The sequence below is a fragment of the Bombina bombina genome, chromosome 7 (genome assembly GCF_027579735.1).
Source record: "Bombina bombina isolate aBomBom1 chromosome 7, aBomBom1.pri, whole genome shotgun sequence".
Taxonomy (NCBI): Eukaryota; Metazoa; Chordata; class Amphibia; order Anura; family Bombinatoridae; genus Bombina; species Bombina bombina.
This window is the reverse complement of record NC_069505.1, coordinates 637,648,102-637,792,280: the sequence shown is the minus strand read 5'-3', so window position 1 is coordinate 637,792,280 and position 144,179 is coordinate 637,648,102. Positions and strand designations below refer to the sequence as shown.

Below are 144,179 nucleotides of genomic sequence, written 5' to 3'. Positions count from 1 at the left end.
CCCTTGTCTGGATTTGCGATTGATGGTAGTCAATAGATTCTTGTAGTCAGATATTCCTGACAGGTTAAATAATGTGAAGAGACAGTCTGTTGAAAACCCGCAAACAGATGCGGTGATGAAGATTGTTGTGGACACCTGCTTAGTGCTGTTCAGATCCTTGGTCCTCGATGCAGCTTTATCTCCTAAATCATAGAAATTATAGAGTCCACAGGGGGGTTGGATCGCAGCTGAGCTAGTATTCAATCTGTAGTGTGTCTCACTGGTAACAACAAAGCGACTGGAGTATTCTACGCGTTTCACCCTATGAGGGCTTTATCAAGTAAACAGTTACAAATGTATAAAAACTGTAGGCTGAGGGTTTGATACAATGTATCCATGTAGGTGAGCAGAGCTGGCTGGCTGTGGAAAGTCTATGGGGAAAACAGGGACTTTACACCCCAAAATAGGGCCCCCCTTTTTGTTCCTGGAGACACAAACATTGCAGCATTGTTGGTAGCCCTCATCTGAACCCCCACACCAATTTTTGTAGGAAAATAATGAGATATGGCTGAGAAAATAATTTAGACGCTAAACTAAGATTTTACCTTATTGTGTGTGTGATTATACATATGATATTGTGTGTGATGTGTGTGTGCTTATACATATGTTATTATGTGTGTGTGTGTGTGTGTGCTTATACATATGTTATTGTGTGTAATGTGTGTGCTTATACATGTTATTGTGTGTGATGTGTGTTTGCTTATACATATGTTATTGTGTGTGATGTGTGTGTGATTATACATATGTTATTGTGTGTGATGTGTGTGTGTTTATACATATGTTATTGTGTGTGTGTTTATACATATGTTATTGCGTGTGATGTGTGTGTGCTTATACATATGTTATTGTGTGTGATGTGTGTGTGCTTATACATATGTTATTGTGTGTGATGTGTGTGTGCTTATACATATGTTATTGTGTGTGATGTGTGTGTGCTTATACATGTTATTGTGTGTGATGTGTGTGCTTATACATATGTTATTGTGTGTGATGTGTGCTTATACATATGTTATTGTGTGATGTGTGTGTGCTTATACATATGTTATTGTGTGATGTGTGTGTGCTTATACATATGTTATTGTGTGTGATGTGTGTGTGCTTATACATATGTTATTGTGTGTGAGATGTATGTGCTTATACATGTTATTGTGTGTGATGTGTGTGTGCTTATACATGTTATTGTGTGTGATGTGTGTGCTTATACATATGTTATTGTGTGTGATGTGTGTGTGCTTATACATATGTTATTGTGTGTGATGTGTGTGTGTGCTTATACATATGTTATTGTGTGTTATGTGTGTGTGATGTGTGTGCTTATACATATGTTATTGTGTGTGATGTGTGTGTGCTTATACATATGTTATTGTGTGTTATGTGTGTGTGCTTATACATATGTTATTGTGTGTGTGCTTATACATATGTTATTGTGTGTGATATGTGTGCTTATACATATGTTATTGTGTGTGATGTGTGTGTGATTATACATATGTTATTGTGTGTGATGTGTGTGCTTATACATATTTCTCTTGTAAGATGTATCGAGTCCACGGATTCATCCTTTACTTGTGGGATATTCTCCTTCCCAACAGGAAGTGGCAAAGAGAGCACACAGCAGAGCTGTCCATATAGCTCCCCCTCCAGCTCCACCCCCCAGTCATTCTCTTTGCCGGCTCTAAGCAATCGGAAGGGTAAAGTGAATGTGGTAAAAAAAAATGTAGTTTTTATTTTCTACAAGCAAGATTTTGTTATTTTAAATGGTACCGGTGTGTGTACTATTTACTCTCTAGCAGAAAGGAGACGAAGATTTTTGCAGGGAGGAAGATGATTTTAGCATGTTGTAACTAAAATCCACTGCTGTTCCCAGAAAGGACTGAGGAGTGCAAGAAAACTTCAGTTGGGGGGAACGGTTTGCAGGTTAGGCTGCAATAAGGTATGTTTAGTCTTTTTTTTTCTAGACAAGACTGTGATAATGCTAGAGAAGACTGATAATATCCCTATGAGGGAAGGGTAAGCTGTATTCAGAGACTAAGTATGGAATTTCAAGCTTACATAACAGGGCTAGTTTATGCTGGTTGACACTACTTTCAAGGCAAACGTTTTTTATTGAAAATATCGTTTTTTTGAGACACTTTGAAGGTTTCTTTGGGTTTCTTTCAGGGGTTGTTACCCACATGGCTAATATTAAAACACTTTGGAGTGTTTCTTTAGGCCTCACAAGCACCGTAGTGAGGTGGGAGGGGCCTAATTTCGCGCCTCAGATGCGCAGTTATATTTGACTAGAAGTTCAGGCTGTTTCACATGGAGGGTCCTGCTGCAGTTTGAGGGCCTATAAGAAGCTTTTTCCCCACAAATCTGGTTCCTAAGGGCAGGTAGGGCCACAGCAGAGCTGTGGCAAGGTGCTGAACGTTTTTTAACCGTTTTTTTGGCTTACTGTCGATCCGGTTTGGGCATTAAGGGGTTAATCGTTTTTATTGCTAGTGGTGCAATCTTACTAATGCTTTAGGTACATACTGTAAAAATGTCGAAAAGTTTGCTGCATTTTTTCACTGTTTTGCAAAATTGTGTGCCTTTTTTATCTCTTAAAGGCACAGTAACGTTTTTTTTCAAAGTGTGTTTTTACTTGATTAAAGTGATTTCCAAGCCTGCTTGTTTTACTACTAGTCTGTTTAACATGTCTGACACCAAGGAAAATCCTTGTTCAATGTGTTTAGAAGCCATGGTGGAACCCCCTCTCAGAATGTGTCCCACTTGTACTGATATGTCTATACATTTTAAAGAACATATTGTTACACTTAAAAATGTGGCCCAAGATGATTCTCAGACAGAAGGTAACGAGGTTAGCCCGTCAACCTCTCCCCAAGTGTCACAACCAGTTACGCCCGCTCAAGCGACGCCTAGCACCTCTAGTGCTTCTAACTCTTTTACCTTGCAAGACTTGGCGGCAGTTATGAATAATACCCTCTCAGAGTTCTTATCTAAACTGCCCGTGTTACCTGCAAAGCGTGATAGCTCTGTTTTAAGAACAGATAATGAGCATTCTGACGCTTTAGTAGCCGTATCCGATATACCCTCACAACGCTCTGAAGTTGGGGTGAGGGATGTGCTGTTTGAAGGAGAAATTTCCTATTCAGGAAAGGTTTCTCCTCAGACAGATTCAGATATATTGGCTTTTAAATTTAAACTAGAACACCTCCGCTTATTGCTCAGGGAGGTATTAGTTACTCTGGATGACTGCGACCCTATGGTGGTTCCAGAGAAATTGTGTAAAATGGACAAGTACCTGGAAGTTCCTGTTTACACTGATGTGTTCCCGGTCCCTAAGAGGATTGCGGATATCGTTACTAGGGAGTGGGATAGACCAGGTATTCCCTTCGTTCCCCCTCCTGTTTTTAAGAAAATGTTCCCCATATCTGACCCCATGCGGGACTCGTGGCAGACGGTCCCTAAGGTGGAGGGGGCTATTTATTCACTTGCTAAACGCACAACCATACCAATTGAAGACAGTTGTGCTTTCAAAGACCCTATGGATAAAAAATTAGAGGGTTTACTTAAGAAAATTTTTGTTCAACAAGGTTTTCTTCTCCAACCTATTGCGTGCATTGTTCCTGTAACTACTGCAGCTGCTTTCTGGTTCGAGGCGCTGGAAGATGCGCTCCAGACGGAGACCTCATATGAGGACATTATGGACAGAATTAAGGCTCTTAAGCTGGCTAATTCTTTTATCACAGATGCCGCTTTCCAACTAGCTAAGTTAGCGGCAAAGAATTCAGGTTTCGCCATTTTAGCGCGCAGGGCGCTATGGCTAAAGTCCTGGTCGGCAGATGTGTCGTCAAAATCCAAACTCTTGAACATCCCTTTCAAAGGAAAGACCCTCTTCGGGCCTGAATTGAAAGAGATTATTTCAGAAATCACTGGGGGAAAAGGCCATGCTCTCCCTCAGGACAAGTCCTTCAAGATAAAGAACAAACAAAATAATTTTCGTTCCTTTCGGAATTTCAGGAGCGGTCTCGCTTCATCCTCCCCTGCTGCAAAGCAAGAGGGTAACGCTTCCCAACCCAGGTCAGCCTGGAAACCTTACCAGGGCTGGAACAAGGGTAAACAGGCCAAGAAGCCTGCAGCTGCCTCCAAGACAGCATGAAGGGGTAGCCCCAGATCCGGGACCGGATCTAGTAGGGGGCAGACTCTCTCTCTTCGCTCAGGCCTGGGCAAGAGATGTACTCGATCCCTGGGCCTTAGAGATTGTATCCCAGGGATATCTTCTAGAATTCAAGGACTCCCCTCCAAGGGGAAGGTTCCACATTTCTCGTCTGTCTACAGACCAGACAAAGAAAGAGGCATTCTTACGCTGTGTAGAAGACCTACATACAATGGGAGTGATCCACCCAGTTCCAATTGCGGAACAAGGGCTGGGTTTTTACTCAAACCTGTTTGTGGTTCCCAAGAAAGAAGGAACTTTCAGACCAATCCTGGATCTCAAAATTCTAAATAAATTCCTCAGAGTCCCATCATTCAAGATGGAGACCATTCGGACAATCTTACCAATGATCCAGGAGGGTCAATATATGACCACCGTGGATTTAAAGGATGCGTATCTGCACATTCCTATAAACAAAGATCATCACCAGTTTCTCAGGTTCGCCTTTCTGGACAAGCATTACCAGTTTGTGGCTCTTCCTTTCGGGTTGGCCACTGCTCCCAGAATTTTCACAAAGGTGCTAGGGTCCCTCCTGGCGGTTCTAAGACCGCGGGGCATAGCAGTGGCGCCTTATCTAGACGACATCTTAATTCAGGCGTCGACTTTCCAAAGAGCCAAGTCTCACACGGAAATTGTATTGGCCTTTCTGAGGTCTCACGGGTGGAAGGTGAACATCAAAAAGAGTTCTCTCTCCCCCCTCACAAGAGTTTCCTTCCTAGGAACTCTGATAGACTCGGTAGAAATGAAAATATTTCTGACGGAGGTCAGAAAGTTAAAACTCTTAACCTCTTGCCATGCCCTTCATTCCATTCCTCTGCCATCTGTAGCTCAGTGCATGGAGACAATCGGATTAATGGTAGCGGCAATGGACATAGTCCCTTTTGCATGGATACACCTCAGACCACTGCAACTATGCATGCTCAAACAGTGGAATGGGGATTATGCAGATTTGTCTCCTCAAATACAGCTGGACCAGGGGACCAGAGATTCTCTTCTCTGGTGGTTGTCTCAGGGAATGTGTTTCCGCAGACCAGAGTGGATCATCGTAACGACCGACGCCAGTCTGTTGGGCTGGGGTGCAGTCTGGGACTCCCTGAAATCTCAGGGCTTATGGTCTCGGGAAGAAGCTCTTCTCCCGATAAACATTCTGGAACTGAGGGCGATATTCAACGCGCTTCAGGCATGGCCTCAGCTAGCCGCGGCCAAATTCATCAGATTTCAGTCGGACAACATCACGACTGTAGCTTACGTCAATCATCAAGGGGGAACAAGGAGTTCCCTAGCAATGACGGAAGTAACTAAAATAATCAGGTGGGCGGAGGATCACTCCTGCCATCTCTCAGCAATTCACATCCCAGGGGTAGACAACTGGGAGGCGGATTTTCTAAGTCGTCAGACTTTTCACCCGGGGGAGTGGGAACTCCACCCGGAGGTATTTGCCCAGCTGACTCAGCTATGGGGCACTCCAGAATTGGATCTGATGGCGTCCTGTCAGAACACCAAACTTCCTCTTTACGGGTCCAGGTCCCGGGATCCCCAGACGGTGCTGATAGATGCTCTAGCAGCGCCTTGGTCCTTCAATCTGGCCTATGTTTTTCCACCGTTTCCTCTCCTCCCTCGTCTGGTTGCCAGAATCAAGCCGGAGAGGGCTTCAGTGATTCTGATAGCGCCTGCATGGCCACGCAGGACCTGGTATGCAGACCTAGTGGACATATCATCTGTCCCACCATGGACACTACCAATGAGGCAGGACCTTCTCATACAAGGTCCTTTCAAGCATCCAAATCTAATTTCTCTGCGTCTGACTGCTTGGAGATTGAACGCCTAATTCTATCAAAGCGTGGTTTCTCTGAGTCGGTTATTGATACCCTGATTCAGGCTAGAAAGCCTGTCACCAGGAAAATCTACCATAAGATTTGGCGAAAATATATTTTTTGGTGTGAATCCAAGGGTTGCTCATTGAGTAAGATTAGGATTCCCAGGATATTGTCCTTTCTCCAAGAAGGATTGGAGAAAGGATTATCAGCTAGTTCCTTAAAAGGACAGATATCTGCTTTGTCTATTCTTTTACACAAACGTCTGGCAGAGGTACCAGACGTTCAAGCGTTTAGTCAGGCTTTAGTCAGAATCAAGCCTGTTTATAGACCTGTGGCTCCGCCATGGAGTCTGAATTTAGTTCTTTCAGTTCTGCAAGGGGTTCCGTTTGAACCTTTACATTCCATAGATATTAAACTTTTATCTTGGAAAGTTTTGTTTTTGGTAGCTATCTCTTCTGCTCGAAGAGTTTCAGAGTTATCTGCTTTACAGTGTGATTCACCTTACCCGGTTTTCCATGCAGATAAGGTAGTTTTGCGTACCAAACCCGGTTTTCTTCCTAAGGTTGTGTCTAATAAGAATATTAACCAGGAAATTGTTGTTCCTTCTCTGTGGCCTAATCCTTCTTCGAAGAAGGAACGTCTGTTACACAATCTTGATGTGGTTCGTGCTTTAAAGTTCTATTTACAAGCAACTAAGGATTTCAGACAAACACCTTCATTGTTTGTTATCTATTCTGGTAAGAGGAGAGGTCAGAAGGCGACTGCTACCTCTCTTTCCTTTTGGCTGAAAAGCATCATCCGTTTAGCCTATGAGACTGCGGGCCAGCAGCCTCCCGAAACAATTACTGCTCATTCTACCAGAGTAGTGGCTTCCACATGGGCTTTTAAAAATGAGGCTTCTGTTGAACAGATTTGTAAGGCAGCGACTTGGTCTTCGCTGCATACTTTTTCCAAATTTTACAAATTCGATACTTTTGCTTCTTCGGAGGCTATTTTTGGGAGAGAGGTTTTACAAGCAGTGGTGCCTTCCGTTTAAGGTACCTGTCTTGTTCCCTCCCTTCATCCGTGTCCTAAAGCTTTGGTATTGGTATCCCACAAGTAAAGGATGAATCCGTGGACTCGATACATCTTACAAGAGAAAACAGAATTTATGCTTACCTGATAAATTACTTTCTCTTGTGATGTATCGAGTCCACGGCCCGCCCTGGCTATTAAGTCAGGTAGCTTTTTTCTTTAAACTACAGTCACCACTGCACCCTATGGTTTCTCCTTTTTCTTCCTAACCTTCGGTCGAATGACTGGGGTGTGGAGCTGGAGGGGGAGCTATATGGACAGCTCTGTTGTGTGCTCTCTTTGCCACTTCCTGTTGGGAAGGAGAATATCCCACAAGTAAAGGATGAATCCGTGGACTCGATACATCACAAGAGAAAGTAATTTATCAGGTAAGCATAAATTCTGTTTTTATTGTGTGTGATGTGTGTGTGCTTATACATATGTTATTGTGTGTGATGTGTGTGTGTTTATAAATATGTTATTGAGTGTGTGCTTATACATTTTCATTATGTGTGTGATGTAATGTGAAAATGTGTGTGATGTTATTTTGGATATCTTATCTAAAAAGTTCACTATATAAGATTCTTTCCCTGCAGGTTCTCTCTCCTCCTTCCTGTGATGGGTTCAGGATGCGTTGCCCGCTCTGTCACGTTCTGATAGCTTTGACCCTGCTCTGCAATGCCCTGCTACTATACTACACATGGCATTTGCAACTCCGCCCCTCAGGACACCAGGCCCTTTCCCATGGATTGTCTCCAGGAATAACCGTCATAGTACGGGAGTTCCGCACCTTCGAGCATGGCCTGGAAGAGTTGAAACGCTCATTCCTACATGCCCATCCCTCCCTCCCCCTCCTTGTAGCCTCAGACACCCTTCCATATCCTCCTTTGTCAGGAATCCATGTTCTGCGGTTGAATCTCTCTCCAGAACAACCCAGCTCTGCAGCCCGACTGGACTCGCACATTTACACCCGCCTCGTCGCTTTGGTTCCTGATGGCACAACTTTGGATCCTCCAGATCTGTTAGACAGGATGGCAAGGGCACTACGAGATGCTCCAACAGGAGTGAGAATCATAGCTGCTGCTGCTGGAGATTCCTTGCGCTGCTTGCACCTCAACATTTCTCTACAGAAGTGGACAGCAGAGTATAGACCAGCAGCAGTAGGAGAACACTGTGGGGCTGTGAGTGGAGCTGCCGTCTTGATGTTACGTTCCCGTGACTTGTTTGATCTGCCTTTCCCACTTGCTAGGCCCTTGCAGACCACTATGTTTATGCAGGCCTCACTGCGTGGTTGGGGAGTACAGGTGCTTTCAGGTGTCTCCTTCCCACGAACTCTTTTTCCTGCCACAGATCACGGTCGCTGGAAAGCAGAACAGGCTGAGCGCTTGGAAGAGGCTTCTACAATGAGAATGCTTGGTGTGCGCCTAGTGAGGGGGCCTGATGGAGCTGAGAAATGGTTTGGCTGCTCTAAGGAAACCCCGAGATGCTTTGGAACAGTGGTAGGAGAGACTCCAGAATATTTGTATGAGGGACGCTGGACACCACCATGCTGTCTCCGTGCTCTGAGGCTTACAACCCGGCACGTCATCACAGTTTTGGAAGCAAGTGGTGTACGTTACTGGCTGGAGGGTGGTAGTCTCTTGGGAGCAGCCCGTCACCAAGACATCATCCCTTGGGACTATGATGTTGACCTTGGCATCTACCTGGAGGATGTAAATTTGTGCACAGAACTGCGGGGGGCCCAAGGTGGCTCTCTAGTGGATTCTGAAGGCTTTGTGTGGGAGAGGGCTATAGAAGGAGATTTCTTTAGGGTACAGTTTAGCCAACACAACCATCTACATGTAGACCTATGGCCTTTTTATCCCCGCGATGGGGTGATGACTCGGGACTCATGGACAGGACACCCACAGGATGTTGAGTTTCCAGAAAGCTTCCTACAACCATTACAGACTCTATCTTTCATTGGGATGTCAGTCCAAGCCCCCAACCGACATATTGAGCTGCTCCGTATGAAGTTTGGAGACAGGGCCATCGAAGAACCAGAGTATCCCAATCCTTCCTTGCTTAGAATGCGGGGGAGGTGAGGTAAACCCTTCTGGCTGGATAAATGATGCTTGAGCATAAACTTAGTAAAACCAGAGCTATTGTTTACCTGAGTAATTAAGACATCGGCACCAAACGACTTTTCTTGTAATGTGAATTTTAAAAACTGAAATACAGACATTTTATGTATTATTATGGAAAATAAATAATTAAATACATTTTATTTAAAATTATGTTAAAGTAAATCCTATTGTACATTTGTTTCTTGAGAAAAGCAAGCATACTCTAGCAATCTTACTTTCTTTCATGTAATTGGCAAGAGTCCATGAGCTAGTGATGTATGGGATATACAATCCTACCAGGAGGGGCAAAGTTTCCCAAACCTCAAAATGCCTATGAATACACCCCTCACCACACCCACAATTCAGTTTTAAAACTTTGCCTCCTATGGAGGTGGTGAAGTAAGTTTTTGCTAAGATTTCTACGTTGACATGCGCTTCTCAGCATTTTTGAAGCCCGGTTCCTCTCAGAGTACAGTGAATGTCAGAGGGATGTGAAGGAAGTATCACCTATTGAATGCAATGGTTTTCCTCACCGGGATCTATTTCATAGGTTCTCTGTTATCGGTCGTAGAGATTCATCTCCTACCTCCCTTTTCAGATCGACAATATACTCTCATATATTCCATTACCTATACTGATAACTGTTTCAGTACTGGTTTGGCTATCTGCTATATGTGGATGGGTGTCTTTTGGTAAGTATGTTTTCATTACTTAAAGACACTCTCAGCTATGGTTTGGCACTTTATGTATTTATATAAAGTTCTAAATATATGTATTGTACTTATATTTGCCATGATTCAGGTTTTCAGTATATTTCCATTTGCAGACTTTCAGTTTCATATCTGGGAAATGCTTTTTTATGAAAATGTATTTTTTACCTGGGGTATAGTATCTTTTTCAAATTGACTGTCTTTAAATTCGCAGGCAGAATTAGGCTCGCGAGGGCGCAAAATGCCAAAGTTTATTGCGTCATTCTTGGCACAAGATTTTTTGGCGCGAAGTTACGTTCATTGACGCAAATTCGTCTTAGTTGACGCCGAGTCCTTCACAAGGTTGCGTCATCTATGACCCGAGTGTGTCGTTTCCGGACGTTTTTGGCGCCAAAAAATATTTTTCTGTTTGTTGTGCATCATACTTGGCGACAAATATTTTCAATATTTAAGACCCCATTCCTATTTGCCTCTTGCCTTTTTTTCTATGTCAGAGGGGTATGCTGTTTGCATTTTTTCCCATTCCTGAAACTGCCATATAAGGAAATTGATTATTTTGCTTTATATGTTGTTGTTGTTTTTTCTCTTACATTTGCAAGATGTCTCAATCTGATCCTGTCTCAGAAACCACTGTTGGAACCCTGCTGCCTGATAACAGTTCTACCAAAGCTAAGTGCATTTGTTGTAAACTTGTGGAGATTATACCTCCAGCTGTGGTTTGTAATAGTTGTCATGATAAACTTTTACATGCAGATAATGTATCCATCAGTAGTAGTTCATTACCTGTTGCTGTTCCCTCAACATCTAATGCACAAGATATACCTGTAAATTTAAAAGAATTTATTTCTGATTCTATTCAGAAGGCTTTGTCTGCCATTTCGCCTTCTAATAAACGTAAAAGGTCTTTTAAAACTTCTCATAGAGTTGATGAAATTTCAAATGACCGGCAACATACTGATTTATCCTTCTCTGATGAGGATCTATCCGATTCAGAAGATCCTGCCTCAAATATTGACACTGACAAATCCTCTTATTTATTTAAAATGGAGTATATTCGTTCTTTGTTAAAAGAAGTGTTGATTACATTAGATATGGAGGAAACTAGTCCTCTTGATATTAAAACTAGTAAACATTTAAATTCTGTTTATAAACCTCCTGTGGTTACTCCAGAGGTTTTTCCAGTTCCTGGTGCTATTTCTGATATGATTTCTAAAGAATGGAATAGGCCTGGTACTTCTTTTTTTCCTTCTTCAAGGTTTAAAAAATTGTATCCTTTGCTAGCAGTTAGATTGGAGTTTTGGGAAAAGATCCCAAAAGTTGATGGGGCTATCTCTACTCTTACTAAACATACTACTATTCCTACGGAAGATAGTACTTCTTTTAAAGATCCTTTAGATAGGAAACTTGAATCTTATCTAAGGAAGGCTTATTTATATTCAGGTCATCTTCTTAGGCCTGCAATTTCTTTGGCTGATGTTGCAGCTGCTTCAACTGTTTGGTTGGAAACTTTAGCGCAACAAGTATCGGATCATGACTTGTCTAGCATTGTTAAGTTGATTCAACATGCTAATAATTTCATTTGTGATGCCATTTTTGATATCATCAACATTGATGTTAAATATATGTCTTTAGCTATTTTAGCTAGAAGAGCTTTGTGTCTCAAATCTTGGAATGCTGATATGACTTCTAAGTCCAGATTGCTATCTCTTTCTTTCCAAGGTAATAAATTATTTGGTTCTCAGTTGGATTCAATAATTTCAACTGTCACTGGGGGGAAGGGAGTTTTTTTGCCTCAGGATAAAAGACCTAAGGGTAAATCTAAAGCTTCTAAATGTTTTCGTTCCTTTCGACAAAATAAGGAACAGAAACCTAATCCTTCCCCAAAGGAATCTGTTTCCAATTGGAAGCCTTCTTCAAATTGGAATAAATCCAAGCCATTTAAGAAATCAAAGCCAGCCCCCAAGTCCGCATGAAGGTGCAGCCCTCATTCCAGCTCAGCTGGTAGGGGGCAGATTCAAATTTTTCAAAGATGTTTGGATCAATTCGGTCCAAAATCATTGGATTCAGAGTATTGTCTCTCAAGGGTACAGAATAGGATTCAGAGTAATACCGCCTGTGAGAAGATTTTTTCTCTCATGCATTCCAGCAAACCCAGTAAAGGCTCAGGCTTTCCTGAAGTGTGTTTCAGACCTGGAGTTATCAGGGGTAATGATGCCAGTTCCGTTTCGGGAACAGGGTCTGGGGTTTTATTCAAATCTATTCATTGTCCCAAAGAAAGAAAATTAATTCAGACCAGTTCTGGATCTAAAGATTTTGAATCGATATGTAAGAGTACCAACTTTCAAAATGGTTACTATAAGGACTATTCTGCCTTTTGTTCAGCAAGGGCATTATATGTCCACAATATACTTACAGGATGCATATCTTCATATTCTGATTCATCCAGATCACTATCAGTTCCTGAGATTCTCTTTTACCAATTTGTTGCTCTTCCTTTTGGCCTAGCGACAGCTCCAAGAATCTTTTCAAAGGTTCTCGGTGCCCTAATCTCTGTAATCAGAGAGCGGGGTATTGCGGTGTTTCCTTATTTGGAAGATATCTTGGTACTCGCTCAGTCTTTACGTTCTGCAGAATCTCACACAAATCAACTAGTGTTGTTTCTTCGAAGACATGGTTGGAGGATCAATTTACCAAAAAGTTCTTTGATTCCTCTGACAAAGGTAACCTGTTGTCAGGGTTTTTTCCCTGTTGTGTTTGCCATGTGCTGCTGGCAGCCATTTTACTCACCTCTCTTCCTGACTATGGTGCATTGTGGGGGATGCTGCTCAACTCCTGCACTTCCTTTTATGGCCAAACTGCTGTGCATCATCCATGTGAGACAGGATGCAGTGTCAGAATTGTGATGTCATCACTTATTATTTAAAGGGCCTCTGTTCAGTATGCTTTGCCTTTGCGTTGTCTCACACCTGTTTGTGAGAGTTCCTGTGTATTACCTGGCTGCCTGACGTCCTTCCTGGTTCCTGATCCCTGGCTTGTTCCCGACTCTGCTGTTTTCCTTGTTCCTGATTCCGTCTCGTCTGACTATTCGCTTTGGCTCCTGACTCGGCTCGTCTGACTACCAGTTCTGGTTTTGATTCCTGGCTTGTTGTTTGACTTGTGGACTTTTTATTATTTTTTGCTTTTAATAAAGGTGTGATTATTTTTGCACTTCTCGTCTCAGTCTGATTCCTGGCACCCTGACATTACGCAAAGGCCATGAATCCTGATAGTGCTAATAATCCACCTTTACCTGCCATCATTTCCAGAATGGATGTACAGGATCACCGCTTGGATCAATTTGCACTAGCCCTGCAAACCCTGCTGACTCGCACTGCACATTTGGACCAAAGTGTCCCGCATGTTATGGCTGCTCCTGTTTCCGCTTCTGCACCTATGCCTACCAGGAGCATGTCCGGTTCTGCACCTCTACCTCAGCGATATGGAGGCGATCCTATTCAGTGCAGAGGGTTTTTGAACCAGGTGGGCATTTACTTTGAGATGTTACCTCAGGCGTTTCCCTCTGACAGAGCTAAGGTGGGATTTCTCATCTCGTTACTCTCTGACACAGCTCTTGCCTGGGCTAATCCCTTGTGGGAGACTAATAAACCTGTGATTTCAAATTACCCTGAATTTGTGGCCTCCTTTAGAAGGGTATTTGATGTTCCGGCTCGCTCCTCCTCTGCTGCTAAACAACTCATGTCCATTCAGCAAGGTACAAGATCTGTTGCTCAGTATGCTATTGAGTTCCGTACGCTTGCCGCAGAGGTAGGTTGGAACAATGAAGCCCTTGTTGCCGCCTTCTTTCATGGGCTCTCTGATGTGATTAAAGACGAAGTTGCTGCCAGAGATTTACCAGAGGATCTCGAGGCATTGGTGTCTTTTTTGATCCTAATTGACATCAGACTCAGAGAGAGGCCCTCTTTCAAGGAGCGCTTGCGGAAGCCTCCTGTTCCATTGTCTCCTACGTGTTCGTTCCCACCCATGCCTCCCTCTCCTCCCATGCCTTCTGGTCCCGAGTCACCAGGTACTGCTGAGCCGATGCAGCTGGGATTCACGCGCCTCTCCGCGGCGGAGAGGGCCTTTAGGAGGATGGAGGGGCTCTGCCTCTATTGTGGGTTACAGGGCCACCTTTTGAAGTCTTGTCCTACACGCCCGGGAAACGCTCACACCTAAGGTCCTTTCGGGGGCAGACCTTGGGTGGTTTATCCTCGTCCCCGGAACCGCTTAAGGAGAAACCTTTGGTGACGGTTGTCCTTTCCTGGGTGGACTCCTCCATAGTCACCCAGGCTCTTGTTGACTCCGGTGCTGCGGGCTATTTCATTAACAGTGCTTTTGTATCAAAGCACTCCATTCCTGTTTTGCCTTGGTCCGTTCCGCTTGCTATTGAGGCCATTGATGGTAGGCCCCTTCAGCCCGCACTCGTTACTCACGAAACTGCTCCGTTGTCCATGGCTGTTGGGGCTCTCCATTTTGAAACCCTCCAGTTCCAGGTGATAAACTCTCCGCATTTTCCGGTTGTTCTGGGTTATCCCTGGCTCCAAAAGCACAATCCCAGTCTCGACTGGCGCAGGTCCGAAATTTTGTCGTGGTCCCCGCAATGTATTTCCTCTTGTCTTCGGAAACTAGTTAAAGTCTTGTGCACTTCTTCGGTTTCTCAATTGCCAGAGGAGTACCGAGAGTTTCTAGACCTGTTTGACAAGGTGCATGCCGGTACGTTGCCTCCTCACCGGTCCTACGATTGTGTCATAGACCTGCAACCCAGAGCCATTCCTCCTCGGGGCTGGGTGTACCCTCTGTCTGTTGCAGAGAATTATGCTATGGAGGAGTATGTTGCCGATGCTCTGTCGCGGGGGATTATCCACAAATCCTGCTCTCCTGCAGGGGCTGGCTTCTTCTTTGTGAAGAAAAAAGGTGGCGAGTTAAGACCATGTATCGATTATAGGGGTCTTAATCGTCTTACCATTAAGAATGCTTACCCTATTCCGCTTATTACGGAACTCTTTGACCGCCTCAAGGGAGCTACGGTCTTTACTAAACTTGATTTGAGAGGAGCGTACAATCTCGTTAGGATTAAGGAGGGCAACGAATGGAAAACAGCATTTAACACCAGGAGCGGGCATTATGAGTATCTTGTAATGCCCTTTGGCCTATGTAATGCTCCTGCTGTTTTTCAGGAATTTATTAATGATGTCCTACGAGATATGTTGCAAAAGTGTGTTGTGGTGTACTTAGACGACATCCTCATACACTCACCCACACTTGAGGCTTATCGTTCTGATGTTACACGGGTTCTTCAGAGACTACGTGAGAACGGCCTGTTTTGTAAACTCGAGAAATGTGAGTTCCATCAGACTCAAGTAACCTTCCTAGGTTATGTTATCTCCGTTGCAGGGTTCTCCATGGATCCTGACAAGTTATCTGCAGTTCTGCAGTGGCCTCGCCCAGTTAGTCTTCGCTCTATTCAACGTTTTTTGGGGTTCGCCAATTACTATAGAAAGTTTATTAAAAACTTTTCTTCCTTGGTCAAACCTATCACAGACATGACCCGTAAAGAGAATGATCCACTCCATTGGTCACCTACTGCCGTTAAGGCCTTTGATAGTCTTAAGACTGCCTTTGCTGCCGCTCCAGTTCTGGCTCATCCTAACCCTGTCCTGCCTTTCATTCTTGAGGTCGATGCATCTAAGACTGGAGTAGGTGCCCTCTGGTCTCAACGTCCTACGCCTGACGGTTCCTTGCATCCGTGTGGTTCCTTCTCTAAGAAATTGTCTCCAGCGGAGTGCAATTATGAAATTGGCGACAGGGAATTACTGGCCATAATTTTGGCACTTAAGGAATGGAGGCATCTTCTCGAGGGTACTAGCGTGCCAGTGCTCGTTCTTACTGATCACAAGAATTTAACTTATCTATCTGAAGCAAAACATTTGTCGCCCCGACAGGCCAGATGGGCGCTATTTTTGTCTCGGTTTAATTATGTGGTCTCCTACCTGCCTGGTAGTAAGAATGTTAGGGCTGATTCCCTCTCTCAACAATTTTCGCCTCTGTCCAAGGAGGAGTCTGTACCTACTCCTGTTATACCTCCTGACCATATTTTGGCTACCATACGTACTAATTTGACTTCTCCCTGGCTGCACAAACCAATGCACCTCCTGAGAAACCTAGTGGTGTTTTGTTCCTGAGAATCTTCAAACTAAACTTTTGCACACTTACCACTATCCTAAAGCCGCAGGTCACCCAGGCAAGAACCAAATGATTTGGTCTGTCACTCGACAATTCTGGTGGCCAGGTCTTCGTTCTGATGTTGCTGCATATGTTGCCTCCTGCTCAGTTTGTGCACAGAATAAGACTCCTCGATGTCTTCCTGTGGGTCTTCTTCAACCTATTGCTAATGGTGAGCGTCCTTGGACACATCTTTCCATGGACTTCATTGTCGAGCTCAGAGAGGCAGTAGGATCTGTAATATCTTTTTGGTAAGCAGAGACAAGCAAGTAACTACTCTTGGTAATTGTAGCAGAGAGGTAGTAGGATCTGTAATATCTTTTGGGTAAGCAGAGACAAGCAAGTAACTACTCTTGGTAATTGTAATAATAACCCCTTTCCACCAAGAACTAGACGACACATAGCTTGGCAGTCAACAACAACTTATTCAACAACTGGAAAAACAAACACTTTTTAAAAACAGTCTCCCCTACAAGGGGTTTCCCAACTGAAACAGCAGGGAGTTTAAACAGTAACATACAGTTTAACATACATTTTAACCATTAGCCTAAATAACAATTCCTGCATAGTTCATAAGTGGCGAGGTTTGCCACAATGCTCCCCCAGAACCAAACCGGCATACCCAATCTGATCCCAACGGATTGGCTTGGGGAGGTCCGGAGGAGTGTTCACAGATCAAGGTTCAAGTTCAGTTTGTCTGGACAACCCGTCGGCGTTGCCGTTTTGCTTCCCAGGTCGGTAATGGATTGTTAAGTCAAACGGCTGCAGCGCCAAACTCCAGCGCAACAGCCGGGCATTGTCTCCAGATACCCTGTTCAGCCACACCAACGGGTTGTGATCTGTGAGCAGGGAAAATTGTTGTCCATATAGATATGGCTGAAGTTTCTTGAGGGCCCACACAACGGCCAGGCATTCCTTTTCGATGGCGGCGTAGCTTACTTCTCGGGGTAACAGTTTCCTGCTTAGGTAGGCCACAGGATGCTCGCCGCCATCAGCCCCGACTTGGCTCAACACGGCTCCCAATCCAAACATAGAAGCGTCTGTATGGACGAGAAAGCGTTTAGTTGGATCCGGGGCAGCAAGGATAGGGGCATTTACGAGAGCGTTTTTCAGTTCTTGGAATGCTTGTTCACACTCTGGGCTCCAGGTAACAATCTTAGGAAGTTTTTTACGGGTGAGGTCGGTGAGGGGTTTGGCTAGGGTACTATAATTAGGTATGAACTTCCTATAATAGCCTGCGGTACCTAGAAAGGCTAGCACTTGGGTCTTGGTACGGGGAGTGGGCCACTTGGCTACGGCCTCTACCTTGGCCGGTTCGGGCTTCTGCTGCCCGCTACCTACTCGGTGCCCTAGGTACTGGACATCCGCCATCCCTATATGACATTTGCTAGGCTTAAGGGTTAATCCTGCCTCCCTAATGCGATCTAGGATCGCCCCTATATGGTTCAAATGCTCGTCCCAGGCCGATCTACCATTCGCTGGAAAGTAGCCGGAGCGTTCTTCATCCCGAATGGCATGACCTTGAATTGGTACAGGCCAAACGGGGTGACGAACGCTGATTTGGGAATGGCATCCTCGGCTAGTGGGATCTGCCAGTACCCCTTACACAGATCTATGGTGGTGAGGTACTGGCCTCGAGCCATTTTATCCAGGAGCTCATCTATCCGGGGCATAGGGTAGGCGTCAGACGGTTTTATCATTAAGTTTCCGGTAGTCTACGCAGAAGCGGGTCGTGCTGTCCCGCTTCGGCACTAGAACTACCGGCGAGGCCCAGGGGCTGTCCGAGTGCTCAATCACTCCTAACTGTAGCATCTCGTCAATCTCCTTCCGCATATGTTCTCTCACCGATTCTGGTATGCGGTAAGGAGGTTGACGCATGGGGAGGTGACCTGGGGTTTCTACCCTATGGGTGGCCAGTCTGGTATATCCAGGCACGTTGGAGAACGTGTCTCTCTTTTCCTGCAGTAGCTCTGCTATTTGAGCTCGTTCCCGAGGACTTAACCGCTCACCCAATTGTACCTCACCCAGACCTTCGTTACGGTTCTTCATTCCTAGGAGGTCGGGAAGAGGTAAACTGTCTGCGTCGTCCGCGGCAGGGGCGCAAATAGCATTCACCTCCTCTGCGCGTTCATGGTACGGCTTCAACATATTTACATGGAGCATGCGTCTACCGCCTGCTCCAGTACATGGGCCGATCACATAGGTGGTGTCACAAATTTGTTCCACCACCTCGTATGGGCCCTGCCAGGAGGCCTGCAGTTTATCATTTTTGACCGGTTTTAAGATTAGCACCTTCTGCCCAGTCTGAAAACTGCGGTCCCTGGCGCCCCTATCATACCAACGGCGCTGACGGGTTTGAGCCGCCTGAAGGTTGGAGCGGACGGTCCGAGTCAGGGCCTCCAGGCGCTCCCTAAACTCCAGCACGTATGGTACGATAGGAGTACCGTCACTAGTGACTTCCCCCTCCCAATGCTCTCGGATTAAGTTTAGGGGACCCCGTACCCTCCTTCCGAATAATAATTCAAAGGGAGAGAACCCCGTGGACTCCTGAGGTACCTCCCGGTAGGCGAAAAGCAAATGGGGTAGAAACCGCTCCCAGTTCTTCTGGGTATCTATGAACGTGCGGAGCATCTGTTTCAGTGTTCCATTAAACCGTTCACAGAGCCCATTAGACTGGGGGTGATAAGCGGAATTTACAATGGGTTTCACCCCACATGCTCTCCACAACTGGTGGGTAATCTCAGCCGTAAACTGGGTGCCCCGGTCCGAAATAATCTCCCGGGGAAATCCCATGCGGGAGAAGATTTTGATGAGGGCATCCGCCACGGTCTCGGCATGAATATTAGCCAGAGCCACCGCCTCGGGATATCGGGTGGCATAATCCACGACCGTGAGTATATACCTCTTCCCCGAGGGGCTAGGCTTGGCTAGGGGGCCAATGAGGTCCACCGCCACTCGACTAAAAGGCTCCTCTATTATGGGGAGGGAGTGTAGCTTTGCCTTATATCGGTCTCCTCTTTTCCCTACTCGTTGGCAGGTGTCACACGTCTGGCAATACTGCCTAATATCTTTGGTGATCCCTGGCCAAAAGAAATTCTGAGTTAGGCGGTGCTTCGTCCGACTAACTCCTAGGTGGCCTGACAGCGGAATATCGTGGGCAACCCGTAGCAGTTCTCGTCTATACCTCTGAGGTACTATTAACTGCTGAACGGACAGGGGAATAGATCCGGCCACTATCTTCTCAGTATACCTGTACAGTAACCCCTTGTTCCAACCATACCTCTCTCCTTCCAACCCCGCCTGATTCTGGTTTACCTTATCCCTATATACTTGCAATGAGGGGTCAGTGGCCACTTCGCTACCAAACTCTAGTGGAGGGGCCCAAGAGACATTAGGGGGGTGATTGCTTACCTGAGCCTCAGAGTGATCAGTCAGTGTGTTGGTGCGGGCCTGTTGTCGGGTAACCACGGGCAGTGCTGCTTCTGGGGAGGTTCGGGGTGCAAACGCTGAAGTCAGCTCCCCTAAGTCGTTGCCCAAAATAACGTCTGCGGGCAAATTTTGCATAAGGCCCACTTCTATGTTCCCCGACCCTGCTCCCCAATCCAAGTGTACTTTGGCCGTGGGAATCTTGTAAATGGCTCCCCCGGCCACCCGGACAGCTACACAGTCTCCGGTGAGTTGATTGGTGGAAACTAAATGTTGCCGGAGCAAGGTTATGGTGGCCCCAGAGTCACGCAGCCCTTGGACACGTCGGCCCTCTATATAGACCACCTGGCGGTGGCTTTGTAGGTTGTCCGAAGCGGCCTGTACTGGGTTTACCTCGTGTAAGATGCCCAAGGGTTCCTCGTGGAAGACTGCGGGTTGGGTCTGTAGTCGGGGCTCGTTCTGGTAGCAGTGTACAGTTGCCCGGTTGTTTGACAAGTTGTTCTGGTTGTTCCAGGTGGATCGGTTCTTGTTCTTGTTCCTGGGACAGTCTCTCTGAATGTGCCCTTGTTGGTTACAAAGATGGCAACGGATAGCTGATCGAGACTGGTATCGGGTAGGGGGTGGGTAGATTCCACCTCCAGGATGGGGTAGCAGAGGTGTGGGAGCTGCAGTGGGGGTTGGGGTGACCCCAATACTGGAGCGTTGCTGTGTTCGTTGAGCTCTCCGAGCGTCTTGGTATTCGTCAGCCAAGGTCGCTGCGGTATGTACCGTGCACGGTTTTCGATCTCTCAGCCAGTTTTGCAATTCATTGGACACCCCTTGGAAGAATTGCTCCATCAACAGGAGTTGTAAAAGGTCTTCCAACTGGGTGACTTGTGCTGCCTGCAACCAGCCTTTAGCGGCCCTGGTTAGCCGATGCGCCCACTCAGTGTGGGTATCTTTCTCCAGCTTCTTCAGGTCTCGGAACCGCTGTCGGTATGCCTCCGGGGTAATAGCATACCTAGTCAGGATGGCCTGTTTTACCTTCTGGTAGTCCCTGCTGTCCTCATCTGGTATGGTGCGGTAGGCTTTAGCGGCCCGCCCGGATAACTTGCCAGCCAGTAGGGGAACTTGGTCAGCGGTACTAATATTATGCAGTTGGCATAATCGCTCAAAGTCCTGTAGGTACCCATCGATATCCTCCATGTCGGTATGATCCTTGAATGCGTGGTAGGGAATCTTAGCTTTCCCTGTACCAGCACTGGAGTGTACTGGTAGCCCCTCTCCGGGTCTCGGGGTGGTTTGTCGGGTCACCATCAAGTACTCCTGTACGTCTGCTGATGTCCGTGTCAGGAGCTCCTCCGAATGGGGTAGCGGAAAAAAAGCCAACCGGGTCCGCATCTCTTTTTGGAATTCAGTTTCGTTGTTCGCCATGGGTACGGCCGTACCTGCTACCCGGTCTCCCTCCATGAGCTCTGCAATCAGCCTTGCTTTGGTTTTATTGCTGGCAATAATTCCTCTCGCCTCCAGTAATTCCTTCAATGCAGTTCTTTAGTCTGGTATAATCTGTCCCCATTTACCATCTGTTCATATACATCACATGTCCTACGACTTGCTGAGCGGTTTGAATCCCGTCACTTGCCACCAATTGTAACAGAGAGGCAGTAGGAGCTGTAATATCTTTTTGGTAAGCAGAGACAAGCAAGTAACTACTCTTGGTAATTGTAGCAGAGAGGTAGTAGGATCTGTAATATATTTTGGGTAAGCAGAGACAAGCAAGTAACTACTCTTGGTAATTGTAATAATAACCCCTTTCCACCAAGAACTGGACGACACATAGCTTGGCAGTCAACAACAACTTATTCAACAACTGGAAAAACAAACACTTTTTAAAAACAGTCTCCCCTACAAGGGGTTTCCCAACTGAAACAGCAGGGAGTTTAAACCGTAACATACAGTTTAACATACATTTTAACCATTAGCCTAAATAACAATTCCTGCATAGTTCATAAGTGGCGAGGTTTGCTACAAGCTCCCTGTTTCCAATGGCAATACTGTTATCCTTATGGTGGTTGACCGTTTTTCTAAAATGTCACATTGCATTCCCTTGATTAAGCTGCCTACCGCTCCAGAGCTTGCTTCAATTTTTCCCTGGGAGGTCTTCCGTTTACATGGGTTACCCAAGGAGATAGTGTTGGACCGGGGTAGCCAGTTTGTCTCCAGATTTTGGCGTTCCTTTTGTGCTCAAATGGGGATCCAGCTTTCCTTCTCGGCATATCACCCTCAATCCAATGGGGCTGCGGAACGGTCTAATCAAGCTCTGGAACAGTTCCTCCGTTGCTATGTGTCAGATCACTACAATAATTGGTCTGAAATGTTACCTTGGGCAGAGTTTGCTCGTAATAGTGCTATTAATGCTTCCTCCAAGATATCCCCGTTCATGGCGAATTATGGGTTTCAACCATCCTTGTTGCCCGATTCATTCATGTCTCAGGGTATTCCGGCTTTGGAGGAGCATCTCCGGCAACTCCATTCCACATGGGTGCAGATTCAGGATTGCCTTCATCGTTCTATGCAGCGCCAAAAGTTCCAGGCTGATCGTAGGCGTCTGCCCGCACCTTCCTACCAGGTTGGTGAGAGAGTTTGGCTGTCCTGCCGCAACTTGAACCTTCGTTTTTTCTTCCAATAAATTGGCTCCCCGTTATGTTGGTCCTTTTCGAATACTCCGACAGGTTAATCCTGTGGCCTAACACTCTTGACCTTCCTCCTGCTATGCGCATCTCCAATGTTTTTCATGTCTCCCTCTTGAAACCATTGGTTTGTAATCGGTTTACCACTGTGTTGCCTCGTCCCCGTCCTATCTTTGTTGACAACCATGAGGAGTATGAGGTCAGCAGCATTATTGACTCTCGTATGTCCAGGGGCCGTGTACAGTATTTGGTTCACTGGAGAGGCTACGGTCCGGAGGAGCGTTCTTGGGTTCCCTCCTCTGATGTTCATGCTCCCGCCCTCCTCCGTGCCTTCCATGCCCGTTTCCCCAATAAGCCTTTTGTCCTCCCGTGGGGGAGGGGTCGTTGAGGGGAGGGTACTGTCAGGGTTTTTTCCCTGTTGTGTTTGCCATGTGCTGCTGGCAGCCATTTTACTCACCTCTCTTCCTGACTATGGTGCATTGTGGGGGATGCTGCTCATTTCCTGCACTTCCTTTTATGGCCAAACTGCTGTGCATCATCCATGTGAGACAGGATGCAGCCTCAGAATTGTGATGTCATCACTTATTATTTAAAGGGCCTCTGTTCAGTATGCTTTGCCTTTGCGTTGTCTGAGACCTGTTTGTGAGAGTTCCTGTGTATTACCTGGCTGCCTGACGTCCTTCCTGGTTCCTGATCCCTGGCTTGTTCCCGACTCTGCTGTTTTCCTTGTTCCTGATTCCGTCTCGTCTGACTATTCGCTTTGGCTCCTGACTCGGCTCGTCTGACTACCAGTTCTGGTTTTGATTCCTGGCTTGTTATTTGACTTGTGGACTTTTTATTATTTTTTGCTATTAATAAAGGTGTGATTATTTTGGCACTTCTCGTCTCAGTCTGATTCCTGGCACCCTGACACCTGTTTAGGTTTCCAGATAGATTCAGTGTCCATGACTTTGTCTCTAACAGACAAGAGACGTTTGAAATTGGTTGCAGCCTGTCAGGACCTTCAGTCTCAGTCATTCCCTTCAGTAGCTATGTGCATGGAAGTTTTAGGTCTCATGACTGCAACATCAGACGCGATCCCCTTTGCTTGTTTTCATATGAGACCTCTCCAGCTTTGTATGCTGAACCAATGGTGCAGGGATTATAGAAGGATATCACAATTAATATTGGATAATAAAGTAGGGAGGGAATTTAATTCAATATATGTCAGACCCCAAAATAATTCACAAACTAGTATATAGTATATATTAGGGTAATCAAACCCATATGCTCCTAAATTTGCTAGTCACTTTAAATATAGTGGGGGGTGCTCATTATCCGGATAAGTAAGCTGAAAAAACAAAAAAATAATGGATAAACCAGAGCACTCTTAAATATCAATGAATCAGAATGTATAACAGTGAGGTAATATGCAGTGGGTATAAAATAAAACTTAACATTTAATTGTATTAATTAAAAAGGTAGTAATAACTACCTGTGTAGTGTATTAAAAGGCTGTATTGTGTTACAGTAGAGCTGGCAAGCCTTAGGAAAGTATCCTTAGGGACGTAGCTGCATACAATGTAACCATAGGTTAAACCTATATGGAAAAAAGGAAATAAGTCTGCTGCAAAAACACCATAATATGCTCACGGATTGCACTGGAAACTAATTCTAGAAAAGAGGACAAGCCTCACAACAATTATACTAAGCTGGTGCAATGCTGGAGCGGTGTATATTGCAGCAGAAATTCCGAATACAACAAATTAGAGGTAGATACAAAGTATAGCGCTAAAAACGTCTATGAGGCTGCAGAACTCTTAATTTAAGCGCCTGATGCGCATTTCGCCCTATACAGGCTTTGTCAGGGGTTAGCCTTTGACAAAGCCTGTATAGGGCGAAATGCGCATCAGGCGCTTAAATTAAGAGTTCTGCAGCCTCATAGACGTTTTTAGCGCTATACTTTGTATCTACCTCTAATTTAAACATAGAAACATAGATATTGACGGCAGATAAGAGCCATAGGCCCAGCAAGTCTGCCCGACCTTACCTAACAGTATAAACTTATCTAGTTCGTAGGATAGCCTTATGCTTGTCCCATGCATTTTTAAAGTCCCCCACAGTGTTTGTTGCTACTACCTCTTGAGGAAGTTTATTCCATAAATCAATCACTCTTTCTGTAAAGAAGTGCTTCCTCAAATTACTCCTGAATCTACTACCCTTTAGCTTGAGCTCATGACCCCTTGTTCTTGAATTTTCCATTTTATGTAAAATACCCACAGCCTCAGTTTTACTAAACCCTTTAATGTACTTGAAAGTTGCTATCATATCACCTCTTTCCCTTCTCTCCTCTAAGCTATACATATTTAGGTCATTGAGCCTATCCTGGTAAGTTTTATTTTTTAGACCAGGTACCATTTTGGTAGCCCTCCTTTGCACAGATTCAAGTTTGTTAATATCCTTCTGAAGATATGGCCTCCAGAACTGCACACAATACTCAAGATGAGGCCTAACTAATGATCTATAAAGTGGCATAAGAACCTTACTATTTCTGCTGTAAATACCTCTACCAATACATCCAAGCATTCTGCTAGCCTTACTCGCTGCATTACTACATTGTTTACTAAGTTTAATTTGTTGTATTCGGAATTTCCGCTGCAATATACACCGCTCCAGCATTGCACCAGCTTAGTATAATTGTTGTGAGGCTTGTCCTCTTTTCTAGAATTAGTTTCCAGTGCAATCCGTGAGCATATTATGGTGTTTTTGCAGCAGACTTATTTCCTTTTTTCCATATAGGTTTAACCTAGGGTTACATTGTATGCAGCTACGTCCCTAAGGATACTTTCCTAAGGCTTGCCAGCTCTACTGTACCACAATACAGCCTTTTAATACACTACACAGGTAGTTATTACTACCTTTTTAATTAATACAATTAAATGTTAAGTTTTATTTTATACCCACTGCATATTACCTCACTGTTCTACATTCTGATTCATTGATATTTAAGAGTGCTCTGGTTTATCCATTATTTTTTTGTTTTTTCATATCACAATTAATATCCTTAAATCCCAATGTTTGACTTTCTCTGACTTGGTGGCTAGATCACCATCGTATAATTCTAGGGGCCTCTTTCGTTCATCCAACCTGGACTGTGATCACAACAGATGCGAGTCTTTCAGGTTGGGGAGCTGTTTCGGGATCTCTGACAGCACAAGGGGTTTGGAAATCTCAAGAGGCGAGATTACCAATCAATATTTTCGAACTCCGTGCAATTCTCAGGGCTCTTCAGTTTTGGCCTCTGTTGAAGAGAGAACCGTTCATTTGTTTTCAGACAGACAATATCACAACTGTGGCATATGCCAATCATCAGGGTGGGACTCACAGTCCTCAAGCTATGAAAGAAGTATCTCGGATACTTGTTTGGGCGGAATCCAGCTCCTGTCTAATTTCTGCGGTTCATATCCCAGGTATAGACAATTGGGAAGTGGATTATCTCAGTCGTCAGACTTTACATCCGGGAGAATGGTCTGTCCACCCAGATGTGTTTTCTCAAATTGTTCAGATGTGGGGGCTTCCAGAAATAGATCTGATGGCATCTCATCTAAACAAAAAACTTCCCAGGTACCTGTCCAGGTCCAGGGATCCTCAGGCGGAAGCAGTGGATGCGTTGACACTTCCGTGGTGTTATCAACCTGCTTATATTTTCCAGCTTCTAGTTCTTCTTCCAAGAGTGATCTCCAAAATCATCATGGAACAATCGTTTGTGCTGCTGGTGGCTCCAGCATGGTCTCACAGGTTTTGGTATGCGGATCTTGTTCGGATGTCCAGTTGCCAACCTTGGCCACTTCCATTAAGGCCAAACCTTCTATCTCAAGGTCCGTTTTTCCATCAGGATCTCAAATCATTAAATTTGAAGGTATGGAAATTGAACGCTTAGTGCTTAGTCATAGAGGTTTCTCTGACTCAGTGATTTGTCAGTATATTTATGAAAATCTTAGCAGTATTCTCTAAACAATGTGTAAGTATATGGCAGGGAATATATTCAACAATCTTCCTTTAAACTAAACCTGCTATCAAACATACATTTGCTAAGACAATAAAATTAATCTAAATATCTGAATTCTTTATTATTAGTAAATAACTATGAACATGTTGATACGTACATATTTGTAATGATTAGAATATGAGTCAATATTATATGCGTTAAAACAAAAACTATTTAAAATATGCTATGCAAAGCTCATGCCAATTTACTTTAAACCCAATCTTTCATTCAGAGCTGCATTTAAAATATTACAATGAGACCTAAAATAGCAGTTGCAAACATTCAGCAATATGATTTACAGTGTTAATTTAAGCAATAGGATAATATATATGTTCTGCTATTTAACTGCAATCCTAATACAAAATTAATTTACAATATCAGAACTTGCACAGATGATTTACTTAGCAAATCAGATACAGATTTAAACAATACCTAGGCTTATGATTACCAATTTAAAATACAATATACTTCACCAATTTTGAACCAATTCGTAGCGGTCTTTAGGTCATCTCAGAAGACAGATAAGTAATTTTTGCAATCAATGAGAAGGAGGTAGTCAGCTTGTTTAGATTGGTTTCAAAATGCCAGCAGCAGATATCATCCAAAGTTAAAACAGCCTTTTTTTTATTTCTCTTTTTGCTTACTTATATATGTTTTCAATCATTGATGACATCATGTGGGTGGCACTACGGGAGCTGACCTTCCCATTGGTTATTTGGGAAGTCTAATTGGGTTGGCCCTTGGAAATTTCATTTTTAACAGCCAGAAAGAACCTTCTGGCTGTAGTTCTCGCAACATAACACCAGGTGGCAGCACAAACAGACACAGCAACATTTGAAACAACTTAAATCAGTATTTCTATGAAATGGTTATTCATTTTATCATAATTTACTGCAACAACTATTCACAATATTTGTTTTGGATAAGTTATATCTTAATGAATTTTCTGATCATTTTGATATGAAACATCAAATACATCTAACATTATATTAAAATAATTTATATTTCATTTAGCCTAACAAAAAAAATGTATATTTCATAGTCATATCACATCAAAGTAACTTCCATATCTTCATCTCACTATATTTTAAGAGATGTATTTAAAACTTTATAAACATTTATTGCACATTCATATATGACATTTCATTTCATGCAGGCATTCCATCTCTTTCTAAGTGCATAGATTGATGCTCATGACCAATGGTTGTCTGCAATAAAAATAGAAATAATTATTAGAAGTGGTCCAAGCATTCATATGTCTATGGTCCATCTGAAATAAGATTAAGTATTATTAATCATTTACTTTTGAGGTCCACAAATATTTATTTATATTCTTAAAAACACAGAGGCTCAGTAAGATCTTTTATGTTTTCAAAACATATATATCATTTCTATGTATATCTGAATTTATTTCCTATATATTTTATTTTAAATCTAACTACAGTTGCTTTGAAATCATAATGTAAGCCATGTGTCTTCACTGTGTTATCCTAACCCCAGACACAATGTCTGTGTCACGTGTATTCTGATGTTATCAGCCACACACTTAACAGGCAGCTGTCAATTTTCAGCTCCTTTTGTTGGCAGGAAGTTCATATATGAGTGTGTATCCAGGCTCTTCTTCTTTTGCTCACCACATGGGGTACAGAGTGCTATGAAATTTGCACTTCCTAATTAAGAAGCAAATGTTTTCCTTTGTTTCTTGGGACCTGTTGTCTGTAGCTCAGCCTGGAGATGTATATTCAATTTGTGAAGGTTTCTGTCTGACATCAGAATTTAAACCTTATTCCAGTAATATCTGATACAAATATGGTTTCATACATAAACATATTTCCCTGTCCTATTGACATACATATATATATATATATATATAAATATGTATTTACCTGTGCCCTGACAGATTAATACTATGTTGCAGGCTCATAAATCTGTTTCTAGAAAGATTTATTATTGAGTTTGGAAGACTTACATTTCATGGTGTTCTTTTCATAAATTCTCTTGGCATTCTTTTAGAATTTCAAGAATTTTACAGTTTCTTCAGGATAGTTTGGATAAAGGTTTGTCTGCAAGTTCCTTGAAACGAGAAATCTCTGCTCTTTCGGTTTTATTCCACAGACAAATTGCTAAACTTCCTGATATTCACTGTTTTGTACAGGATTTGGTTCGTATTAAGCCTGTCATTAAGTCAATCTCTCCTCCTTGGAGTCTTAGGCCTAGATTTAGAGTTTTGTCGGTAACGACCCGCGTAGCTAACGCCGGCTTTTTTCTGGCCGCACCATAAAAATAACTCTGGTATTGAGAGTCCACAAAAAGGCTGCGTTAGGCTCCAAAAAAGGAGCGTAGAGCATTTTTAACGCAGCTTCAACTCTCGATACCAGAGTTGCTTACGCAAGCGGCCAGCCTCAAAAACGTGCTCGTGCACGATTCCCCCATAGGAAACAATGGGGCTGTTTGAGCTGAAAAAAAACCTAACACCTGCAAAAAAGCCGCGTTCAGCTCCTAACGCAGCCCCATTGTTTGCTATGGGGAAACACTTCCTACGTCTGCACCTAACACCCTAACATGTACCCCGAGTCTAAACACCCCTAGCCTTACACTTATTAACCCCTAATCTGCCGCCCCCGCTATCGCTGACCCCTGCATATTATTTTTAACCCCTAATCTGCCGCTCCGTAAACCGCCGCTACTTACATTATCCTTATGTACCCCTAATCTGCTGCGCCTAACACCGCCGACCCCTATATTATATTTATTAACCCCTAATCTGCCCCCCTCAACGTCGCCTCCACCTGCCTACACTTATTAACCCCTAATCTTCCGAGCGGACCTGAGCGCTACTATAATAAAGTTATTAACCCCTAATCCGCATCACTAACCCTATAATAAATAGTATTAACCCCTAATCTGCCCTCCCTAACATCGCCGACACCTAACTTCAAACATTAACCCCTAATCTGCCGACCGGAGCTCACCGCTACTATAATAAATGTATTAACCCCTAAAGCTAAGTCTAACCCTAACACTAACACCCCCCTAAATTAAATATAATTTTAATCTAACGAAATTAATTAACTCTTATTAAATAAATGATTCCTATTTAAAGCTAAATACTTACCTGTAAAATAAATCCTAATATAGCTACAATATAAATTATAATTACATTGTAGCTATTTTAGGATTAATATTTATTTTACAGGCAACTTTGTAATTATTTTAACCAGGTACAATAGCTATTAAATAGTTAAGAACTATTTAATAGTTACCTAGTTAAAATAATAACAAAATTACCTGTAAAATAAATCCTAACCTAAGTTACAATTAAACCTAACACTATACTATCATTAAATTAATTAAATAAAATACCTACAATTACCTACAATTAAACCTAACACTACACTATCAATAAATAAATTAAATACAATTCCTACAAATAACTACAATGAAATAAACTAACTAAAGTACAAAAAATAAAAAAGAACTAAGTTACAAAAAATAAAAAAATATTTACAAACATAAGAAAAATATTACAACAATTTTAAACTAATTACACCTACTCTAAGCCCCCTAATAAAATAACAAAGACCCCCAAAATAACAAAATGCCCTACCCTATTCTAAATTACTACATTTCAAATCTCTTTTACCTTACCAGCCCTGAACAGGGCCCTTTGCGGGGCATGCCCCAAGAAATTCAGCTCTTTTGCCTGTAAAAAAAAACATACAATACCCCCCCCCAACATTACAACCCACCACCCACATACCCCTAATCTAACCCAAACCCCCCTTAAATAAACCTAACACTAAGCCCCTGAAGATCTTCCTACCTTGTCTTCACCCTACCAGGTTCACCGATCCGTCCTGAAGAGCTCCTCCGATGTCCTGATCCAAGCCCAAGCGGGGGGCTGAAGAGGTCCATGATCCGGCTGAAGTCTTCATCCAAGCGGGAGCTGAAGAGGTCCATGATCCGGATGAAGTCTTCATCCAAGCGGGAGCTGAAGAGGTCCATGATCCGGATGAAGTCTTCTATCAACGGCATCTTCAATCTTCTTTCTTCCGGATCCATCTTGCAGACCTCCGACGCGGAACATCCTCTTCTCCCGACGCCTACTAGCCGAATGACGGTTCCTTTAAGGGACGTCATCCAAGATGGCGTCCCTCGAATTCCGATTGGCTGATAGGATTCTATCAGCCAATCGGAATTAAGGTAGGAATATTCTGATTGGCTGATGGAATCAGCCAATCAGAATCAAGTTCAATCCGATTGGCTGATTCGATCAGCCAATCAGATTGAGCTTGCATTCTATTGGCTGTTCCGATCAGCCAATAGAATGCGAGCTCAATCTGATTGGCTGATTGGATCAGCCAATCGGATTGATCTTGATTCTGATTGGCTGATGGAATCAGCCAATCAGAATATTCCTACCTTAATTCCGATTGGCTGATAGAATCCTATCAGCCAATCAGAATTCGAGGGACGCCATCTTGGATGACGTCCCTTAAAGGAACCGTCATTCGGCTAGTAGGCGTCAGGAGAAGAGGATGTTCCGCGTCGGAGGTCTGCAAGATGGATCCGGAAGAAAGAAGATTGAAGATGCCGTTGATAGAAGACTTCATCCGGATCATGGACCTCTTCAGCTCCCGCTTGGATGAAGACTTCATCCGGATCATGGACCTCTTCAGCTCCCGCTTGGATGAAGACTTCAGCCGGATCATGGACCTCTTCAGCCCCCTGCTTGGGCTTGGATCAGGACATCGGAGGAGCTCTTCAGGACGGATCGGTGAACCTGGTAGGGTGAAGACAAGGTAGGAAGATCTTCAGGGGCTTAGTGTTAGGTTTATTTAAGGGGGGTTTGGGTTAGATTAGGGGTATGTGGGTGGTGGGTTGTAATGTTGGGGGGGGGGTATTGTATGTTTTTTTTTACAGGCAAAAGAGCTGAATTTCTTGGGGCATGCCCCGCAAAGGGCCCTGTTCAGGGCTGGTAAGGTAAAAGAGCTTTGAAATGTAGTAATTTAGAATAGGGTAGGGCATTTTGTTATTTTGGGGGTCTTTGTTATTTTATTAGGGGGCTTAGAGTAGGTGTAATTAGTTTAAAATTGTTGTAATATTTTTCTTATGTTTGTAAATATTTTTTTATTTTTTGTAACTTAGTTCTTTTTTATTTTTTGTACTTTAGTTAGTTTATTTCATTGTAGTTATTTGTAGGAATTGTATTTAATTTATGTATTGATAGTGTAGTGTTAGGTTTAATTGTAGGTAATTGTAGGTATTTTATTTAATTAATTTAATGATAGTATAGTGTTAGGTTTAATTGTAGATAATTATAGGTATTTTATTTAATTCATTTATTGATAGTGTAGTGTTAGGTTTAATTGTAACTTAGGTTAGGATTTATTTTACAGGTAAATTTGTAATTATTTTAACTATTTTAGCTATTAAATAGTTCTTAACTATTAAATAGCTATTGTACCTGGTTAAAATAATTACAAAGTTGCCTGTAAAATAAATATTAATCCTAAAATAGCTACAATATAATTATTCGTTATATTGTAGCTATATTAGGGTTTATTTTACAGGTAAGTATTTAGCTTTAAATAGGAATAATTTATTTAATAAGAGCTAATTAATTTCGTTAGATTAAAATTATATTTAATTTAGGGGGGTGTTAGTGTTAGGGTTAGACTTAGCTTTAGGGGTTAATACATTTATTAGAATAGCGGTGAGCTCCGGTCGGCAGATTAGGGGTTAATAATTGAAGTTAGGTGTTGTCTATGTTAGGGAGGGCAGATTAGGGGTTAATACTATTTATTATAGGGTTAGTGAGGCGGATTAGGGGTTAATAACTTTATAATAGTAGCGGTGCGGTCCGCTTGGCAGATTAGGGGTTAATAAGTGTAGGCAGGTGGAGGCGACGTTGTGGGGGGCAGATTAGGGGTTAATAAATATAATATAGGGGTCGGCGGTGTTAGGGGCAGCAGATTAGGGGTACATAGCTATAATGTAGGTGGCGGCACTTTGCGGTCGGCAGATTAGGGGTTAATTATTGTAGGTAGCTGGCGGCGACGTTGTGGGGGGCAGATTAGGGGTTAATAAATATAATACAGGGGTTGGCGGTGTTAGGGGCAGCAGATTAGGGGTACATAAGTATAACGTAGGTGGCGGTCGGCAGATTAGGGGTTAAAAAAATTTAATCGAGTGGCGGCGATGTGGGGGGGCCTCGGTTTAGGGGTACATAGGTAGTTTATGGGTGTTAGTGTACTTTAGAGTACAGTAGTTAAGAGCTTTATGAACCGGCGTTAGCCCAGAAAGCTCTTAACTACTGACTTTTTTCCTGCGGCTGGAGTTTTGTCGTTAGATTTCTAACGCTCACTTCAGACACGACTCTAAATACCGGAGTTAGAAAGATCCCATTGAAAAGATAGGATACGCAATTGACGTAAGGGGATCTGCGGTATGGAAAAGTCGCGGCTGAAAAGTGAGCGTTAGACCCTATTTTGAGTGACTCCAAATACCGGAGGTAGCCTAAAACCAGCATTAGGAGCCTCTAACGCTGGTTTTCACGGCTAACGCCAAACTCCAAATCTAGGCCTTAATTTGGTTTTGAAGGCTTTACAGGCTCCTCCATTTGAGCCTATGCATTCTTTGGACATTAAATTACTTTCTTGGAAAGTGTTGTTCCTTTTGACCATCTCTTCTGCTAGAAGAGTTTCTGAATTATCTGCTCTATCTTGTGAATCTCCTTTCCTGATTTTTCATCAGGATAAGGCAGTTTTGCAGACTTCATTTAAATTCTTACCTAAGGTTGTGAATTCTAACAACATTAATAGAGAAATTGTTGTCCCCTCTTTGTGTCCTAATCCTAAGAATTCTTTGGAGAGATCTTTACATTCTTTGGATGTGGTGAGAGCTCTGAAATATTATGTTGAAGCTACTAAAGATTTCAGGAAGACTTCTAGTCTATTTGTTATCTTTTCTGGTTCCAGGAAAGGTCAGAAGGCTTCTGCCGTTTCTTTGGCATCGTGGTTAAAGCTTTTGATTCATCAAGCTTATTTGGAGTCGGGTAAAGCCCCGCCTCAGAGAATTACAGCTCATTCTACTAGATCAGTTTCCACTTCTTGGGCTTTTAAGAATGAAGCTTCAGTTGATCAGATTTGCAAAGCAGCAACTTGGTCTTCTTTGCATACATTTACTAAATTCTACCGTTTTGATGTATTTTCTTCTTCGGAATTAGTTTTTGGTAGGAAAGTTCTTTTTATTTTTGAGAATAAACTTATATTTTGGGTTGTGGATTAATTTTTTTCAGCAAAATGGCTATTTTTATTGTCCCTCCCTCTCTAGTGACTCTTGCGTGGAGTTCCACATCTTGGGTATTGCTATCCCATACGTCACTAGCTCATGGACTCTTGCCAATTACATGAAAGAAAACATAATTTATGTAAGAACTTACCTGATAAATTCATTTCTTTCATATTGGCAAGAGTCCATGAGGCCCACCCCCTTTTTTATGGTGGTTATGATTTTTTTGTATAAAGCACAATTATTTCCAAATTCCTTTGTTGATGCTTTTTACTCCTTTCTTTATCACCCCACTTCTTGGTTATTCATTAAATTGAATTGTGGGTGTGGTGAGGGGGTGTATTTATAGGCATTTTGAGGTTTGGGAAACTTTGCCCCTCCTGGTAGGTTTGTATATCCCATACATCACTAGCTCATGGACTCTTGCCAATATGAAAGAAATTAATTTATCAGGTAAGTTCTTACATAAATTATGTTTTCTTTCCTAAGATATGGTGAGTCCACAACGTCATCAATTACTGTTGGGAATATCACTCCTGGCCAGCAGGAGAAGGCAAAGAGCACCATAGCACTCCCCTACCCATAATCCCCAGTCATTCACTTTGCCTCTGTAAATGAAGGAGGCGAAGTTCTGGTGTCTGAAGAAAATTTCTTTTGCTACAAGCAAGTTTTTTTGGGGTCTAGCTGTACTCCACGTTAGTCTCTTCAGTAGGGCAGTGGTGGCTTTAAAGCAGTTAGGAACTAACAGGTTGCTGCCCTAGTATAGAAAGCCAGATTAGGCTTACTCTGTTCTTTCTTCTTTCCACAGGTCTCTGTAAGGAGTGTCATCCTTTCATACCGTGTGAGCTGTCCTCCTGCTGGACAGCTAGATGTGCAGGTAAGTGCTTTTTTGTCTTCTGGGGGTAGGAGGCTAGCACTTAAGGGTTTAAATTTACTCCAATTTCTCAAGCTGCAGCTATTGTGGGACTACAATCCTAGGTTTAATATGTTCTTTGGGCAGTGAGCAGGCACATAAATATGCATGTGGCAGTAGAGACTAAATTAATCTCCTTTATGTATTAGGAGTTAACTTTCTTGGCGGCTCAGGGGTTAATTTTTGGGCTCTATAAAATTGCATCTGTTGTGTTTATTAATACAATGTGTTAGGGCAATGATCGCACGATTGCAATGTTCTCAACCGGCTCTGACAGATTTCTCAGTCAGAAAGCGGCTTAGTTTAGTTTTCTCTGTGCTGTCGGCTAGAAGCGTGCACTTTTACTACTGTGGCGCAGCTTACATAGCCGATCACGTGAAGCTCTCTTTCCGTTGCAGAGACCAGAGCCGTTGCGACTGAGATCAAGTTGGTTTAACGAATATGCCCAGTTTTCACAGATTGCACTACCGATTGTTTCAAGGGGCAGGTAGGTACCTCAGTCACTGACTGAGGTGTAGAGGTGTCTTAAAAAGATTGTTTCTATTTTCAAATTGCTGCATGATTTTTTTCTCTACTTGGAGATCAATTAAATTCCATATAGAGGGAACTTGTCATTGATGTGAAAGCTTTATATATATACGTTGGGCGCATTTTTGTCTTAAAGGATTTAACGGGACAGCGCCTTGTTCAACATTTAAAGGGGTAGTAACTTATACTTGCAAAATATTTTTTTGCATTATGGATCCGGATCCTGCTACTATGGACAGGTGCCGACTTTGCTTAGAAAGCCAAATTGTACCACCCTTGCAATTTTGTTCCTCATGTACAAAGAGAACTATAATGCATAAAGATGAACTTTTTGTTTCTGAGCCAACTGTCTCTCAGGACGAGGCTGTTCAGGCAATGCCACAGTCTTCTCAAATGTCCGAAGCCTTCATGATGTCACATGTAGTGCCCTGCGGTTCCTCTCAATCTCGTGGAGAATTTTATTTTCCTGCAGAAATTGCTGCCCGGGTATCTTCAGCGGTATCTGAGGCCTTATCTGCCATTCCGTTACTAAGTGGAAAACACAAGAGGAACATTAGAGGATCAAGATGTTAAGGTTTCTGCTCCTATCTCTGTTACTTCTCAGATAGCCCTCTCTCATAAGTTGGATGAGGAGGATATGTCAGTAGCTTCTGTGGGTGAAATCTCAGATTCGGACAATATAATTCCTTCATCTGATGCTGAAGTAGTATCCTTCAGAATTTAAGCTTGAACACCTTCATGTACTGTTAAAGGAGGTTTTAGCTACTTTGGACGACTCCGACCCGCCTGTCGATTATTGTGCAGGAATGGGAGAAGCCAGGGATGTTTCCTGTCACTGACTCCATTAAAGACGCATGGCGGACGGTGCCTAGGGTAGATGGGGCCATCTCTACTCTGGCTAAGAGGACTACTATTCCTATAGAGGGTAGCTGTTCTTTTAAAGATCCTATGGATAAAAAGCTGGAGGCATATGTATACAGTAACCCTGAATGCATTCATCTCCACTTTGTCCTACTGAAGATTTGCACTTATTTCTATTCAGCCATATTGATCATACCCTAGTACTGGCTACATTTGCTTGAGTATCCTCTCTTTAGCACACTTAAGCCCCTATTTTGGTGGTTCTCCTATACCTCCCCTCACATTTTCTATATATAATACGATCCAGTTAGGTGATCGTTATTCTATAGTGAACTTGTGTGCCCTCTCATTTGGTGCTGACTACTACCTATTTTTCTTTTGGCTTATTTGAAGAAGATGTATATTCATCAGGGCCTTCAGTGGCAACCGGTAGTTTGTATGGCCACGGTGTCCAGTGCGGCATCTTACTGGTTCGATGCTCTGTCTGAGTCTCTTAAGGTTGAAACTCCTTTGGAGAAAATCCAAGATAGGATTAAGGCTCTCAAACTAGCCAATTCCTTTATTTCCGATGCCACCATGCAAATTATTAAGCTAGGATTTCTGGCTGCTGTGCTAGTCCGCAGGGCTTTGTGGCTGAAATCATGGTCAGTGGATGTTCCCTCTAAGTCCAAGATTTTAGCGCTTCCTTACAAGGGTAAGACCTTGTTTGGCAGAAATAATCTCTGGCATTACTGGTGGGAAATGGTCTTTTCTACCACAAGACAAAAAGAATAGATGTAAAGAACGTCAAAATAATTTTCGTTCCTTTCTAAGCCCCAAATGAAAGTCTTCTTCTCCCTCTTTTAAGCAGGAACACTCCAAGTCGTCTTGGAAACCCACTCAGTCTTGGAACAAGGGAAAGCAATCTAAGAAGTCAGCAGCTGAGTCTAAGTCAGCATGAAGGGGTTTCCCCCGGTCCAGATCTGGACAAAGTGGGGGGCAGACTTTCTCTGTTTTATCCAGCTTGGGTACGAGATATAGAGAAAACAGGAAAATAGAGGGGCACCTCATGTGTGTATCAGTATGTCAGAATATATCCATAAACTAGGCAATGCCAAATGGGTACCCACATTTGGCCCAAGTACACTTATGTACTGGTAGAAGCAGGCTGGTAACTTGGGGTGTACCAGCTAACCCTCTCCAGGTGAAGATCTATCAGTGCAGGGGGATCCTGCCACACTCTGTGTATAAGGAAGTCAGAAACAGTATTACAACTGCTTAAGAAGGTGCTGAACCAGAGCTTGTATAAAACAAGTTAGTTTATTAAAAACAAATTAAAAATAGTAACAAGCAATGGTTACATGTAATGCAATGCGTTTCTCAGCCTTAGCATGGGCTGTTTCATCAGGCATAATACACCTTCCAACTGATCACCTATTTAAACTAAATCCAGCCAATAGAAGACAAGGACACACCCATAATGGGCGTATGAGAATACATACATCCTTAATTGGTTAATTGACAATAAGCAACATTAATATATTAGGAATAGATACAAAACAATACTATATAATATTGTATAATGTAAACTGCACTATAAATTGTGGTCCCAACATTATAATCCTACATTATAATCATACAAGGCAACAATATAATAACTAGTATGACATCAAATACTGCAGTTTCTGTTAAAATTATCCAATGCATTCATACATAATAACAATAAAATAATTTGTGTAATGTCAAATGCCTGAAAATGTATATGACTATTCACATAACTGTTGTACAAATTTATACATATATCCTCTGATTGACAAAAAAACAATATCAGTAAATTCACAGCACTGGGCACATTCACACCACATCTCTCAAACCTAATCTCAATGTGTCCAGTGATAATTCCACTTGTTTAGAAATGATACATTTAGAGTCAATGGTTTATACTCATTTCCCTAAAATCTTATAGTACTCACAGTTACAGATTAAGGTCTTGTGTTTAATTCTTTTATGATATATAATTAACTGGATGTCGTAAAATGAGCGCTAGTATGGACACTTTGGACTTTGCATTTGGACACTTTTATATATTTTTGATATTTTTGATGTTCATTTATTCATCTCTAGTTTAAATTGTGATTGTGTTCATAATACTGACCGGATTATGTGCACTATGTGAAGTGTACGTTGATAAAATTAATAAAGCTATAAACTAACAATAGGTGTGAACTCATCTTATGTGGATGTTATGACTATAAAGTGTGTCTGTGTACGCTATGTGATATGTTGTGATCTATCTGTTTAGTGACATTATTTGAAGCGATAATAAATTATTACAATACTTATAAAATGTGATATAAAATAATGTAGTGTTTACTATACTCTATGTGATAAATAAGGCTCTTCTCATAAGCCTTTCAAATCTATTAGACACCGTATTCATACAGTGGTGAATAATATTTGTTCATCATTCAACTACATATGGATAAATCACTACTACTATAAAGTACAGTATTCATAACTGTACCTATAATACTCGAAGTATTTAACTTCAATATAAAATAAGTGAAAAACTTAATAAATGTGACATATGACTATATAATATAACTATAAGATAAACAGTGCCATTATAACATGTAAATAACAGAAAATAATGAATGTGACTCCTAAGTGAAGTATCTAATATTAATGTCCTATAATCATAATTATGTGTTTAATACACGTATTGTTAATCAGCATAGTGAATGGTAGTAACCCCATCCTCCTATATACTCTTCAACTAGAAAACTACTTAAAGTGATCCGGGATATGACTCTAAATCTATATTACTCATGTCAGAGAATCAAAGATGATATTTACCTAAATAATGGCTCTATAATATGTGGCTATAATAGATGTGTGTGAAATTACTACATATAAACCAGGCCAGAGGGCCATTAACATAGGATCTCAATGGAGATCATGATATAGAAGATACAATCATCAACAGACTAAGGACATGTGTCCAATACTGAGGTACATTCACCAGAAGAGGCACCTGAGGGTAACACGTCTCTGGACGGTAACAATCTTAAACCCTCATGTTCCCTCATAGTTATGATACAAGTTTGTATATAAACCAACCCCTGTGGCCTATGATCCCCTTTTGTCTAATAATCAACAATGGGGGTACACAATATACATTAAAATGCAGCTAGATCAATTACCTTGTTTAAACCCGAGGGAAAAAGAGCCTGGAAACAATAGATCCAGTATGTTTCCCTCTGGCGTAAACTATTAAACCTATTGCCCCTATAAGAGCATGAAATGCTCTCTAGAGGAGTGATCACAAAGGTATTACATTTACCATTTTGTAAGGCACTGTGTCTTGAGACACTGTGTTTCAATGAACTAAATAAAAGCCAGTATAGGGCGCTTACGGTCCTGGAAAAAGTTGATCAGTTCTCAAAGTAAAGCCGGTTACTCTCATGAGCTGGAAGTGATAGTGTTTAGATCCGTCGCATGAATGGAGCGGATCCTCCTCGTGTGGATGAGAGAACGGACGCTGCCTGTGACGTATGATTGATTTTTCGCCAATCACATCAAGGAAAAGGAAAGCTGTAAAACAAAGACAGGACAGGCGCAGCCCGACTCAAGTGAAATACGATTTATTACAGGTAAGTGCGCTAAGACAAGTGGCTACTTAGAAGGTTATAAACATAAAGTGCATAATAGGAAAAAATATCCCAGAAGAAAGACTGCTGCTGCTGTTCCACAGTTCACGGGGACAATCCAACGTGCAAAAATTCACCTCAGCTGTAGTTGATAACCGAGTGTGGTAATGGTTGATGGAGTACAGCTCCGTAGTGCTTGGAGTGGAGTGTCAGATATGCAGTGAGTCTTTAAAGGTAAGTCTCTACGCGTTTCATCTGGGGTCGCCCAGACTTTTTCAAGAGTAATGCCATTGTTTGCTCCAACCGGCTTTGAAAGGAGCCAATGGGAGGAAAGTACAGTTGTTAGCCAATCAGTGATCAAATACACTGACAGCAGCGGTAACAAGCCTGTTCTGACAGAGCTAAATTGTTAACTTAACATCTCATCAAAGTGCTAAAACTTGTATTACACAAAACAATTAACCCCTTAACGACGCATGTCGTACAGGGTACGTCGCACACAACCTGGTCTTTAAAGACCAGCGACGTACCCTGTACGACATCAGGGTTTAAAGTGGCTGGAAGCGATCCTGATCGCTTCCAGACGCTTTCAAGGTATTGCTGTGATGCCTCGACATTGAGGCATCACTGCAATACCTTTTTTCCAAAACCGATGCAGAGAGAACCACTCTGTGGCCCTCTCAGCACCGGTAGCGATGAGCCCGATCGTTGGTGGGTGGGAGCAGCTGCAGGGAGGCGGGTGGGCGGCCCATTGCTACCCGGCATCCGGTTCCTGAATGTGCAATGTGCACGCCGGGTGCCGGGAGCGTGCGGGGGCCTGCAGGGAGCGCGCAATCGCGTAACAGCCACTGCCACCAATGAATTAATGAATGGGAGAGAGGGAGGGGGGGAAATAATTTTCAAAAGGATCTGGGAGGGGGAGAGGGAGGAGGGTATTATGGGGGGGCAGCTACACTACAGCAAAAATTTAATTATATACAAAAAAACAAAAAAAAAAAACATTTTTTGGGGGCAAATTGGGTACTGGCAGACAGCTGCCAGTACCCAAGATGGCAGCAAATAGGATGTGGGCAAACATTATAGAGCTGTTTGGGGGGGGTCAGAGAGGTTAGGGGCTAAGGGGGGGTCCATCACAGCTAAACAGTTATTTTTTTTTTTTTTTTTTAAATTCATTAAAAAAAAAAAAAAAAAGCCTTTTATTTTAGTACTGGCAGAGTTTCTGCCAGTACTTAAGATGGCGGGGACAATTGTGGGGTGGGGGAGGGAAGAGAGATGTTTGGGAGGGATCAGGGGGTGGGATCTCTCAGGTGGGAGGCTGATCTCTACACTAAAGCTAAAATTAACCCTGCAAGCTCCCTACAAGCTATCTAATTAACCCCTGCACTGCTGGGCATAATACACGTGTGATGCGCAGCAGCATTTTGCAGCCTTCTAATTACCAAAAAGCAACACAAAAGCCATACATGTCTGCTATTTCTGAACAAAGGGGATCCCAGAGAAGCATTTACAACCATTTATGCCATAATTGCACAAGTTGTTTGTAAATAATTTCAGTGAGAAACCTAAAATTGTAAAAAATTTAACATTTTTTTTTATTTGATCGCATTTGGCGGTGACATGGTGGCATGAAATATACCAAGATGGGCCTAGATCAATACTTGGGGTTGTCTACTACACTAAAGCTAAAATTAACCCTAGAAGCTCCCTACATGCTCCCTAATTAACCCCTTCACTGCTGGGCATAATACATGTGTGGTGCGCAGTGGCATTTAGCGGCCTTCTAATTACCAAAAAGCAATGCCAAAGCCATATATGTCTGCTATTTATGAACAAAGGGGATCCCAGAGAAGCGTTTACAACCATTTATGCCATAATTGCACAAGTTGTTTGCAAATAATTTCAGTGAGAAACCTAAAGTTTGTGAAAAAAATTATGAAAAAGTGAATTTTTTCTTTATTTGATCTCATTTGGCGGTGAAATGGTGGCATGAAATATACCAAAATGGGCCTAGATCATTACTTTGGGATGTCTTCTAAAAAAAAATATATACATGTCAAGGGATATTCAGGGATTCCTGACTGATATCAGGGTCCCAATGTAACTAGCGCTAATTTTGAAAAAAAGTGGTTTGGAAATAGCAAAGTGCTACTTGTGGTGTATCCAGTCCACGGGTTCATCCATTACTTGTGGGATATTCTCCTTCCCAACAGGAAGTTGCAAGAGGACACCCACAGCAGAGCTGTCTATATAGCTCCTCCCCTAACTGCCACCCCCAGTCATTCGACCGAAGACAAGCAAGAAAAAAGGAGAAACTATAGGGTGCAGTGGTGACTGTAGTTTAAAAATAAAAAACACCTGCCTTAAAATGACAGGGCGGGCCGTGGACTGGATACACCACAAGAGAAATAAATTTATCAGGTAAGCATAAATTTTGTTTTCTCTTGTAAAGGTGTATCCAGTCCACGGGTTCATCCATTACTTGTGGGATACCAATACCAAAGCTTTAGGACACGGATGAAGGGAGGGACAAGGCAGGAACTTAAACGGAAGGCACCACTGCCTGTAAGACCTTTCTCCCAAAAATAGCCTCCGAAGAAGCAAAAGTATCGAATTTGTAGAATTTAGAAAAAGTGTGAAGCGAAGATCAAGTCGCCGCCTTACAAATCTGTTCAACAGAGGCCTCATTTTTAAAAGCCCATGTGGAAGCCACCGCTCTAGTGGAATGAGCTGTAATTCTTTCAGGAGGCTGCTGGCCAGCAGTCTCATAAGCTAAGCGTATTATGCTTCTCAGCCAAAAAGAAAGAGAAGTTGCCGAAGCCTTTTGGCCTCTTCTCTGTCCAGAGTAGACAACAAACAAAGCAGATGTTTGACGAAAATCCTTCCTAGCTTGTAAATAAAACTTTAAAGCACGAACCACATCAAGATTGTGTAAAAGACGTTCCTTCTTTGAGGAAGGATTAGGACATAATGAAGGAACAACAATCTCTTGATTGATGTTCTTATTAGATACTACCTTAGGAAGAAACCCAGGTTTGGTACGCAAAACTACCTTATCTGCATGGAAAATCAGATAAGGGGAATCACACTGTAAAGCATATAACTCCGAAACTCTTCGAGCCGAGGAGATAGCTACTAGAAACAGAACTTTCCAAGATAAAAGTTTAATATCTATGGAATGCAAGGGTTCAAACGGAACCCCTTGAAGAACTTTAAGAACTAAATTTAAACTCCATGGCGGAGCAACAGGTTTAAACACAGGCCTGATTCTAACCAAAGCCTGACAAAACGCCTGAACGTCTGGAACCTCAGCCAGACTCCTGGGATATGAAAAGCTGAGAGATGGCAAGAGTGAACCTCTGCCCATAGAATTATCTTTGAAACCTCCAACATCGCCAGGGGGCTCCTTGTACCCCCCTGATGGTTGATATAGGCTACAGTCGTGATGTTGTCCGACTGAAATCTGATGAACCTGACCGCAGCTAGCTGAGGCCAAGCCTGAAGAGCATTGAATATCGCTCTTAGTTCCAGAATGTTTATCGGAAGGAGGGCTTCCTTCTGAGTCCACGAACCCTGAGCCTTCAGGGAGTTCCAGACTGCGCCCCAGCCCAGAAGGCTGGCATCTGTCGTCACTATAGTCCATTCTGGCTTGCGGAAGCTCATTCCCCTGGACAGATGGACCCGAGATAGCCACCAGAGAAGAGAATCCCTGGTCTCTTGATCCAGATTTAGCAGAGGGGACAAATCTGTGTAATCCCCATTCCACTGATTGAGCATGCAAAGTTGCAGTGGTCTGAGATGTAGGCGGGCAAAGGGAACTATGTCCATTGCCGCTACCATTAAGCCGATTACTTCCATACACTGAGCCACTGACGGCTGAGAAGTGGAATAAAGAGCACGGCAGGAAGTTAGAAGCTTTGACAACCTGACCTCTGTCAGAAAAATCTTCATTTCTACTGAATCTATCAGAGTTCCTAGGAAGGAAACTCTTGTGAGAGGGGAGAGAGAACTCTTTTCTTCGTTCACCTTCCACCCATGAGACCTCAGGAATGCCAGAACAATGTCCGTATGGGACTTGGCGATTTGAAAATTCGACGCCTGTATCAGAATGTCGTCTAGGTAAGGAGCCACCGCTATGCCTCGTGGCCTTAGAACTGCCAGTAGGGACCCTAGAACCTTCATAAAGATTCTTGGTGCCGTGGCTAACCCGAAGGGAAGAGCCACAAACTGGTAATGCCTGTCTAGGAAGGCAAACCTGAGAAACCGATGATGATCTCTGTGTATCGGAATGTGGAGATAAGCATCCTTTAAGTCCACGGTAGTCGTATATTGACCCTCCTGGATCATAGGTAGGATGGTTCGAATAGTCTCCATCTTGAAGGATGGGACCCTGAGAAATTTGTTTAGGATCTTGAGATCCAAGATTGGTCTGAAAGTTCCCTCTTTTTTGGGAACTATAAACAGATTTGAATAGAATCCTTGCCCCTGTTCCTCCCTTGGAACTGGGTGGATCACTCCCATAACCAGAAGGTCTTGAACGCAACGTAAGAATGCCTCTGTCTTTATCTGGTTTGCAGATAATTGTGAGAGATGAAATCTCCCCTTTGGAGATGAGGCTTTGAAATCCAGAAGATATCCCTGGGAAACAATCTCCAGAGCACAGGGATCCTGGACGTCTCTTGCCCAAGCCTGGGCGAAGGGAGAAAGTCTGCCCCCAACTAGATCCGGTCCCGGATCGGGGGCTACTCCTTCATGCTGTCTTAGAGGCAGCAGCAGGTTTTTTGGCCTGCTTTCCCTTGTTCCAAGCCTGGTTAGGTCTCCAGACTGGCTTGGACTGGGCAAAATTTCCTTCTTGTTTTGCAGTAGAGGAAGTTGAAGCTGCGCCACTCTTGAAGTTTCGAAAGGAACGAAAATTAGTCTGTTTGGTCCTTAATTTGTTGGACCTATCCTGGGGAAGGGCGTGGCCTTTTCCTCCAGTAATATCAGAAATGATCTCCTTCAGTCCAGGCCCGAATAGGGTCTGCCCTTTGAAGGGGATATTGAGAAGCTTAGACTTTGAAGTAACGTCACCTGACCAGGATTTAAGCCATAGCGCCCTACGCGCCTGAATGGCAAAAGCTGAATTCTTAGCCGTTAGCTTTGTTAAATGAAAAACGGCGTCAGAAATAAATGAATTGGCTAACTTAAGAGCTTTAAGCCTGTCTAGGATATCATCCAACGGGGTCTCCACCTGTAGAGCCTCTTCAAGAGACTCGAACCAGAAAGCCGCTGCAGCAGTGACTGGGGCAATGCATGTAAGAGGCTGGAGAATAAAACCTTGTTGTATAAAGATTTTCTTAAGGAAACCCTCTAATTTTTTATCCATTGGATCTAGGAAAGCACAACTGTCCTCGACGGGGATAGTTGTACGCTTAGCTAGGGTAGAGACTGCTCCCTCCACCTTAGGGACCGTCTGCCACGAGTCCCGTGTAGCGGCATCTATGGGAAACATCTTTTTAAAAGCAGGAGGGGGAGAGAACGGTACACCTGGTCTATCCCATTCCTTCGTAATAATTTCTGAAAACCTCTTAGGAATTGGAAAAACATCAGTGTAAACAGGCACTGCAAAGTATTTGTCCATTTTACACAATTTCTCTGGGACTACAATGGTGTCACAGTCATCCAGAGTCGCTAAAACCTCCCTGAGCAACAAGCGGAGGTGTTCAAGCTTAAACTTAAATGCTTTCATTTCAGAGTCAGACTGAAGTAACGCCTTCCCTGAATCAGAAATGTCACCCACAGATAGAAGCTCTCCTGCTTCGGCTTCTGTACATTGTGAGGGTATATCAGACATAGCTACTAAAGCGTCAGAAACCTCTGTATTTGTTCTAGCCCCAGAGCTGTCTCGCTTTCCTTGTAACCCTGGCAGTTTGGACAATACCTCTGTGAGGGTATGATTCATAACTGCCGCCATGTCTTGTAAGGTAAACGCATTGGATGCGCCAGATGTACTTGGCGTCACTTGCGCGGGAGATATAGGTTCTGACACATTGGGAGAGCTAGGTGGTTTAACCTCCCTTTTGTCAGTCTGAGAAACCTCTGGTGATAAATCTTTAAAACCCATAATATGGTCTTTATAACTTATAGAAAGGTCAGTGCATTTGGTACACATTCTAAGGGGGGGTTCCACAATGGCTTCTAAACATAATGAACAAGGAGTTTCCTCTATGTCAGACATGTTTAAACAGACTAGCAATGAGACCAGCAAGCTTGGAAAACACTTTAATAAATGTGAAAAAAGCAATTAAACAAAAACAGTACTGTGCCTTTAAGAGAGAAAAAACTACCACATAAACTGCAAAACAATGTTAAAAAGTAGTAAACTCTACGAAATTTTTACAGTGTGTATAAGAGACTAAAGCAGCATTGCACCCACTTGCAAATGGATGATTAACCCCTTAGGCCCCAAACCGGATTAGAAAAACGGTAAAACCGTTAAAAAACAGTCAAACACACTGCCACAGCTCTGCTGTGGCTCCTACCTGCCCTTAAACACGATTTTTGCAGGAAAAAAAACCCTCTATAGTGGTCCTAGATGCCAGAGGACTCCTTTAGGGAAGCTGGATGTCTCAGTCTGAATATCAACTGCGCATAAAGTGTGCGAAAATAGGCCCCTCCCACCATGCACTCAATGTCAGAGGGCCTTAAAAAAGTACTCCTAGGAGTAATCTAACAAGCCATGTGGAAAACTAGGCCCCAAATAAAGATTTATCACCCTCAGAGAAAAAACGTTTTTTCTGTAAGTTATGCAAACGTTTTTTTACACTAAGTAATATGAGAGTTAACATGAATATTACCCTTATCTTGTAAGCATGATCCCAGTCACTGTTAAATCACTGTATCAGGCTTACCTCAAATATACCAGGCACTGTCAGCATTTTCTAGACCTTATCATCTCTAGTGATGTCCCGAACTGTTCGCCCGTGAACGGTTCACTGCGAACTTAGCTTGTTCGCGTTCGCAGCTACGGGCGAACATATGCGATGTTCGATCCGCCCCCTATGTGTCATCATTGAGGAAACTTTGACCCTGTATGTCACAGCCTTCTGACACATTAGAGCCAATCAGCATCAGACACTCCCTCACAGACCCTCCCAGCTTCTTGCCAGCAGCCATTTTAGATTCATTACGACGTTGCTTTCTTAGTGAGAGGAGGTTTAGTGCTGCTGCTGCTGACATTATAGGGAAATAGATAGCTAGGCTAGTGTATTTAGTGTCCACTACAGTCCTGAAGGACTCATCTCATCTCTGCTGCAAGGACAGCACCCCAAAAAGCCCTTTTTAGGGCTATAACTTCATCCGTTTTTTGTTTTTTTTCTTAGTATTTTTATTAGCATTTGCCTGGCTTTCAGCCTGTATGTGAGGCTCACAGCATATGCTGTGCTTAGTGCCACCACTGATATCTGCCTAACAACATTAGTTTAAATTTAACCAACAAAAATTGGAAATTATTTTGCTAGTGTAATTTATTTTCATTTTCTATCAGGCCTGTGTCACACAGCATATACTCTGGTTCATTGCTCTGTGCCAGCCACCAGTGGTCATATCCGCTTATAACATTATTTTAAATTTAAAAAAAACTTTTAAATCATTTTGCTAGTGTAATCTAATTTCATTTTCTATCAGGCCTGTGTCTGTCAGGCTCACAGCATATACTTCAGTTTTTTGGGTTAATTGCTCTGTGCCAGCTACCACTCATATCTGCTTCACCTTATTTTAAATTTAAAAGAAAAAACTTTTAAATTATTTTGTTAGTGTAATCTAATATCATTTTCTATCAGGCCTGTGTGTTTTGCTGACTTACAGAGCATACTGTGTTTAATTGCTGCCCTCCCTAGTCTATCAGCCACGACTCATATGTGTTTAACCTTTTTTTAAATTCCCCCCAAAAAAAACTTTAAATCATTTTGCTAGTGTAATCTAATTGTATTTTCTCTCAGGCCTGTGTGTATCTGACTTACAGAATTTACTGTTTTTAATTGCTGCCCTTCCAAGGCTATCAGCCACGACTCATATGTGCTTAACCTTTTTCTTTAAATTCAAAACAAAAATCTTTAAATCATTATGCTAGTGTAATCTAATTTTATTTTCTATCAGGCCTGTGTCTAACTGTCTATCTGACTTACAGAGCATACTGTTGTTAGTTGCTGCCCTACGTAGCAGCCAGCCAGTGCCACCACTCATATCTGCTTAACATTATTTTAATATTAAAATATAAACTTTTAAATTATTTTGCTAGTGTAATCTAACTTCATTTTCTATCAGGCCTGTGTTTTTCTCACTTACACAGCATACTGTGTTAAATTGCTGCCCTACCTACCAGCCACGACTCATATCTGCTTTACATTATTTTAAAGTAAAAAAAAAATTTTAAATCATTTTGCTAGTGTAATTTAATTTCTTTTTCCATCAGGCTTGTGTGTTTCTGGCCCACATCATACAGTGTTACACAGTTTTTGGGTTTTTTTCCTACCACTTATATCTGGTGTAACAACAACATTAGTGTAAATTTTATTTAAATTTTTTTTTAACATCAGTCCTCTTCTAGTGTTATTAAATTTTAGTAGCCAGGCTTCCATTAGTGCCAGCCTGTGTGTCAGGCTGCCAGCATATACTGTGCCTACTTCCATCCTCAGTGCCAGTCCACCACTCCTATCTGTTGTAACATAACATTAAATGTTTTAAAAAAAACTTTTACATCACTCTTCGAGTGTTATTTAATATTAGTTCACAGGCCAGCCTGCCACCACTAGTGCCAGCCTGTGTGCCAGGCCCACTTGCCAACTAGTTACACCAATCACAGTTGTTGTAACAGTATTGTTAATATTTAAAATTAAAAATTGTTCGATTGTGAATCATCAGTTTGCTCGTGCCATTGAATTGCACTTTCCTCCTGCCTGCCAGCCTGTGTGCCCGGCCCACTTGCCAACTAGTTACACCAATCATAGTTGTTGTAACAGTATTGTTAATCTTTAAAATTAAAAATTGTTCGATTGTGAATCATCAGTTTGCTCATGCCATTGAATTGCACTTTCCTCCTGCCTGCCAGCCTGTGTGCCAGGCCCAACTAGCCAATTAGTGCCACCAATCATATTTCTTGTAACAGTATAGACATTTTTTTTAAATCATAAGTTTTTGGAATGCAAATCTTTAGTCTCCTAGTGCCATTGAATTGCAGTTTCCTCCTGCCTGTGGGCCTGTGTGCCAGGCCCACTTGCCAACTAGTTACACCAATCATAGTTGTTGTAACAGTATTGTTAATCTTTAAAATTAAACATTGTTTGATTGTGAATCATCAGTTTGCTCGTGCCATTGAATTGCACTTTCCTCCTGCCTGCCAGCCTGTGTGCCAGGCCCAACTAGCCAATTAGTGCCACCAATCATATTTCTATTAACAGTATTGAAAAAATTGTAAATCATCACTTTTTTGACTGTGAATCTGCAGTCTACTAGTGCCCTTGAATTGCATTTTCCTCCTGCCTGCCAGCCTGTGTGCCAGGCCGACTTGCCAACTAGTTACACCAATTATATTTGTTGTAACAGTATTGTTAATATTTAAAATTAAAAATTGTTAGATTGTGATTGTGAATCATCAGTTTGCTCGTGCCATTGAATTGCACTTTCCTCCTGCCTGCCAGCCTGTGTGCCAGGCCCAACTAGCCAATTAGTGCCACCAATCATATTTCTATTAACAGTATTGAAAAAATTGTAAATCGTCACTTTTTTGACTGTGAATCTGCAGTCTACCAGTGCCCTTGAATTGCATTTTCCTCCTGCCTGCCAGCCTGTGTGCCAGGCCGACTTGCCAACTAGTTACACCAATCATATTTGTTGGCACAGTATTGTTAATATTTAAAATAAAAAATTGTTATATTGTGATTGTGAATCATCAGTTTGCTCGTGCCATTGAATTGAACTTTCCTCCTGCCTGCCAGCCTGTGTGCCAGGCCCAACTAGCCAATTAGTGCCACCAATCATATTTCTTGTAACAGTATTGAAAAAATTGTAAATCATCACTTTTTTGACTGTGAATCTGCAGTCTACCAGTGCCCTTGAATTGCATTTTCCTCCTGCCTGCCAGCCTGTGTGCCAGGCCAACTTGCCAACTAGTTACACCAATCATATTTGTTGGCACAGTATTGTTAATATTTAAAATTAAAAATTGTTAGATTGTGATTGTGAATCATCAGTTTGCTCGTGCCATTGAATTGCACTTTCCTCCTACCTGCCAGCCTGTGTGCCAGGCCCAACTAGCCAATTAGTGCCACCAATCATATTTCTTGTAACAGTATTAAAAAAATTGTAAATCATCACTTTTTTGACTGTGAATCTGCAGTCTACCAGTGCCCTTGAATTGCATTTTCCTCCTGCCTGCCAGCCTGTGTGGCTGGCCAACTTGCCAACTAGTTACACTAATCATATTTGTTGGCACAGTATTGTTAATATTTATAATTAAAAATTGTTAGATTGTGATTGTGAATCATCAGTTTGCTCGTGCCATTGAATTGCACTTTCCTCCTGCCTGCCAGCCTGTGTGCCAGGCCCAACTAGCCAATTAGTGCCACCAATCATATTTCTTGTTACTGTATTGAAAAAATTGTAAATCATCACTTTTTTGACTGTGAATCTGCAGTCTACTAGTGCCATTGAATTGCAGTTACCTCCTGCCTGCCAGCCTGTGTGCCAGGCCCACTTGCCAACTAGTTACACCAATCATATTTGTTTTAACAGTATTGTTAATATTTAAAATTAAAAATTGTTAGATTGTGAATCATCAGTTTGCTCGTGCCATTGAATTGCACTTTCCTCCTGCCTGCCAGCCTGTGTGCCAGGCCCACTAGCCAACTACTGCCACCAATCATATTTCTGGTAACAGTATTGAAAAAAAATTAAATCATAACTTTTTGGACTGTGAATCTTCAGTCTCCTAGTGCCATTGAATTGCAGTTGGCTGCCTGCCAGCGTGTGTGCCAGACCCACTTGCCGTTTCCAACTAGTGCCACCAATCATATTTGTTCTAACAGTATTGTCAATTTTTGGTAAAAACTATTTTTTGACTAAGAAGCATGACTCAGCTAGTTTAATCTAATTGCAGTTGCCTTCCTCCCAGCGTGTGTGCCAGACAGGCCCATTTGCCAACTAGTGCCAACAATCATATTTGTTGTCACAGTACTTCTAATATTTAAAAAATAAACATTTTTGACTTTGAAACATCATTTTTTTGTTGTTGTCAGTCTCTCAGCGTATACTGTGCCCACTTGCCCAGTGCCACCACTTATAATTTGTGTAATAGTATTGTAAGTGTCCATTTTAAAAAAAAAAACATAATTTATGTAAGAACTTACCTGATAAATTCATTTCTTTCATATTAGCAAGAGTCCATGAGCTAGTGACGTATGGGATATACATTCCTACCAGGAGGGGCAAAGTTTCCCAAACCTCAAAATGCCTATAAATACACCCCTCACCACACCCACAATTCAGTTTAACGAATAGCCAAGAAGTGGGGTGATAAGAAAGGAGCGAAAGCATTAAAATCAAGGAATTGGAATAATTGTGCTTTATACAAAAAAATCATAACCATCACAAAAAAGGGTGGGCCTCATGGACTCTTGCTAATATGAAAGAAATGAATTTATCAGGTAAGTTCTTACATAAATTATGTTTTCTTTCATGTAATTAGCAAGAGTCCATGAGCTAGTGACGTATGGGATAGCAGATACCCAAGATGTGGAACTTCCACGCAAGAGTCACTAGAGAGGGAGGGACAAAATAAAGACAGCCAATTCCACTGAAAAAATAATCCACAACCCAAATCAAAAGTTTTAATCTTATAATGAAAAAAACTGAAATTATAAGCAGAAGAATCAAACTGAAACAGCTGCCTGAAGTACTTTTCTACCAAAAACTGCTTCAGAAGAAGAGAAAACATCAAAATGGTAGAATTTAGTAAAAGTATGCAAAGAAGACCAAGTTGCTGCTTTGCAAATCTGATCAACAGAAGCTTCATTCCTAAAAGCCCAGGAAGTAGAAACTGACCTAGTAGAATGAGCCGTAATCCTTTGAGGCGGGGACTTACCCGACTCCACATAAGCATGATGAATCAAAGACTTTAACCAAGACGCCAAAGAAATGGCAGAAGCTTTCTGACCTTTCCTGGAACCAGAAAAGATAACAAATAGACTAGAAGTCTTTCTAAAATCTTTAGTAGCTTCAACATAATATTTCAAAGCTCTTACTACATCCAAAGAATGTAAAGATTTCTCCAGAGAATTCTTAGGATTAGGACACAATGAAGGGACAACAATTTCTCTACTAATGTTGTTAGAATTCACAACCTTAGGTAAAAATTGAAATGAAGTCCGCAACACCGCCTTATCCTGATGAAAAATCAGAAAAGGAGATTCACAAGAAAGAGCAGATAACTCAGAAACTCTTCTAGCAGAAGAGATGGCCAAAAGGAACAAAACTTTCCAAGAAAGTAATTTAATATCCAGAGAATGCATAGGTTCAAACGGAGGAGCCTGTAAAGCCCTCAGAACCAAATTAAGACTCCAAGGAGGAGAGATTGACTTAATGACAGGTTTGATACGAACCAAAGCCTGTACAAAACAATGAATATCAGGCAGATTAGCAATCTTTCTGTGAAAAAGAACAGAAAGAGCAGAGATTTGTCCTTTCAAGGAACTTGCAGACAAACCTTTATCCAAACCATCCTGAAGAAACTGTAAAATTCTAGGAATTCTAAAAGACGGCCAGGAGAATTTATGAGAACACCAAGAAATGTAAGTCTTCCAGACTCGATAATAAATCTTCCTAGACACAGATTTACGAGCCTGTATCATAGTATTAATCACTGAGTCAGAGAAACCTCTATGACTAAGAATCAAGCGTTCAATTTCCATACCTTCAAATTTAATGATTTGAGATCCTGATGGAAAAATGGGCCTTGAGATAGAAAGTCTGGTCTTAACGGAAGAGTCCAAGGTTGGCAACTGGCCATCCGAATGAGATCCACATACCAAAACCTGTGAGGCCATGCTGGAGCCACAAGCAGTACAAACGAACGTTCCATTAGAATTTTGGAAATTACTTTTGGAATAAGAACTAGAGGCGGAAAGATATAGGCAGGATGATAATTCCAAGGAAGTGACAACGCGTCCACTGCTTCCGCCTGAGGATCCCTGGATCTGGACAGATACCTGGGAAGTTTCTTGTTTAGATGAGAGGCCATCAGATCTATTTCTGGAACTCCCCAGATTTGAACAATCTGAAGAAATACCTCTGGGCGAAGAGACCATTCGCCCGGATGTAACGTCTGGCGATTGAGATAATTCGCTTCCCAATTGTCTACACCTGGGATGTGAACCGCAGAAATTAGACAGGAGCTGGATTCCGCCCATACAAGTATCCGAGATACTTCTTTCATAGCCTGAGGACTGTCAGTCCCACCCTGATGATTGACATACGCCACGGTTGTGACATTGTCTGTCTGAAAACAAATAAACGATTCTCTCTTCAGAAGAGGCCAGAACTGAAGAGCTCTGAAAATCGCACAGAGTTCCAAAATGTTGATTGGTAATTTCGCCTCCTGAAATTCCCAAACCCCCTGCGCTGTCAGAGATCCCCATACAGCTCCCCAACCTGAAAGACTCGCATCTGTTGAGATCACAGTCCAGGTTGGACGAACAAAAGAAGCCCCTTGAATTAGACGATGGTGATTCAACCACCAAGTCAGAGAAGATCGAACATTGGGATTTAAGGATATTAATTGTGATATCTTTGTATAATCCCTGCACCATTGGTTCAGCATACAAAGCTGGAGTGGTCTCATGTGAAAACGAGCAAAGGGGATTGCGTCCGATGCAGCAGTCATGAGGCCTAGAATTTCCATGCACAAAGCTACCGAAGGGAATGACTGAGACTGAAGGTTTCGACAAGCTGAAAACAACTTCAGACGTCTCTTTTCTGTTAGAGATAAAGTCATGGACACTGAATCTATTTGAAAACCCAAAAAGGTTACCTTTGTCTGAGGAATCAAGGAACTCTTTGGTAAATTGATCCTCCAACCATGTCTTTGAAGAAACAACACAAGTTGATTCGTATGAGATTCTGCAGAATGTAAAGACTGAGCAAGTACCAAGATATCGTCCAAATAAGGAAAAACCGCAATACCCTGTTCTCTGATGACAGATAGAAGGGCACCGAGAACCTTTGAAAAGATACTTGGAGCTGTTGCTAGGCCAAACGGAAGGGCAACAAACTGGTAATGCTTGTCAAGAGAATCTCAGGAACTGATAGTGATCTGGATGAATTGGAATATGAAGATATGCATCCTGTAAGTCTATTGTAGACATATAATGCCCTTGCTGAACAAAAGGCAGAATAGTCCTTATAGTCACCATTTTGAATGTTGGTATCCTTACATAACGATTAAATATTTTTAGATCCAGAACTGGTCTGAAGGAATTCTCCTTCTTTGGTACAACGAATAGATTTGAGTAAAACCCCAGACCCCGTTCCAGAACTGGAACTGGCACAATTACCCCAGCCAACTCTAGGTCTGAAACACATTTCAGAAATGCCTGAGCCTTCACTGGGTTTACTGGAATGCGAGAGAGAAAAAATCTTCTCACAGGCGGCCTTACCTTGAAACCTATTCTGTACCCTTGTGAAACAATGTTCTGAATCCAAAGACTGTGAATCGAATTGATCCAAATATCTTTGAAAAATCGTAACCTGCCCCCTACCAGCTGTGCTGGAATAAGGGCCGCACCTTCATGCGGATTTGGGAGCTGGTTTTGACTTTCTAAAAGGCTTGGATTTATTCCAGACTGGAGAAGGCTTCCAAACGGAAACCGTTCCTTTAGGGGAAGGGTCAGGCTTCTGTTCCTTATTCTGGCGAAAGCAACGAAAACGATTAGCAGCCCTGTATTTACCTTTAGATTTTTTGTCCTGAGGCAAAAAAGGTTCCTTTCCCCCCAGTAACAGTTGAAATAATAGAATCCAACTGTGAACCAAATAATTTATTACCTTGGAAAGAAAGAGAAAGCAAAGTTGACTTAGAAGTCATATCTGCATTCCAAGATTTAAGCCATAAAGCTCTTCTAGCTAAAATAGCTAAAGACATATATCTGACATCAATTCTAATGATATCAAAAATGGCATCACAAATAAAGTTATTAGCATGTTGAAGAAGTTTAACAATGCTATAAGCATTATGGTCTGATACTTGTTGTGCCAAAGCCTCCAACCAGTAAGTGGAAGCTGCAGCAACATCAGCCAAAGAAATAGCAGGTCTAAGAAGATTACCTGAACATAAATAAGCTCTCCTTAGAAAGGATTCAAGCTTCCTATCTAAAGGATCCTTAAAGGAAGTACTATCCGCTGTAGGAATAGTAGTACGTTTAGCAAGAGTAGAAATAGCCCCATCAACTTTAGGGATCTTGTCCCAAAATTCTAATCTATCAGATGGCACAGGGTACAATTTCTTAAACCTTGGAGAAGGAGTAAATGAAGTACCCAGACTATTCCATTCCCTAGAAATTACTTCTGAAATAGCATCAGGAACTGGAAAAACTTCTGGAATAACTACATGAGGTTTAAAAACCGAATTTAAACGCTTAGTAGATCTAGTATCAAGAGGATTAGACTCCTCCATATCTAATGCAATCAATACTTCTTTAAGTAAAGAACGAATAAACTCCATCTTAAATAAATATGAAGATTTGTCAGTGTCAATATCTGAGGCAGAATCTTCAGAACCAGAAAGATCCTCATCAGAAACAGATAAGTCAGAATGATGGCGGTCACTTAAAAATTCATCTGAAATATGAGAAGTTTTAAAAGACCTTTTAAGTTTACTGGAAGTAGGAATAACAGACAGAGCCTTCCTAATAGAATTAGAAACAAATTCTTTTACATTAACAGGGACATCCTGAACATTAGATGTTGAAGGAACAACAACAGGTAATGGATTATTACTAATGGAAACACAATCTGCATTAGAAAGTTTATCATGACAGTTATCACAAACTACAGCCGGAGGAACAGTTACCAAAAGTTTACAACAGATGCACTTAACTTTGGTAGAACAAGCATCAGGCAGCGTCTTTCCAGCAGTAGATTCTGATCCAGGGTCAGGTTGAGACATCTTGCAATATGTAATAGAAAAAACAACATATAAAGCAAAATTATCAAATTCCTTAAATGACAGTTTCAGGAATGGGAAAAAATGCCAAATAAACAAGCTTCTAGCAACCAGAAGCAATGAAAAAGTGAGATTAAAATAATGTGGAAAGAGGTGGAGACAAAAATGACGCCCACATTTTTGGCGCCACGTAAGACGCCCACTTTATTGGCGCCAAGTACAACGCCCATATTTTTGGCGCCAAGAATGACGCCACATCCTGTGACGCCGAAAAAATGACGCCCACATTTTTTGGCGCAAAAAAACGTCTGAAACACGTATACGTGAAAAATGACGCAACTACAAACATACTTCCGCCGTCAATTAGGGCGCCTAACTACAAACCCAAAAAGGTTACCTTTGTCTGAGGAATCAAGGAACTCTTTGGTAAATTGATCCTCCAACCATGTCTTTGAAGAAACAACACAAGTTGATTCGTATGAGATTCTGCAGAATGTAAAGACTGAGCAAGTACCAAGATATCGTCCAAATAAGGAAAAACCGCAATACCCTGTTCTCTGATGACAGATAGAAGGGCACCGAGAACCTTTGAAAAGATACTTGGAGCTGTTGCTAGGCCAAACGGAAGGGCAACAAACTGGTAATGCTTGTCAAGAGAATCTCAGGAACTGATAGTGATCTGGATGAATTGGAATATGAAGATATGCATCCTGTAAGTCTATTGTAGACATATAATGCCCTTGCTGAACAAAAGGCAGAATAGTCCTTATAGTCACCATTTTGAATGTTGGTATCCTTACATAACGATTAAATATTTTTAGATCCAGAACTGGTCTGAAGGAATTCTCCTTCTTTGGTACAACGAATAGATTTGAGTAAAACCCCAGACCCCGTTCCAGAACTGGAACTGGCACAATTACCCCAGCCAACTCTAGGTCTGAAACACATTTCAGAAATGCCTGAGCCTTCACTGGGTTTACTGGAATGCGAGAGAGAAAAAATCTTCTCACAGGCGGCCTTACCTTGAAACCTATTCTGTACCCTTGTGAAACAATGTTCTGAATCCAAAGACTGTGAATCGAATTGATCCAAATATCTTTGAAAAATCGTAACCTGCCCCCTACCAGCTGTGCTGGAATAAGGGCCGCACCTTCATGCGGATTTGGGAGCTGGTTTTGACTTTCTAAAAGGCTTGGATTTATTCCAGACTGGAGAAGGCTTCCAAACGGAAACCGTTCCTTTAGGGGAAGGGTCAGGCTTCTGTTCCTTATTCTGGCGAAAGCAACGAAAACGATTAGCAGCCCTGTATTTACCTTTAGATTTTTTGTCCTGAGGCAAAAAGGTTCCTTTCCCCCCAGTAACAGTTGAAATAATAGAATCCAACTGTGAACCAAATAATTTATTACCTTGGAAAGAAAGAGAAAGCAAAGTTGACTTAGAAGTCATATCTGCATTCCAAGATTTAAGCCATAAAGCTCTTCTAGCTAAAATAGCTAAAGACATATATCTGACATCAATTCTAATGATATCAAAAATGGCATCACAAATAAAGTTATTAGCATGTTGAAGAAGTTTAACAATGCTATAAGCATTATGGTCTGATACTTGTTGCGCCAAAGCCTCCAACCAGTAAGTGGAAGCTGCAGCAACATCAGCCAAAGAAATAGCAGGTCTAAGAAGATTACCTGAACATAAATAAGCTCTCCTTAGAAAGGATTCAAGCTTCCTATCTAAAGGATCCTTAAAGGAAGTACTATCCGCTGTAGGAATAGTAGTACGTTTAGCAAGAGTAGAAATAGCCCCATCAACTTTAGGGATCTTGTCCCAAAATTCTAATCTATCAGATGGCACAGGGTACAATTTCTTAAACCTTGGAGAAGGAGTAAATGAAGTACCCAGACTATTCCATTCCCTAGAAATTACTTCTGAAATAGCATCAGGAACTGGAAAAACTTCTGGAATAACTACATGAGGTTTAAAAACCGAATTTAAACGCTTAGTAGATCTAGTATCAAGAGGATTAGACTCCTCCATATCTAATGCAATCAATACTTCTTTAAGTAAAGAACGAATAAACTCCATCTTAAATAAATATGAAGATTTGTCAGTGTCAATATCTGAGGCAGAATCTTCAGAACCAGCAAGATCCTCATCAGAAACAGATAAGTCAGAATGATGGCGGTCACTTAAAAATTCATCTGAAATATGAGAAGTTTTAAAAGACCTTTTAAGTTTACTGGAAGTAGGAATAACAGACAGAGCCTTCCTAATAGAATTAGAAACAAATTCTTTTACATTAACAGGGACATCCTGAACATTAGATGTTGAAGGAACAACAACAGGTAATGGATTATTACTAATGGAAACACAATCTGCATTAGAAAGTTTATCATGACAGTTATCACAAACTACAGCCGGAGGAACAGTTACCAAAAGTTTACAACAGATGCACTTAACTTTGGTAGAACAAGCATCAGGCAGCGTCTTTCCAGCAGTAGATTCTGATCCAGGGTCAGGTTGAGACATCTTGCAATATGTAATAGAAAAAACAACATATAAAGCAAAATTATCAAATTCCTTAAATGACAGTTTCAGGAATGGGAAAAAATGCCAAATAAACAAGCTTCTAGCAACCAGAAGCAATGAAAAAGTGAGATTAAAATAATGTGGAAAGAGGTGGAGACAAAAATGACGCCCACATTTTTGGCGCCACGTAAGACGCCCACTTTATTGGCGCCAAGTACAACGCCCATATTTTTGGCGCCAAGAATGACGCCACATCCTGTGACGCCGAAAAAATGACGCCCACATTTTTTGGCGCAAAAAAAACGTCTGAAACACGTATACGTGAAAAATGACGCAACTACAAACATACTTCCGCCGTCAATTAGGGCGCCGGAAATGACAAAATTTTGCGCCAAGAAATGACGCAATAAATTGAAGCATTTTCAGCCCCCGCGAGCCTAAGCCCGCAGGGAAAAAAGTCAAATGAAAATTTTAAGGTAAGAAAAAAATATTTATTCATATGCATTATCCCAAATTATGAAACTGACAGTCTGAATAAAGGAATACTGATTATCCTGAATCATGGCAAATATAAGTTTTAAGACATATATTTAGAACTTTACATATAAAGTGCCCAACCATAGCTTAGAGTGTCATAAATAAAATAAGACTAACTTACCCTAAGACACTCATCTACATATAGTAGATAGCCAAACCAGTACTGAAACGAGAATCAGTAGAGGTAATGGTATATAAGAGTATATCGTCGATCTGAAAAGGGAGGTAGGAGAAGAAATCTCTACGACCGATAACAGAGAACCTATGAAATAGATCCCCTAGAGGAAGACCATTGTATTCAAATAGGCAATACTCTCTTCACATCCCTCTGACATTCACTGCACTCTGAGAGGAAAACCGGGCTCCAGCCTGCTGCAAAGCGCATATCAACGAAGAATCTAGCACAAACTTACTTCACCACCTCCATGGGAGGCAAAGTTTGTAAAACTGAATTGTGGGTGTGGTGAGGGGTGTATTTATAGGCATTTTGAGGTTTGGGAAACTTTGCCCCTCCTGGTAGGAATGTATATCCCATACGTCACTAGCTCATGGACTCTTGCTAATTACATGAAAGAAATGACAGGCAGAGGCAGGCCACCCCGCAGGTTCCGTGGTCGTGGTCCTGTGATTCCTTTAGACCCTACAAATATGCACATTGTTCAGACGCCGGGTTCCAGGGGGGACGCGAAAAGTTCTGAGGACCTAGTTGAATGGCTAACACAGGACACCCAATCTTCTACAGCTTCCGCTCCTAGTCCTCCTAACCTTGACGCACCATCTACGTCCAGCTGTGCTTTGGGCAGGTCTCAAGTGACCAGTGCCACTTGCCCGCCTGTCGCCACCACCAACACTAGCACCACAGCCGCTTCACTTGATCAGTCACAGGAGTTATTGACACATCAGTTTGAAGAAATGAGTGATGCGCAACCATCATTGACAGAGGATGTAGATAACAGTGATATGTCTCAGTCAGGCAGCATTACAGACATGGAGGTACGGTGTGATGATGATGATGATGTTGTACCCGCTGCTGCTTCCTTTCTTGATGTGTCAGATACAAGTGAAGCAGTTGATGATGATGTGTCGGTGGATGTCACGTGGGTGCCTGCTAGAAGAGAAGAAGAAGAGGGGGAAAGTTCAGATGGGGAGACAGAGAGGAGGAGGAGGAGACGAGTTGGAAGCAGGGGGAGGTCGTCGCAAGGAGATAGTGGCACAGTCAGACAGCATGTATCGGCACCCGGGGTCAGCCAGACAGCACGCCGACGCCCATCAACGCATGCTGTTGCCACCACCAGAATGCCGTCATCGCAGAGCTCAGCAGTGTGGCATTTTTTTTGTGTGTCTGCCTCTGACAACAGCGATGCCATTTGCAACCTGTGCCAAAAGAAACTGAGTCGTGGGAAGTCCAACAGCCACCTAGGTACAACTGCTTTGCGAAGGCACATGGTCTCCCATCACAAACGCAGATGGGAAGAACACATGAGTAGAAGCAGCACACAAACTGAAAGCCGCCCTCCTCCTCCTGCTCCAGCATCTTCAGCCACGTCAACCACTGCTGTCCTCCTTGCCCCCTCTCAACCATCCTCCACTGAGTCTTTCTTACGTAGCAGTTCCTGGTCATCTGCCCACAGTCGGCTGTCTGTCAAGGACATGTTTGAGCGTAAGAAGCCAATTTCTCAAAGTCACCCCCTTGCCCGGCGTCTGACAGCTGGCTTGTCTGAACTCTTAGCCCGCCAGCTTTTACCATACAAGCTGGTGGAGTCTGATGCTTTCAAAAAATTTGTATCTATTGGGACACCGCAGTGGAAGGTACCTGGCAGAAATTTCTTTTCACAAAAGGCAATCTCAAACCTGTACTCTGTTGTTCGAAAGGAAGTTATGGCATGTCTGGCACACAGCGTTGGGGCAAGGGTCCATATGACCACGGATAGCTGGTCTGCAAAGCATGGTCAGGGCAAGTATATCACCTACACTGCGCATTGGGTAAACCTGCTGACGTCTGACAAGCATGGAATGCGTGGCTCTGCAGAAGAGTTGGTGACACCGCCACGACTTGCAGGCAGGCCTGCTGCTACCTCCTCTACTCCTCCTACTCCATCCTCTTCCATAACCTCTTCCTCGGCTGAGTCCTCTTCTGCTTCTGCATCTTGCTCCACATCTATGGCACCCCCCAGCTCCCCAGGTACTATGCTACATCCCGGATACGGCAGTGTCACGCCGTCTTGGGGTTGACTTGCCTGAAAGCGGAGAGTCACACCGCACCAGCACTCCTGAACGCACAGGTGGATCAGTGGCTGACTCCGCACCAACTGGAGATTGGCAAGGTTGTTTCTGACAATGGAAGTAATTTGGTGGCGGCATTGAAATTGGGCAAGTTGACACATGTGCCGTGCATGGCACATGTGTGTAATCTGATTGTACAACGATTTGTCCATAAGTACCCAGGCTTACAGGACGTCCTGAAGCAGGCCAGGAAGGTGTGTGGCCATTTCAGGCGTTCCTACACGGCCATGGCGCACTTGTCCGATATCCAGCGTCGAAACAACCTGCCAGTGAGGCGCTTGATTTGCGACAGCCCAACACGGTGGAAATGTAGTCGGGCTGTCGCAAATGTTTGACCGCCTGCTCCAACAAGAAAAAGCTGTTAATGAGTATTTGTATGACCGGGGTGCTAGGACAGCCTCTGGGGAGCTGGGGATTTTTTTGCCAAATTACTGGATGCTCATGCGCAATGCCTGTAGGCTCATGCGTCCTTTTGAGGAGGTGACAAACCTTGTCAGTCGCACCGAAGGCACCATCAGCGACATCATACCATTTGTTTTCTTCCTGGAGCGTGCCCTGCGAAGAGTGCTGGATCAGGCCGTAGATGAGCGTGAAGAGGAAGAGTTGTGGTGTCCATCACCCCCACAAACAGCCTTATCAGCATCACTTCCTGGACCTGCGGCAACGCAGGAAGAGGATTGTGAGGAAGAGGAGTCAGAGGAGGAATGTGGCTTTGAGGAGGAGGAGGAGGAAGACTGAGCACAACAGGCATCCCAGGGTGCTCGTTGTTGTCACCTCTCTGGTACCCGTGGTGTTGTACGTGGTTGGGGGGAAGAAGATACACTCAGTGAGATCAGTGAGGACGAGGAACGGGACATGATTAGCTCGGCATCCAACCTTGTGCAAATGGGGTCTTTTATGCTGTCGTGCCTGTTGAGGGACCCTCGTATAAAAAAGCTGTACTGAGTGTCCACGCTCCTAGACCCCCGGTATAAGCATAAAGTGCCTGAAATGTTACCAAATTCACGCCAGTCGGAAAGGATGGAGCATTTTAAAAATAAATTAAAAACTATGCTTTACACAGCGTATAAGGGTGATGTCACAGCACAACGGGAATGTAACAGGGGAAGAGATGAAAGTAATCCTCCTCCTCCCACGACCACGGCGGCAAGGACAGGACGCTTTCCTGACGTCTTGTTGATGGAGGACATGCGTACCTTTTCAACTCCCATGCATCGCCAGAGCCTTTCGGGATCCAGCCTCAGAGAAAGACTCAACCGACAGGTAGCAGACTACCTAGCATTAACTGCGGATCTCGACACTCTGAGGAGCGATGGACCCCTTGACTACTGGGTGTGCAGGCTTGACCTGTGGCCTGAGCTATCCCAATTTGCAATGGAACTTCTGGCCTGCCCCGCTTCAAGTGTCCTGTCAGAAAGGACCTTCAGTGCAGCAGGAGGTTTTGTCACTGAGAAGAGAAGTCGCCTAGGTCAAAAAAGCCTTGACTATCTCACCTTTATTAAGATGAATGAGGGATGGATCCCGAAGGGACTGACATTGGGCGATACATTTGAGTAAAAAAAGGCCTGATGATGAGATGAGCTGGCTTGGGCTACAACTGGTACACACGCTGGCTTTTTTTTTCTTATAATGCAGGATGACTTGCTTGACTTATGCGCCAACAACTAGTGTTCAAGCCGCAAGCTTTTAGGGCACTTTCTAAATGTTTTACAAACAGCAATTTTTCTGGCCGCTGCTACAGCAGTGGCTACAACAATACCCAATTTTTCAGTCATTTGTACATGCCTAATTTTTCTTGCCTCTGCTGCTGCTCTGTGGGTACAAAACTCAAAGCAAAAAATAAGGCACATAACAGTGATTAAACTGTTAAGAATAGTACAACTTAACACACCACTCATATCTGGTGGACCATTAAATTGCACGCGCAGTGCCCCAAATTTGAAGGAAGAGCATCTTTATCCGTCTCTTGGTTGCTCTAAATTATCTCCGGGTTCCATCTATGCCATACCTGTAGTTTATTGTGCAAAAGGGTGGCATATGTGGTGTTTCATGCTGTTATGCCTGTTGAGGTTTGTGGGCCATCTTATTAAAAGGGTGAAGGAGAACAAAGTGTTCTGGTTGTCCAAGCATCTTTTTCCATCTCCCGGTTCCTAAAAATTATCTCCGGGTTTCTAAAATGGATGCCATACCTGTACTCTATTGTGCAAAAGGATGGCATATGTGGTGTTTCCTGCAGTTGTTTCTGTTGAGGGTGCTGGACCCTCTTATAAAAAGGCTGAAGGAGAACGACCTGTACTGGGTGTCCAAGCATGGTTTTTTGGCCAATTTCACGTTTCCAAAAAATTATCTCTGGGTTTCTAAAATCAATGCTGTACCTGTACTCTATTGTTCAAAAGGATGCAAAATGTCCGCTTTCCAGCTGTTGTTTCTGTTGAGGGTCCTGGACCCTCTTATAAAAAGGCTGAAGGAGAAAGAAGTGTACTGGGTGTCCAATCATTTTTTTGGTTCAATTTCCAGGTTCATAAACATTATCTCTGGGTTTCTAAAATCAATGCCTTACCTGTAATCTATTGTTCAAAAGGATGCCATATGTCCTCTTTCCTGCTGTTGTTTCTGTTGAGGGTCCTGGAGCCTCTTATAAAAAGGCTGAAGGAGAAAGAAGTGTACTGGGTGTCCAATCAATGTTTTTTTCTATTTCCCGTTTCCTAAAAATTATCTCCGGGTTTCTAAAATCAATGCCTTACCTGTACTCTATTGTTCAAATGGATGCCATATGTCCTCTTTTCTGCTGTAGTTGTTTTTTTTTTTATCAGTATTTTTGTTTATTTTAGAACAGTTACAGTTATAATGCAGTTATAGGTTCACAAAGATTATGACTTTGCACACTGCCATTTTCGATGCAGCCTTTTGACATGTCGTGTGATATGAATACAATAATGGTATGTTTTGAATCTGCTGAGCCTAAAAAAAAAAAAAGATATAATTTAACTTGAGTTTCTAACTGAAGCATGATTTACAATAGGGGTTAGATCTATAAGCAGCAGCATAAAAAAAGTTAAAATCCGCTTCACACAGCGGTTAGGCTTATAAGTGAAGGGGTTAAACACTGTTAAAGTATTCCTTTAGGGGCGCAAAGAGATGGCTAATGACCGGAACACTCCAGGAACTTACCAAGAGTCGCTGTCTTGTGTTTCGGGTGATGTTGGAGACATCTGTGTAGTGTACAGGGAAACCAAAAATCCTATCCATCTCTGTGCACCACAGGACGTCCTCCTTGTCATCCATAACCACAGGAAACTGCTGGCATTTCCCTTGCTTCAAGGAGTTCAGTTGCGTGGTGATAGTACAGACTTTACTAAACTTTGCTTTCCTACCATACTCAAGACAATCTTGTAGTTACAGCTTATGATTTGCTGTAGGAACCATTGGCCTGTCCATACCAGGAATATTTCCCCAGAAGTAACGAGCTCTGCTTGCAGGTGACACATGTTTAGCGTCAATCATCACAGGGCTTGCGTGCAGAATATGGCAGATGGCCCTCTTCACATGTTTGTCCATAGCCACAACATTTTCAAACAGCCAGAAGGTCGGTTCTCACCAGCCTAAAGTCGCGCTTCATGTACCAAATGCTGAAAGTCAAAAAATAGACACCCAGTGCCTTCAAAAAGACCTGCGATATGGATTCACCAGAGCAAAGTCATTGCAAGGACTTCCCCCGATAACCAAATCAAAAGGCCCCAACTCCTGAATCTTCCCCTTCACATTATTATTGTCCCAGTCCCTTGTACTCCTATGCTCAGCTCCCTGCTGTTGTTTTTGTTGAGGGTCCTGGAGCCTCTTATAAAAAGGCTGAAGTAGAAAGAAGTGTACTGGGTGCCCAATCATTTTTTTGGTTCAATTTCCCGGTTGCAACAAATTATATCCGGGTTCCTAAAATCAATGCCTTCCATGTAATCTATTGTTCAAAAGGATGCCATATGTCCTTTTTCCTGCTGTTGTTTTTGTTGAGGGTCCGGGACCCTCTTATAAAATGGTCGAAGGCGAACGACCTGTACTGTACTGGGTGTCCAAGCATGGTTTTTAGTTCAATTTCCCGGTTCATAAACATTATCTCTGGGTTTCTAAAATCAATGCCTTACCTGTAATCTATTGTTCAAAAGGATGCCATATGTCCTCTTTCCTGCTGTTGTTTCTGTTGAGGGTCCTGGACCCTCTTATAAAAAGGCCGAAGGAGAAAGAAGTGTACTGGGTGTCCAATCAATGTTTTTTTCTATTTCCTGTTTCCTAAAAATTATCTCCGGGTTTCTAAAATCAATGCCTTACCTGTAATCTATTGTTCAAAAGGATGACATATGTCCTTTTTCCTGCTGTTGTTTTTGTTGAGGGTCCGGGACCCTCTTATAAAATGGTCGAAGGCGAACGACCTGTACTGTACTGGGTGTCCAAGCATGGTTTTTAGTTCAATTTCCCGGTTCATAAACATTATCTCTGGGTTTCTAAAATCAATGCCTTACCTGTACTCTATTGTTCAAAAGGATTGCATAGGTGGTGTTTCCTGCTGTTGTGGCTGTTGAGGTTCGTGGGCCATCGTATAAAACGGCTGAAGGAGAACGACCTGTACTGCCTTGCTGCTCCTTTTAGGCAGGCCATCTCTTTGCATACATGCCCACAGACTCTGTAACGGATGCCTCTTTTAGGGAGAGGTGCAGCCATAATGCAGGGTCAGAACCTCTGCCTGCAACTGTTATACTTGATTTTGCGAAAGGAAGTAACCTTACCATGGTTCCTTGACCGCACGTCTTGTTGTTATATTTTGTTGAGGGTAATCATGATGGCCATGTAGACCACCCCCGAGAGGCCTGGAAGTAACAGGGATGAAAGTGCTAAGAATAGTACTAATTTACACAACCGAGTTAGCCATGTGTCTTAGTCCAAGACCGCATGCCTTTTTTTTTTTGTTTGGTGCGGCTAATCATGCAGGCCATATAAACCTCCCACCATTCAGTGTTGTAACAGGTATTAAACTAATAAGAACAGTACTACCAAAATAAAGCCAATTAACAGGCTTTGAAGAGCCAAGGTTTTATTGTTGTACTATGTTAGGCTAAACATGATGGCCATGTAGACCACCCCCGAGAGGCCTGGAAGTAACAGGGATGAAAGTGCTAAGAATAGAACTACTTTAAACAACCGAGTTAGCCATGGGTCTTAGTCCAAGACCGCATGGCTTTTTTTTGGGTTGGGTGCGGCTAATCATGCAGGTCATATAGACCTGCCACCATTCGGTGTTGTATCAGGTATTAAACTAATAAGAACAGTACTACCAAAATAAAGCCAATTAACAGGCTTTGAAGAGCCAAGGTTTTATTGTTGTACTATGTTAGGCTAAACATGATGGCCATGTAGACCACCCCCGAGAGGCCTGGAAATAACAGGGATGAAAGTGCTAAGAATAGTACTACTTGAAACAACCGAGTTAGCCATGGGTCTTAGTCCAAGACCGCTTGGCTTTTTTTTGGGTTGGGTGCGGCTAATTATGCAGGCCATATAGACCTGCCACCATTTGGTGTTGTATCAGGTATTAAACTAATAAGAACAGTACTACCAAAATAAAGCCAATTAACAGGCTTTGAAGAGCCAAGGTTTTATTGTTGTACTATGTTAGGCTAAACATGATGGCCATGTAGACCACCCCCGAGAGGCCTGGAAGTAACAGGGATGAAAGTGCTAAGAATAGAACTACTTTAAACAACCGAGTTAGTCATGGGTCTTAGTCCAAGACCGCATTGCTTTTTTTTGGGTTGGGTGCCGCTAATCATGCAGGCCATATAGACCTGCCACCATTCGGTGTTGTATCAGGTATAAAACTAATAAGAACAGTACTACCAAAATAAAGCCAATTAACAGGCTTGGAAGAGCCATGGTTTTATTGTTGTACTATGTTAGGCTAAACATGATGGCCATGTAGACCACCACCGAGAGGCCTGGAAGTAACAGGGATGAAAGTGCTAAGAATAGTACTACTTGAAACAACCGAGTTAGCCATGGGTCTTAGTCTAAGACCGCTTGGCTTTTTTTGGGGTTGGGTGCGGCTAATCATGCAGGCCATATAGACCTGCCACCATTCGGTGTTGTATCAGGTATTAAACTAATAAGAACAGTACTACCAAAATAAAGCCAATTAACAGGCTTTGAAGAGCAAAGGTTTTATTGTTGTACTATGTTAGGCTAAACATGATGGCCATGTAGACCACCACCGAGAGGCCTGGAAGTAACAGGGATGAAAGTGCTAAGAATAGTACTACTTGAAACAACCGAGTTAGCCATGGGTCTTAGTCCAAGACCGCTTGGCTTTTTTTTGGGTTGGGTGCGGCTAATTATGCAGGCCATATAGACCTGCCACCATTCGGTGTTGTATAAGGTATTAAACTAATAAGAACAGTACTACCAAAATAAAGCCAATTAACAGGCTTTGAAGAGCCAAGGTTTTATTGTTGTACTATGTTAGGCTAAACATGATGGCCATGTAGACCACCACCGAGAGGCCTGGAAGTAACAGGGATGAAAGTGCTAAGTATAGTACTACTTAAAACAACCAAGTTAGCCATGGGTCTTTGTCCAAGACCGCTTGGCTTTTTTTTGGGTTGGGTGCGGCTAATCATGCAGGCCATATAGACCTGCCACCATTCGGTATTGTATCAGGTATTAAACTAATAAGAACAGTACTACCAAAATAAAGCCAATTAACAGGCTTTGAAGAGCCAAGGTTTTATTGTTGTACTATGTTAGGCTAAACATGATGGCCATGTAGACCACCACCGAGAGGCCTGGAAGTAACAGGGATGAAAGTGCTAAGAATAGTACTACTTGAAACAACCGAGTTAGCCATGGGTCTTAGTCCAAGACCGCTTGGCTTTTTTTTGGGTTGGGTGCGGCTAATTATGCAGGCCATATAGACCTGCCACCATTCGGTGTTGTATCAGGTATTAAACTAATAAGAACAGTACTACCAAAATAAAGCCAATTAACAGGCTTTGAATAGCCAAGGTTTTATTGTTGTACTATGTTAGCCTAAACATGATGGCCATGTAGACCACCACCGAGAGGCCTGGAAGTAACAGGGATGAAAGTGCTAAGTATAGTACTACTTGAAACAACCAAGTTAGCCATGGGTCTTTGTCCAAGACCGCTTGGCTTTTTTTTGGGTTGGGTGCGGCTAATCATGCAGGCCATATAGACCTGCCACCATTCGGTATTGTATCAGGTATTAAACTAATAAGAACAGTACTACCAAAATACAGCCAATTAACGGGCTATCAAGAGCCAAGGTTTTATTGCTGTATTTTGTTAGGATAATCATGATGGCCATGTAGACCACCCCCGAGAGGCCTGGAAGTAACAGGGATGAAAGTGCTAAGAATAGTACTACTTTTTACACAACCGAGTTAGCCATGGGTCTTAGTCCAAGACCGCATGGCTTTTTTTTGGGTTGGTTGCGGCTAATCATGCAGGCCATATAAACCTCCCACCATTCGGTGTTGTAACAGGTATTAGACTAATAACAACAGTACTAATTAACACAACCTAGTTACCATGGGTCCCAGAGCATATGTTTTATTATTATATTTTGTAAGGGTAATCATGCAGGCCATATAGACATCCCCCGATAGGGTGAGTAACAGGTTTTGATATGCTAAGAACAGTACTACTTAACACAACCTAGTTACCATGGGTCCCAGACCGCATGTCTTGTTATTATATTTTGTAAGGGTAATCATGCAGGCCATATAGATCTCCCCCGATAGGGTGAGTAACAGGTATTAAAATGCTAAGGACAGTACTACTTAACACAACATAGTTACCATGGGTCCCAGAACGCATGTCTTATTATATTTTGTTAGGGTAATCATGCAGGCCATATAGACCTCCCCCGATAGGGTGAGTAACAGGTATTAAAATGCTAAGAACAGTACTATTTAACACAACCTTACCATGGGTCCCAGAACCAGAGCAGATATCTTATTATTATATTTTGTATGGGTAATCATGCAGGCCATATAGACCTCCCCCGATAGGGGGAGTTACAGAGATTAAAGTGCTAAGAATAGTACTACTTAAAACACAACCTAGTTACCATGGGTCCCAAGAACGCATGTCTTATTATAATATTTTGTCAGGGTAATCAGGCAGGCCATATAGACCTCCCCCGATAGGGGGGGGTAACAGGGATTAAAGTACTAAGAAAAGTACTAATTAACACAAGCTAGTTACCATGGGTCCAACACCGCGTGTCTTGTTGTTATACTTTGTCAGGGTAATCATGCAGGCCATATAGACCTCCCACGATAGGGGGAGTTACAGGGCTGAAAGTGCTAAGAATAGTACTACTTAACACAACCTAGTTACCATGGGTCCATGACCGCATGTTTTCTTATTATACTTTGTCAGGGTAATCATGCAGGCCATATAGACCTCCCTTGATAGGGGGAGTAACAGGGATTACAGTTCTAAGAATAGTACTACTTAACACAACCTAGTTACCATGGGTCCCAGACCAGATGTTTTGTTGTTATACTTTGTCAGGGTAATCATGCAGGCCATATAGAACTCCACCGAAAGGGGGAGTAAGAGGGATTAAAGTGCTAAGAAAAGTTTTACTTAACACAACCAAATTACCATGGGTCCCAGACCGCGTGTCTTGTTGTTATACTTTGTCAGGGTAATCATACACGCCATATAGACCTCCACCGATAGGAGGAGTTACAGGGCTGAAAGTGCTAAGAATAGTACTACTTGACACAACCTAGTTACCATGGGTCCAAGACCGCATGTTTAATTATTATACTTTGTCAGGGTAATTATATAACTAACAAATCTATCTATTTCTCTTCTATCGATTCTATCTAACTATCAATCTATGTATATCTATCTATCTATCTTGTGTCCAGACTGTTTTGAGACAGCCACTTGTGTTTTTGACAAATTTGAAGTAGGAGGACAGACCAATCATCTTCTTCCATCTCACGGTTCCAAAAATGAAGGCCATATAGACCTCCCCCGATAGGGGGAGTAACAGGTTGTAGTAAACAGCTAAGAATAGTACTACTTAACACACCACGGGTCACAGACCGCATGTCTTATTGTTATACTCTGTCAGGGAAATTATATATCTTTCAAATCTATCTATTTAGCTATCAAATCGATCGAACTATCAAACGTATCTATCAAATGTAGATTGCATCTATTGATCGATGTAATTCGGATCAATAAAATGTATATTACATATTTTGGTTGATGTAATTCATATCTATAGAATGTATATTACATATTTTGGTTGATGTAATTCGTATCTATCAAATGTATATTGCATCTTTGGATCGATAACATTCGTATCTATCAAATGGATATTGCATCGATTGATCTATGTAATTCGTATCTATCATCAAATGTATATTGCATCTATTGATCTATGTAATTTGTATCGATCATCAAATGTATATTGCATCTATTGAGCTATGTAATCTATGTATCTATCGATCAAATCTATCTCGTGGTTGTGCATATGGACTGTTTGCGGTTGTTTGCGGTGCGTTACACTTGGAGTTTGCTCTGTCACTGTGAAGCGGCCGTAACCCTTACACTACCTGATAGATACGACATCATAACTGATGTTTTAAAGCACGTTATTGCAAACAATTTATTAATGTTAGGTGATGTAGGCCCTTTATGGGTTAAAAGCAGACTCTGCATCAACTATGTAATTTTCCATGGGAGTTTTGCCAGGGATCCCCCTCCAGCATGCCACAGTCCCGGTGTTAGTCCCCTTGAAACAACTTTTCCATCACTATTGTGGCCAGAAAGAGTCCTTATAGGTTTTAAAGTTCGCCTGCCTATTGAAGTCAATGGCGGTTCGCGAACAATACCGGAAGTTCGAGTCCGCCGTTCGCGAACCGAAATTTTTAAGTTTGCGACATCACTAATCATCTCTCTAGAAAAAAATATACTGAACATACCTCAAAGCAGGTGATCTGCAAACCGTCCCCCCCAACTGAAGTTTTCTTTCCATACTCTTCAGTTATGTGTGAGAACAGCAATGGACCTTAGTTACAAACCGCTAAGATCATCAACCTCCAGGCAGATTCTTCTTCCAATTTCTGACTGAGAGTAAAACAGTACAACGCCGGTACCGTTTAAAAATAACAAACTCTTGATTGAAGGTAAAAACTACACTAAGTCACCACATATCTCTTGATACTTCCTTTCTTGTCGAGAGTTGCAAGAGAATGACTGGGGGTGGCAGTTAGGGGAGGAGCTATATAGACAGCTCTGCTGTGGGTGTCCTCTTGCAACTTCCTATTGGGAAGGAGAATATCCCACAAGTAATGGATGAACGCGTGGACTGGATACACCTTTACAAGAGAAAATACCCTCTTTTAGTTTCAATAATTCTGTTTTTTTAGGGTTTTCCCTCTACCTCTTCTTTCTCGTTTGAGAATAATCTTTTTTTGCTGTTTGAAGGAGGGGGAGGGGGTCTGGTTCTGTTCCATAAAGGGGCTAGGGGTTTGTCCCCTAAAAAATGATTATTAGCATTCCCTGATGTAGAAGGCCTTTCCTCTCTGTAATTAGTTTGTTCTTGATATTGAACAGAAGGTATATGATTTGGATCTTGCTCTATGAGATGCTCATATCTATTATGTGTGAGCATTTCATAATTATGACTCAATTTGATTATGTGTCCCATTATTTCCATACTTATGGAAAGATTGTTTGTGGTGATTCTGATAAGTTCTACCTTGATTTCCATTATCACATTGGTGACTATTGTATCCTCTAACTGGATATTTATCTCTATTGGTCCCCCAATGTGTCTGTGGAGCACTGTTTCTCCATCTCCAATTGTTATTATTGGATGTATTATGTGGATGTTGATTGGTGGTATTATTCTGTTTCCAATTAGAATGATAATCATTTCTATATTGGGGTCCATGTCTAGCTGTTGTGTGTGTCTGCCTATTGTTATTGTGGAATGTTTTTTTTATTCTGTGATGGTGTTGTGACCCACTTATTTTCAGAATTTTCTTTAATCTCATTATAAGTTTTTTGTTGTTCCAAGTATATACCGTCCCATTAGCGTAATCTTCCTCATCCCTAACCATTTTAGAGTTTTTCTTTTCTATGATTTATTTTTGGAAGCTATCTGTGGCTTTAATTGTGGCACTATTTAACCTATGGTCTTCATGTTCCTTGAAATTGCTTAGTTCCTTTTGTACTTGTTCAATTTCTACAGCTATAGTATCTACTAGATGTTGTCTGTGTGTTATCAAAAGATCTATCAATAGTCCCTATGCTGGGACTTCTTCTATTAACGACCATTGGAATATATGGTTTGATTAATATGCTATAGTAATACTTGTTTTAGGTTTGCAATTATCCATGTCTTTTATAGTTTAATTGTATCAAGTGGAGATAATATTGTCTTTACATACAAAATAATAGAGCGCCCCTTATTGTCCTAGTTTATATCACTCTTTGAAGCTTTCCTTTTTGCATAGAGGGTGGCAGCTGTTTTTTTTTTTGTTTAAAAGTTTTTTTATTGAGATATAAAGAATATAGTACATGCATATTAAAACAACTTTGTCCCGATTGGTTACAGAGGGGACCTGAAACACAATATCATCATATGCATGTTACAACAAACAGAGAACATGGGTCGGTAGTATTTTTCAAGTTGTGTACTGTATAGTCAATGTCGTCAAGTACCACCAGCATTTACCTCATTTTATATTTTCCACTTTGTAATGTCCCTCGTCATTCCTCTCCCAACACCGTCCACCTCCTCTCCTCAGTTGGCTCCCATGCGTGTTTAGTATGGTTATAATTACCTGACAACCCAATATACCCCATTTGTGTGTTAGTTTCCAAAAAAAAAAAAAAAGCTGAGGAGAAAAGATCCTCAGCATGTCAATGGACTTGGTAATAGGGCTAATTAAAGGACCACTGTAAGTAAACCTTATTGTTTTTTTTTCCGTTTTCTCCAACGTTTGCAAACATATTTCACATAGCATGTATTTTTCAATTCCCTACCTTACCGCTGTAATCTGAATTAAAAAAAAAGGATTTTTCCGAACCCACTCCGTGGGTAGCTGTCGCTTTTAGCCAATCCGTTGTGCAAACCGCAGTTTGAAGATAGCTACCGAAATGGCAATTGCGCATGCGCGGTATGTTGCAACATCAACGTCAGTCACTTCCAGACCAGCTCATACACAGAAGACCCGCTCGATCGATATGACATATGAAGATCCGTCAGCGCATTGATAGGTAAGTAGTGTACAATCTCCCTAGTTATAACGAGCATCATTAATAAATATCAAATATTTACAGCACCTTGAGACCCTTACGGGTGAATAGCCGCGCTTTACAAGAACCCAATAGATAGATAGATAGACATTGTTATTAAATTTAATTACATATTTTCATGAAATCGCTCAATATAACTATATATTTGCCAAAAATGGGTTTTCATGTTTTACACTACATTGTTAAAACGAGATCACTATTCATGATATTATTATTAGAACGGATATTATTGTAACATAAGAAAGGCTTATTCAAATCAATTATATAGTAACACGGATACTATTTATATACATATATATATACTATTACGGTGATAAATAAAGATCAAATTTTAAAGAAGAGAATACATATTATTTAGCTAATTTAAAACTAAGAATGGACATTTATAGTTATCTTTATTATATATTAAAAGCAAATGAGAATAACGTTCTGTGTAGAAAGTCTGGAAAGACGATGAAATCGATTCAGATTTAAAATGCGCATGCGTAGCTCCGTATCATCTACTGGCAATTGCAGCGTCATTTAGAAACAATGCGCATGCACTTTTTTGTCACAGATTTGTGCGCATGCGATTCACTTCATAATTAGATGCAAAATAATTGAAAAAGATTGGTTATTTGACACAGACACGTAGGGGCTAGAAAAGTGGGCTGGATTAGATGACGTGTTTTCAGAAAAATAAAAATCGGATTTAAAAGTTTATTCTGCTTCGTTTTCACGCAATTGTGGGTTCGTATATCTTATTTCATAACAGATTTTTGAAAAATGTGTATTTATATTAAATATAAATGCAAAAGTTTGTAATCCTTTAACTCTTATGGAGTAACTATGGATGGCTTAGAGAATTAAAGTTACAGTTCTGTTATAGGGAGGAGGTGTTCAGTGGCAGTTTGATTGAAATCTACCCTTTCTAGCTTACGTCTCTTCTCTACTTCCAGGCAGGTGGAGTAAGGGAGGAAGGATAAAGGGTCAGAGAAGGGGGAAGGAAAGAGAAAAATAAATAGTGTGAGGGGGGAGGGAAAGAGGGATAGGCCCTTCAGCGAGGCCCAAGTTCTTGTTTGGGCTCAGGATACTAAGGAAGTCTCAATATTAAGTGTTAAGGAGTATTATAAGTTTCTCAAGGGTTCTTGCCTGAGGGACCACAGATCCCAAATTTTCCAATATAAATCTATTTTGTTCAAATGTTGGTAGAATCCTCGTTCCATTGAAGCGTATAGATCTAGAGTTTTTTTGATACTAGTCATGGAAGGTGGGTTAGGTTGCTTCCAATGTCTAGCGATCGAGATCTTAGTAGCTGCGAAGACAAAAATAGCCAACTGTTTCTGAGTTTTGGGCATTCGCTGTGGAAAGATATTAAGGAGGGCCACTTTAGGTTCTTTCGGGAGTAAAATCCCTACCGAACCACAGATCTGAAATACCTCATCCCATAGTTTCTCAATCTCTGGGCAGGACCTCCAAATATGGAGATCAGAGCCTACCAGTCCACAGTTCCTCCAACATAATGGCGAGTGGGACGAGGACATCTGCGCTAGTCTCAAAGGGGTGTAATGCCACCTAAGTGACACCTTAACATAAAGTTCAACTGAATTAGCACAATGGAGAGTCTTCCTTGTGAGTGTAAAAGCTTGCGCCCAAGTCTTATCAGAAATTTAGTTTTTTAGATCTTGCCCCCCCAGGCTTTCAGCTGCCAGACCTTGCCGGCGACCACATCCTTAATGATTAGCGTATAGTGGGCAGAAAGGGGCCTCGACAAGCCCGGCAGCTGTTTTTTTTTATATAAGCATAATTGTTTAGATATATTTATTATGCTATCTGTATTAGAAAGGTCCTCAAGGAGGCTTTCCCACAATTCCACTGATCAAGGACCAGATGGTCCTATAATAGTTAAATTTATTGGAAGCCTCTTTTTAGTCTAGAGGATCTTATAAAATCTGAAACCAGACATTGGTGGGACCTTGACACCCTTAAAAAGTATAGGGATAAGACAACATCTAGTAGATACTATAGCTGTAGAAATTTAACAAGTACAAAAGGAACTAAGCAATTTCAAGGAACATGAAGACTACCATAGGCTAAATAGTGCCACAATTAAAGCCAAATAGTTAGGGATGAGGAAGATTATGCTAATGGGAATGTATATACTTACAACAAAAAACCTTATAATGAGATTAAAGAAAAATTCTGAAAAACATAATTTATGCTTACCTGATAAATTTATTTCTCTTGTAGTGTAGTCAGTCCACGGGTCATCCATTACTTATGGGATTATATCTCCTTCCCAACAGGAAGTTGCAAGAGGATCACCCAAGCAGAGCTGATATATAGCTCCTCCCCTCGCATGTCATATCCAGTCATTCGACCGAAACAAGATGAGAAAGGAGAAACCATAGGGTGCAGTGGTGACTGGAGATTAATCAGAATTTAAACCTGCCTTAAAAGGACAGGGCGGGCCGTGGACTGACTACACTACAAGAGAAATAAATTTATCAGGTAAGCATAAATTATGTTTTCTCTTGTTAAGTGTAGTCAGTCCACGGGTCATCCATTACTTATGGGATACCAATACCAAAGCAAAAGTACACGGATGATGGGAGGGACAAGGCAGGAACTTTAAACGGAAGGAACCACTGCCTGAAGAACCTTTCTCCCAAAAATAGCCTCCGAAGAAGCAAAAGTGTCAAATTTGTAAAATTTCGAAAAAGTGTGAAGTGAAGACCAAGTTGCAGCCTTGCAAATCTGTTCAACAGAGGCCTCATTCTTAAAGGCCCAGGTGGAAGCCACAGCTCTAGTGGAATGAGCTGTAATTCTTTCAGGAGGCTGCTGTCCAGCAGTCTCATAGGCTAAACGTATTATGCTACGAAGCCAAAAGGAGAGAGAGGTAGCCGAAGCCTTTTGACCTCTCCTCTGTCCAGAGTAAACGACAAACAGAGAAGAAGTTTGACGAAAATCTTTAGTTGCCTGCAAATAGAACTTCAGGGCACGGACCACGTCCAGATTATGCAAAAGTCATTCCTTCTTTGAAGAAGGGTTAGGACACAAAGATGGAGCAACAATCTCTTGATTGATATTCCTATTAGAAACTACCTTAGGTAAGAACCCAGGTTTAGTACGCAGAACTACCTTGTCTGAATGAAAAATTAGATAAGGAGAATCACAATGTAAGGCAGATAACTCAGAGACTCTTCGAGCCGAGGAAATAGCCATCAAAAACAGAACTTTCCAAGATAGCAGCTTGATATCAATGGAATGAAGGGGTTCAAATGGAACACCTTGCAAAACGTTAAGAACTAAGTTTAAGCTCCACGGCGGAGCAACAGTCTTAAACACAGGCTTAATCCTAGCCAAAGCCTGACAAAAAGCCTGAACATCTGGAACTTCTGCCAGACGTTTGTGTAGAAGAATAGACAGAGCCGAAATCTGTCCCTTTAACGAACTAGCAGATAAGCACTTTTCTAAACCCTCTTGTAGAAAAGACAATATCCTAGAAATCCTAACCTTACTCCATGAGTAACTCTTGGATTCGCACCAATATAAATATTTACGCCATATCTTATGGTAAATTTTTCTGGTAACAGGTTTCCGAGCCTGTATTAAGGTATCAATAACCGACTCCGAGAAGCCACGCTTTGATAGAATCAAGCGTTCAATCTCCATGCAGTCAGTCTCAGAGAAATTAGATTTGGATGATTGAAAGGACCCTGAATTAGAAGGTCCTGCCTCAGAGGCAGAGACCATGGTGGACAGGACGACATGTCCACTAGGTCTGCATACCAGGTCCTGCGTGGCCACGCAGGCGCTACCAAAATCACCGATGCTCTCTCCTGTTTGATCTTGGCAATCAGTCGAGGCAGCATCGGGAATGGTGGAAATACATAAGCCATGTTGAAGACCCAAGGGGCTGTCAGAGCATCTATCAGCACCGCTCCCGGGTCCCTGGATCTGGATCCGTAACAAGGAAGCTTGGCGTTCTGGCGAGACGCCATGAGATCCAGATCTGGTTTGCCCCAACGATGAATCAGTTGAGCGAAGACCTCCGGATGAAGTTCCCACTCCCCCGGATGAAAAGTCTGGCGACTTAGAAAATCCGCCTCCCAGTTCTCCACGCCTGGGATGTAGATCGCTGACAGGTGGCAAGAGTGAGACTCTGCCCAGCGAATTATCTTTGAGACTTCCAACATCGCTAGGGAGCTCCTGGTTCCCCCTTGATGGTTGATGTAAGCCACAGTCGTGATGTTGTCCGACTGAAATCTGATGAACCTCAGAGTTGCTAACTGAGGCCAAGCTAGAAGAGCATTGAATATCGCTCTTAACTCCAGAATATTTATTGGGAGGAGTTTCTCCTCCTGAGTCCATGATCCCTGAGCCTTCAGGGAATTCCAGACTGCGCCCCAACCTAGAAGGCTGGCGTCTGTTGTTACAATCGTCCAATCTGGCCTGCGAAAGGTCATCCCTTTGGACAGATGGGGCCGAGAAAGCCACCATAGAAGAGAATCTCTGGTCTCTTGATCCAGATTTAGTAGAGGGGACAAATCTGAGTAATCCCCATTCCACTGACTGAGCATGCACAATTGCAGTGGTCTGAGATGCAGGCGCGCAAATGGTACTATGTCCATTGCCGCAACCATTAAGCCGATTACTTCCATGCACTGAGCCACTGACGGGTGTGGAATGGAATGAAGGGCACGGCAAGTATTTTGAAGCTTTAATAACCTGGACTCCGTCAGGTAAATTTTCATCTCTATAGAATCTATAAGAGTCCCTAGGAAGGGAACCCTTGTGTAATAGTTAACCAATTTCAGGCTAACAAAAAAATACTTAGGCAAGAAATACTAACAGTTCCCTTTTATAAAAGTATATATGTAACACTATCGTTTCAGGATAAAAATATACTGTAACTATCTTTGTGGGATAGTGTAGGTTATTATTTGTAATACAGATTCGTTTAGGATGAGTACTACTGGTGCTACTATAATACCCACTCTCTGCAAAATCAACTATAATAATATTGTCATTGCTTGCATTCATAAACAACAGTAGCAGAAATCAAAAGCAAAGTCACTTTGAATAAGTAAGAATTGAGATCCAAATTATGGCAACAGTTCGAAATAAGATTGTAATAATAGTACTCACAACCCTTGGAAAGCGAATGTCAACTTGTTGGGGAAAAGGTAAGAGGTGACAAGCTTCAGCGGCCAGCGGTCAATGAGTGAGGTGGTGAGACAAACTGCTGCGACCGGAATCGGCGTGGGTTGGTAGGAGCTGCAGCGCCGAGGCCGACAGCGTGTGAGCTGAGTGAGCGTTAGGATGGCGTGTGACGTCAGTCACCGCAAGAGCAGCTGAGAGTGAGCAGATAGAAAGTAAACAAGGAGTGAGAAATCTTGAAAAACAAAAGTAAGTACCTTGCCACATAAAATGTTGAATAAGGATAAATGTCACTGCGATTTCCAAGATGGAAGTATGAATTCCGGTTCTTGTAGTATAGTTCCCATTGGGGTGATTAGCGTGTAACCAAGTGGAGCTGAAATAGTTACTCTCAAGCACAAGAAGTTCCCAGAACAATCTATAGGCAGGAAATAAAGCAGTTATTAGTTTCAGACAAGAAAAGGCTCAGAGTCCCTCAGGGTTGAGAAACAAAATACTAAGCAATGATTGCTAGCAGCACTGGTGATTAAATAGGGAGAACAGGTGTGTGATTGGTGAAACACTAATTTGTAGCAGAGCCTGTAGCAGAACCCTGACATGACTCCCCCGTCAAGCAAGCTGAACCTCAGCTTGAGGCCTGGGACGGTCTGGAAACTTCCTGTGAAATTGGGTCACTAAACGAGGTGCCCGGAGGTTGGATGCTGGTTCCCAAGTATCGTCTTCTTCGGTATAGTTCTTCCATCTGACTAAATATTGCAATACCCCTTTAGAGTATCGGGAGTCAAGTAGCTCTTGTACTTCAAAAGTATCTGAATCCTGTATGGCTAACGGAAAAGATGCAGTGGATCTAGTAGGTGAGTATGGTTTTAAAAGAGAGACATGAAATGTGGGATGCACAGACATACTAGGAGGTAACTCCAAAGTAACCGCGTTTTCATTTATAACCTTGATGATAGAAAATGGAACTTTTGGGATAATTTTCTACTTGGTACTTGTAATTTTAAGTTCTTAGTAGATAACCATACTTGATCTCCAACATGGTACTGAGGTGGTATTCTTCTACGAAGATCGTAGTAGTGTTTTTGAGTGGTTTGTGCCTTGATTATGTTTTCCTTTATAAATCTAAAGTTATCCAATAGCGTATTGTTCATTTCATCAATCAAAGGGGAATCTGATGCATCGGTTGATAGAGAGGAGATGGACGGATGATATCCGTAATTCGAGAAGAATGGAGAAAGGTGTGTAGAAGAATTGGTTAAATTATTATAGGAGAATTCAGCAAAAGGCAGGTACGTGACCCATTGGTTTTGTTGATATGAACAGAAGCACCTCAAATACTCATCTAACCATTGATTAATTCTCTCCACTTGACCATTCGCTTGGGGGTGAAAAGATGTTGTATAATGGTGTGAGATATTAAGTGATTTGCACAAGTTCTTCCAAAACCGGGAAGTGAACTGGGTTCCCCTGTCTAATATTATAGTAGATGGGACACCATGGAGACGGATGATATTTTGTATGAAAAGAGTGGCAGTTTCAGCTGAGGTTGGGAGTTTATGGAATGGTATGAAATGCGCCATTTTTGTAAAGGTATCCACCACTACCATTATAGTCGTCTGATTTTTTGATGGAGGTAACTCCACAATGAAGTCAATTCCAATCTGTTTCCAAGGTCTGTCTGAGACTGGGATAGACAACAGGAGTCCATATGGCTTGTTCTTTTTGGACTTGCAAGTTTGGCAGGTGACACAAACCTTAATATAATCCGAAATTGATTCCTTGAGATGTGGCCACCAAAACCTTCTACTAATAAGTTCCAAAGTACGGTTTTTTCCTGGGTGTCCTGCGAGTGGTGAATCATGGTGTTGTTCAATTATCTGCATCCTTAGGACCTCTGGAATGTAAAGTTTTCCTTCTCTATAATAAAATCCATCTTTCTGTTGTAAGGTAGTTATTAAGTTGTCAGGTATGGTATTTGAATTTTTCTTAACATCTGAGAGGAAATCTGAAACAACAGCAATGAAACGTTCGTTAGGTATTATGGTAGTGGGGTTTTGAGTGATTAGAGGAGCTGGAAGTTGGCGAGAAAGGGCGTATGCTTTTCCGTTTTTCTCTGCAGGTCGGTACATGATTTGAAAGTCGAATCTAGAGAAATAAAGGCTCCACCTTACCTGCCTTGCAGATAAAGTTTTATTATTCTGGAGATACTGTAAGTTTTTATGATCGGTAAAAATGATAAAGGGTAATTTTGCACCTTCAAGGAGATGCCTCCAGAACTCCAGAGACCTTCGGATGGCCAACAACTCTTTATCCCCAATTGAGTAGTTCCTTTCAGCGGGTGTCATTGTTTTGGAGTAGAAGGAGATTGGGTGTAAGGGCTTCTTTGGTCCATCTTGTTGAGAAAGTACTGCACCTATTGCAAAGTCGGATGAGTCAACTTCCAAGATATACTGTAGATCATCATTTGGGAAACGTAGTATCGGTGCTTCAGTAAAAGCTTGTTTTAGAAAATCAAAAACCTTTGTATGACCCTCATTCCAGACAAATGGATGAGTGGAACCTGTTAGTTGAGTTAAGGGTCTGACAATGGATGAAACATTTTTGATAAATTTACGATAATAATTCGAAAACCCAAGGAATCTTTGTAACGATTTCTTATCAGTTGGTTGTGGCCAATCCTTTACTGACTCTACCTTTTCAGATTGCATCTGAATACCAGTTGGTGAAATTGTGTAACCAAGGAATGATACTGTGGAATTATGGAATGAGCATTTTTCTAATTTAGCATATAGTTTGTGTATCTTTAAACGTGCTAACACCCAGCGGACATGCTTGATATGTTCAGTTAAATTGTTTGAATATATCAGTATATCGTCTAAATATACTACAAGGCAAATATCAAGTAAATCCCGGAAAATATCATTTATAAAATGCTGGAAAGCAGCAGGGGCATTACAAAGGCCGAATGGCATCACAAGGTATTCATACAGGCCATACCTAGTTCTAAATGCTGTGAGCCATTCGTCGCCTTCTCTAATACGTATGAGATTGTAAGCCCCTCTTAAATCCAGCTTAGTAAATATGGTGGCGTTAGACAACCTCTCAATTAATTCGGGAATTAACGGTAAGGGGTAGCGGTTTTTTACCGTCCGTTTGTTTAGTTCACGGTAATCTATTATAGGCCTTAAGGTAGAGTCTTTATTTGTTACGAAGAACATTCCTGCAGCTGTGGGAGAAGAGGATGGTCTAATAAAACCTTTTTTTTAGATTTTCTTGTATATACTGTTTTAAGTGATTTAATTCTGGTTGGTTTAATGGATATAGATGCCCTACAGGTAAAGTGGACCCTGGAATCAACTCAATAGGGCAATCATATATTCTGTGAGGGGGTAAGGATTCAGCTTCTGTTTTGCTGAAAACATCCTTAAAATCTTTATAAGGATCTGGGATGTTAATCTCTTCAGTTTGAGTTTGCAACACAACTGGATGTGGATAGCAAGTTGTGGTACAGTAAGAGGATTTGAAATGTAATGTGAAATTATCCCAATTTATGTCAGGATTGTGCAACTGTAACCAAAACAGTCCTAAAACTAAAGGGAAATGTGGTGATGTAATGACGTCAAAAGTTATATATTCTGAATGTCCTTCTTTAGTAGTAACAAGAAGAGGTACTGTACTATGAGTAATGGGTCCATTTGCTATTGTGGAGCCATCAATAACTTTCAAAGAAACAGGATTTTTTTTTCAACAACAAAGGTATTTTATTTTCTTGAACAAGTTTTCGGTCTATAAAATTGCCGAAAGCTCCGGAATCAATAATTGCATGTGTAGTTATTCTCTTAAGGTCCCACTGTAATAGAAGAGACAGATGACAGTAAGATACTGGTCTTTCTGCACATGCTGAGTTACTAGAATAGGTGAACTTACTTTTCTTATTCTTTCTTAATAGTGGACATTCCGACACTGGGTGATTTGGATTAGCACAATACATGCATAGGCGGTTAGTCCTCCTTCGTAGACGTTCATCTGGTGTGAGTGGTCCGCGGATAACCCCAATCTCCATAGGTGTAGGATTTTCAACTGGTATGGTTTTCTGATAGGATTGTGATGAAGTGGTACCTCTGGTAGGACCCTCAGATGCTGTGCGCTCTGCCTTCCTTTCTTTGAGCCTACGATCGATCTGGGAAGCTACTTTCATAAGTGCTTCAAGAGTGCTAGGAAGTTCCATACGAGCTAATTCATCCTTTACAGGATCTGCGAGTCCAAGTCTGAATTGGTTCCTTAATGAAATCAGACTCCAAGCAGAATCGGCTGCGTATAGCTTGAATTCAGTTATATATTCATCTACAGAATTCTTGCCTTGTTTCAAGCTCCTCATCTTTTGTTCTGCTGTTAATTGGATGTCTGAGTCACGGTACAACTCATCCATAGCAGCAAAAAAATTCTGTAGAGAATTTAATAGCGGATCATTGGTCTCACATAAGTGGTCTGCCCATATTCTAGGTTCAGACCTTAGGAAGGAGATGGTGGAAAGAACCCTGATCCTGTCATTAGGATAAGTCTTAGGTTTGAGATTAAATAATAAATGACAGGCATTTTTAAACTGCCTAAACAATTTTCTGTCACCAGTAAAAAGATCAGGCAAACTCACCTGCGGTTCAGGGCTTGTTGTCTGCTGATCTTTTAAATCCTTAATTAATTCTCTCAGAACCTGATTTTCCACTTGTAGGTCAAGTATTGCCTGCCCCATTCTATCTACTTTTTGATTTATATTGTAGACAACCTGGGGTAAATCCACTTGGGGTTGCTCAGTGGGATCCATGTTAGTTTTCAATATTTTAAGGCTTAGTATTATGTAATAGTTAACCAATTTCAGGCTAACAAAAAAATACTTAGGCAAGAAATACTAACAGTTCCCTTTTATAAAAGTATATATGTAACACTATCGTTTCAGGATAACAATATACTGTAACTGCTATCTTTGTGGGATAGTGTAGGTTATTATTTGTAATACAGATTCGTTTAGGATGAGTACTACTGGTGCTACTATAATACCCACTCTCTGCAAAATCAACTATAATAATATTGTCATTGCTTGCATTCATAAACAACAGTAGCAGAAATCAAAAGCAAAGTCACTTTGAATAAGTAAGAATTGAGATCCAAATTATGGCAACAGTTCGAAATAAGATTGTAATAATAGTACTCACAACCCTTGGAAAGCGAATGTCAACTTGTTGGGGAAAAGGTAAGAGGTGACAAGCTTCAGCGGCGAGACAAACTGCTGCGACCGGAATCGGCGTGGGTTGGTAGGAGCTGCAGCGCCGAGGCCGACAGCGTGTGAGCTGAGTGAGCGTTAGGATGGCGTGTGACGTCAGTCACCGCAAGAGCAGCTGAGAGTGAGCAGATAGAAAGTAAACAAGGAGTGAGAAATCTTGAAAAACAAAAGTAAGTACCTTGCCACATAAAATGTTGAATAAGGATAAATGTCACTGCGATTTCCAAGATGGAAGTATGAATTCCGGTTCTTGTAGTATAGTTCCCATTGGGGTGATTAGCGTGTAACCAAGTGGAGCTGAAATAGTTACTCTCAAGCACAAGAAGTTCCCAGAACAATCTATAGGCAGGAAATAAAGCAGTTATTAGTTTCAGACAAGAAAAGGCTCAGGGTTGAGAAACAAAATACTAAGCAATGATTGCTAGCAGCACTGGTGATTAAATAGGGAGAACAGGTGTGTGATTGGTGAAACACTAATTTGTAGCAGAGCCTGTAGCAGAACCCTGACACCTTGTGAGTGGTAATAGAGAACTCTTTTCCACGTTCACCTTCCACCCATGCAACCTCAGAAATGCCAGAACTATCTCTGTGTGAGACTTGGCAATTTGAAAACTTGACGCTTGTATCAGAATGTCTAGGTACGGAGCCACCGCTATGCCTCGCGGTCTTAGTACCGCCAGAAGAGAGCCCAGAACCTTTGTAAAGATTCTCGGGGCCGTAGCTAACCCGAAGGGAAGAGCTACAAACTGGTAATGCCTGTCTAGGAAGGCAAACCTTAGGTACCGATAATGATCTTTGTGAATCGGTATGTGAAGGTAGGCATCCTTTAAGTCCACTGTGGTCATGTATTGACCCTCTTGGATCATGGGTAGGATGGTTCGAATAGTTTCCATTTTGAATGATGGAACTCTTAGGAATTTGTTTAAGATCTTTAGGTCCAAGATTGGTCTGAAGGTTCCCTCTTTCTTGGGAACCACAAACAGATTTGAGTAAAATCCTTGCCCTTGTTCCGTCCGCGGAACTGGGTGGATCACCCCCATTAATAAGAGGTCTTGTACACAGCGTAGAAACGCCTCTTTCTTTATTTGGTTTGCTGATAACCTTGAAAGATGAAATCTCCCTCGTGGAGGGGAGGCTTTGAAGTCCAGAAGGTATCCCTGAGATATGATCTCCAACGCCCAGGGATCCTGGACATCTCTTGCCCAAGCCTGGGCGAAGAGAGATAGTCTGCCCCCCACTAGATCCGATTCCGGATAGGGGGCCCTCTCTTCATGCTGTCTTAGGGGCAGAAGCAGGTTTTCTGGCCTGCTTGCCCTTGTTCCAGGACTGGTTAGCTTTCCAGCCCTGTCTGTAACGAGCAACAGTTCCTTCCTGTTTTGGAGCGGAGGAAGTTGATGCTGCTTCTGCCTTGAAGTTACGAAAGGCACGAAAATTAGACTGTTTGGCCTTTGATTTGGCCTTGTCCTGAGGAAGAGTATGACCCTTACCTCCAGTAATGTCAGCAATAATTTCTTTCAAGCCGGGCCCGAATAAGGTCTGCCCTTTGAAAGGAATATTAAGCAATTTAGATTTAGAAGTCACGTCAGCTGACCATGATTTCAGCCATAGCGCTCTGGATCTGAAAAAGCACAACTATCCTCCACCGGGATAGTGGTACGCTTAGCCAAAGTAGAAACTGCTCCCTCCACCTTAGGGACCGTCTGCCATAAGTCCCGTGTGGTGGCATCTATTGGAAACATTTTCCTAAATATAGGAGGGGGGGAAAAGGGCACACCGGGCCTATCCCACTCCTTGCTAATAATCTCTGTAAGCCTCTTAGGTATAGGGAAAACGTCAGTACACACCGGTACCGCATAGTATCTATCCAGCCTACATAATTTCTCTGGAATTGCAACCGTGTTACAATCATTCAGAGCTGCTAATACCTCCCCTAGCAGTACGCGGAGGTTTTCAAGCTTAAATTTAAAATTAGAAATCTCTGAATCCAGTCTCCCTGGATCAGATCCGTCACCCACAGAATGAAGCTCTCCGTCATGTTCTGCAAATTGTGACGCAGTATCAGACATGGCTCTCCTATCATCAGCGCGCTCTGTCCTTAACCCCAAGCAATCGCGCTTGCCTCTTAATTCTGGCAATTTAGATAATACTTCGGTCATAACAGAAGCCATGTCTTGCAAAGTGATTTGTATGGGCCTCTCTGATGTACTTGGCGCCACAATATCACGCACCTCCTGAGCGGGAGGCGAAGGTACTGACACGTGAGGAGAGTTAGTCGGCATAACTTCCCCCTCGTTGTCTGGTGATAATTTCTTTACATGTAAAGATTGACTTTTATTTAAAGTGATATCAATGCATTGAGTACACAAATTTCTATGGGGCTCCACATTGGCCTTCAAACATAGTGAACAAACAGATTCATCTGTGTCAGACATGTTTAAACAAACTAGCAATAAGACTAGCAAGCTTGGAAAATACTTTCAAATAAATTTACAAGCAATATAAAAAACGCTACTGCGCCTTTAAGAAGCACAAAAGGCTGTCACAGTTGAAATAACAATGAACCAAATTAGTTATAGCAACCAAAATTTCACGGTAAATGTATTAAGTTAGCAAAGGATTGCACCCACCAGCAAATGGATGATTAACCCCTTAATAACCAAAAACGGATATCAATTTAACAAATAACGTTTTTATCACAGTCAAACACACTGTCACAGGTCTGCTGTGACTGATTACCTCCCTCAAAATGAATTTTGAAGACCCCTGAGTCTCTAGGGACGTCCTGGATCATGGAGAATGAAGTAGGAAGACTGTGACTGAATTTTTACTGCGCAACAAAAGCGCGAAAATAGACCCCTCCCACTCATATTACAACAGTGGGAAATCTCAGTTAACTGATTCTATGCAGAAATAAACGTTAGCCATGTGGAAAAATCATGCCCCAATAAGTTTTATCACCAAGTACCTCACAAAAAACGATTAACATGTCAGTAAACGTTTTGAACATTTAAAGATTATGAAGTGTTATTAATAAGCCTGCTACCAGTCGCTTTTACTGCAGTTAAGGCTCAAACATTACTTCAGCATTAACAGTATTTTCTTAGTCAAATTCCATTCCCTAGAAAAATACTTCAGTGCACGTACACTCATCAGCCTAATACCAGTCGCTACCACTGCATTCAAGGCTGTACTTACATTACATTGGTAACAGCAGTATTTTCTAGTCAATTCCATTCCTTAGAAAAATAATTTACTGCACATACCTCGTTTTGCAGGGGGGCCCCGCATGCTATTCCCCTTTCTGAAGTTACCTCACTCCTCAGAATGTGCGAGAAACAGCCAGTGGATCTTAGTTACTTCTGCTAAGATCATATAAAACGCAGGCAGATTCTTCTTCTAATACTGCCTGAGAACAAACAGCACACTCCGGTGCCATTTAAAATAACAAACTTTTGATTGAAGACATAAACTAAGTTTAAAAAACACCACAGACCTCTCACAACGACCTATCTATGTTGAGTTGCAAGAGAATGACTGGGTATGACATGTGAGGGGAGGAGCTATATAGCAGCTCTGCTTGGGTGATCCTCTTGCAACTTCCTGTTGGGAAGGAGATATAATCCCATAAGTAATGGATGACCCGTGGACTGACTACACTTAACAAGAGAAATAAGTGGGTCACAACACCATCACAGAATAAAAAACCATTCCACAACAACGATAGGCAGACACACACAACAGCTGGACATGGACCCCAATATAGAAATGATTATCATTCTAATTGGAAACAGAATAAGAATACCAATCAACATCCACATAATACATCCAATAATAACAATTGGAGATAGAGAAACAGTGCTCCACAAACACATTGGGGGACCAATAGAGATCAATATCCAGTTAGAGGATAAAATAGTCACCAATGTGATAATGGAAATCAAGGTAGAACTTATCAGAATCACCACAAACAATCTTTCCATAAGTATGGAAATAATGGGACACATAATCAAATTGAGAGTCATAATTATGAAATTCTCACACATAATAGATATGAGCATCTCATAGAGCAAGATCCGAATCATATACCTCCTGTTCAATATCAAGAACAAACTAATTACAGAGAGGAAAGGCCTTCTACATCAGGGAATGCTAATAATCATTTTTTAGGAGACAGACCCCTAGCCCCTTTATGGAACAGAACCAGACCCCCTCCCCCTCCTTCAAACAGCAAAAAGAGATCATTCTCAAACGAGGGAGAAGAGGTAGAGGGAAAACCCTCAAAACAGAATTATTGAAACTAAAAGAAAAATTAGAATCTGGGGCAGGGGCCTATCATACTGTCCTCTAAATGAACCTAATTTGTTCAATTTGTTTGTAGATTTGAATGCTTTCACTAGAAAGCTTAATCTACAAAGATATTTTGCATCAAAACATCTGAAGAAAAACAAATTAGAAGGCACTCCCATACTATAAGGCCTAATGGACCCGAAAAGGTTATAATATATACCATACACCCAAACAGATGACATATCCAATGAGCTATTTGAGCAAGTTCTACATACCCCACTTGCACCTCCTTCCTCTTTTAATCCCCCTAAGGATGAATGTTCCTATGTGAATCTATTTCAGCAGTTAGTCATGGAGAATTTTAAAAAAGCAGTGGAAAATGGGAAATATAACCAAACGAAATGATGGCCTAATGAACAAAAGGCCCTAAAAACCCTTATGTATGATACAAGCTTGGTCATCCGCCAGTGGACAAGGGAGGGGGGATTGTGTTATAAAATTATGACTATATACTAGAGGCCAAATGAATAGTACTAGATCATAAATACTATAAAAAAACTTATGAATGACCCTACTGTAGCTTATAGTAAAATGCTTAAAACAATCATTCTACAAGGTTTTGATGATGGGATACTAAACAAAAAAAAGAAAGCATATTTAATCCCCGATCACCCGAGTGTCCCCTTCTACTATCACTTGCCTAAGATCCACAAAGATCAATTTAAACCTCCTGGGCATCCCATCATAGCAGGGATTAATAGTTTTACAGATCGGTTGTCGGTGTATACTCCAGCCCGCCCACTAAGATCCAAGAATGACCTGCTCCTTGCATCTGCGACTATCACCTCTTCTCATGCTAGACTGCAGGACTTCTGTCGTGCAGCACCTACCCTCTGGAACACTCTCCCTCGTGCTGTCAGGCTTTGCCCTAATCTTTCTTCCTTTAAATGCTCTCTGGAGACTTTTCTGTTCAGAGAAGCCTACCACCCAACTCAATAATATTTCTCTTACTTAACAACATTTCCCTCATCTAACTATGCATTATGTCAAATATTAATAAGATCTCGGCAGTGCTCTCCAGATAATATGTCAGTATATGGCAGGGTTATAACAGAATATATTTAATAATTATCCTTTAAACTGAAACCCAAAAATATGCATATACCAAAAACCATAAAATTAATATAAATTCCTGAATTCTTTATTATTAGTTAATATCTATGAACATGTTGAAATATATTTGTAGGAACCAGAGTATGAGTCAATATTATACACGTTTAAAACTATTAAAATATATATTTTCCTACAATGCTGATGTATATTTTACTTGAAATCTAAATACAGTTGTATTTTAAACAGTGAATTTTGAGAGTCACAATACAACATATTTTCTGTTTAGCTAGCAATACAGACGTGTATTTGATGTTCAGGGGCAATTAGCACCTATGTGCATAAGACTGTTTCCTTTGAAATTGTCTGTTCAGCTGAGAACTGTTTTTTTTTATGAGTTCAATTAAGCTTTAAAAAGGGCTATTTGTAAATATACAATTGCATAATTTAGCATATTGAGTGTTTAGGAAAAGTTCCGGCTGGATCTTGATGTAATTTAGCAATGTCTCCCATGTCTGAATTAAGAACTTGCAATACATAGTGTAAATGACCATCTCTTTGATCACCAAATGTTTTAGGGCCATAAGAAAAGTTCAATCACCATCTGATAGGGACTTCAGCTTCACACCCCAGCAAGAAAGTGTTCCTTTTAAAATGACCTCTCCAAAGATAACCCTGAAAGCAGTTTCTTTTGATGAAATGGGAACAAAGGGGTTTTGTTTATACAGCCAAAGCAGTTAATGTCTTATAAATGAATGAATCATTTGATGCTGATAGACAATATATAATAATATATATATTAATCTTCACATATACCTTGACATAAATTCCCCTTCCAATTTTAAATAGATGTAGGACACATGTATTTAAATTGGCTCAAGGTCAATGGTATTTGGTGAGGATGTTGACGGTATGCATTAGAGACAGTCTCTTATGCAGAGAGTCCGTCATTTTTGAGCCTTCATGTTTATCAGCTAGGCATCTTTAAACTACAGTATGTCTTTATTGCATTTGGGGGTATGATACTTCATTCTCCCTCTATGACTTGTAGTTGGGACCTAGGATAGCACGCTCGCAGCTGATTGATATGGACCCATTTATCTATGAAACTTTAATTTTTGGGGATCCTTATTTTATAGGCCACTGGAGATATTTTGTCAGTAATGACAAAAGGACCTTTCCATGAGGGAAGAAATTTCTTCTCTCCCTAACCTGATTTCTTCCAAAGTTATAAAGATAAACTTTATATTTATTTCATATTCCTTTTGGACGTCTTGAGATCATTATAGGTTTTAGTGGCAGTTGCGGCTTTCTCTAAGTTCCTTTGAGCAAATGCAAAGGCATATTGCAGGTGCTTTCTTAGGTTCTCCACATATTGATGTGTATTGGCAGCGTTTATCAAATTTTGGTCTGATGTACAGTACAGTAGATGTTGAAGTAGAACCATTCTTCTACCAGTCATCAGTTCAAAAGGTGACATCTTGGTAGCACTACTTGGAGTTGCTCTTAATGCCATTAAAAATAGAGGTAGTTTTACATCCCAGTCTTTACCCGTTTCACTCACAAACTTTTTGAGGATTTTAACAATGGACTGGTTGTAACGCTCTACACCACCACTTGAGGCAGCTCTATAAGCAATATGGAGCTTTCTTTTAACCCCTAGTATTTTCCACATTTTGGTCATCACTTCGCTAGTGAAGTGGGTTCCCCGATCTGATTCGATTCTTTGGGGCAAACCAAATCTGGAAAACACGTGGTTGATGAGCAATGCTGCGCATGTTTCAGCACTATTGTTAGGTGCACTGATGCACTCTACCCATTTAGTGAACAGGCATGTTACTGTTAACATGTATTTGTTACCTCTTGATGACCTAGTTACTGGACCAATAAAATCAATTTGTATATCTGACCATGGCATTACCATCCCCCTTTTCTGCAATGGCGCTCTATGCGTTGGTGCAGTGGGTTGGAACTGTGGGCAGGTTAAACAACCTTGACAGTAGGTTTGAACATCTTTCAACATGTGTGGCCAAAAAGCGTAGTCACGCAATATTTCATACGTGAGTTTGGCACCACGATGACCAGATGTGGGAGCATCATGGGCATGTTGAAGCATTAGACCTCTGAACTCGGTGGGTACTACCCATTGCTGGATGCCAGTTTTGGAGGTTCTAATTAACAAACCATCCTGTAACTTGAATTGTGTTCTGGATTTCGTTAAGATTCTAAGATCTTCTTTGCTAATACAATCATCTTTTGAGATGGGGTTGTTTTCAGGATCTTCTATGTGTTTATAGAAGATGCCTACAATGGGGTCTTCTTTTTGACTAGTGATCAGGTCCTCGCTAGGAGAATCCTGACTCCATTGCACCAGGTTAGGCTCACTCTGTTGTTTAGCCTGGTTTCTGGTAATGGCTTCTACCTGAATTGCACCCATTAAGTGGTCAATAATAAGGAGTACTCCAGTTATGGCTCCTTGTTTGGCTAATGAATCCGCAAGATCATTGCCTTCCTTATCAGGACCTAGAACCCTGGAATGACCCTTGGTCTTTTTCCAGTGTATGGTTAAATCATTGGATACCACCAGATTATCAATTTCGCAGAACAACTTGCCATGCTTGACTGGTTTGTTGTTACTTTTCTGCATGCCATTTCTTTTCCAAGTTGGCAGGTATTCAACAAAACTGTCACGCACATAATTTGAGTCAGTTATGATCACAAATTCATGAATACCATGTTCAATAGCCATTTCTATGGTTTTTAGAACAGCAGTGAGTTCTGCAACTTGACTGGATCTTGGTCCAATGTTGAAACCCATAGATATATTTGGGAATCCATTTGCCCAAGTTATACCAATGCCAGCGACTAGTCTGCGCTCATTTTCAATAGTGGCATGGTAAGAACAACCATCAACATATACCCAAGGTAATGTTTGACAATGGTCCTTATTGTAAATTTTATATGGGGAAAGCAATTGTTCCTCTAGGAAATCATCTTCTGATAATTCTTCCCTGGGATCTTTAGCAGTACAGTCGTGGAGCTCAGCAAGCCCCTGTGCAACTGGATTCTTTTTATTCTGCTTGTAGCGAATTTCTAAGGGCCAGCCTTGTAAGGAAAGAGTCCACGCTGTTATGCGGCTATTAGACAAATTCCCATCTCTTATTCTCTCACTTTGCAAATATAGCAAAGGCTGGTGGGCCGTTTCTACAATACTTTTCTCGCCCTGTATATAGCTGCGGAAATTTTGTAGAGCCCATACAGTAGATAAGAGGGCTTTTTCGCAATCGCTAAATTTTATTTCTACTGGGGATAAAGCTTTGCTCGCATAAGCAATGACTTTGCTTAAATTATCATGCTTTTGGTATAAAACAGCACTCATGCTTACATCTGTGTAACCTGTTTCTAAGAAGAAAGGTTTACCACCTTCAGGGTACGCTAAGCAAGGTGCTTGAGTGAGTTTTCTCTTCAGCTCTCTGATGGCTGTCTCTTGAGACTCACTCCAGTGCCATTTCACATCCTTCTTTAGAAGAAGTAGTAGTGGTTTAGCTAATTCTGCATAGTTATCAATGAATTTGCGAGAATAATTTGTCATACCCAGGAATGATCTCAATTCCTTTAAGTTAGTTGGGTTTTTAGAATTTACTATAGCTTCCACCTTTTTCTTCTGAGGATTTAGCCCTTCAGAAGTAACTTCATGTCCCAAGAAGTTTACACGAGTGCGGCACCATTGAGCTTTTTGTAGGGATAATTTGATACCTGCCCTTTTAAGTTGGCTGAGGACGTGTTTAAGCTCTGCGATGTGTTTTTCAAAGTCTGTGCTTTTGATTAAAACATCATCAACATAAGATAAGGTCCCCCTTTCCAGTGCATCAGGCATAGCCTTATGCATGAATACAGCAAATTCATGTCCAGAATTTATGTATCCAAAAGGAAGTCTCTGAAATGCATACTGGACCTTTTGGAATGAGAATGCCAGCTTATACTGGTCCTCCTCATGTACCTTTATGGTCCAATATCCATGTGCACAATCAATGGCAGTGAATATTTTGGATCCCTGCATTTGCGCTAGGCACTGGTCAATATATGGCACAGGCCAGCCAGACATGTACACTCGTTTGTTTAGCTGTCTTAAGTCAGCACACAAACGCCATTGTCCATTAGGTTTAAGAACACCTAGAATAGGATTGTTATAAGAGCTGTGCACCTGTCGGATAATACCCCTTTCTTCCAAGTTCCTTATGATTTCTGTGAGAGAATCATATGAGGCTAAAGGAAGTCTGTATTGTTTAACAAAGACAGGTGGTGCATTGGGATCTGTTTGGATTCTTGCAATGTGCAAGCCTGTAGTACCACAGTCATAAAAATCCCTAGCAAAAATATCCTTGTACTCCATCAGGAGTTCTCGCAGCAGTTGGCATTCATCATCACTGGAACAGCCATTAGCTAAAGATATTTGCTCTTCCACTATTTGCTGAAATCCTGGAAAGATTTCAGGCTGTCCTATTTCATAGGCTTCTTCCAATCTAGAGGTGAGATCCCCTTGATTATAATTTACATTGCTCCCATGAATCTGGGTATTGGGGTAATCTTGCTGTTTGATTGGCTGATCAAACACTAGAGAGGCTTCTTCAATTTTACAGATGCCTTCCTCTGAGCTGAAGGGATAAATAGATTGAATAGTAAATATACCCTCTGGCATAGAGGCAAAGGATTGTTCTATTAATTGTTCTTCAGTTAAGTATCCTTCAGGTATTAGCCCAATTATATTATTCTGGAATCCAAAAGTGTAATAACTTGATTCCAGCGCATATCCTATGGTAGTCCCCTTGGATAAGTTTATATCCTGTGGGGTCATGTTATGCACAATAACATGTATTGGAATAGTTCCAATATTTACCATAGGAGTATAGGTCATTGTGACACCCAGATTTTGTATTCTATGGGAGATGCAAATTAGTGTTTCAGAAGTTTTTAATTTCTGACCTCTCTTTACCTGTAAGGGTAAAAGAAATTTATCAGCCCCGGCAGGAATTATAACATCGCTAGACACCTGCATATTCACAGCATATGGCAATTGCTGGTTTGAGTTCAGGGCTGCATTTTCATCCTGAAATACTTCAGGGTCCCCCTTTAACCTGCTCCAGAGGCAAGAGTTAGCAAATCTATTTGTATGGCATATATATGTAAGATATCATTGCCAATGTATATTTGATTATGGGGAGTATTTAAAACTAAAAACAGGCACTTCACTGACTTGTTTCCTAAAGATACAGATAATAAGCACTTAGCTGTGATGTTATAGCTTTCAAACCTGTTATCCAGGCCGTGGACACAGTGGTCTTGGGGAGAAAGATATTTAATCACTTTAGGTTCAGCTATCTGTGCTAATAAGCCTTCGCTTATATAGCTAGCTTCCTGTTTTAAGTTCAATTTGGCATACTTTGTTGTACCAAGGTCATGCACTTGTATAGGGATAAATAGATCCTCTTTATGATCCCCCTTGTGGAGAGATATGGTTAATACATCGCCGTCTAAGGAAATATTCGCTCTCTTTCCAGGCGAAATTTTAAAAGTATTACCATCAGAGCCACTTAAAGGAGTCTGATCATCTATCTGTAGGATAGTGATTTCAGATACAAAGTTATTCCTGAAATGAATCTCCACAGCATCTGGTTTCTCTTCCACCACGTGACAGTTATGTCGGGAGCGAGATATACCAGATTTCTCATAATTAATAGGTCTTTTAACTTGTGACCAAATTACATTATTTATGCAATCAATTATGGTGCTTAATCGCTTCAGGAGATCACTAGCAATAATTAAACGATCAGTTGGCAGATCCACTATAATGACAGGGTGTCTTATGACCCTGTTCCCCAATTTAAATTTTAACCAGGCCAAACCGTAGACTTTTAGAGAGTCACCCCCAACTCCTATTAGGGAACCATCAAATTCTTTTATTTTAGGTTTGTGGGGTGTTAGCTCATTTAGCTATGTGTAGTACCTGTGGGATAAAATAGTTGCCTGAGATCCAGTATCAATTAATCCCATGATAGGGTTGGAGACTGAATCTTGTAGCTCAGCTAATACATAATACCTCCCTGCAGTTTCTACCATTTCACACATAAAATTGGCATTATCATACATCTGTGGGCTTCGCCACGTGTTACCTGAATCCACCGTGTTGCCCGATGCAGAGGAAACTTCATACCTACCGGTCTCCTCTATGACAGGGTCCTTGTGTACTGCATCTGTGGAAACAAGGTTAAGAGAACGCTGCAAAGGAAGGTATGTGTTAATGCTTACTGGCCGAGGTTGCTCGTCATCACAGCTAAATCGTCCGTTTCCGGTCTGTGGGGAGATAACATGATTAGTATCATTTTTTACATTTATCATTTTATTTTGTATATCTCTCCTCTCCCTTTCAGGTGATACTGCAGTGTCTATGACTGTGCCTGTGGCCCACTGCTAGGCACTGGCTGTACCCCTAAAAAAGTATTGTTCGGTTGCTGAGCCGTAAAAGGTTGACTCATATTAGCGAATTGTTCGCTCAACCGATTTAACTGGGTATAATGCTGATCTACTTGATCGTACAAGTTACCTCTACCCCTGGGCCTATCTCTTGATGCCCCATAATAGTGATTCCTGGACCATTGGGTTCCCTCAGAATCAGGGCCGCTATTTCTACCCTGGCGTGGTTGCCCCTGGGGTTCAGCTTGTTCAGCGTTAGTATTTTGGGGAGCATTATTTACTTTGGGTGTCTGGTTACCCTGAGAATATCTTCACCATCTATTGTATCTACCCTTGCGTGGATACCAATTATTTGGTGGGTATTCTCTTTGGGAGTAATTATTTACCTGAGTATGTCCACCACTTTGGTTATAGTCTCTCTGCGCCTCAGCCCGTGTTGGGGAAGGGGTAGAGTTAAACCTCTGTGGAGATGGCCTGTTTTGTCTAGCCACCTCCGCGTAGGTTTTCTTTTTAGACTCCAAGTTGAGGGGGCTAGGTGACACCCTAGTTTCTGCCACAATTTGGGGTTTTGATTCCTTTTTAACCCCCTGTTCACTGGACTGCTGAATAGAGTATAACTTTGTACTCTCTTTGATCAGCCATTCCAATGAGCAGTTCTCATCAAAATCTCTAGCTAAATTGATTTTGATGGGTGCGGGCAGTGCTTCAAAAAATAAATTCACAAATTCTGAGCATTCAAATATGGTATTATCTTCAGCCATACTGTACGCATTTTTCAGTACGGAAAGGAAATCTATGGGGCTCTGATTTGCACTACATTTTAAACCATATACAGCAATTTTTGCTGCAGTTTTAGTGCGATGTTGCCGAATTCTTTTCTGCACTGTCGTTTTGTTTCACTCCAGGAATGAATATTCATATCCTTTAGTGAAGCAAAGAATTTGTGATGTTTACCTTCAAATACCCAGGGCAGAAATTTAATTTTTAATTGCTCACTTGTAACATTCATTATAGCTAAAGCATTTTCAAACTAAGTGATCAATTACAGAGTTTGTTCCCTTTTTTGGAGAATATAGGTACTGCACCCTTTAGGAAAGTAATTATTTTATGGGAGTCATATACCTTATTAGACTTATTTTGGGATTCTCTAGGAGCCTTATTTTTGGGGTTGGAGTGTTCCCTATTTTCACTATGAGGAGACCCCCTACGTATATTATTGTCACGTGGGCTATTTGGGTATCTAGCTCCGCCCTCTGACTCTCTATTAAAGTTTCCCTCCCCCTCATCAGCTGAGTTACAGCAGCTTCCTAAATTTACATCATGTGGTGACTGTCTATTTGGGAAATCTATTTCTGACCCAACAGGGGTCCTTTGTCTACATTCTTCCATATATTTCTGCATTTCGTCCCTGACGCATTCTCTAAGGGAGTTAGAATTATCTGCATTATTCTCACTGGTAATATAGGGGTTTTCATTATGTCGATATGACCTTTTTAAATCACTTAATTCTTTCTGGCTTTGCGCGACCTGTTTATTTAACTCTTGTATCTTTGCTAGTAAATCGAAGTTATGCTTATCTAAAGTGGTTAGGTCTTTGGCAAACATCAATTTTATTTTTGGCTATTTTTAAATTCTCTTCACATCTGCGTGAGGAGCGAATATTACTTTCTAGCTCCTGTATTTGCAATTCTTTCTCTATGAGATATAGTGACATTTCTTCAATAATGCATATCACAAGGGGCCAAGATTTTAGTATTAGTTCGTCTCGCTTTTTGAGAACCTTGCATTGATTAATCATTAATAATTCTTGGAATAATTCACTTTTTTCATTCCACCTATTATCATCAATGGCAAGATTTTTAGCCTTAATTTCAAGCATATTCATGTACTCATTGAATTCACCCGTAATATTAAACCTCTCTTTAATGTGGCCTATAATGTCCCTCTTAAGGACCTGACCTCGAGTAAGGGGTATTGTTAGGGCACAACCTTCAATGTTATGTACAGAACTAAATGATTCACTTCTGGCTACAGACATTATTATATTGGCTTAGTATTTAGTTAAATTAAAAACACTAATACAATTTTTACCAAAAAAAAGAGAGAGAAAAAAAAATTATATTTTCAAAAAAAGTTAATATTAATTTTGAAATATGAAAAATTAATATTTTTTATTAATTTTGAAATATGAAAAATTAATATTTTTATAAATTTTTCCAAAATTAATTTTTTTAACTATTTTAAAATATCAATATTAATCTCGAAATATGCAAATCAATATTTCAATTTTCAAAAAAAATTATATTTTCAAAATATTAATTTCAAAATATGAAATTTTTCTCTTTTTTTATAATAATTTCTATTTACTACAAATATATTATATCAATATGATAAATATTAATAATATCTCATGCAAAGTGCCTCCAAATAATATGTCAAATATTAATAAGATCTCAGCAGTACTCTCCAGATAATATGTCAGTATATGGCAGGGTTATAACACAATATATTTAATAATTATCCTTTAAACTAAAACCCCAAATTATGCATATACCAAAAACCATAAAATTAATATAAATTCCTGAATTCTTTATTATTAGTTCATATCTATGAACATGTTGAACTATATTTGTAGGAACCAGAGTATGAGTCAATATTATACATGTTTAAAACTATTAAAACATATATTTTCCTACAATGCTGATGTATATTTTACTTAAAATCTAAATACAGTTGTATTTTAAACAGTGAATTTTGAGAGTCACAATACAACATATTTTCTGTTTAGCTAGCAATACAGACGTGTATTTGATGTTCAGGGGCAATTAGCACCTATGTGCATAAGACTGTTTCCTTTGAAATTGTCTGTTCAGCTGAGAACTGTTTTTTTTTCTGAGTCCAATTAAGCTTTAAAAAGGGCTGTTTGTGATTATACAATTGCATAATTTAGCATATTGAGTGTTTAGGAAAAGTTCTGGATGGATCTTGATGTAATTTAGCAATGTCTGCCATGTCTGAATTAAGAACTTGCAATACATAGTGTAAATGACCATCTCTTTGATCACCAAATGTTTTAGGGCCATAAGAAAAGTTCAATCACCATCTGATAGGGACTTCAGCTTCACACCCCAGCAAGAAAGTGTTCCTTTTAAAATGACCTCTCCAAAGATAACCCTGAAAGCAATTTCTTTTGATGAAATGGGAACAAAGGGGTTTTGTTTATACAGCCAAAGCAGTTAATGTCTTATAAATGAATGAATCATTTGATGCTGATAGACAATATATAATAATATATATATTAATCTTCATATATACCTTGACAATTAACATCTTTCTCAATCTTGCAGTCCTCACCTCCTGTTTCTCAACCTCCTACCCCTTCTAGATTGTAAGTTCCCACGGGAATAGGGCCCTCAATTCCTCCTGTATGTGTTTGTAAATGTTGTCCTGTCTCTTAGAAGTTTTATATTATTGTTTTATTTAAATGAACTGTATCTATGGACAGCGCTGCGGAATATGATGGCGCTTCATAAATAAAGTATAATAATAATATTGACTTTTATTTGCAAAAATATGTTGTCAATCTTCCATCATATATACGTGACACAACCAATCTGTTAAATAAACTCTCTGAGTTTCATAAAAAAGATGAATATATATGGCTATCATGTGATGTATGTGCGCTGTATTCTAATATAGATCATAGACTGGGCCTAGAAGCAATCAATACTTATCTGGAGAGTGATATTTATTTACCTTCTGCTCAACAGAATTTTATATTAGATTTAATATCATTCATTTTGTCACATTTTGATAACATATTTTCAATTTTTGGATGATTTTTTTCTGCAAATTAAAGGGACGACCATGGGAACCAGGTTCGCCCCCAGTTTTGCCAATTTATTTATGGGCAAATTCGAGGAGAAATACATTTATCACTCAAACTGGAGGGCGAACCTGGTGTTCTATGGCCGGTATATAGACAATCTGATATTCATATGGGAAGGGTCTCCATTATTAGCCCAAGATTTTGTAAGTAGCTTAAATTCAAATGACATGGGTCTAACTTTTACGTCTAATATTCAAACAGAGAAAATAGAATTTCTTGACGTGTACTTGGAATGGAATTTGGATGGTAGCTTTTTATCATCAACATTCTTTAAAAGTGTAGACAGTGAAAGTTGCTTAAAATTGCATGCTCTGGACATTCTCTTGGAAGGAAAAGGAGGAGCTAGACGCATGTCACGGAGCGCCGCTCCTTGGAACCTCTGCATCTGATCCCTAGGTGGAAGATTTGTGCCGGGAGCTCACGTGACTTGGGCTGATGTGTATGGAAGTCAGTAGGCGCATATCCAACAGAGCCATCCGCTATATCCTCCTGAGATTAAGGAAACACTCAGAGCAGCGAGGTCGATCCATCTTCCGGGTAAATTGCGGTACAAACTCTCAGCCTGATATTCCCCTCCCACTGGTGTTGCGTGAGGGGGGCTGAGTACTGGTAACTTTCGAATGCCCTGAGACCTGACGGGAAGACCGGTATCCTTCAGAAGTCTAGACAGGGGGTTGGACGCAGACAGAAAGTACAGCTGCAAAGAATACGTAATCCCCCTGTCCTGAATCCTAGATGGCCAAAGTCTGATAAATTAAGACGGTTGCTGAAGGGGAAGAGACCGCTAACTCTAAGGAAACAACATAGCCGACTCTGCATTTGAAATTTACCCGGGTGAAACAAAACAGCAAGTATTGCATATTAAGCCTATTAATCGAGACTTTGAAACATGATATTATATTTAAAAACACATATGCATGCTTAAGTTTTTTTCACTTAAACTGCTGCTCTGCAACATATTTACTGGCTAAACCTTACGCAAAACTTTTCTATTACTAAAAGTATTTTTCCACTACCAAAAAAATAGGAAAGAAAAAGTATATGACTGAACTTTAATAATATGTCTAAAACTTACTATTAGTTACACTAACCTGCTGGTTAAAATGCTAAACTGCATTAGAACTCTTTGCTTTGACTACTCTGTGGTTGGCTTATTTAACAGCTTGATTCAGCAAATGTAAGCGCTATTTAACTACGCTTGTTACACCTACTGCTGCTCTGTATCTCATCTAGTGACAGGACTGTAACCACAGAAAAAGTATATGGCTAACTTTAATATCATATCTAAAATATATCAATAGTCATATAAACTCACTGGACAACTGCTAAACTATATGAGAACTTCTAGCACAAGGATATAACTGTTACTGCTTTCAGCTGCTACTAGGCTGGGACCGGCTTACATAACAGCTTGACTTAAGTGCTCTACCTAACCACGTTTGATATATGCTTGATATATGAACTGCTGTTCTACATCTTATCTGCTGTACTAACTCACTGGATAACTGTTAAATTGCATCAGGAACTTTCAACATAAGGATATAATTGGCATTGTTTTCTGTCACTATTAGCTTGTGGATGGCTTATTTAACAGATTGATTTAGCAATTCTTAGTGCTTTGTCTATTTACGCTATTATATGCATTGTTGTCCTTGCTTCTCACTTATCTTCATATTTAGCTACCGCTACTTAAAGTGATGTTTGAACTTTTTAGGAGTAATGAAGATACATACTCATGTTAATTTTTAGATTGGCTTTAGGAGTTACTGTCTATGCTCACGGTATATAACGATAAACGACCTGTTTGTTTCTAATACTGTTCACGACCTGTTTGTTTCTAACGCTTTCAATCTTCTAGCAATAACTGAAACCTGGCTATCTTCCTCTGACACTGCTTCCATTGCTGCTCTAACGCACGGCGGTCTCCACACACCTAGGCCAGGTGAGAGACATAGTGGCGGTGTTGGAATCTTACTATCCCCCTCCTGCATCCTCATCCATCTCTCTCCCTCTCCTCATTTGAAGTCCTCTGCATTTGCATTTTCTCCCCCCTCTCCCTCAAGGTGGCAGTTATCTATCGCCCCCCTGGACCAACCTCCCAATTCCTCGACAACTTTGCTGCCTGGCTTTCTCACTTTCTCTCTACAAATACACCTGCTCTAATCCTAGGGGACTTCAACATCCCCATTGATAACCCATCTGCCCCTGCTGCCTCTAAACGTCTCTCACTCACAAACTCCTTTAGTCTCTCACAATCCACCCTACTCACCATGATGGACACTCTTTTGATCTGGTATTCTCCTACCTCTGCTCCCCTTCTGATGTCACCTGTCACACATTTCCCATCTCAGACCACCATCTGCTCATCTATAATCTCAATGTACATACTAAACCTATTTCTCCCCCCCGCCTCTGCACCTGTAGACATCTGCACACTGTGGATCCTCTCCAACTTTCTAACCTTATTCAAAAACGCCTTCCCCACACTTTCACTGTATCCTGCCCTGACCTTGCTACAAACCACTATAACAATACTCTCTCCTCTGCACTCGACACCCTTGCTTCTCCACAAATACGCAAAACCCCACGTCGTCAGCTCCAGCCCTGGCACTCTCAGCAAACACGCTATCAACAAAAATGCTCCCATGCTGCTAAACGTGCCTGGAGGAAATCCCGCTCTGAACCTGATTTCCTACACTACAAGTTCATTCTTTATTCTTACTCCTCTGCCCTTCACTTAGCCAAGCAAAACTACTTCTCTTCTCTCATATCTTCTCACTCCTCAAACCCTAAACATCTCTTCTCCACTTTCAACACTCTCCTCTATCCACCTGCACCACCCCCTTCATCTGACTTTAGTGCTCAAGACTTGGCAGACTACTTTTTCAACAAAACACTTACCATCTGAAGTAACATCCCACCACAAGACTGCAACCTTCCATCTCTGCCCCCCGTCACCCCCTCCAACACTCTCAGTACCTTCCCCCCAACCACTGAGAATGAAGTGAGTTCCCTAATATCTTCCTCACACCTCACTACCTGCCCACTTGACCCTATTCCTTCACATCTAATACCTTCTCCATCCTCTACCCCCAGCTCTTACTCACATATTCAACCAATCCCTTACTACTGGTTCATTTCCATCATCCTTCAAACATGCAAAGGTCACCCCCATCCTCAAAAAACCCTCTCTCTACCCCAATTCTCCTGCAAACTACCGCTCCATATTACTACTTCCGCTAGCTTCTAAAGACTTGGAAAAAAATAGTTTTCAATCGTCTAACACACTTCCTATCCTCCAACTCATTGCTTGACCCCCTGCAATCTGGCTTTCATCCCCAACACTCAACTGAGACTGCCCTCACCAACGTTATTAACAATCTTCTTTCTGCTAAAAACAATGGCCACTATTCTATGCTTATCTTACTTGACCTGTCTGCTGCCTTTGACACTGTTGACCATCCCCTCCTCCTACGGACTCTCAGCTCCCTTGGGCTCTGTGACATTGCCCTTTCCTGGATCCACTCATCTCTCTAATGGGTCCTTTTCTGTCTCATTTGCTGGCGACTCCTCCTCTCCATTGCCTCTGTCTGTTGGAGTACCTCAAGGCTCTGTTCTAGGCCCTCTACTCTTCTCTATTTATACTTCCTCACTGGGTAAACTATTCAACTATCACCTCTATGCTGATGATACTCAGATCTAACTATCCACCCCTGCACTCTCTCCTGTCCTTTCCCACATCAGCGACTGCTTATATGGCATTTCTTCCTGGATGGCCTCTCACCACCTAAAAATCAACATGTCCAAGACTGAGCTTCTTCTAATCCCCCCATCTAATTCTACTCCAGTTTCTAACTTTACTATCACTGTTGGTGACACCACTATCTCCCCATCACCCCAAGTCCACTGCCTAGGAGTTACACTTGACTCTAATCTGTCCTTCATACCCCACATCCAATCGCTCTCTTCATTCTGTCGCGACCACCTATGCAATATCTCCAAAATTCATCCTTTTCTGAGTGCTGAAACTACTAAACAGCTAATCCATTCCCTAGTAATTTCCCGGCTTGACTACTGTAACAACCTACTAAATGGTCTTCTTCTCTCCCGCCTCTCCCCCCTTCAATCCATCCTAAAATGCCTTTCCTAGGCTAATCCACCTCTCCCGACGCTCTGTATCCGCTGCACCCCTTTTGTGAGTCCCTTCAATAGCTCCCCATTCACAGCAGAATTAAATTCAAAATTCTCACTCTGACCTACAAATCCCTTACCAACGCAGCCCCCCCACCTGTCCTCACTCATCAACAAATATACTCCAACCCGCCCCCTAAGGTCCAACAATGACCTGCTCCTTGCATCTTCTACCATCACCTCCTTCCATGCTAGGCTACAGGACTTCTCTCATGCAGCACCAACCATCTGGAATGCACTTCCTAGAGCTGTCAGACTCTCCCCTAACCTTTCCTCCTTTAAACGCTCCCTAAAGACCTTTCTGTTCATGGAAGCCAATCTCCAAATCAGTAACAAATGAATTCCACTTGCCTAATTGCTGCCCTCATCTAACTCCACACTAACATCATTCCCACCTTTGCAGTCCCCACCTCCTGTTTCTCACCCTCCTACCCATTTAGATTGTAAGTTCCCATGGGAACAGGGCTCCCAATTCCCCCTGTATTTGTTTGTTAAATTTTGTCTGGTATCTCATTTTGTACTGTCCTTTTATCTTTGTTACCCATGGACAGCGCTGCGGAATCTGTTGGCTCTTTATAAATAAATAATAATAATAATAATAAATGTAAAATCACATTTTACTTGTCTAAGAGGGATGCCCTGAACGATAGTTGCTTGTTAATATTTTCAAAGCTTTCACTATTAATTAAAGGGCATAATAACATCTTAATAAGGATGAAGACACTTAGTTAAATTAACATGTTGATTGAATGCTTACGGTGGTTTCTGGCTTTTTTAAATTTAGCTAACTCCCTTTCCAAACACTCATTTTAGGCCTGCTGAAAATTGGTCAGAAACTGATGATATCTATATGTCTAATATTTTACTAGAATGGTAAATACACTGGTAGTTTAGAAAAGCTGCTGAAGACACAGCCTATTCTTGTTTGCTGTCAGACATTGTGATTCAATACCCTTATTGATCTTATTATTTAATAACAGTTAGAGCAAACAAAACAGTACAAAAATGACCAAGTCCTGGTAAATAAGGTTTGTTCTTACATAGTTGATATTTATAATAAGGTATTGGAATACCATATTTTCAGGACTGTTATCATATATTAAACTGGGAAAGGTTGCTACTTGTTGAAAATTTGATTAAAAAGGGTAACCTTCTATTATAACCCTGAGAATTTTTTCTCTCTCTTTCTCTTCTCGTTTTTGTGTTTCTTTTTTCTCAACTTAGCTGGTTGTAAACACATTTAACTCACTATACACATTTCATTAATTCACACCCTATTTGCGTGTTTTTTCCCCCCAACATCATACTTCACTAAATCACCTTTTTTTTCTTCTTCACTAAGTCACATCACTTTTTTCTTTTATGGATAAATGTATTAAATCACCAAGTCACTTTAAAACCACCCCTCCAGCTATGGCTGGTAAATCTAGTGAGAGGAAGAATAAAAATATTGTAGACACAACAGCAGAAATACACTCTATAAACACAAATACTATAGACTGTAATGAAAAAATTGATATGCAAACTTTCGTTGAAAATATCGCAAGTGCGTTGTCCCCTAAATTTGATATCCTCAAAGCTGAAATTAAACAAGACATAGTGATGCTGACTAATGAAGTGTTATAAGCTTGTATAATGTGGCTATTCCCAAAGAACCTTAAGTGAAACAGGCTTATACAAAAGGTTATTACCAAGGGAGATAGCTGATTTACTTAGTATAAGTTCATTTTATAACACTTTACAGAATCAAAATAAAGTGAATAAAACAGATGAAAAGTAGCCTTTGTATGTTTTACACAATTGTAAAAAGTTGTGTTCTTTAAAGATAGAAGGCAGCAAACAAGCAGCTTATTGGTACTTGTATGAGAAATGCAGATTTGTATAGCAAAGTCTCTTTTTAGTTAAGCTTAGAAGTGAGAAACTGCTTTGCAGTCTGCAGTGTCCATATAGCAAGAGGTATCAGGTTACAGCAGGCAAAGTGTGTGATACAGAGAGAAGGAGAGAGCCAGATTTAACCAGGTGTAAGCACTTTAACAGTTTGTATGTCAGCAGAACTTTGAATAGCAATATATACAGCTTGAGACAATTGTATATAAAATTAATGATACTTGCGAGTGAGTTTAGATCTGCAGAGAGCGAAGTTGGCACTGAGTCAAAACGGATCACAGCAGGGAAGCTGTTCTTATTTCCTGGTAGAGGTAAACACTCAGTAACGGAGCTGGCTGGAAAATCAGACTGCAGAGTTAACACAGAATTGCAAGAGTTGCTGCCAAAGTCTTTTTCTTGAAGTGTAAAGCGGCAGGAAATGCTTCTTAGGTTTAGAAGCTGGAGAGATGACAAAAGGATTTCCTTAAACAGGTACAAACGCAGGATCTGTAGATTTTAGCTTTAGAGCTTGAAGCAGAGAGGGAACTACAAACTTCAATTATCAAGCAAAGCACAGGTGTACTGAACACACCTTTAAAGGGAGGTGAAGGAGTGGGTTGGTCTTAGTTCTTAAAGCTACAGGAATATGACATGAAGTGAGACAATTCTCAAATAGACTACAAGAGGCTGAACAAAGGATATCAGATCTGGAGGACAACAACGAGGCACTTAAATCTAAATTAGAAATCAACAATTCTACTGTTCTAAAATTGCAAATTAAAATAGAAGATCTGGATAATTGGCCTACCGGAAAATAAAACATGGAAATCTGATTGAATCTATCTATTACACTAGTTAAGCTAGTGGGCATCCCTCTTACACCCCCCCCCTATTATAGTAGAACGAGCACATAGAATGGGAGCATATCTAACTGATAAAAACAAGGATCATAGGCCTAGACCGGTGATCGCCAAGCTTCTTCATTTTCATGACAAAACTATTTTAATGCAGTATTATCGGAAAACTCAACCCATTCTATTAGAGGGTGCAAAAATACTTCTTTTTCAGGACTTCTCATTTGAGACATCCTTAAAAAGAAAAGAAATCTCCCCTATATGCACTAGACTTATAAATCAAGGTATACAAGCCACGGTAATATACCCAGCCAGACTCAGGATTACAATGCATGGTCAGAATTTCTTTTTTGACAATCCTAAAGAAGCCGAATTTTTTTTGGTAGAGAATGAACTAGGATAAAAGTATTGTAGAAGGTTTTGTCTCCTATTTGCTTCTTAGTGTTTTGGTGATCTAATGGTGTTTTCCTTAAATTGGGTAAAGAGGGGGGTTTCCCTCTTAGTTTTTATATTGGTAATTTTGTAGTACATATAAAACAATATGCAAGATATTATATTAATTGGAGGGATTGGGGGGGGTGGGAGAAACGGGTGCAAGGGGATTTTTTTTTCTCTTCTCTCCTTGCTTTTTATGGAAGATAAGAGATGGACCCTATAAACATAGTTTCATGGAATATAGGAGGATTTACCTCCCCTATTAAACGTAAGACAGTCCTAAAACATCTGAAAAGGATAAAATGTGATATAGCCTTGTTACAGGAAACACATCTAGACCTATCTAAAATGACAAAATTAAAAACTTCCTGGGTCGGAGAGGTCTTTGCTTCACCAGTGGTTAAAAGGAAAAGGGGAGTAACTATTCTAATAAGGAAAAAGATGATATATCAGATTCTACAGGTTCATATAGACCCAGATGGCAGGTATTTGATCGTAAAATTGAAAATAGCTAATCATATTTATACACTATGCAATATCTATGCTCCAAATGTAATTAGCGGCACTTTCATAAATTTGGAAACAAATCTGGAAAATTGCTAGCTACTCGTTAAAAAAGGAAATTTATGCTTACCTGATAAATGTATTTCTTTTACGATATGACGAGTCCACGGATTTCATCCTTACTTATGGGATATCGCCTCCTGGTCAGCAGGAGGAGGCAAAGAGCACCACAGCAGAACTGTATATATAGCTCCTCCCTTCCCTCCCACTCCAGTCATTCGACCGAAGTTATGAAGAGAAAGGAAAAGCCAAGGTGCAGAGGTGACTGAAGTTTAGCAAAAATAAAAGACCTGTCTGACAAAATGACAGGGTGGGCCGTAGACTCGTCATATCGTAAAAGAAATAAATTTATCAGGTAAGCATAAATTTCCTTTTCTTTTACAAGATATGATGAGTCCACGGATTTCATCCTTACTTATGCGATACAATACCAAAGCTATAGGACACGGATGAAAGGGAGGGACAAGACAGGAACCTAAACGGAAGGCACCACTGCTTGAAGAACCTTTCTCCCAAAAACAGCCTCGGATGAGGCAAAAGTATAAAATTTGGAAAATTTGGAAAAAGTGTGAAGAGACGACCAAGTTGCAGCATCATTTTTAAATGCCCATGAGGAAGCCACAGCCCTAGTAGAATGAGCCGTAATTCTTTTAGGAGGCTGCTGTCCAGCAATCTCATATGCAAAACGGATGATACTCTTCAGCCAAAAAGAAAGGGAGGTAGCCGTAGCTTTCTGACCCCTACATTTTCCGGAAAAAACAACAAATAATGAAGATGTTAGATGAAATTCCTTAGTCGCCTGCAAGTAAAACTTCAGGGCACGGACCACGTCCAAGTTATGTAACAGACGTTCCTTCTTAGAAGGAGGATTGGGACACAATGAAGGAACAATAATTTCCTGATTAATGTTTTTGTTGGAAACAACCTTAGGAAGAAAACCATGTTTGGTAAGTAACACTACCTTATCGGAATGAAAAATAAGGTAAGGAGAATCACATTGTAGAGCCGAAAGCTCAGAAACTCTGCAAGCAGAAGAAATAGCAACTAAAAATAAAACTTTTCAAGATAACAACTTAATATCTATAAAATGCATAGGTTCAAACGGAACCCCTTGAAGAACTTTAAGAACTAAATTCAAACTCCAAGGAGGAGCAATAGGTCTAAACACAGGCCTGATCCGAGTCAGGGCTTGACAAAAGGATTGAACATCCAGAATATCCGCCAGACGTTTGTGTAACAGAATAGATAAAGCAGAAATCTGTCCCTTTAAGGAACTTGCTGATAACCCCTTCTCCAATCCTTCTTGGAGAAAGGACAAAATCCTAGGAATCCTAATCTTACTCCATGAGTAACCCTTGGATTCGCACCAATAAAGATATTTACGCCATATCTTATGGTAAATCTTTCTAGTAACAGGCTTACGTGCCTGAATCAAGGTATCGATGACCGAATCAGAGAACCCTCGCTTGGATAAAATCAAGCGTTCAATCTCCAAGCAGTCAGCTGCAGAGAAATTAGATTCGGATGATGGAAGGGTCCCTGAATGAGAAGGTCCTGCCTCAATGGAAGCTTCCACGGTGGTAGAGATGACATGTCCACCAGATCGGCATAGCAAGTCCTGCAAGGCCACGCAGGAGTGATGAGAATCACTGAAGCCCTCTCCTGTTTGATCCGAGCAATCACCCGGGGAAGGAGAGCAAATGGTGGAAACACATAAGCTAGGTTGAACGACCAAGGCATCTATCAGTTTGGCCTGAGGATCCCTGGACCTGGATCCGTATCTCAGAAGCTTGGCATTCTGGCGAGATGCCATAAGATCCAGCTCCGGTCTGCCCCATCTGAGAATCAGAAAGGCAAAGACCTCCGGATGGAGTTCCCATTCCCCCGGATGAAACGTCTGTCTGCTCAAAAAATCCGCCTCCCAATTGTCCACTCCTGGGATGTAGATTGCTGACAGATAACAAGAGTGAGCCTCCGCCCACCGAATTATTTTGGATACTTCCGTCATCGCTAAGGAACTCCTTGTTCATCCCTGATGATTGATATAAGCCACAGTCGTGATGTTGTCCGACTGAAATCGGATGAATTTGGCCGCAGCCAACTGAGGCCAAGTCTGAAGCGCATTGAATATTGCCCTCAACTCCAGAATATTTATTGGAAGTAGAGACTCCAACCGAGTCCACACACCCTGAGCCTTCAAGGAATTCCAGACTGCTCCCCATCCAAGTAGACTGGCGTCCGTTGTCACTATCACCCATGAGGGTCTGCGGAAGCACGTCCCTTGGGACAGATGATCATGCGACAACCACCAAAGAAGAGTCTCTTGTCTCCTGATCCAGATCTATCTGAGGAGACAAATTTGAATAATCTCCATTCCAATGAATGAGCATGCTCAGCTGTAGAGGCCTGAGATGAAAACGAGCAAACGGGATGATGTCCATTGCCGCCACCATCAATCCAAATACTTCCATGCACTGAGCCACTGATGGCCGAGGATTGGACTGAAGGGATCGGCATGTATTCAAAATCTTTAACTTCCTGACCTCCGTCAAGAAGATTTTCATGGATATAGAATCTATTAGAGTTCCTAAGAAAGGAACCCTTGTCTGTGGAACTAGTGAACTCTTTTCTAGATTCACCTTCCACCCGTGAGTCCTTAGAAAGGAAAGGACAATGTCGGTATGAAACCTTGTCATCTGATAAGACGACGCCTGGATCAGAATATCGTCCAGATAAGGCACCACTGCAATGCCCCGCTGCCTGAGAACTGCCAGCAGAGACCCGAGAACTTTTGTGAAGATCCTGGGTGCTGTGGCCAGCCCGAAAGGAAGAGCAATGAACTGAAAATGTTTGTCCAGAAAGGCAAACCTCAGGAACTTGTGATGATCTCTGTGGATAGGAATATGCAGATAAGCATCCTTTAAGTCCACAGTAGTCATATATTGACCCTCCTGGATCAATGGAAGAATTGTCCGAATAGTTTCCATCTTGAAGGATGGAACTCTGAGAAATTTGTTTAGACTCTTGAGATCTAAAATGGGTCTGAACATTCCTTCTTTTTTGGGAACCACAAAAAGATTTGAGTAAAACCCCTGCCCCTGTTCCTGTTTTGGAATGGGACAAATTACTCCTATAATGGAGAGGTCTTTTACACAACGGAAGAACGCCTATCTTTTTATCTGGTCTACAGACAATCGAGAAATAAGAAACATTCCCCTTGGGAAGGAATTTTTGAACTCCAACTGATACCCTTGAGACACGATTTCTAGTGTCCAGGGATCCTGAACGCCCCTTATCCAAGCCTGGACAAAGAGAGAAAGTCTGCCCCCTACTAGATCCGGTCCCGGATCGGGGGCCGCCCCTTCATGCCGTCTTGGGAGCAGCAGCGGGCTTCTTGGGTTGTTTACCCTTGATCCTAGCCTGGTTGGGTCTCCAGGTGGACTTGGCTTGAGGATAATTCCCTTCCTGTTTAACGGAAGAGGAAGGGGGGACTCCTTTTAAATTACGAAAGGAACGAAAATGACTCTGTCGTCCCCTCTGCTTAGATGTCTTATCTTGAGGGAGGTGGTGACCCTTACCTCCCGTAATGTCAGAAATGATCTCTTTCAAATCAGGCCCGAACAGGGTCTTTCCTTTGAAAGGAATAGCCAAAAGCTTGGATTTAGAGGACACATCCGCAGACCAAGATTTTAACCATAAGGCTCTGCACGCTAAAATGGAAAAGCCTGCATTCTTAGCCGCCAATTTGGCGATCTGAAAGGCAGCATCCGTAACAAAAGAATTAGCCAGCTTAAGGGCCTTAATTCTATCCATTATCTCCTCTAAAGAAGTCTCAGTCTTAAGAGACTCTTCTAAGGCGTCAAACCAAAAGGCAGCCGCAGTTGTGACTGGCACAATGCAGGCTGTCGGTTGTAATAGAAAACCTTGATGAACAAATAGCTTCTTTAGAAGACCCTCCAACTTTTTATCCATAGGGTCTTTGAAAGCACAACTGTCCTCAATAGGGATAGTCGTACGCTTAGCCAGGGTAGAGATAGCTCCCTCCACCTTAGGGATCATTTGCCAAGAGTCCCGAATGGTGTCAGCTATAGGGTACATTTTCTTAAAATTAGGGGAAGGTGAGAATGGAATACCCGGTCTTTCCAATTCCTGCGCAACAATTTCCGAAATTCTCTTAGTAACCGGAAAAACATCAAAATAAGAAGGAACCTGTAAGTATTTGTCCATCTTACACAATTTCTCTGGAGGTACCACAATAGAGTCACAGTCGTCCGGAGTCACTAAAACCTCCTGAAGTAACAGGCGGAGGTGTTCAAGCATAAATCTGAAGGACATGACGTCCGAGTCTGTCTGAGGCAATGCACTCCCTGAGTCAGATAATTCCCCCTCAGACAGGATCTCCCTACCCCCCAAATCAGATCCCTGGGTGGGCACATTGGAGATAGCCATCAAAGCATCAGAAGTCGCAGGAACCAAAAGGGCTTCTGTCCTGCTGCGTTTGCCTTGTAACACCGGCAACTTAGATAAAACTTCTGTAAGAGTGGATGACATAACTGCAGCCATATCCTGCAGAGTAAATGAAGTGGACGCAGTTGAAGAACATGGCGTTGCTTGAGTGGGGGTTAAGGGCTGTGACACTTGGAGAGAAAGTAGTGGCATACCCTGAGTTTCATCAGTCTGAGGAATATTCTTAGCTATATCTTTGTTAAAGAAAATCTGCTCTCTACATTGCAATGCCCTCTCAGTGCATGCGGGGCAAAAAGTAACCGGGGGTTCCACATTGGCATTTAAACACATGGAACAAGTACTGGCATTAAGATCATCCATTGTGAAAACAAAATGTTATTCAATAATGTAATACACTCTTTATATAAAAAAACCGTTGTAAAAATAAAGAACTATGCCTTTAAAAAATAAAAATGTTTTGCTCAGTACACTGTACTAAAACTTTTTACTAATTGTGGCTTTGGAGACAAAAACGTTGTGTATTAACGTATCCCAGTAAAGCTGTCAACTAATTTGGAGCAGTCACTTACACCTTAAAAAAATAAATTCACCTCGCCACAGCTCTGCTGCGGCGCCTACCTGCTCCCTATGACCCAGGGACCAACGAGCATCGGAACAGCAGAGTGTGTAAGCCGCCTGTTCTACCCACACGGTCCTGACAAACACCGGAGTCAATTACTCTGTCCGACTCCCAGAAAGACACTGCGCGGCTTCTCTCAGCGTGCGAATGAGTGCCCCGCCCATCGTGGGAGTACCAAACAAATCTCCCGGGCGGCTCTGTACAGTAGTACAAAATGGAGTCGCCGGGATAAATGTGACCCATAACACATGGTCTAATATAGAAAAAGCCAGTCCCCCATTTAAATCTAACAACAAATGCAAATTTTTACTGAATATTATACGAAATTGTACACCTCACAGGACTCTAATATGCAAAACAGGGATGCCTTTTGGTGAAATATTCAAAATCCCATTATTACTCCTGAAGCATTGGAAGAAATTAATACCCTCATTACTAGGGATGCACCGAAATTTCGGCCGCAGAAACGTTTTGGCCAAAAATGGCATTTGATATTTAACCCCTTAGTGACCACAGCACTTTTCCATTTTCTGTCCGTTTGGGACCAAGGCTATTTTTACATTTTTGCGGAGTTTGTGTTTAGCTGTAATTTTCCTCTTACTCATTTACTGTACCCACACATATTATATACAGTTTTTCTCGCCATTAAATGGGCTTTCTAAAGATACCATTATTTTTATTATATCTTATAATTTTCTATAAATTTTTTTATAAAATATGAGGAAAAAATGGAAAAAAACACACTTTTTTTAACTTTGACCCCCAAAACCTGTTGCACATCTACAACCACCAAAAAACACTCATGCTAAATAGTTTCTAAATTTTGTCCTGAGTTTAGAAATACTCAATGTTTACATGTTCTTTGCTTTTTTTGAAAGTTATAGGGCAATAAATACAAGTAGCACTTTGCTATTTCCAAACCACTTTTTTTCAAAATTAGCACTAGTTACATTGGAACGCTGATATCTTTCAGGAATCCCTGAATATCCCTTGACATGTATATATTTTTTTTTTAGAAGACATCCCAAAGTATTGAACTAGGCCCATTTTGGTATATTTCATGCCACAATTTCACCGCCAAATGCGATCAAATAAAAAAAATAGTTCACTTTTTCACAATTTTTTTCACAAACTTTAGGTTTCTCACTGAAATTATTTACAAACAGCTTGTGCAATTATGGCATAAATGGTTGTAAATTCTTCTCTGGGATCCCCTTTGTTCATAAATAGCAGAAATATATAGCTTTGGTGTTGCTTTTTGGTAATTAGAAGGCCGTTAAATGCCACTGTGCACCACACGTGTATTATGCCCAGCAGTGAAGGGGTTAATTAGGGAGCATGTAGGGAGCTTTTTGGGGTAATTTTAGCTTTAGTGTAGTGTAGTAGACAACCCAAAGTATTGATCTAGGCCCATTTTGGTATATTTCATGCCACCATTTCACCGCCAAATACGATCAAATAAAAAAAAAACTTTACATTTTTCACAATTTTAGGTTTCTCACTGAAATTATTTACAAACAGCTTGTGCAATTATGGCATAAATGGTTGTATATGCTTCTCTTGGATCCCCTTTGTTCAGAAATAGCAGACATATATGGCTTTGGCGTTGCTTTTTGGTAATTAGAAGGCCGCTAAATGCCGCTGCGCACCACGCGTGTATTATGCCCAGCAGTGCAGGGGTTAATTAGGGAGCTTCTAGGGAGCTTGTAGGGTTAATTTTAGCTTTAGTGTAGTGTAGTAGACAACCCAAAGTTTTGATCTAGGCCCATTTTGGTATATTTCATGCCACCATTTCACTGCCAAATGCGATCAAATAAAAAAAATTGTTCCCTTTTTCACAAACTTTAGGTTTCTCACTGATATTATTTACAAACAGCTTGTGCAATTATGGCACAAATGGTTGTAAATGCTTCTCTGGGATCCCCTTTTTTCAGAAATAGCAGACATATATGGCTTTAGCGTTACTTTTTGGTAATTAGAAGGCCGCTAAATGCCGCTGCGCATCACACGTGTATTATGGCTAGCAGTGAAGGGGTTAATTAGGTAGCTTGTAGGGAGCTTGCAGGGTTAATTTTAGCTTTAGTGTAGAGATCAGCCTCCTACCTGACACATCAGACCCCCTGATCCCTCCCAAACAGCACTGTTCCCTCCCCCACCCCACAATTGTCCCCGCCATCTTAAGTACTGGCAAAAAAACAACTATACCTTTTATTTTAGTACTGGCAGATTTTCTGTGTGGTTTTTTTTATATAGCATATTTACATATGCTGCTGTGTAGGATCCCCCCTTAGCCCCCAACCTCCCTGATCCCCCCCCAAACAGCTCTCTAACCCTCCCCCTCTACCTTAATGGATGCCATCTTGGGTACTGGCAGCTGTCTGCCAGTACCCAGCTTAGAATAAAACTTATTTTTTTTCATTTTTTTTTAAATTTTCTGTAGTGTAGCTTCCCCCTCGCCAAAGACAAACCCCCCACCCCCTCCAAGTACCCTAACGTATGATGTAGGGCATACTCCCACCCCCCTTTCTCCCACTTCTGAAACATAACAATTTCTGTAGTATAGCGGTTCCCACCCGCTCCCGCCCCGTGCATGCGCCCGTTCGCCGCCCCCCCGTGCACGCGCGCGCCCGTGTGCGCCCCCGTCTGTCCCGTCCCTGATCTCGCCCCCCTCCACATCACTGGGCTCATCGATGGCCGCCCACCTGCCTCCCACCCACCAACGATACCGGCCATCGATGTCCGGTGCAGAGAGGGCCACAGAGTGACTCTCTCTGCATCGGATGGCCAAGCAGTGTTATTGCAGGATGCCTCGATATCGAGGCATCACTGCAATAACCGGGAAGCGGCTGGAAGGACCAAGGACGTACGCCATACGTCCTCGGTCGTTAAGTGTCTTTTTTTGAGGACGTATGGCGTACGTCCTTGGCCCTTAAGGGGTTAATATTGTTTTAAGTAGGGATGCACCGAAATTTTCGTTGCAGAAACATTTTGGCCGAAAATGGCATTATCGTTTTTTTGCATGTTTTTTTTCTTGGTAAATTATTGTGTAGCATATTATTGTTTTAAGATATTTTTGTTACTTTTAATAAAAGTGTGGGCTTTTTTTTTTATTGGCTTGAAGGTTTTCAATTCAGATTCATTCATTAAATAGTCTAATTATGCAAAAAAAAAATAATAATAAATATTTGAAAATAATTTGAAAAAAACATAATTTATGTAAGAACTTACCTGATAAATTCATTTCTTTCATATTAGCAAGAGTCCATGAGCTAGTGACGTATGGGATATACATTCCTACCAGGAGGGGCAAAGTTTCCCAAACCTCAAAATGCCTATAAATACACCCCTCACCACACCCACAATTCAGTTTAACGAATAGCCAAGAAGTGGGGTGATAAGAAAGGAGCGAAAGCATCAAAAATAAGGAATTGGAATAATTGTGCTTTATACAAAAAAATCATAACCACCACAAAAAAGGGTGGGCCTCATGGACTCTTGCTAATATGAAAGAAATTAATTTATCAGGTAAGTTCTTACATAAATTATGTTTTCTTTCATGTAATTAGCAAGAGTCCATGAGCTAGTGACGTATGGGATAGTAGATACCCAAGATGTGGAACTTCCACGCAAGAGTCACTAGAGAGGGAGGGACAAAATAAAGACAGCCAATTCCGCTGAAAAAATAATCCACAACCCAAATCAAAAGTTTTAATCTTATAATGAAAAAAACTGAAATTATAAGCAGAAGAATCAAACTGAAACAGCTGCCTGAAGTACTTTTCTACCAAAAACTGCTTCAGAAGAAGAGAAAACATCAAAATGGTAGAATTTAGTAAAAGTATGCAAAGAAGACCAAGTTGCTGCTTTGCAAATCTGATCAACAGAAGCTTCATTCCTAAAAGCCCAGGAAGTAGAAACTGTCCTAGTAGAATGAGCCGTAATCCTTTGAGGCGGGGATTTACCCGACTCTACATAAGCATGATGAATCAAAGACTTTAACCAAGACGCCAAAGAAATGGCAGAAGCCTTCTGACCTTTCCTAGAACCAGAGAAGATAACAAATAGACTAGAAGTCTTTCTGAAATCTTTAGTGGCTTCAACATAATATTTCAAAGCTCTAACTACATCCAAAGAATGTAAAGATCTCTCCAGAGAATTCTTAGGATTAGGACACAATGAAGGGACAACAATTTCTCTACTAATGTTGTTAGAATTCACAACCTTAGGTAAAAAATTAAATGAAGTCTGCAACACCGCCCTATCCTGATGAAAAATCAGAAAAGGAGATTCACAAGAAAGAGCAGATAACTCAGAAACTCTTCTCGCAGAAGAGATGGCCAAAAGGAACAAAACTTTCCAAGAAAGTAATTTAATATCCAGAGAATGCATAGGTTCAAACGGAGGAGCCTGTAAAGCCCTCAAAACCAAATTGAGACTCCAAGGAGGAGAGATTGACTTAATGACAGGCTTGATACGAACCAAAGCCTGTACAAAACAATGAATATCAGGATGGTTAGCAATCTTTCTGTGAAAAAGAACAGAAAGAGCAGAGATTTGTCCTTTCAAGGAACTTGCAGACAAACCCTTATCCAAACCATCTTGAAGAAATTGTAAAATTCTAGGAATTCTAAAAGAATGCCAAGAGAATTTATGTGAAGAACACCAAGAAATGCAAGTCTTCCAGACTCTGTAATAGATCTTTCTAGACACAGATTTACGAGCCTGTAACATAGTATTAATCACTGAGTCAGAGAAACCTCTACAACTAAGTATTAAGCGTTCAATCTCCATACCTTCAAATTTAATGATTTGAGATCCTGATGGAAAAATGGGCCTTGAGACAGAAGGTTTGGCCTTAACGGAAGTGTCCAAGGTTGGCAACTGGCCATGCAAACGAGATCCCCATACCAAAACCTGTGTGGCCATGCTGGAGCCACCAGCAGTACAAACGAACGCTCCATAAGGATTTTGGAAATCACTCTTGGAAGAAGAACTAGAGGCGGAAAGATATAAGCAGGTTGATAATTCCAAGGAAGTGACAATGCGTCCACTGCTTCTGCCTGAGGATCCCTGGATCTGGACAGATACCTGGGAAGTTTCTTGTTTAGATGAGAGGCCATCAGATCTATTTCTGGAAGCCCCCAGATTTGAACAATCTGAAGAAATACCTCTGGGTGAAGAGACCATTCGCCCGGATGTAATGTCTGGCGACTGAGATAATCCGCTTCCCAATTGTCTATACCTGGGATTTGAACTGCAGAAATTAGACAGGAGCTGGATTCCGCCCATACAAGTATCCGAGATACTTCTTTCATAGCCTGAGGACTGTGAGTCCCCCCTTGATGATTGACATATGCCACGGTTGTGACATTGTCTGTCTGAAAACAAATAAACGATTCTCTCTTCAGAAGAGGCCAGAACTGAAGAGCTCTGAAAATCGCACGGAGTTCTAAAATGTTGATTGGTAATCTCGCTTCCTGAGATTCCCAAACCCCCTGCGCTGTCAGAGATCCCCATACAGCTCCCCAACCTGAAAGACTCGCATCTGTTGAGATCACAGTCCAGGTTGGACGAACAAAAGAGGCCCCTTGAACTAAACGATGGTGATCTAACCACCAAGTCAGAGAAGATCGAACATTGGGATTTAAGGATATTAATTGTGATATCTTTGTATAATCCCTGCACCATTGGTTCAGCATACAAAGCTGAAGAGATCTCATGTGAAAACGAGCAAAAGGGATTGTGTCCGATGCAGCAGTCATGAGACCTAAAATTTCCATGCACAAAGCTACCGAAGGGAAAGATTGAGACTGAAGGTTTCGACAAGCTGAAACCAATTTCAGACGTCTCTTTTCTGTTAGAGACAAAGTCATGGACACTGAATCTATTTGGAAACCCAAAAAGGTTACCCTTGTCTGAGGAATCAAGGAACTCTTTGGTAAATTGATCCTCCAACCATGTCTTTGAAGAAACAACACAAGTTGATTCATGTGAGATTCTGCAGAATGTAAAGACTGAGCAAGTACCAAGATATCGTCCAAATAGGGAAATACCGCAATACCCTGCTCCCTTATTACAGAAAGAAGGGCACCGAGAACCTTCGAAAAGATCCTTGGAGCTGTTGCTAGGCCAAAAGGAAGAGCAACAAACTGGTAATGCTTGTCTAGAAAAGAGAATCTCAGGAACTGATAATGGTCCGGATGAATTGGAATATGAAGATATGCATCCTGTAAGTCTATTGTGGACATATAATGCCCTTGCTGAACAAAAGGCAGAATAGTCCTTATAGTCACCATCTTGAATGTTGGTATCCTTACATAACGATTCAATATTTTTAGATCCAGAACTGGTCTGAAAGAATTCTCTTTCTTTGGAACAATGAACAGATTTGAATAAAACCCCAGGCCCTGTTCCAGAACTGGAACTGGCACAATTACCCCAGCTGACTCCAAATCTGAAACACATTTCAGAAACGCTTGAGCTTTTACTGGGTTTACTGGAACGCGTGAAAGAAAGAATCTTCTCACAGGCGGTCTTACCTTGATTGAAACCTATTCTGTACCCTTGTGAAACAATGTTCTGAATCCAAAGACTTTGAATCGAATTGATCCAAACATCTTTGAAAAATCGTAACCTGCCCCCTACCAGCTGTGCTGGAATGAGGGCTGCACCTTCATGCGGATTTGGGAGCTGGTTTTGACTTTCTAAAAGGCTTGGATTTATTCCAGACTGGAGAAGGTTTCCAAACGGAAACTGTTCCTTTAGAGGAAGGGTCAGGCTTTTGTTCCTTATTCTGACGAAAGGAACGAAAACGATTAGCAGCCCTATATTTACCTTTAGATTTTTTATCCTGAGGTAAAAAGGCTCCCTTCCCCCCAGTAACAGTTGAAATTATTGAGTCTAACTGGGAACCAAATAATTTATTACCTTGGAAAGAAAGAGAAAGCAAAGTTGACTTAGAAGTCATATCTGCATTCCAAGACTTGAGCCATAAAGCTCTTCTAGCTAAAATAGCTAAAGACATATATCTGACATCAATTTTGATGATATAAAAAATGGCATCATAAATAAAGTTATTAGCATGTTGAAGGAGTTTAACAATGCTATAAGCATTATGGTCTGACACTTGTTGTGCTAAAGCCTCCAACCAGAAATTTGAAGCTGCAGCAACATCAGCCAAAGAAATAGCAGGTCTAAGAAGATTACCTGAACATAAATAAGCCTTCCTTAGAAAGGATTCAAGCTTCCTATCTAAAGGATCCTTAAATGAAGTACTATCTGCCATAGGAATAGTAGTACGTTTAGCAAGAGTAGAGATAGCCCCATCAACTTTGGGGATTTTCTCCCAAAACTCTAATCTATCAGATGGCAAAGGGTACAATTTCTTAAACCTTGGAGAAGGAGTAAATGAAGTACCCAGACTATTCCATTCCCTAGAAATTACTTCTAAAATAGCATCAGGAACTGGAAAAACTTCTGGAATAACTACATGAGGTTTAAAAACTGAATTTAAACGCTTAGTAGTTTTAATATCAAGAGGACTAGACTCCTCCATATCTAATGCAATCAACACTTCTTTAAGTAAAGAACGAATAAACTCCATCTTAAACAAATATGAAGATTTATCAGTGTCAATATCTGAGGTAGAATCTTCTGAACCAGAAAGATCCTCATCAGAAATAGATAAGTCAGAATGATGGCGGTCATTTAAAAATTCATCTGAAATATGTGAAGTTTTAAAAGACCTCTTACGTTTACTAGAAGGAGGAATAACAGACAGAGCCTTCCGAATAGAATTAGAAACAAATTCTTTAACATTAACAAGAACATCCTGAACATTAGATGTTGAAGGAACAACAACAGGTAATGGATTATTACTAATGGAAATATTATCAGCGTTGGATAGCTTATCATGACAACTAACACAAACTACAGCCGGAGTAACAGTTACCAAAAGTTTACAACAAATGCACTTAGTTTTGGTAGAACCGACATCAGGCAGCGCTTTTCCAGAAGTAGATTCTGATCCAGGGTCAGGTAGTGACATCTTGCAATATGTAAAAGAAAAAACAACATATAAAGCAAAATTATCAAATTCCTTAAATGGCAGTTTCAGGAATGGGAAAAAATGCAAAATGAAACAAGCCTCTAGAAAACCAGAAGCAACTAAAAAGTGAGACTGAAATAATGTGAAAAAAACTGGCGCCAAGTATGACGCCCACATTTTTGGCGCCAAGTATAACGCCCACATATTTTGGCGCCAAGAATGACGCCCATATTTTTTGGCGCCAAAAAAACATCCGCAATACACATACGTAAAAAAAATGACGCAATTACGTGAAAACTTCAGGCGCCAACTATGACGCCGGAAATGACGAAATTTTTTGCGCCAAAAAAGTCTCACGCCAGGAATGACGCAATAAATAGAAGCATTTTCTGCACCCGCGAGCCTAACAGCCCGCAATTTTGAAAAAAAAGTCAATTGAAAATTTTAAGGTAAGAAAAATAAAATTTATATGCATTTCCCCCCCAAAAAATGAAACTGACAGTCTGAATGAAGGAATACTGATTATCCTGAATCATGGCAAATATAAGTTTAAACACATATATTTAGAACTTTACATATAAAGTGCCCAACCATAGCTTTGAGTGTCATAAATAGAAATAAGACTTACTTACCCTAAGACACTCATCTACATATAGTAGATAGCCAAACCAGTACTGAAACGAGAATCAGTAGAGGTAATGGTATATAAGAGTATATCGTCGATCTGAAAAGGGAGGTAGGAGAAGAAATCTCTACGACCGATAACAGAGAACCTATGAAATAGATCCCCTAGAGGAAGACCATGGTATTCAAATAGGCAATACTCTCTTCACATCCCTCTGACATTCACTGCACTCTGAGAGGAAAACCGGGCTTCAGCCTGCTGCGAAGCACATATCAACGTAGAATCTAGCACAAACTTACTTCACCACCTCCATGGGAGGCAAAGTTTGTAAAACTGAATTGTGGGTGTGGTGAGGGGTGTATTTATAGGCATTTTGAGGTTTGGGAAACTTTGCCCCTCCTGGTAGGAATGTATATCCCATATGTCACTAGCTCATGGACTCTTGCTAATTACATGAAAGAAATACATTTTCGGTTTTGGTTTTCGGCCAAGTGCATCCTGGATTTTCGGGTTCGGTTTCGGTCCAGAATTTCCATTTCGGTGCATCACTACTCATTACTGAAGCAGAAATAAAAAAAGCTATTATGAATCTACCAATGGATAAGACACCTGGGCCAGATGCACTCAGATCAAAATATTACCCCCTACTTAGAAAATCTTTTCAATTATTATTATATTGAGAATAAATCTATTCCTTCTAATTTTTCTGCATCTATGACTACATTAATCTTAAAAACTGGGAAGGACCCTGTAAAAAAAAGAATCATATAGGCCCATAGCACTCCTCAACTCTGACTATCAACTTCTTACACATATTCTGGCCAATCGACTTCAAACTCCCAAAAATTATACATAAAGATCAGGCAGGATTTATGCACCAAAGAAACTCGGCGGCTAAGATAAGAGAAACTTTTTTGACTATCTACCACTTTAACTCCCTGAGAGGATTTTCGGGACAGGCGGAAAGACTTCTCCCAGACTTTTTTTTTCGATTGATGCAGAAAAAGCTTTCAATTCTATTCAGCGCGATCATTTGATATTTTCTTTACTCAAATTTGGATTTAAAAATGTTTTTGTCAGATTTATTCAGAATGTATATAGAAATTCTACACAACTAATAATAAATAATAGGCTATAATCTCCCATAACTCTTAATCGAGGCATGCGTCAAGGATGCCCTTTGTCCCCTTTTCTTTTCAATTTATCTATCGAACCTTTAGCTATTATGATTCGGCAACATCAGGAAGGGATTAAAATTAGACATAAAGAATTAAAGATAACCCTGTATGCAGATGACGTTCTGTTATATATTTCGAATACAAGGACCAGAATACCAAAAGTGATATCAATTATTAAAATGTTCGGATCCTTTTCAGGCTACAAAGTAAATACTTCAAAATCTGAGATCCTATGGATCCGGAAAAATAGGGAATCAGCTGTGGGGGTACCTTTTAAGATAGCAAGCAAGGCTCTGTCAGGGTTTTTTTCCCTGCATTGTTTGCAATGTGCTGCTGGCAGCCATTTTACTCACCTCTCTTGCTGACTCTGGTACATACTGTGTGATGCTGCTCATTTCCTGCACTTCCTTTTATGGCCAGACTGGTGTACATCATCCGTGTGAGACAGGATGCAGTCTCAGAATTGTGATGTCATCACTTATTATTTAAAGGGCCTCTGTTCAGTATGCTTTGCCCTTGCGTTGTCTCAGACCTGTTTGTGAGAGCTCCTGTGTATTACCTGGCTGTCTGACGTCCCTCCTGGTTCCTGATCCCTGGCTTGTTCCTGACTCTGCTGTTCTCCTTGTTCCTGATTCCGGCTCGTCTGACTACTCGCTTTGGCTCCTGACTCGGCTTGTCTGACTACCAGCTCTGGTTTTGATTCCTGGCTTGTTATTTGACTTGTGGACTTTTTATTATTTTTTGCTATTAATAAAGGTGTGATTATTTTTGCACTTCTCATCTCAGTCTGATTCCTAGCACCCTGACATTACGCAAGGACCATGAATCCTGATGGTGCTAATAATCCACCTTTACCTGCCATAATTTCCAGGATGGATGAACAGGATTACCGCTTGGATCAATTTGCACTAGCCCTACAAACCATGCTGACTCACACTGCACATTTGGACCAAAGTGTCCCGCAAGTTATGGCTGCTTCTGTTTCCCCTGCTGCACCTAGTCCTACCAGGAGCATGTCCGGTTCTGCACCTCTACCTCAGCGATATGGAGGCGATCCTAATCAGTGCTGTCAGGGTATAAGAATATCATCAAATTATATACACATGTACACTTATAAATAATAATATGTCTGTATACACCAAGTAATTCATTTTGTTTATGGGACCCAAAAGGGACACTGTATGTAAACCAGCCCCCACTCTCACTCATCAAATAAATTACTTGCATGGCTATTTCAGGGAGAACAAAGAAATTGTCTTCAAAGTAATCTTAGAAGAGTCACTTCAAAAGATCATATGGTCACTACCTGGAAATGTGTGATAAAATGTCCTGCTCCTTACAAAGTAGCCTAGTAGTCTGGCATAGGTGACATATTTTGTGGGAAAGCAACCATTCACATTTCAATGCAAATTAGTGCCTGCTGTGTCAAATATACAAATACTGACCCATTTGACTTAAAGATAAACAAATTTTTCTATTCTCTCTGTTTTCCAGAAATCTAATGAAAATTATAGGAACAACTGATGTAATGGGATATCTGGATGAATATCTATATAATGAATGTATAAATGCTGGGTTTCATATGAATATGGATATTTGTGGACCTAAAAAGCAATGATTAATAGTAACATTTTAGATAAATGCTGCAAATAGATTTATACATGTTTGACAATTTTTCCTTTTATTTTACAGGAAGGCAGAATGTCCTTAGTCATAAAAACAGACATGTGGATATTTTCTATTTTATATAACATAACAATTAATAACACTATTGTTTTATTTCAGATCTGCATAGACAAAATTTATGCATTTAGAATTTATTAGAAATATGAAATATATTATATTCATGTTGGGATGCAGTGCAGTACTGAGTATGGAATATGCTGTGGTTTTTATATGAATGAAAGGAAGAAATAACCAAATGCTATTTTTAAATGGATTTTAAGCTAATCAGTTAGCAGTATAAATTACTTTGATATAATATAATGTTAAAAACATATGGTGTTTGGTATTGGGGTAATCAGAAAATTGACATGATGCTATCCTGTCTGGAATTCAGGTTATAAGTGATGCAAAAAGTTATGGTATGATAATCACTTTATAAGAATGTATTAAATTGTGGAAAATGTTGGATGGTGAGATGTATTTGTTGGTTGTCTGCTACCCCCTAGGGGATTGGAATGGTATGACAGCCAAATAAATTTTCTATTAGGACACACATACAGAGCCAATGAGGGAGCGTTCCCCAAAGTATCCAATGAGAAGGGACAAGCACCGTGGGCGTGAACAAAAAAGATCATCAATGATTATATAAGGAATAGCTAAATGCAAGACAGGAGAGTTTTTTTTGGTGATCTGCTTGTTACTAGTGATTGATAACTGGCAGCCATTCTCTTGGGGACACAATCATTTAAGCAAGGAACTGAAATCTCACCTTGATCTATGCGATAACTTTCCTTCAAATGAGATGATCTAAAGATATTTGGAAAAGACAACTACAAATTGTCTCAAATTGGTGATGTATGATTGTTCTAATTTTTAATATTTTAAACAAAGGTAATTGGTAAGACCATAGTCAAATTGTAGTTAATAGATTTAAAGGGGCACTCAGTATTTTAAACTGTGTTCATAGTCCTGTATAGTGTTAAGTTTGTCTTTTGTATGCTAAGTAATTTATATTTGCAATATATGTATATGTATATATATATATATATCTTAGAATTGGTTTTAATTATAAGTAACTAAGAATTTATTTCAGCTTAAATAAATGGGCATTTAAAGTGACTTTTTACATTAAGAATATATGTACTTTTAGTGTCCTAATTAGAATTGTATTAGAATCAATTGTAGCTAATAGCTGATTGTATTGCTGAATGTTAATGGCTTATATCTTAGTCTCATTGTGATATTTTAAATGCAACTCTGAGTTGGAAGGCTGTTGTGAATAAGGCAACTTTTATGAACTTTGCATAGCATATTTTAAATAGATTTCAACGTTTATAGTTTTGATTCATATTCTTGTTCCTACAACTATATTTCAATGTGTTTATAGATATTAACTAATAAAAATAATTCAGGAATTTATATTAATTTTGTTTTAGTATATGCATATTTTATTGGGGTTCAGTTTAAAGGATAATTATTAGATATATTGTATTATAACCCGGCCATATACTGACATATTATTTGGATGCACTTTGCTTTAGATATTATTAATATTTATCATATTGATGTGATATATTTGTAGTAAATAGAAATTATTATTTAAAAAAAATTATTAATAAAAAAAAAGAGATTTTTTTTGTGATTAAATATTTTAAAGTTAGTGTTAATATCTTGAAATATTATTAAAAATTAATTTTTGAAAAATTGATAAAAATATAAATTTTTCATATTTGAAAATTAATAAAAATATTGATTTTTCATATTTCAAAATTAATAATAATATTTTTGAAAATTTAATTTTTCTCTCTCTCTTATTGGTAAAAATTGTATTAGCGTTTTAATTTAACTAAATACTAAGCCAATATAATAATGTCTGTTACCAGATGTGAATCATTTAATTCTGTACATAACGTTGAAAATTGTTCCCTGACAATACCCCTTACTCGAGGTGAGGTCCTTAAGAGGGACATTATAGGCCAAATTAAAGAGAGGTTTAATATTGCGGGTGAATTAAATGATTACATGAATATGCTTGAAATTAAGGCTAAAAATATTGCCATTAATGATGAAAGGTGGAATGAAAAAAGTGAATTATTCCAAGAATTATTAATAATTAATCAATGCAAGATTCTCAAAAAGCGAGACGAACTAATACTAAAATCTTGTCCCCTTGTGATATGCATTATTGACAAAATGTCGCTATATCTCATAGAGAAAGAATTGCAAATACAGAGGCTAGAAAATAGTATTCGCTCCTCACGCAGATGCGAAGAGAATTTAAAAATAGCCGAAAATAAAATTGATGAGTTTGCCCAAGACATAGCCACCTTAGATAAGCATAACTTAGATTTACTAGCAAAGATACAAGAGTTAAATAAACAACTCACGCAAAGCCAGAGAGAATTAAGTGATTTAAAAAGGTCATATCGCCATAATGAAAACCCCTCTATTAACAGTGAGAATAATGCAGATAATTCTAACTCCCTTAGAGAATGCATTAGGGATGAATTGCAGAAATTTAGGGACGAGTGTAGACAAATGACCCCTGTTGGGTCAGAAATAGACTTCCCAAATAGACAGTCACCTCATGATGTAAATTTAGTGAGCTGCTGTAACTCAGCTGATGAGGGGGAGGGAAACTCTAATAGAGAGTCAGAGGGCAGAGCTAACTACCCAAATAGCCCACGTAGTACTAAAATACGTAGGGGTTCTCCCCATAGTGAATATAGGGAACGCTCCAACCCCAAAAATAAGGCTCCTAGGAAATCCCAAAATACGTCTAATAAGGTATATGACTCCCATAAAATAATTACTTTCCTAAAGGATGCAGTACCTAGATTCTCCAACAAGGGAACAAACTCTGTAATTGATCACTTAGAGGCCTTTGAAAATGCATTAGCTATAATGAATGTTACAAGTGAGCAGTCTAAAATTGAATTTCTGCCCTGGGTATTTGAAGGTAAATATCACAAATTCTTTGCTTCACTAAAGGATATGAATATTCATTCCTGGAATGAAACAAAACGACAGTGTAGAAAAGAATTTGGGCAACATCGCACTAAAACTGCAGCGAAAATAGCTGTATATGGTTTAAAATGTAGTGCAAATCAGAGCCCCATAGAGTTCCTTTCTGTACTGAAAAATGTGTACAGTATGGCTGAAGATAATCCCATATTTGAATGCTCAGAATTTGTGAATTTATTTTTTGAAGCACTGCCCGCATCCATCAAAATTAATTTAGCTAAAGATTTTGATGAGAACTGCTCATTGGATGGCTGATCAAAGAGAGTACAACGTTATACTCTATTCTATTCAGCAGTCCGGTGAACAGGGGGTTAAAAGGGAATCAAAGCCCAACCCCAAAATTGTGGCAGAAACTAGGGTGTCACCTAGCCCCCTCAATTTGGAAGAAAGCCTATGCGGAGGTGGCTAGAGGAAACAGGCCATCCCCACAGAGGTTTAACTCTACCCCTCCCCCAACACGGGCTGAGGCGCAGAGAGACTATACCCAAAGTGGGGGACATACCCAGGTAAATAATTACTCCCAAACAGATGAACGCCCACAAAATAATTGGTATCTCCGCAAGGGTAGATACAATAAGTGGCGAAGATATTCTCAGGGTAACCAGACACCCCAAGTAAATAGTGCTCCCCAAAATACTAATGCTGAACAAGTTGAACCCCAGGGGCAACCACGCCAGGATAGAAACAGCGGCCCTGATTATGAGGGGACCCCATGGTCCAGGAATCATTATTATGGGGCATCAAGAGATAGGCCCAGGGGTAGAGGTAACTTGTACGATCAAGTAGATCAGCTTTATACCCAGTTAAATCGGTTGAGCGAACAATTCGCTAATATGAGTCAACCTTTTACGGCTCAGCCACCGAACAATCCTTTTTTAGGGGTACAGCCAGTGGCCAGCAGTGGGCCACAGGCACAGTCATAAATACTGCAGTATCACCTGAAAGGGAGGGGAGAGATATACCAAATGAAATGATAAATGTCAATAATGGTACTAATCATGTTCTCTCCCCACAGACCGGAAACAGACGATTTAGCTGTGATGACGAGCAACCTCGGCCAGAAAACATTAACAAATCTCTTCCTTTGCAGCATTCTCTTAACCTTGTTTCCACAGATGCAGTACACAAGAACCCAGTCGACCCTGTCATAGAGGAGACCGGTAAGAATTAAGTTTCTTCTACATCAGGTAATGTGGCGGATTCAGGTAACACGTGGCGAAGCCCACAAGTGTGCAATCATGCCAATTTTATGTGTGAAATTGTAGAAACTGCAGGGAGATATTATGTATTAGCTGAGCTGCAGGATTCAGTCTCCAACCCTATCATGGGATTAATTGATACTGGGTCTCAGGTAACCATTTTATCCCACAGGTACTACACACAGCTAAACGAGCTAACACCCCACAAACCTAAAATGAAAGAATTTGATGGTTCTCTAATAGGAGTTGTGGGTGACTCTCTAAACGTTTACGGTATTGCATGGTTAAAATGTAAAATGGGGAACAGGGTCATAAGACACCCTGGCCTAGATTTGGAGTTTGGCGTTAGCCGTGAAAACCAGCGTTAGAGGCTCCTAACGCGGGTTTCTTACGGACTCTGGTATTTAGAGTTCAGTTACCGACACTCAAAAATCACTCAACGCTCAAATTTCTACCGACACCTCAGACCCAGTAGTAAACATATACCGACAAAATAAACATTCACGAATCACCAAACAAATATTACACAAAGTACACTTACACTCATACAAACACTACACTATGTTTATTTTTAAGATTTAATAATTTTTCACCAAAATACAAATGATCAAAGTTGCGAGATCTCGGGTGTTAGAAAAAAAACTACACAAATCCATTTTCCCATTGACTTACATTGACACACGGGAAAAGACCCTCATATACCTACATCTAACTAATAACATTATCACAAATATACACTCATCGATGCATACAAACAATATACACCACATGACATACAAAAAATATTTATTTATTACAAAAAGAACACGATTTAGTTACTTTTTCACACAAGCTCATGACGTCACTCACTTTACGAGGAAAACCAGTCTTAGAAAAAAAAATTGACCAAATTTTAGAGCCTCCATTGACTTCTATTGGGAAGACGTGCTCGTGCACGCGAAACCCACATTTCCCTAACGCACGCAAATAGCGTAGACCGAAAAACTCCAAATACCAGCGCTAGAAAATACATACTTTTATGCGTTAGACCCAGCTATGATAAATAGATCAAGAAATGACTATTTCCCTATGGTGGATTTATGGATTTTAATTATTGAATATTCACAACACCATTAAATTGTTTCAGACTTTTATATTACATCAACTACAAATCAACATCACTAGTAACAAACTTTTTGTTATCAAAATATTACATTTAAACGGACACAAAAATAATGTAAACTTTTCAGGATTCACAAACTACACAATGGGAAACAATTCTCATTTACCTTTATTATTGCATTTCATTTATTCAACTCATATGCTTGCAGCAACTGCATATCTACATAGGCTTAACACATGATCAGTCATGGATGCACATACATTACTTTTAGCATTCACTCATACATGTGCATTCAAATGATGGGGGAAAAACACATTACATTCTCTATAGGAATCACAAAACACAACATATGGATTTTACTGTACTTTTAACATCATGATTCCATCACCAGAAACCATTAGGAATTACGTACAACAAGAACATCATTACACCAGATTACAGATGTCACTTTATGGGAAGGAACAACAATGCCAGACCGCTATATAGAAGTCAGCATATGTGGGACACAATCACAATATATACGTATATGTACATAACACGCATCACCCATCACGCAACCACAAAGCACACATTTAGATTTTATTCAGCACACAATAACAATGTAGCACAATACAACAACACAATGAGGATTTCAGAACTACATAGGCAGGTTAATAATATCATGACGTCATTAGAAGATTCAACCATACACATCACAGATTCACGACTGTACCGCCCCTTTCTGAACTTTAACACTCAATACTACAATACAACATATACGTAAAGAACAGTTTGGAACAGCATTATTAGGGAGATTTGAATGGGACAATTAATAAATATTGTCAGATCGCAAATCACTTATATATATAATACTACAGATGACAGCCGGAAGTTATTCAGCATTAGTGCGATTTGAAAGGGACGCATACAATATTGACAGCTCGGCAATCACTTATATATACAATACTACAGATGGCAGACGGGAAGTTCGGAATTATTATTGCGATTTGAATGGGACGCATACAATATTGACAGCTCGGCAATCACTTATATATACAATACTACAGATGGCAGACGGAAGTTATTCAGTATTAGTGCGATTTTAAAGGGACGCATACAATATTGACAGCTCGGCAATCACTTATATACACAATACTACAGATGACAGCCGGAAGTTATTCAGTATTAGTGCCATTTGAATGGGACGCATACAATATTGACAGCTCGGCAATCACTTATATATACAATACTACAGATGGCAGACGGGAAGTTCGGAATTATTATTGCGATTTGAAAGGGACGCATACAATATTGACTGCTCGGCAATCACTTATATATACAATACTACAGATGACAGCCGGAAGTTATTCAGCATTAGTGCGATTTTAAAGGGACGCATACAATATTGACAGCTCGGCAATCACTCATATATACAATACTACAGATGGCAGACGGGAAGTTCGGAATTATTATTGCGATTTGAAAGGGACGCGTACAATATTGACAGCTCGGCAATCACTTATATATACAATACTACAGATGGCAGATGTTAATTTATCGTTTACAAACAATATTGCAGCAACATTGATCGATCACATTCGATGCACATTATACACAACTATGCACTTTCATTCATTTTAGCCTGGACGTGTGCTTGTTACTATAAGATCGCGTTTCATAAATATTGATTACGCATATGATTAAACATTACAAACATGCACTGTATGTGTGATATTTGACACTTTCACATTGAGATTCATTGTTGGAAAACAACATTTCAGCAAACAACCAAAAAACGCCCACTGTGAAAGCATTCGCGCCGCTCACATACAAACAAGTGAATACAATTAGCAATCATTACAAACTCACTACCATTGGACTAATTGTACTATAAATCCCCCAAACAACATGGCCAATGCATCACTTGTGATCCACATCAGATCAAGTGCTTACCTTGTTACGCTGTTTTGAAAGATGGATGATGATGATGACATGGTAGACGCTGCTGGTGCTGCTATTGGCGAACTAGCTGTTGGTCGAATCAGGCAGCCTCGGCGGCTCAGACTGAGACGAAGGGGTCGTCTGGTTCGAGGTCCTCCTGTCTACAGGGTGAGACCCACCTTGGAAAACATGAGCGACTTTGAGGTTTATGATAAGTATCGGCTCAATCGCGAACAGCTCATTGGCCTTTACGATCTTCTTAAACCTCATTTGGAGCCACGTATAAGAATAAGGACTGCTGTTCCCGCCATGAGTAAGATGCTAAGCTGTCTATACGTCCTGGCCTCCGGGAGTTTTTAATCCGGAGAACTGTACATGCATGGCCTGGCTCAAGGTACATTCTCTGTGGTGTTTGATAACTTTCTGGACGCCATGGTACGTATCAGTAAGCAATACATAGGATTCCCACAAAATGATGGTGATTGGAGGCGCCTGAAGCGGGAATTCTTTGATATTGCTGAATTGCCCAATGTCTTGGGAGCCATAGATTGTACCCACATTGCGCTGCGTGCTCCAATTGATGACTTGCCCTTCAGAAATCGCAAACATTTTCATAGCCTCAACGTGCAGTATGTTTGTGACGCACGGATGAGGATTATGCATGTGTGTGCCAATTTTGGAGGGGCTAGTCATGATGCCCGCATCCTCTCTCTGTCGTCCCTGTGGAGACCGTTTGAGGAAAGACAAATGCCCCCTGGTTATCTCGTTGGTGAGTATTTGTGCACAACATGGTTAATTAGTTTGACAATTGCCACTGTAGTTTTAAAATGTTAGCGTAATGTTCAGCTATAGGATGCAATTTAACCATTTATTTTTTTCCCCCGCTAATGTCTAGTTTTAGTTCAATGCAGATATGTAGCATGTCTTACCTTAAATGCTCAGATAGAGAATGCAATGTAACCATGTAGTTTGCATTTTACACAAGGTTTGGTTTAGGAGAAATACGCATATGTAGCATGTCTTAGCTGAAATGGCAAGATATTAGCTAATGCAATTTAACCATGTCATTGTCTCTTTCCGCTAATGTCTTTTAGTTCAATGCAGATATGTAGCATGTCTTACCTTAAATGCTCAGATAGAGAATGCAATGTAACCATTTAGTTTGCATTTTACACAAGGTTTGGTTTAGGAGAAATACGCATATGTAGCATGTCTTAGTTGAAATGGCAAGATATTAGCTAATGCAATTTAACCATGTCATTGTCTCTTTCCGCTAATGTCAACTTTTAGTTCAATGCAGATATGTAGCATGTCTTACCTTAAATGCTCAGATAGAGAATGCAATGTAACCATGTAGTAGGCATTTTACACAAGGTTTGGTTTAGGAGAAATACGCATATGTAGCATGTCTTAGCTGAAATGGGAAGATATTAGCTAATGCAATTTAACCATGTCATTGTCTCTTTCCGCTAATGTCTACTTTTAGTTCAATGCAGATATGTAGCATGTCTTACCTTAAATGCTCAGATAGAGAATGCAATGTAACCATGTAGTTTGCATTTTACACAAGGTTTGGTTTAGGAGAAATACGCATATGTAGCATGTCTTAGCTGAAATGGGAAGATATTAGCTAATGCAATTTAACCATGTCATTGTCTCTTTCCGCTAATGTCTACTTTTAGTTCAATGCAGATATGTAGCATGTCTTACCTTAAATGCTCAGATAGAGAATGCAATGTAACCATGTAGTTTGCATTTTACACAAGGTTTGGTTTAGGAGAAATACGCATATGTAGCATGTCTTAGCTGAAATGGGAAGATATTAGCTAATGCAATTTAACCATGTCATTGTATCTTTCCGCTAATGTCTACTTTTAGTTCAATGCAGATATGTAGCATGTCTTACCTTAAATGCTCAGATAGAGAATGCAATGTAACCATGTAGTTTGCATTTTACACAAGGTTTGATTTAGGAGAAATACGCATATGTAGCATGTCTTAGATGAAATGGGAAGATAGAGAATAATATTGAACTAGATTATTTTTTTTAAAAATAAACATTTGTTAGTGGATTATCGTGTACAAAACTTTTTATTGGACTCCAAATACTATTTTGAGGATTCTGTTTGAATTATGTTCTGTTCATAATTTATAGGTGATTCTGGGTACATGAGCCGGCCTTGGCTCATTACCCCCTTGCGTAGCCCGACTGATGTGTCTGAGGAGCGCTACAATAGGGCTCATAAGAGAACCAGGGCGGTGGTTGAACGGATGTTCGGGCTCCTGAAGATGAGGTTCAGGTGCCTGGACAGGTCAGGAGGAGCCCTCCAGTACAACCCAAAGAAGGTGGCTAAGATCGTTGTAGCCTGTAGCGTCCTGCATAATATTGCACAGCGGGCTGGGATGCTGCAGGGCGTCCCGGCGCACCGAAACCTCCTCAGAGATGAGGAGGATGATCCTGTTCTAGAGGAGCTATTCCGGGACGAGGGGCTCAATGTCAGAGCAGACATCATCAACCGCCACTTTAGACGGTAAATAATAGAAGTTAGACTGGAGTATTGTCAATAGATGTGAACTCTAGGGAAATGACAAGTAGAGAATTGTGCAAACATGTTAGGATTGTTCAACAAATGCTAAAAATGTGTTTCATTTATTAATATAGGTGATGCTCTGGGCATTGGGTCCTGTAGCGAGTCTTTTCCACCTGGTTTTTAAAGAGGACATCAGATGGTAAGTATAAATGTATGGACTGTTGCTGGCATGAATTGTACACAAATACATCATATGGCATACATTTTCTAAACTAGTATTTAGTTTACACATTACTTAAAATGTAAATACTCAGAAAGGGATCCTCTAGCATAACTATCCTCTAGCATGACTATGGTTCAATGTCACACATTAGAGGTTCGTCCTGCTCAATATGACTCATCTTCACACTTGATAGAACATAACACAAGATGCTACACACGCTTAGTAAGCTAGTGACAGAAATTTATTCTGAAATGGGGGGTGGGAGAGGGGTACAGAACTGATTCACACACTTGTAGTAATTTTTAATAAACTTTTTCTGCCATTAGGGAGCTGACTTAATCTAAAGACTGAAAGGGAAGAATTAGAAGCCCAACAGTGAAGATTGCCCAGACTGACAGTGGAAAAAGCCAAGATTGAAATTGAAGTATACCAATGGGATCATGTCTGGCATTATCTTTCCAATCTGCTGACCTTGAAAACCATACAAAGACATGTTCACATGGTAAGTGCCAACTATTTGATAGAATAAGGCTGTGGAGGCATCCTATTGGAGACACTTAGATTATTTTCTAATTTTTAGATGGTATTTCACAGTCCTCTATTTTGGAAATGATGAATAAGACACCTATTGAAGATCAACTGTTTACCCCTGAATTGACTTTCAAAGACCATGCATTATCCAGGTTGGTGTACCAATGCATGCTAGTTAAGAATCACAGGAAGAATGTTGAATATTAGTAGCTTACATACATTAGTCATATTTAGTTCATAATTAGATATTTAGGGATCACAATCAGACACTTAGATGATTTTACTTTTTTAGATGGTATTTCACAGTCCTCTATTTTATGAACTGATGAATAAGACACCTATTGAAGATCAACTGTTTACCCCTGAATTGACTTTCAAAGACCATGCATTATCCAGGTTGGTGTACCAATGCATGCTAGTTAAGAATCACAGGAAGAATGTTGAATATTAGTAGCTTACATACATTAGTCATATTTAGTTCATAATTAGATATTTAGGGATCACAATCAGACACTTAGATGATTTTACTTTTTTAGATGGTATTTCACAGTCCTCTATTTTATGAACTGATGAATAAGACACCTATTGAAGATCAACTGTTTACCCCTGAATTGACTTTCAAAGACCATGCATTATCCAGGTTGGTGTACCAATGCATGCTAGTTAAGAATCACAGGAAAAATGTTGAATATTAGTAGCTTACATACATTAGTCATACTTATTTCATCATTAGATATTTAGGGATCACAATCAGAAAAAGGAATACATATTATAGTTGATATAGAGGTATTTGAATGGACATGAAATATTACATTTATGTTCAGCATACATATATATTATTGAAATGTGATATACATTATTATGTAGAATTAGAAATTCAGATATTTAAATTTATTTTTTATTACACAATAGAATGGTGTATGTTTTTTTTTTTTTAAATTTAATTAATAAATATCTTGATAAAATGTTGAACAAAGTTAGAGCATAGACACAAGATGATTGTAAATGTATTTTATGAATATTTGACAACGTGTGTATTAACTTTGTTAAATTTTTTTTTTTTATTTCAGATTGTCATCTGATGACTTCCAGGAATATTTTTTTGTTTTTGTTTCAGAAACTTTTAATTTTTTAAATGGTAATAATAAACATTTTAGTATTAAATACACTCTTTTGAACAGATTATAATAAATATCCAGATAATCTGTCAATAAAAACAATTTGACTCCCATGACTGGTAGTTGGCTATTTGACAAGCACATGCATAAGATCAAATAATGCATTAATTTTAGAAAATCCACTGATTCAGAGAATATTACATTAAACTATCTTTTTTTAAATTAATTGGGGAGTGAGATCCATCGATGCTTTTCTTTTGAAATTCTTAGATGTTAAAATAATTTCGGATATGTAGTCAAAATTTGACATAAATTATTTGTTTTCACTTTTAAGAAGGGGAAGTGGTTCAATTACATTAAAGTGACAGTGTTGTTGAATGTAAAATTAATTTTATAAGATCTTGTATCTTCCTTAGGTATCTCAAAACATTATTTTCTAAATTCTTTTAATTTTTACATTTATAAATGTTAGGTCATTTAACTTGATATTTTTCACAAGCTAGTTATTGGATGCCAGGTTAATCGATTTAATTTTCTAGTGGAGTCATTTAACTATAGTTATTAATATTATGTAGTTTTTAAAATCTTACCTCTTGGGTTAGACATCACATATCTATATATAATTTTCATTCCCCTTTAGTTTATTTTGACAATGTTAAATCAACATTCCAAATGTTTTGGTCCTTAAAGGGACATTCACAAAGTATATTGTGTATTGATTTTTCAATAATTCATAAAAGAATTTAAACATATTTAGAAAGTACTATAGAATTACATTCAGTCTTTAAATATACTTTTAAAAAGATACATCAATGCACATATCTTAGTCAATTACATAAGGCATCTATGTGCAACCAACAATCAGCATCAAAATAGCCTATGTAGATATGTATTTAATCCAAGAATATATAATTACAATATAATGATTGAATACCAAAACATATTAAGTTGTTCAAATATTATAATCTTATCCAAAATGCATACATAACATATAGCTTAATGTCCCTCTAAGCTGAAGACTCCGAAATACCTCCTTTACAATATATATTTCAGTCAGTGTGTAAAACAATCCAGAAGTTAATCTAAATTTGCTTTACTCATATGTTATACTAATTTAGCAAAAGGAAGGTGCTTAGGTTTCTGATTTTTCAAGCATTATTGTGAAATGTTTCTTTAAAGGGACATGAACTCAAAATATACTTAAAGGGAGACAGTTAAAAAATTAATGATTTATACATTCTAAATGAGTATTCTATTTTAAGCAACTTTAAAAATTGTCTCATATCATGAATGCTCCTTGTGATGTTGCTATCATTACTTTAAAAATAAGGCATTAAATAGATAATTTATTTGCTTCAGTACTCTGGACAGAACTTGGTTTTTTTGGTTGGATTAATTTATCCAACAATCATCAAGGACAACCCAGGTTTTTGGAAACAATTGTCCGTAATCTAAAATATCATTATTGATTTGCAAAGAAAGATAACAAGATAATTCTTAACATTTGAGAATCGGATTAAATTATAAAGTTGTTTAACATTTCATGCTCAATCTGAATCACGAACGCTAAATTTGTTTGGACAGTGTCCCTTTAAGAGATTTAAGGAGTGTATTTACTTCTCTTCTTATCTTGACATACTTTGCTTGAAAAGCATATCGAGATAGGCTCAGTAGATGAAGATTGGTGGATGCACAGAGATGCCTTATGTGATTGGCTCAACCATGTGCATTTAAATTTCTTCTGTTGAGGATATCTAAATACTAAGATAAATTGAGTTACATTTTAAAGTCTAAACAATTTTCTATCTCTACAGATCATTTGATACAATTGTTTGTTTGTAATGTCTATTTAAAAATAAAGACGCCATTGCACAATAACATATATGAGCACTTCAGACAAATACAAGCTCGAGGTTTATTTACTAATAACAAACAAACCTGTAGTTTAACATTTATAAACAGATTATCCAAGTTACTGACATTATAACCTGAATTTGAACATTCAGAAATATTGCGTGGGAAACGCATCTTGAAACACCAGATTAGCATCTTTAAACATTAGAGTCTAATGTCACGCAATAGCACACAATCAATGTGCATTATAAATACATTTAATAGAGCAATATCAATACTTCACAATAAGTCAAGAAATGGATTTTATGAACAATAAAGACATACAATATTAAATGTGTATTTGTATTAAAGAAACAGACCGTTATTAAACCGAGAAATGTCTACAACATTTAATAATGTCACAGTATTAGATTTTAAAGAGAATTTAATCATTAATATTTAACGGATCACGGATATTAAATCTGCGTCACACATATCCGCATGACAGGCCCATGAGTTACAAATAAGTCTACATGAAAAATGAAGTTACAGCACCACCAGGAGGTATGTGTATGGAAGTTGCTAAGATATGAAACATTAAGGAACGGCCAATCAGAGTTCATCACACAAACACAACTTGAGTCAGGATGGTCTCACAGACATTCTAACAATATTTCAAACTTTTATCCAATCAGATGTACAGATAACTTGTCCCATGGTGCATCTCATGTTTACTTCACCATATAAAAGTCCATTACACGTTGCCATCTTTGTCAGTTCTCTAATGCCTGCAGGCAATATATATTATTATAATACAACCCAGCAGGCATGAAACCTCCCAGGTTCACCAAGCAGGAGAGCGCTGCACTGGTCCACGCCGTCAAGGACTTTTATCCCCAGCTGTTTGGGAACAAGAGGAGGTTGACAGATGCGCCTGTTAAGAAGGCCCTCTGGGAGTCTATCACCAATGCGGTTAAATTGGTGTGTGACGTCCAGAGGAGCCAGGATCAAATCATGAGGAGATTCGGAGATATGAGGTTGCGCTTAACAAAAAAAGTCAACCTCATAAGGGAGTGGGTACAAGCCCGTAAAAGAGGGGGCCAAAGAAAGGCCCCGCGGAAACTATACCTACTCCCTTATGAGGTGACTTTATGCGAGCTCCTCAATCTCCGGGTCCCCAAAAGATTTAGATCCTCGCCATCCTCGGCCTCCTCTTCTTCCCTCCCAGCTGCGGGATCTGAAAGTCCTGACGCGGGGGCCAGGGCAGCTGCTTCTCCGTCCGGTGGCCTGGGAGGAGATGATGGAGAATCTGAACCAGGTAACTATCCAACTTCATATAATATCTTAATATTTGATTTATTTTTAAAAAATGTGTATATAGTCAGATACTAAACCTATACAGATCTCACAACATACACTACATATGATGTTTAGATATCTGATTTTAGATTAGTGACACATGAAATAGGAATGATGTTTCTTGCGCTCTACAGAATATGCGTCACAGAGCGAAAATGGAATTGCGCATACACGTTAACATGGGTTAGCTGTAAGTGGCATTGCTTTATACATGTTGATCAAATGACGGATGCGTAATTCCGCTTGGAATCATTGCGCAATGATCGCGAAAATGGAATTGCGCATACACGTTAACATGGGTTTGCTGTAAGTGGCATTGCTTTATACATGTTGGTCAAATGACGGATGCGTAATTCCGCTTGGAATCATTGCGCAATGATCGCGAAAATGGAATTGCGCATACACGTTAACATGGGTTTGCTGTAAGTGGCATTGCTTTACACATGTTGGTCAAAATGAAATGTGAATTATTATATATGTGAAGAATACAGTATTCTTATTTTCAATATTATACATAATAAAAAAAGAAGAATCCAAATAAATTATAACATATGCCCATCAATTGATGAGAATGAAATAACACAAAAAAATAATTTAAGCTACAGTAAACAACACAACTGATTGAAAATAAGAGTACAGGATATATTTATCATGAATAGAATTGAGGAAACAATTAACTCATGGGACTACCAAAGGATTAATAGTTTTTAATTGATTTGCTAATAATGTAAAGATTTTAAACATGGCATGATTTGTATTAATGATATCCAATCCTCATTTAATATATTACAGATCTGGATGTTGGTGCTGGATCCTCAAGGCAGGGCTTGTCACAGTATGGTATGTCTCATTTTAATTGACATTTGTCTTAGAAACATGGACAGAACATTACATACTAAATCCACATTGTTCAATATTTATATGTATCTTCAAAATGGATTTTAAAACTTTTTGCAAATAAGAATAAATAAAACCAAAAAATAGGATTACATTGTAAGACTACTCTGATTTTGTTTGGAATTTAAGATATCCCATCTATTCTGGATGTCTTAATTTTAATGTAAGATTCTTTGAATGTCCAATTTATATTCTTCCCTTGTGTATTGCTTAATCTTATTTGTATACATTTTTAAAAAATACACACAATTTTGCATATGTTTAGATTTTAAAAATATAGATTCCATTTTTGAAATTGATCACGTCATTTAAGGGACATGCCAACTAAATTTTACATAGAATTTTTTTTAAACGTGATTTTATTGTTTTGTTTAAACATTTTATGAGCTACATTGGTTCAGTCTATTGTTTTAGTTCTTAGAAAAATTAATGGATTTTGGTTTAGGTTAAACAATGCATTACTGGTATTATCCGGCTGTTTTTCTATGCATAAATTGGCATATTTACAAAAGTTAAAATGTGTTCAGATAACAGTAGTACATAGTTTAAAAAAGTATACTATTACACATTTAGAGCTTCATGTCCCTTTAATAGATGAAAATTAAATAATTCTTAGGATATCCTTAAATAACATATTAGATTGGAATTGCATGCTCAATCCCATTCATTACATCAACATATGGAGTAGAGAATTCATTAACACCAACATTGTCAAATCAATATAATTTTATATTAAAGGGATACTGAGCTAAAATTATTAATGTTGTCATTCAGATAGAGCATACAATATTAATCAACATTTAAATATAATACTATAATCATATGTGAAATATTCTATTGCTAAATGTATTTTAAAATCAAGAATGTACGTTTATCTGCAGCTCAATTTTGGTTGACCAACCTGGGTTTTGATTGATGATTGGTAGATACCTTCAACAAACAATATTTATTGAATCCAATATTGCTTATCTGCCTTTAAGATTAAAATGTAGCAACATTCAAATTATAATAGGAGTCAATGTTAAATCATTTGGAACAGTTTGAACAGTGAAATCAATGATTGAAATAAATCATGTCAGTGTCCCTTTAATAAACAATAGATTCATTCATCTTTACATTCTTTGGCTTAGACAATATTGATATATAATTCACATATTCACTGTTGGAGTTACTTTATAGATATCAGCATACTCTAACAGCACCATGATTACATATTTGTACTAATCAATTTGGTTTTGTATTGTGATCAATATGTGTTGTGTCCTAAACAAGATTACTGTACATTGCACAAATGGCTCGATGTGCCACATGTCTTTGTTTATATTTGTCAACAGCTGTTATTCAAAATGTGGTTTGTGTGTATTCTTTTAAGAACATTGATCAATGGGTATATTTAGATATGCAATAGCATCGTATGAGATGAGTTTGATGTCTAATATAGTCAGAAATTAAACATATGTTCAATACATCATTTTTAACAGAATCCCCTTGATTCAATCAAGCATTTTTTTGTTTAATGACTGCTCTATTCTTCACATTTTCAAGTTGATTATTCTTAAAATTCGCTACAGATGTGATTTAGTGCTATCCCAAATGTGTTCACTAATATATATCTATATCATTCATAGAGAGAGTTGGTGTGGGGAGCCCAGAGGAATCCAGCACTGACACAGAGCCGCCTTTGCGGTCTCCTGGTAAGTCCATTGACTCATTTATATGTCATTGAAGGTGTATTGGTAATCAATATTATGAGCATTAATCTGATGAAGCATAACATTTGAAACAAACATATAATTTACTCCTCTGATTATATATTAATTTTCTTGGAATATTGAAAGATTAATAATTAAAACTTTCTTAGTCTACACCTTTGTTATTCAGAAGATGTATAGCATATGTTTGTTTCCATGTTCATTTTTGACAACAGTCATCAAGTGATACACACATGAGAAATCTTAAATGTTCTATGTACTATGCTTTTATGATTTTAAAATTAATACAAACAATACATCGAAAATCTGTACAGTAACATATGTTATAATATCTGATCTTAACGTGTACACAACATGTTATGTTTTACAGAGATTGATTTAACATGTGTGACGGAGGAGGAAGAGGCTGCCTTGGAGTCTGATGGTATGTGAAATATATCTATCATGTTTCCAACATGTTGCTTTATTGGAAATCATTTTATTAAAGACATTCAAAGTCTACAGCTTTTGCACTTTAAAAAGGAATATTATTTGTCTGTTCAAATACACTACTGCCCCCTTTCTATATCAGGCAGCATGAAAATATGCTTGGATGTTTTTTTTTTTTTTTAAATTTATAATTCATGCCATCATTATGTCACATGCATATTCCAGGCCAAAACACAATAATAATGTTATAATTGTACAGACAGTCATTGATATTCATCTGAGTGCCTATATGCATACCATATCCTCATTTCATAATTGTTTAGAAATTCAAACACACTTCTAAGTATATTGAAAACATAATCAATTTTAAATGCGTTGATTTGATTTCATGATGTATGAGATGTTAATATATTTGTATTATTTATTTCAGATGGATCCTCCACCTCTGGTCATCTGTTTTCCGCCCCTGCCCAGTCCCCTGGCCAGTCACAGACCCCTGCCCAGGCCCAGACCCCTGCCCAGGCCCAGACCCCTGCCGGCCCTTCCCATTTGTCCTTTCATGTCCCTCCCAAAAAACGGCCCTTCGTCCCCCTTCGCCGCTCTCCCCGTATTATGGGCCGTACAGCTGCCTAGACCCCAACTCACCACTCCCCAGCTGTACGGCTTCCCCGGATCAGCAGCTCATCCCTCCCCAACCCAATCCCATCCCTCCCCAACCCAATCCCATCCCTCCCCAATCCAATCCCATCCCTCCCCCCTGTCTCAACCTTCATTGTCCTGGGTGTCGGATTGTCCTTCCCAGGCACAGCTGTAAGTATCATTCAAAATCCACATTATAAGATACTTAAAGGTACACTGAAGGCAAATTGTTTCTATTGTGATTCAAATAGAGCATGCAATGTTAATCAAATTTATAATTTACTACTCTTATCAATTATTCTTCATTCTCTTGCTATCTTTATTGAAACAAAGAAATGCCTAGAATTAATTTTAAATAGAAAATAATTGTGGACATCATTTCTTTATTGTTGGATGAATGTATCCATCAACCAGCAGGGACAACCAAAGTTGATAAACAAATATGGCCTGCCCTATAAACCTACATTCTTGCATTCCAAATCTAGCTAGAGAATTCAAACATTTAAAGAATATGTGTAATTTTTTAATATTTGTAATGTCATGCTCTATCTGAATCAGTCAATCAAATATTTAGGTTCAGTGTCCCTTTAATTTGATATCACTACATATACCAATCACCACTACTTGGATCCAACAATTTATGTACAAATGTTGATACATTATCTCTTGTCTAACCCAGTGGGAATGTAATTTCTTCAGGTTGATATGTTTACACAGCTTGTCCTCAACGCCAAAATGTTTAAGGATAGGTGTGCCTACCACAGTATAATTAAAATATTTAAATTGCTAATGTAAGTACAATGTAAATCCTTTAACAAGATTTTATACACTCAAGCTGTATAAGTGGATCATCGAAAACCAATTAAAGGGGACAACATGTTTGAGTAAACTGTCCCTTTAATGATTTCGGTCTGTCTGAATAACATATTTAATGTGTAAATAATCAATTTTAACAAATTGATGTAAAGAATGATTTGTCTTTATGATGACAATGTATCTTTGCTTATGTTTTCTTCTGTTGTGTAATTATCCTTAATATTTGATTTATTCTTTATTTTAGGCTGTGACTCAGCATGGCTCATGCTAGAAGGTATAGCACGAGTAGAGCAGGCCGTGTTGAGGAACGCAGCTGTCCTGAGAGGGATGAACGACACCATGCAGGCCCAGCTCCGGGTTCAGGATTTGACTCTGCGTCAAATCATGCTATTAAATTCAAGGCCTGAATCTGGAGTTGGACATGCACAGGACGATGAAGAGGATGACCAGTAAGTGGAGGATCTGGAGATGCTCCAAGGTCGCAGATAAGAATCCTCCGTCCACATGTTGATGTTTTTGTTATTGTTGCCATTTGGCCTTTTTTTAAGTTTATTGTTGTGCCTGTTGCACTCTTTTACCTTGTCATATGGCTCAAATGGGGCTATGCTGGCCCTTGGCAACTCTCTTCATGGACTGTGATGCACTCTGTTACCTTGTCATATGGCTCAAATGGGGCTATGCTGGCCCTTGGCAACTCTCTTCATGGACTGTGATGCACTCTGTTACCGTATCATATGGCTCAAATG

General features: G+C 40.4%; 1 protein-coding gene across 1 annotated transcript; it reads left to right on the top strand.

Moving 5' to 3' along the window:
• Nucleotides 1-7,678: 7,678 nt before the first annotated feature.
• Nucleotides 7,679-9,380, top strand: FKRP (fukutin related protein). Its single transcript, XM_053689222.1, has one exon. It carries the CDS (start codon nucleotides 7,734-7,736, stop codon nucleotides 9,186-9,188), a length of 1,455 nt encoding a protein of 484 aa, XP_053545197.1. The 5' UTR covers nucleotides 7,679-7,733; the 3' UTR covers nucleotides 9,189-9,380.
• Nucleotides 9,381-144,179: the final 134,799 nt, after the last annotated feature.

Excerpts from the sequence above, each read along its gene's own strand:
- FKRP (XM_053689222.1), top strand. The coding sequence starts at position 7,734 with ATGCGTTGCCCGCTCTGTCACGTTCTGATAGCTTTGACCCTGCTCTGC.